Here is a 113,939-nt window from a genome sequence, read left to right as displayed (position 1 = left end):
CATTGCAGTGCTGATGAAAAAAGATAACGTAGAGATATAGTTCTCCTTTTATGATGCCATGATCTTTTATTCTGTGTAATAAATAACTCTCTGATCTTTATTTTCATATTATAGCATCATTTAAAGAAGTATTTGATGATGGTGATACAAAGCTGGTTGAAAAATGGCAATGCAGCTCTTTACATTAAGATGATGAATTGGGTGACAACCCTTATATTGTGTATGTGTCACTCATTCCATTCAAAGCATGTCCAATTTTAAACAGACTGAACAGTCTAAAGCCATGCTAGCAGCTTTGTAATTATAGGCACAGCAGTGATTTGAGCTAAACGCCGACGTCAGCATGCCCACGATGACAATGCTAACATGCTGATGTTTTGCAGGTATAATGCTTACCATGTTCACCATCTTGGTTTAGTGTGCTAGCATGGCAACATTTGCTAATTAGCATTAAACACAAATTATAGCTCAGGCTGATATTTGATCATAAACTTAAGCATTCGACACGTTAAATGGTTTTTCCTGATGGTGGCGCTCGATAGGATTCATCCTCTGGGTAGCATGAATATCAATCCATCCAATCGTTGAGACCGTTAATCTGGACCAAAGTGGTGGACTGGTTGACATCTATACAGCGACATTACTAGCGTGGTTATAGCACTTTCTAGAAAAAAAGGTTACAAATTGCGAAAATGTAAGAATGCTTTAAAGCATTGATTAAACAATAACACAGTATGTGTTTGGACAGTGAAACTGACTTTTAAAGGTTGGCTCACCCAAATTACCAACAACCAGACGAACATATTTTCTCACTTCCCCTTAGTGGCATCCATCCATTTAGTTTTATTCGTCCAAGATTGGAGATTTCTGCCTCCGCAAGCATTTAGTTTGTGGTTTTGCATTTGTGCTTAATTTGCTCTAAGCATTGAAGAGTTGCATTTAAATATTCAGCAGCAACATATCTTTCCAGAAACAGTGTCTTACTCTGCATAATCCACAGAGCTCACTTGAAACAGTTTTTATTGGAACCTTTTTTTATTTTTTTAACTAAAATATAGGCCCAATGCTCACACTGTGGAGTATCCAGAGTAACAGATTCTGAGAAGTGTGTATCCCAAAGTTTTGGAACCCTTAAAGCAAATACCTGATGCCCGCAGGTAAATTCTGGACCGGTGACCAGCAAGAAGAGACTGTCCTGAGGCCACACTTATGTTCACAAGGAAATAGAAGGAATCTATCAGTTGGATAAGCTGGTCGTGTAGGAGTTGTGTCTGACTGATGCAGGAACACATAAAGCTGCAGTTTTCTAAAAGAGAGGATTCTACAACCAGTTGTGCGGGACTAAAATGAAATCAGCTTTCTCCCCCAAACTAAATGGTGTGTCTTTTATATTCTGATGCCGATTAAGGTGTGTTAATCATTAATCTCCCTAAACACAAGAGGAAAATTATGATATCTTCAATTAGGATCAACTGAGAAACACAAGAAAACTGCATGTACTGGGCAGAGCGGTGAAGGCACATTAGCAACACTTTTACCTGCCATTGAGTTAGAGGGAGTTCAGAGGCATGCAAACTTTGATATCTGTGTGGCAGCTGTGTCTACAGTCCACAGTTTGTCCATCCACCCAGCACTTCTGGGCAGCGTCTCCGGCTACAGATACAGTCCATGAGAGCAGGTTTTGGTTTTGGTCTCTGTACGAGCACAATGGTGACACCTGGCATTTATGTACCGATGAAATAAACAAGATACAGCGTGATTAGTGAGCTTCGGAGAGGTTGATTGACTATCTGTGTCCCCTGCTTCTAGACTAAACAAGTGAGACTCCAGCTCTCCAGCTCTTTCTAAAGAAAGCAAATATTTTTATTTTACCAAATGTTGAACAATTCCATTCAGAAAAAAATATTTTTTGTACTGGGATGAAGGTGCATGTTGGACATTATCCGAAAGGGTTATGAGAGGGTTCTGGGTTCCTAAGGGTTTGCAAAATTGCCAAAACACATTAAAGAAGTGAGATTTAAGATTCTCCCTCGACTGATAATACAAAGATCATTGATCACTTTTTATGTCCTCTTCAGTGTGACCACAAAGCATCCTCAGAGCTGTCAAAATCATATTGCATTTTTAAAATTCAAACATTGCAGTCCCATATATCAATATAGATAAATGCATTCTATAAAATCTACATTTACACACACAACCATACACAACTGCATCCCACATAGTCCTTGACCCACATATAGGTAATATTTGGCCCTGAGGGGCAAAAGCATGAACAATGAAGTGGGTCAGTAGGCCCACTCCCACACACACTGTGTGCTCTTGTAAACCAGATGGCCAATTTAGTCTGAGCCAAGAGAAAATTAATCACAACACATTTTGTCCTCCGTCTGATTGAATACAATCACCCTGCGCCGTGCAGAATAAACACCCTGCAGCCTCCTGCAGAGCACAGGCAGCATGTCAGGTGCAGCACATTCATTGAACATGTATACATGGTGGTCCGTAGTGAATTACAGGAGGAAACACTTTCATTGTCAATGTAACACAGCTGTCATTTTTGTATGAAGTGTTATCATTTATTTTTTACGAGTGTGTGTGTGTACTACATTTCCATAAACATGGCTCATGTATAACTTTATTTCATTTTCAAAGGCAGCTTATGCCTGAATTTGTTGTGACAATTAACATTTTACATGTACAGCAGCCGCACAGGAGGAGCACCGGGCAGGTCTAGAGACAATGTCTGGCCCAGAAAGACATCCAATATGAAATAATTGGATGTAAAGCTAAAAGCTTCATCTTTGAACTAATCCAATTTGCCCCACCATGAGCCTCCAGAACAACTTCAGTGCTCTTTGGCAAAGATTCTCCATTTGCATTTATACATTTAACTGTTCAATTAGGTATTCTGTAAATGTTGTTGCTTGTTCAAAGTTACCTCCACACTATGAATATAATTGTGGTGGAGAGCCACTTTATCCAACTTTATTTTAGTCTAACAGTCTTTACCTGAAGACAGAAAAATCTGACAGGACATAGTCTAAAAGAAATCAGTCATTAACATCTTGTTAACTCATCCTGGAGTAATTTAACCCACAACTTCCCAGGAACAACACAGAGGACTTAAAGGGTTACAGTGGTGACCAGTACATCACACATCTGTAATTAGGATGGATTGGTAGTTTTCCAATGCACTGAAGCTGAGAAGCTAAGAAGTTGGTCATATACTTGAAACTAAATTTGAGCAGGTACTTACAATACTGAGAACTCTAAGATAACAAGGTGCTGCAGGATATTGTACAGGATACTCATGAAATACTCATATTGTTCACGCACAAGCCCCCCACTGTGACAGGTTTAAAATATCACATGACTGCTTGTGTTGCCTTCAGGAAAAGCTTTTCTTCCCAACGTCCAGTTTATTGCCTTTGTTTCCATCTTTTCAGCACAAAACAGAGTAAAAAAAAAAAGGCTTCTTACTCCTCCATTTGCCCCAGCGGTCATTGTTACTTTCACTGCAGCTATTGTTGGTGAGCGCTGGTCACCAGTTTCCCCTGGTTACCATTTCCCTTTTAAATCATCTTGTGCCCCCACACTGAGCTGAGGTATAAACAAGCAAATAAGACAAAGCTGCAGTGAGTATACAGATGACGCTTCATGTTCTTTCTACCATTACAGAGCGCATACCTGAGTTCACTCTGCAGATAAGGTGGAGACGGGACTTTGAATCTCAATTAACTACCAACACAGAGCAGAGAGTTGTTTAGTTAGTGCACAGCAGGTCAGCTGCAAAATGTTAAAACAAGTTTTATAGCCAAGCAAAGAACTCAACATATACAGTATGAAGAATTACATTTCACATAATAAATACATGAATTAATATTTACTACGGTTTAGATGTGAATGTTTGTATAGGGGGAAAAATACATCTTTACTGATTAGTGCCAAATTAAAAAAGTTATTTCTAGGAAACATCATTGGAAATGTTTACGACATTTAATGGCAACCTACATATTACATTAAGAGATAACTTGCATGCACAGATGACATGTTGTCTTCAGGAAGGGATCACTGGAAAGAGTGTCCAAGTTGGAAACAATGGGAGGAACATAAATTTGTGTCAGTTAATCTAATGGCAATCCGCCCATTAGAATCCAATATTTCTTGTCCAAGTGGATTCTTTGTCCTGAGGACGGGTCAGGAAAGGCCAGCACGTCACCAGAAACATCAGGATTTATCCTCTGGGGGGGGTGGGGGAAATATGATTATCGCAGCAAATTTAAAGGCATTGTTGTCAATATTTGCTTCGTCATCTTGCTCTGGATTAAGGTATTGAAAAGAGAGCAAGCTTATTTAAGGACAAGAATGTCCGTATTGGACAACTTTTCGAAAACCTACATTACATGAGACAACTTTTCTTCACGTCAAGTGCCAATGCTTTTAAAATTCTCACAATCTTTAACATTTTCATCTGAAAACTAGTATTATTGTGGCAAGGGAAAGATTATGGTTAAGGTTCAGGAAAGATTGTAGAGTTCAATAAAAAGGCAAACTGCAGGTTTTGAGACGACCTCCACACCTTTTCGCCTCGCTGCATAAAGGATACACGACTTCTCCTATTGGCACAGAACGTTGGTTCTGCTCGTAAATCATGAAGTGCAGGGATGTGATTCCCAGGGATTTGTCTGTCACTATTTCTTAAGGTCAACTGCTTGCAAAAAAAAAAAATCTATCTAACATAACAAAAATATATAAAATGACCTTATACAGCTAAAGCAATGCTCACTCCCCATAACTAAAACACAAAAACGCAACAAAACAGTGAAAAAAAAAGCTGGCAGCTGCAAGATGTGTCCCACTATAAAAACCACAATGGACAATGCAACCATGGGGCCAGTGCTCTGTCACGGCTGTCTGTGGTGCACAGGAGGAGTCACAAAAAAGTACTGCAACACTGAACCGATAGCACCACAGTTTAACAATAAAACATCACAAAACAATGGTTTCACTTGTAATAAAATTAAAGAATAAAAGCTTATTTTAGCTAACTAGGTCAGTAGCAGTGACCCGCCTGGAGCGGCTAAACAAAATGTTTGCTTGTAGCAGGACCACCATTAGAAGAATATACAGAATAACATGGTTGAATGTGTTTAATACTGTTTTGTTTTTGCACTTTGAGAGGAACCCTACACCCTGAGATTGACCCCCTGATTTAAAAAATGCTGCAAGTGTGTACACAGCAAATAGTTAACACCGTTGGGAATACCTCACACTTGACTTTTTTATGTGATTGGATGATTGAATGGGTTAAGGTTAATAGTGTTAGCCGCCGCACTTGCAGTTGTCAGTCAAGTTACAGGGGGCCAGTTTCAAGGGGCCGATCTCGACCCTCGGTGACATACCTTCCAACGCATAAACAAGAAACAGTATCTCACATTAGTATGTGAGAAGTTGAAAGGTCTGTCACCAGGCCTGTTTAAGACGTTGCTTACATTTTGTAAACTCTAATTTTAAGCGTAGTGAAGCTCTTATATCTTCTCTGCGGAGCTGTAAACAGCTGAAAGCGCTGCCGTCATCATGTGGCTGAGTAGGGGGAGTTTAAAGCTGCCTTATCTGAGCTGCCTGAAGGCTCCGGCTTTTTTTTCTGAATCAAATTTCACCAGGATTACTCAACACATGTAAACATTCAAGAGCCACATCAGTAAAGATGCTCTGTTTATTGTTAGAGAGAAATGGTCAGAAAGATTTGAACGATAACTGTTTGTAGGATGATTCGGCTGTGGGTGAGAAACACTGAGAAAAAAAACCTCTTCACCTTCATAAAAGGATATATTTGATAATAACATTGAAAAAAATAACGACTGTAGTGCTGAACCCACTGGGAATTAACGTCCAACTGTGTTTACAACATATGTAAAACAATGTAAATCCCTTCCCACTGGTCTGTAGCATTATCTTGAGGTTACACTTTAGGACCCCATTTCCACCGGGATAATAACATGTGATCTGTATCTACGTTATCTGGAAGTCCTTTGCATTTACACTCAGTATTAAGAAGCTTTTTCTTGTTATCTAAATTCTGCCAGCTTTGTTGTTGTATCTCAGAATGCAAATGTAGATAGGTGGAGGTAGTGGAGAGCAAGACAGCTAAAGGGGTCAAGTAATTCTTTGCAGCATAGCTATCATGTGCATTGCCAGATACGGTTTGTAAGCACAGTTTCACACTGGTACCAAACCTGACGAGTTTGCTGTGATGACAAAACTTCAGGATACACAGTCACTGCACCCGGTCGCCAAGAAATAGTTCCAGTACGTAACTCCACGAAAAATCAGAAATTGACGTTTTTTTCAGATTAAATTAATTTATAAACAGCAAGTTAATGAGTGAGCTTTAAAAGTGTTGAAAGGCATTTTATTTTCACTTTTAACAGAACCAAGCTGTTTATCTCTGCTTTCAGACTTTATGCTAAGCTAGGCTAACCACAACCCCAAAAGCAGACAAGAGAGTGGTATCGATCCTTTCACTTTTCTTACTCTCAGAAAAAAAGCAAACAAGCTTATTTCCCAAAAACTATTTTCTTAATTGTTGGATAAAAAATCTCTTACGAGTCAAGGAAGATTCCACATACCACAGCGCAGAAAACACAAAAGTGGTTTACAGCCTCTCCACTAAGTGAGTAGAAAATATATGGCACAGTCCTAGACGCCTTGTTAATGTAATCAGAGAGGGATGGATGTGAAGTGTTCTGTCTGCGGGTGATTAAGAGCTGCCCTGACCAAATTTGGATTCACTACATTTGGGAACAATTGGCCACCTGGGTCCCTTAGACTGCTTTAAACCAAACCCTGCTTTGTGTGTATATGGAGTCCTGACCCCGCCCCCGTCCCTCCCTCCCTCTGTGCCCTCAACGAGACACTGATGTGTCTGAGCTGAGGTGTGCCAGGGTGATTCATTAGTTCATTAAGGCGTCTTGTGGCCATGGCAACAATCTTTCCACGGGGTCAATGGTAACATGACAGTCCCCTTCAGGGCAAACCCTGTCACAGGATCTGAGCAATGGCAGGAGGTCCCATCAGTTACCCCTCCCCCAAAACATCTAGAGGTCCCATAACCCATTTATGCCCTCTCTGCCTTACAAAAACACACACAAATGTGCACACACACACACACACACACACACACACACACACACACACACACACACACACACCTCCACAATGCTCCTATAAACTATAATCTATTTAGAAAATTCTGGGGAGTATATCTAATGATTCTTGTTCCAGTAAGCCTCCAGCTCAGCAAACTTCACCTCTGCTAACGAGAGGTGAAGGCACATGGTTTCTTTTTTCTGTATTCCGCGGGATCGATTCTGACTGTATGCTCAATTTATTCAGCATCTGCTGCTTATGCTGCTGTGTGCAGTATAAGAGTTCACTCTATTAAGTTATGTTAGCTGAAGAGAAAAAGCAATGCCTGCATTTAAACAAAAATATATATGTTTTTTAATAATGAACATTATGTTTGTTTTTACCAACACAAACAAATCAATCATTTCATATTCAAGTTAATGCATTAACTTGAATATGAGTTAATGCAGTTGCAAATTCTCAATGTCCCACTATTTACTATATTTACTATATTCACTATCTCACGAAAGACTTATTCTATTTTATTTTTAAGTTTATACTCATGAAGTAAAATCCTGACATATTAATTTCTTCAACAACAGTTGGGGGCATTTAACTCATTACATGCTGGGATAGATGTGTGTGCTCACATGTTATGTTACTTAATATGGAAATGTGTTTATGAAGAACAATGTTTGATGATATTAGAGTTTAATACAGAAAACACAGAATAGACTCTATCTGTAGAGACAAACGAGACATCAGGATGAAAAACTGAAACAGAATAATACGAACAGAGAGCCTGAAAGGTGTTACGGGTGATTCTTTATATGATCTCTTACAAGTTAATCATTTCTACCTTGTGCATTCAAATTGCTTTCATCGGTTGTTGTGGTGGAATTACAAAATTGATATTGTTGAATTACCTCATTGATTTTTCCTGTTTTGTTATTGCTGTGCAGCTAGGTCCACACGTAAAGCTTATAATGAAGCACGAAATAAACTGTGAAAAAGAAAAGAAATGCACGTCCCATTAGAAGCTTTTCTGAAGGGGTAACTCATTGCATGTAGCCACTGTTACCACTGTTAAATAATGTGCAACTTCATCGGAGTTTGTCTTAAAGTTGAATTGGATTTTCCCTCTTGTGTCATGGCCAATTTTCAGCAATAAAAATATAATTTAACAGTGTTATAATATAACAGTGATGAGGCTACCACATCACTGGGTCTTTTTACTTTGCTATAATCACTGCGGCAGTAAATGGGATGGTAATATACTGTATAATCAAAGGCCCAGTCAGGCAGCTCTGTGCTGCAACAAGATGAGCTTTGCTTGCAGGATTTGGAAATGTGGCCTCAGCAAAACATTGTAGACCTGATAAGGGAGAGTTTAATCAAAAGGCTACAATTACTCTATTCATACTGCGGTAAAAGGGATATGGATACATTAAGTACACTTTTTGACCCATAGAAACTGCAATAAAGTTTATGAATATTATTCTTCAAATGTCCTTATACTGCCACTGTCCTGTCAACAGTGTTACAGAAGGCAGACTGGCAGCAAGGCTGACTCTTTGCATCGCCTCCAGCTCTCCTAATACCCCCATACCTGAAACTCATTGAGCTACAACTAAAGCGTTTTCTTTTTGGCTAATGCTATTTTCAGTCTGAATAACCATTTAAGCAGTAACACACACACACACACACACACACACACACACACACACACACACACACACACACACACACACACACACACACACACAATGATCTATCCAATAGTTAGTTTCTGGCAGAGCAATCCTCCTGTTCCCATTTAGAGGCTTGTTAGTGTGATTGCTGTAATTTTCTAAAACGTTGTAGACGTAAATCTTTTTTTCTTGATCAGAATAAACAAGTTATTAAAATTCTGTTTCTCAAATGCCTCTTGAAGCCCCCTGGCATTTTTGTTGTTGTTGTAAATGGCGTCCCTTCTTACATTCCCACCCCTTCCTCTGACAGAGTCTGTTCAAACCATTGGTCCTTGACTTTGTCTGGCATCCCTGTGGTGAAACACTCTGCCCTCAATCTGTGTGAGCAGAGCAGCCGGTGTGTGGGCTCACTTCAGGCTACAAAGACATGTATGATGATGATGATGATGATGATGATGATGATGATGATGATGACGAGCTCCAGTACAATGTCCTGTGACTACTTCAAAGATTTCTTTATGCCGTGATGGATGAGCTCCTCAATGTTGGCCAACATGAGAGCACAGTTTTCATTCCTTTTTCTTCTTTGAACTGCGCAAAGCCCCCCTACAATTACAGATGTGTATTTATGTACATGATAGATCCCACATATAGGAAATCCTTACCTGAGGAGTGTATTGCAAAAGGCTCATGTTTGATTTTCACAGTTGAAGTTGTCAAAAGTAAGAACAAAAGCCATTTGGACTGCCATCATTATTTCAAGATATGAAATGATAGTAGTATGGTTAAAGAGACACTCGATTTGACACATATCGGTCAGGCAGGGAGGGTCTGTCACGGGAAATATATCATCTCATTTCTCAATTCTGTGCCTGCTCTTCTCCTCCTATGACCCTGAAATCAAACTTGGAGAGAGGAGGCTTGCCGGAGGAGCTATGGGCGAGGAATCCACTGGTGTTTCCTTTAAGGAAGTCTTCTTAGCACCTGTGATATATAAAAGATGCGCGACACATTCTTGTTGTTGTTGGTTATGCTCATCTGTCAGAGATAGTTAAATACAGCCATATAACAAAGCAATGGACAGATGATGCAGCTGTGCAACACGTCTGTTGACTCCACTCTCTGCGAGTCTCTTCCTTCTTGACTCCATCATTGGCATCTCAGGGGGGAAGGCGTCAAGAAAGGAGATGAGGAAAGGAATTAAGGATGCACAAACTGAGAAATGAAAGGAGTTCAGTGTCTCCAGACACTTTTTACTTCCCTCAGGGCCCCTGCATTGTTGTTCTCCATCCATCCACCAGATGCCCTCAGACTTTTTCCACCTATCTCAGTCACCTGACTCTCGCATTCACCTGCTCACCTGTTTCCACTTTCCCTCATCAGCTGCTAGTTTGTCAATGCTGCCTCCTGCCTTCCTTTACGGCCATCTGTATGTGCTGGACCTGGACCTGGACCTCCACCGGTCTGCCTGTAAGCTAATAAATCTGATCTTTGTTAATAAATAGCTGAAGTGTTCCTGTCTCTCTGGATTGTGGGTCCACTCTGTGTTACCCTGCACTCACCTGCCTGACAGATCTAGTGCTTCTGGAGTGTGATCCAGGTCTAAAAGTCAAGATGTCTCCACTTTTGCCAACTATTTTTCTGTTTGAATTGTCTCCAGCAACACTAAACCCTTGGAGTAACCCCTTTAAGGATTATGCGTCGTCCTACTTCTTTTCTCTTTCGTCTTCCAGGTAGAGAGAAATTATTAAATTATTGTACAATAAAGGACACACTTTCTGTCTCATAATAAGTAACAAGATTGAAAGTTATAATCCTTACGATTTCAGTCCAGGTTGTTTTTGTGACATCTGTGGTTACTGGTGGTAACAGCAAGTGTGGTTTAATTCTACATTTCCCAGAATTATTGGGGAGGGAAGGATTCCTTGAGCAGCTACTTTGTCAGAAACTTTTTTTTTTTGACAGTGCAGCCAAACAAACCCACATTATTTTTAATGAAGTAAGTCAATAATTGGGTGTTTTCCAATTATGCCACGCAGAGCACAGTAAAATGAGTTTGTTTCCTTGCTGTTTGAAGTGTGGAGGTGTGCATCGCCTGCAGCGCATCATCTAAACGGCTCACCCTGTCTGGTCCTCCTTGTTCCCCTCCGCAATATTTTAAAACTGATCTGCTGTCAAACAATTCCCAGCAGTGAGTCCTGCTTTGTAGATGCGTTGTTGATGAGAGATCGCTGTCAGGGCCAAAGTTGGTGGCAAATTCATTGCATTTCCAGGGAATCGTATTTAAAATGGGGGTTGATTTCATGAAAATATTGAGGATTAAAACTTACAATCACAACAAAAAATGCGTCATTAGATTCTTAGCTCAGTACCAGCTCAAAACAAAATTAATGATTATAAGCACGTTTGGCATCTTGGTAAAACAACAAAGCTTTGTCCCCTAACAGGTTAATCTGTGCATGGCAGAAAGTCATATCAAGTGAATGTATTTTATAAAAAAAACTGAGTATACAACAACTTCATCTTGTTTGTGGAAATGTTACCTTATTAAACTGACAGGATAGTGAGTATCATCTCCACTGACACCTGTCATCTGCCAGGTCTGATCACATTTAACATGTATGCATTTTGATTGAGTCTGGCCATTAAATCTTCAATTATTTCTCTCACCCATCTGTCTCTCTGTCTCTCTATCTCGTTTGCTTTCCAGCAACACAAAAGCACGAGAGATGGCTGACATGAAGAGAAATAAGAAGCAAGAAAAAGGTGAGGGGACGGGATTTAAAAATACAGTAGAAGAAAGATTTGGCATAAGGGAATCATCTTTTTTTCCTGCCTCTCATCCATTACAGGGGAAAAGAGGGATTTCAGATGGGGTCTGGGATTTCTGCCCACTTCAAAGACTTTTTTCACACAAGCTTCTTACTTTCTTTCCACTCACATAAAACAGACTTCATTTCCAAAGGCCAGTGATATTTTTGTGGCCCAACTTTCACGTCTGTGAGCCAAGAGTTGAAGAGACAAATATAGATCTTTTTACTACAATTTTACAGCCAGTGATATCACTGTCAGTCATCATGACTCCAATGCTGTTTTTGACTTTAGTCATTTTTCAGATCTCTGTGAGAGGAGTATTTAATTTTTTATTGAGTATAGAAGGATTAATATTTATTTTCTTGTCTTGTGATTTTAAATGGCATAAAATAACGGCTCCTAAAACATGACACCATCACTTTTTACGTTACTTTATTCTGCTGCATGTTTCATTTTTGACTTTCAACATGGGTGCATTCATTTGACGTTGTCTGTACCTGCAATAATAATGATATGGATACTTATACTACTATGAAAGTAAATAAGCAGGTTAAATTTGCTCAAGTACTGTACTTAACTTGAGCATTTTTATTATACTTTATACAGTACATTTCAGATGTAAATAATGTACTTTTTACTTATTTATAGGACAGCTTCAGTTGCTTGTTACTCTGAGTGTAGATTAATACAAAAACATAAATCAACTAATCAGTTATGATGTCATAGATGAGGCTACCCAGGTTCAAATTAACCCCACCTTCACCATGGATGTACACATTATTAAATATGTCATTATTTATATAATGTATATGAAACTGAAGAGAGCCATTCTGGCTGAGTAATTTTACTTTTGGTAATTTATATTTTCGTGCAAATACATTTGTGCTTTTACTTAAGTACGATTGTGAATGCATTAGTTTTACTTATATTTTTACACTGCATTGCTGTTTTTATTGAAGTAAGTTTATTGACTCTGACTGTATGACTAATAATAATGATTTTGGTTGTACCATAGTATAATGTAGTGTTAGAAAAGTGAGAAAGGATAATATGAGCACAATAGATAATAAGAAATAGATGTACTAAATTGTTTCAAAACAATTTCAGAAGTAGATCAGAGACAGAGTTTTTGGAGGAGATTGGCTTGATCTTCTGGTTCCAGAGTTTAGGAGCTCTGACTGGAAACGGTCCAGTCAAAGTTGAGTTATGAGAGCTCATGGCTTGTCAGGGCGCCTGCACAGATGGGGGGTTGTGCGATTTTTGAGGGCGTAGCATGAATTTCCGGCATGTTGTGCCGTCCTGGGGAAGTTCCTCTCCTACTGCATGTGGCAGGTGAAGAGTAGAAGAGGCTGCCCGAACCATCTGTCATGGATGTAGCACATGCCTGTCCACACGCTCCCCAGGACAGAGTTAGCAGTGAACTAACTGTAGTGAGGGGGGAAATCAGGCATTCTACATTTAAGAGAAAATAGGGGGAAACTACAAAGAAGCTAAACACAATTTAAATAGTAAAGAGATTTAGGAATCAGAGTGACAGTGGCTTCTTAACATTACTGCAATACAACACCTGGGAACTGTTTTTAGATCTATCCACTCTGGATTCTTTAGTAACGAGGTAGCTAGGGCCTTCTTCAGGCCGAGGTGGAAAGAGCCAGTGGACAGTGAGCTACAAGGTATTAACAAACGAGTTGAACGTGTGGGCCAATCCCTGAGGTGAAAAAAAAACAGTTGTAGGAGAAGCCTGGTTAGAATCACGTCGAACGAATAAGAGGTGGATAGATTACGCGTGAGAGATGGTTTCCTCTTGAATGGAGAGAGAATTTGGCTCAAATCCAAACCAAATATTCCCTGATATGAGGTGCAAGATACACTTTTACACATGTGTGCAGCTGTTGCTGTACTCATATTAGGTTTGATTGTTTAATTTTTCATTCAGGTGTATCGTATAAAATCAAGAAATATGGCTCAGACTGGAATGTTTAGTACTGCTCAGTTTTTTTTTTTACTTTTCTCTCATTTTTGTCCTTGTTTTTCCCCTGTGTTTTACTGGATACTTTAACCTCTTCAGACCTCAAAAAAATCCTTCACCCAAGTACAGATTGTGAAGTTTATTTTCTATATCTATGTCTGTCCATCCAGGGAGAGGCATCCCTCCTCAGTGACGCTTTCTGAGGTTTCTTCTATTTTCCCCCATTAAAGTTTTTTTTTTTGGGGAGTTTTTACTGATCCAAATTGTTCTGAGGACAGAGTGTCATACGTTGTACAGATTGTAAAACCCCTTGAGAGAGATTTGTGATTTGGGGCATTTAAATAAAATGTACTTGACTTGAGTTTGGGAACCACAGAGTTAATGAATGGCTCATTTCAGATATAATTATTGAAGCATTCATGTGTTCATCACTTCGATGTTGCAGCTGGTGAAGGTGAATTGAATTAATTGTTATTACTGGGTAGCTTAATGTAGAGTAACGCATCATTATTTATTCATTTATATTCTGTATTCTTTATCTGTATTTGTTATGAAATAAATGAGGTGGAGTTAAAAGTACATTTCCCTCTGAAATGTGAAGTATAAAGTAGCATAGAATGGAAATACTTAAGTAAAATACAAGTATCTCAAAGTTGATCTTTAGCACAGCACTTGAGTAAACATACTTTCTACCACTACTTTCATAAATCTACACCAATTTTCAAATCATATTCAAGATGGTTTTCCATCACAGCTGTCCTCAATATAATTGAATGTCCAATAATAATGCTGATCACTTTTATGATTCCTTTAAATCAATTTAATATTGATTCAAAGCTTTGGTGCTTTACCTTTTTAGTAATGATGATGTGTAAAGTGATCATACAAGCTTGCATGATATTTTAGGTTTGTAGCAGCGTGTTTGGAAGCTCTTTCTGGTAAAACTATAGTAGGCTACAAGTGTTCTGTGACCACAAGAAGTCCATCTCCATGTCTAATACCTGTGCTGTGTCCACAACTGTAGGCTCATGTATGATGGGACTGGACAGCTGGGTGACCGACTCCAGGAAGCTTTTCCGCTGCAGCTGTTGGCCTAGGTGACTCCACAGTCGGCGACGAAAACACCAGGAGTCTGCTCCCTTTACCGGAGGAAGTCCAGTGTATGTAACCTTTTGCTCAACCCTCACTCTGAACACTGTGTTGTGTGCATCATGACAGCTTATTTTATTCCTCATTCATGCCTGTGTTGAAAGATATGCTTATAATAATATTATCCTGGTTGCTGTGTGAGAAGAAGAATACTAATTAGACCATATATTTCCAGGAGAACATGTGTGGGCGAGCTAGAAACATCTGGAAGTATCAAGGGAAAAAAAAACAGATTTAGATTGTTACTAAGGTGTTTATCACTGCTAGAGGATCCAATGTGGTGGCTTGCTGATTTATAACTTACCGTATGAGTTTCTTAATGTATATAATGGAGATACAAATGAATAAAAACTAAGCAAAGGCATGTCCACATATCTTTAGTCCAAAGGGAGAGAGCTCCAGAAGTGTAGAAGCCTTTAAATGCTGGACCAACTACTGAAATAGGTCTGCAGTAGCTGCAATGTACTGTTTGGATGTTGAAGATAGATGTAAAACAATGTAGACAAAAATAGAAGTAACCCATTTAAGAAAAAAAAAAAAAGTGTGTCATAATTGTACTTAAAGCAATAATTTAAGAAAAACTTATTTGCTTTTCTGCCTGAAGCTGAACTAGATGGGATTGATATCACTCATTTTTCCAGGATTATGAAGCTGCAGCCAGTTATCTTAGCTTAGCATAAAGAGGGGAATGTAGGAAAGTAACAAAATCTGCCAGCAGCACCTCCAAATCCCACTAATTAAAAGCTTGTACTTCCCATTTCACTGTTTGTCTGACTATCTCTTGGTTGGCTGCTGAACTAGCCGTTTACCCCCGTTTCCAGTCTTTATGTTAAGCTACAGAGGTGAAACATTACTAAGTAAATGTAGTCAAGTATTGTACTTAAAGGGACAGTCCACCCCTAAATCAAAAATACCCATTTTTCTATCTTACAGGTTGTGCTATTTATCAATCTACATCGTTTTTATGTAAGTTGCCTAGTTTTGGAGGTATCGGCCATAGAGATGTCTGCCTTCTCTCCGATATAATGGGACTGTATGGCATTTGGCTTGTGGTGCTCAAAGCACCAGCAGCCGAACCTCAATTCCAGCTCCTTCCAGGGAGCGAGGGTTTGAGTGCTGAGGAAATCTTGATTTATCAAAGTTGTTCTTCAGATGGAAAGCTCAATCTTCAATCGTCACTCACAGTTAAGAGCAACATAGTGTCTCAGCTCTTGATGGAGTGTTTCCTACTGCTCTAAAATCTCGGGTTCGTATACCTCTCTCACTATTATTTGGACATCCTGCATTAGCTCACCAAGAGGCACGAGGAAGATCAGGTGACATGATCACCTTTGCTAACACAAACAAGTCACTTGACCTGGACATCAACCCCAGTTCTCTTAACTACATGCCTTAGGTCATCCCCTCAGGACAACCTCGGTCATGAACCAATGGCCTGCCAATCTGTTAAATGGGTTGCTGATCTGTTAATCTACACAACTGAATTAATTTAGGTAATTCCCGTTTTACCTGCCACCTGCGTCCGCTTGGCCTTCTCGGTACTTTCCGTTCATCCCATTTCTTCTCCTGGTTCTGTGCTTTATCAAGGCTGTTGTTTGGCCTTCTCTTACAGGAGCGTCAAGGCCCCCTGAATCTAGCATCAACATCTGTTTAATCTGAGCTCTTTAACAGGTATTAGCAGGCTGTAATATAAAGTGCTACCCTTTAGTCTTTTATTTGTATGCAACTTTCTACTTCTACATTGATACATACTGTATATCTGACAGCCTTAGACCTAGTTACTTTACAAATTAAGCTTATAGAATATGTTTTGTTCAAGCGATTAGTTTATATTATACAGTTTATACAAGTACATCTAAAATGTCTAGTCGATTAATCAATTAGCTTCTTGACAGAAAATTTATTGGCAATTTTTTTTTATGGTATGTCATTTTTAAAATGTTTTTTTAATGGTTCAAGCTACAAAAAAATTGTGCTTTTCCTTTTATTAATGTTAATAATTGTGATGTATTAGTAATAATGTTTGAAGTTTGGTCCGTTAGTTGGACGAAACAAACATTGTGAAGGCTGTGTGACTTTTGGGTTCTGGGTAATTGTGGTGCCATTTCTTATTATTTTTTACAAACCAATCAATCAATTAATGAATTGAGGAAATGATATTAATCCATAATGAAAATAATCACTATGAGCTTCACCTCAACCAACTACAACAGTAAAATCCTGCATTTACATGAATGCTTGCGTAACAATAATCTAATGATGTAATATATGATAGTATAACAGTCACAGAGGACATTTTTTTGCTTTTAATTCTTAAACTATATTTTCTTGATTATGTTTACTGTGTAGTATTAGTACTTTAAGTGTAGAATCTGAATGCTTTCCACCACCACTGCAGAGCAGTACTAACCGTCTGCTGGCTGTAGATGTGTGACCTTTTTTTTTTTTATCAATCTTATCTAAAGAGCATTATAAGCATATTTCCCCAAAATGTAATGCAGTACTTTGCAATTGAATTTTAGGCCCGCATGTTTAAATAGATTTATCGCTTTCTTCAGCCCCTGTGGAAATGCAAATAAAGTGTCCCAGCTAATGTGATTTTAGGCTAAAAGGTGTGCAGGAGTGATAAGGTAATGCTTGTTATTGTGACCTTGAGGACTTTCTAACCCAGGGAAGAAGAAAAAAAACTGTCTGTGTGAATTAGGAGTTGGAAGTAGCAGAAGAAAACACTGATAATCTGCTTCTACCACACATAACGCCTCCACAATAGGAGGACCCCGCCAGACTGAGACTTTAATTGAGCTCCCTCCCCTCTCCTCCTCCTCCTCCCCTCCTCCTCCTCTCCCCTCAGTCTCCTCTCTGCTGCTGGCTTCAACTTCTCGTCGACACACCACTTCAGATTATTTCGGTGCTGGATACGACGAGCAGCTTTTATTACAAGAACATGGCTCTCCTGCGCGCAACACTTCCAACCTTGTTTCTTCACCTCTGCCTCCTCAACTGGAGCGGTGAGTTCAAACCGAAATTAAACACGCCATTTTTTTTTTTTTTTAAAAGCGGACAAGTTTGGAGTTAAGGTGTTACAGCCGTTGAGTTTGAATGAAATCTCAACGTGTGCCTTTTTTCGTGGATGCTCCTATCAAATGTTTCTGACATTTTCAAAATATTTCAAGTTAAATAACTAGAGCACCGTTTTCTATATATAAAAGTGTGTTTTTGTTGTTGTGGTTAATTAGCAGTTCGCCTATTAGTGGGTCCTGGCGTCGTCAGTGAATTTGAAGGCTTAATTACCTTAACGTTCGTGGAATGAGCGCATGTTGCATTTGTGTGGGTTTCCACTAATTTGAGACTTTGCCCCACATTTTGGTCCTCATTTTCGGTTGTTTTCAGTCGAAAGTCTCGGGAGTCGTAAAGTAAATAAAGGTGTAATAAATTACTGCGTAATTAACGGACCAATTAACCCACCAACGCGTAGCTGCACTGTACGTTTGAGCATACAAACGCACGTGACGGGTGTTTTTTATGTTTATTTTAAAGGTTTGTGTCATAAACTGTTATGCGACAGAGTCTGGGTAAGTTATTAAAGGTTTAACAAGACTGCTGTAAAAAAACATCAAAAGAACCACAGACCGCAGGACCAAACTTAGTTCTCTCTGCAGGACACGTTTAGGTTCGAGTCTTTGTTATTCAGCAGCCAGAATCTGCCAGTAATAGCAATGTGATGAGAAGAGGCAGGCTTCTAGACGCAGGACAGAGCAGTGGGGTAAGGAGAACCAGTCTGAGGTCACTTTAAGATTGTGGATATGTTTCCCCTCAAGGAGTTCTAAGGGTCAGGAGTTGTGTATTATATAATTTCTTAAATAATTTGAAGATACTGGCTTGATTAAAGGGCCAGTGTGTAGCATTTTGGGGGGATGCATTAACTTGTCATCAGTGTATAATCACTTGCAACTAAGAATCATTTTTGTCTAGAATAAGCCCTTCATATCTACATGGGGATCGGGTCCATTTAACAGAGTCCGCCGTGTTGCACAGCCACGTTTCTACAGCAGCCCAGAACAGACAAACCAAACAATGGCTTCTGCGTTTTTACGTTACCTGAAGTCTACCACCGCCTAACCTCTTTGGCTCCTAAAGTAGTGTTTTTAGGGTACGGGTTGCCTCTGAGCAAGGCCAATGTCTTTCCCAACATTTCGCATTAGGCGGCTCACATTATTGCAGTTTTAGAAAGGGAGGACTGAGCAGAGGGGTATTTAGTTGGTTGCAATCTGCAACCACCCCACTAGATGCCACCAAATCCTCCACACTGTCCCTTTTTAACAGTGAAAACCATGCATCCTATTCGCCAAGAGCCCAAGGTCACATCCTAATGTCTTGTTTTGTCAGACCTAGACTCCCAAAATCCAATTTACAATGATGTAAAACAGAGAATGCAGTAAGTCTTCACAGTTGAGGAGCTGGAACCTTGCTGATTGATGGAACTGATTAATCGACTAATTGTTCCAACTCAACTAAATATAATTAATGGCAAAGTAACAGAAGATAAGGAAACGTTAAGGGTTTAGGCTATTACGTATTACTGTCGGCTAATTGGAACTGAGACAATTAGTCAAACAACAGATTAGTGGGTTAACAGAAAATTAATTGGACGTACAAAAATAGATTTCTTTAAATCTTTTAATCAATTTTGAGAATATTAAAACTAAGAATTGTTATGTGAATCCGTTTCTTCCCCGCTGCTACTCTTAAAGGCTGACATCGTGTTCCCCGATAGATTACCTACAGACAGAATTAAATGTAAACCTTCTTCTCCATGTAGCATCTCACAACAGGACAACACTCACTGTGTCCCGACCTTAAACCTCTTTTTCTCTTAAATCCCTGTTTTTTTTTCCTCCATCAGCCTTGTCTTAATTGGGTTACCGCTATTTAATCCTCATCTCCCCTGGACCTCCTCTGGAGACGGAGTAAAGCTGTCTGTTTTTGGATTAGGTCGTTGGTTAGTGATAGAGACCCCAGCCCTCTAAAGAGCTTCCAAACAAGGCTCTGTCAAAACTGACCACCTCCCTAATGGACCCTGAAGGGCACTTACTCGAATACAATTTGTGGCTAAAAGCATCTCTCCTGCATGGAAATGAACCCATCCCGAGTATGACAAAAAAACCTTTAACATGTCCCATAGCTGATGCATTGTACACCCACATCCTTATTGATCTCACCGACCAGTGTTCATCAGTATGATGGGCATGTAGTGTTACAGGAATGGCCAAGTGATCCGGGCAGTGTGGTTATGCAGTAAATCAGAGCAGTGGCAGAGCTTTTACGAGGACATTTACACAACAGAAAGTAGACACACGCTTGCTTGGTTCATGCCTTTTATGGAATACACAAGGGTTTATCCTTCAAAGCTCTGATCCTTTAAAAGTTTCTGTTCAAAACTGCGTTCCCAAAATGCTACGATAAAAGTGAAAACGTATGTATCTATTTCAAACCATTTAATAAATATCTAGATGCATGATTCTCAATGTGATTTACTAATGATGCAGATACATTTTGTAATGACACACAAAAACATCCCAATTCAAAACTGCAATTCTGCTGCATTTGTTGTTTTTACTGCCACACCAACAGCAGGTGACATGGGCAGTGATACTTTAGGCAACTTATAGTTGTTGGAGTAGTATTTCACCGAAACGCTGCCAACTTGCAACATCATCATGTGGGGACATTTAAATAAAACAGCTTATGGCCTAATTGCCTTTTAAAGGTTGATATTTTAAAGTGTCCTCTTATTGTCAGTGAATCCCATTAAAAGCCCCAAATCAGCGTTTAATTGGTTCTATTAAGAAGTGTTGTCTATGTAAAGCCTGATGTATCTAAGCCATTTGTGCCCAACTAACAACACATCAGTGAGTCACACTGTTGCACTGGGTGACATCTTCCTTCATTACCAGCAACTTGGGATATCACGATACCAGACATTTAGTAGTTGATGCTAATATCAGTGAAAATCCACAATTCTCAATACCCAATTCGATACCACTGTTAAGATTAAAAACACAAAACGATAAACACTAGGTGCTAGTGTTACAGGTCATAATTCCCTCTCTAATATATATTTTCATATTGCATAACATCTAACCCTAACCCTCAAAAACATTGTACATACAGCCATTTAAAATACCATTTTTAACCAGACAAATTCATTTGGTTAAACATTGTATATACAGCCATTTTTAAAATAACATTTTTCAATAACCAAGTCATATTTTCAATGCGGCTGACTCAATGTCCTCAGTGTCTGCTCTGGTTGTTGGGTAGTTAATGCGCCTTGCAAACCTGCTGTGTGGTGTAATATTAAACGCTAGAGGGGACTGTGGCAAAGAGTCATGGTTTGGCCACGCTTATTTATTAATTAGTATCTTTATCGTGCAAGTTTTGTTACCTTAATTGTTGCAGTTCTCAGTTCAAAAGTCAAAATTGGTGGAAAATAGATGGATCTAATAATCCATCACAAGCTAGTCCAACTGCTATCCCAATCTCTATTTCCGTTGTCTATGTAATACTTATTATGTTTGGGCACTATGCTTATAAACCAAATGGATCAATCGATATCCTTATCGTTGTGTAACAGCATTATGACACCGACGTCTGAGAAAATCCACCGTTAGCGTGATCAAAAGTCATTATTTAGTTGGTTGACTTGTTTTTATCGGCATCCGAAATTTGCAGTAATCGAAACGGCTGCGGAAAAAAACCTGGACTGCGAAATCCGAAAGTTTCGGGTTCATTTTGGCATCGACTTGGTACCGAAGTATCCATTCTCTTGACATCCCTACCGTGACCACACACTCTAGTTCATTTTGACTCGATCCTTCTTACACTGTCCTGTGGCCACATACGCTATAACACCAAACATGGATTAATCAGCTGCTGAAAATATTCCAGAACAAATGCACTATTTACTCCAGTTTGAGTAACTGAAAACTACAATGCCCAGCTGTTTTAGGAAATTACTAGACTTTGATTTAGTTTTTAACAAAACTATAGTACCTTTTTATTCAAATGAATTTAGCCAGCTACCTCCGGCACTGATTGACTGTGAGATGATATCGGGGCGTGTTGACGTTTTAATGGTGCTGGGACTGACAGCATTTAACACAGCTTTGGCATCAGTCATAAACAAAAGCATTGTGTCTCACATGTGAAGACATTTCAGCAGCTTTCCTTAATGGACGACCACACGTTTTTTTTTCTTAGAGCCAAGGGATATGGTGGCTTACCACTTTTGTTCAGTGAAGCCTCTAAGAGACAACTCACTTCCTCCTTGATGGAGAGCTCTCTGATTCCAACTGAAGTTGTTTTTATGTTCTTGTCAAGTGTGTGGAGTTCTTCGCTGTGGAACTTATGCACAGAGTGCATAGTTTCCTTGTTGATGGAATACACAATTGATGAGGTTGTTAAAAGAATATCCAACATTGTTAATTACTGATTGACAGAATATGAATCCTCAACAATTGTAGTAATAGATTAATCATCCACATCATTTATCAAGCAAAAAAGGCCAAACCACATCTTGTTTCAGCTGCTCAAATGTGAGAATTTGCTGCTTCTCTTCTTTATTTAATCTTATATCATCTGTTAAATATCTTTGGGTGGTTTGTCAAATTAAACGACTCATTTTAAGATGTAATGTTGGACTTTAAGAAATGTTAAAGACACATTTTTGGGACTTTTGAGTATTTGATTAATTGGAAATAATGGTAAAATTAATAAACCATGAAAATAAACACAAAAATGTCATATTTTAGCTTTACAAAATATGCTATGACTGTTCTAGTGGAGCAATTCATTTAATTATTGGGATTTACATAGACCTATTGGTATTGTTGAATGATATTCAGAATAATACATTTAATTAAATGAAAACCCTCAAACTACCAATCTAATAATTGAGATATTGAAATTGTTTTTGACCACAAGGTCAGGCTGCACGATGATGAAACTACACTTCAATATGCAAATACATTTGTAAAGCTATAAGTGTGATGAAAACCAAGTTTACATCGACTATCCAAAACTGTTAACCTATGAAAGTTTGATCCGATTCTTATTTCTCCATCACTCATTCTATGATGGGATTATTTATTTATACATGCATCATATTAAGGAAGACTTCCTGCTTGGCTGTGAGTGTTAAGACATCATCATCAATCATTCATTATTAGCCAGATAAGAAATGTTTTCGTATTAAGTAAAGTAGTGACGTATCCGAACATGAGTCATAACGGTATCCCAGTGAGTCGACCTCCTGGTGTAAATAATGGCAGCTCTCCCTGACCTCTCCTTCAGCCTGAGAATACCTCCACTCTGTTGCGGGGCTCGTCTGCATGCAGCAGGAAGTGTGCAGCTGTTGGCTGCAGTTGTTCATGTGGGATTAGTGCATTTGCCTGAGTGATAGCCAGGCAGGACAGCCATATAATCTAATGTATTGGCTCATTGTTTTCATTAAAGAGAGTGTGCTGTTAGATCTCTGTGGCATTATACTGGTGCCTCGCTGTAGCATTAGACATATGTGAGCTAATTCAACTAACTATGTATGTCAGCACAGGGAACAATCAAATACCGTGCGTCCTATTGAGTTAATTCTGTTCAGTACTTTCACTGATTATTCAAGCTAGTGAGCTTTTGTCTCCACGTTCAGAACCAGAAACGGGCAAGGGTTGTTTTGTTAGCTTTAGCACTTGGTTAAGGAAAGATGTTTTTTTTTTTTGTTGAATACTGAAAAAGTCAAGGCTACAAGTCAGTACTGACTTCAACACTTAACAATTTTCCACCAACCAAAATTGGCAAAACTATTAGATTTTGTAAATGAATGTTTCCCTGTTTTATTGATATAAATGTAAATTGAGCGGCATTGTATTTCCTGCCAAACTAACATATGCACCAATTATGCAAATTAGTTGTTTATGAATGTGATTTTTAAGAGACGGGGTACATTGAGGTGTGCACCAACACAACAGGTTTGATTTAGTCATTAAACAGTGACGGGATTCAAAGCAGACATTGATTTCTATGAGAGTTGTTTGTTGTCTTTCTTTGATTTAAAACCCATGCATGCTCTGAAGATCCAAGACATGTTGTCAAATCAAAGTTGTAGCTGTTTAGCTGGCAGGAGCAGAGCTGACATCCTCCCTCAAGCCCAAATTGAAGGGTTTTCAGAGGCCTTGTCTTGCATGTGTAGTGTAACTCTGCAGTGAGTAGATGGTTGATGTTTGAGAGGGATTTTATATCCAACAGCTGCCTCTGTAGTTTGATCCCTGGCCTTCTGGGAGGGAATTTCTCCCTTTATCGAGTACCTCTCTGGAGCTGAAGAACTGCCCAAAACGTCCTTGACTGCTGTGCTATTCAGAGCACATCATTCAGCTGAGTGAAAAATCTATAGAGTGAACAGTCCGCCCGAGAGAAGACGGGACGTGTCTCAGGAGCTGGAGACGGCTGTTTTAAGCATACTCAATCAAGAAGAGGCATGTAGGAAATGACTCATGAGAGGGAGAAACATCCATGTGCAGTCGGTAGTGCCGGAGCGCTGAACTTTTATCTGCAGCTTGAACAACGCATCCAGCGCCAAACTTACTTTTTTTTTTTCTTTTGTATTTATTTTTAAAAAGCATTGAAGGTGCTGCAGGCTTTCACATCCGAGGTTTTTCCTGGTTGCGCTGGGAGAGTGCTGAGAGGGTTGTTTCTTGAAAGCCTCTTTGAATCCCAAATATTGGATTTGGCTGCACTGCTTGCACTGGATTGATTATTTTGTATTCAGTATTGTAAAAGCAGTATGATGAATGTAGAGGCATGTTCTTGCCTGGTTGGAAAGTCCACCATACATCATTGGGCCATAATATCTATACATAAACTTGTAAAGTGGACAACCAGTCTGTCTAGGTTGCCTAAATTGTCCCTTAAGTAAAGTTTATGATCGCAGGATCATAAACCGCCTCACACCTAGTGCTACCAGAAAGCTAAACCTATGGAGCAGTTTGAATTATTACTATCCAAACTAAAAGCATGCAACTAATTAATTGCCATAAGGCAAGTGTATGATGGATCAATCTGTCATTGTCCCCTCAGCTGAATCAAATAAATCCTGGTGTGTCTCGTGATCAATTTAGTCATGAGATGGTGGCGTATGTTAAGATGTTTCACCTACGCTCTTCTTCTCCTAAGGTTTTTAGGCAATAAATCACTTTTAGTGTGTAGGTATCTCTGAAAGATAAGTACATAACAGGATTGAGTAAAAAAATGTAAACGGAGAAGCAATCTGGTGGCTGAATGATCATTTATAAGATGAGTGTTTTTGTTTGCTTTGTTTCCGCTGTAGGAATAGCACCACCAAGTGAACGTGTTATTATGAGGCTTAATATGCTCCCGTTTAAATGCACACATGCAGTATGTTAAACAATGCATATATTTATGAATGCGATCGTGTATATGCAACAAGACAGTCCTGTTTGTCTTTGTTCTAAAATAAGACATTCATTGGTACTATTTCAGTCTTGAGCAGTTTTTGGCCATTTGTCTCTAAACTCGTCTCAGGCGAAATCGGCCATCTGTACACGACGTCCCTTCATATTCAGAAGGCCCATCTGCGGGACACATGGCACTCTCTTGGGCCACTATCCAAGTGTTGGCAGCAGTCCCATCAGTGCCAGAGGGAGAGACAAAAAAAAACAAAAACCTCCAGTACTGCCCTCTTGAGAAGCCTTTCCTTCCTCCTTCTCCCACTTGTCTGCCTCTTTAGTCTGCAAACGGAGCTAAACCAGCAGCTGCACACACCTGACGCCCAATCCATCGGACATTCTTCTGTGGGGGCAACAAGCAGCGGCTCACGTTACAGAGAAATTGTACACCACAATGGTCTTTGACTCCTTCCCGCCTTTTCTGAGCCCCCCACCCCCCAATCCATCCTGTGTGTCCTCTCACACCTCTCTCATGCCCCCCTATTTTATTTTTTTTCCTTCTATTTGAGTGCAGTGGACGGAGCCTGGGAATATTTACTTTGCTCTTGTTGTTGTCAACAGTTCCGACTGAAAGAGCAGGCGCAAACAGGGAAGAGATGTACTCAAATAAACCGTGGGATTAACTTGATTCATGTGTGATGTGGTGCTGCAGCGACAGAGATCACCGTCCTCCAGTCTGTTTTACGTTTCAAGCAGATTCTTTGTGTAAAATTTAAGTTAATATCTTTTCGGCTTTCTGTCAGTTAATCAAGCGTTGGCACATAAAAGTATACAAACATGAAAAGCCCGTCTTTCTTACAAAGTGGAAGACTTGCATTAGTCTTCCACTTCCACGCTGATGCAACCCAGATCATCGTCGCGTGCGACACATTTGTACATTTTGTGAAAAATAAGGTTGAAACTAATGAATATTACAGTTTCAAATAATTAGAAATGTTAGGATAATGGCTTTTGGAGGCTGGTACTGGAATATGATATGATGCTGTCATAAAAAGTGGAATTAGCTTTATGTTTATTTCTTCTGTGTATTTCAACATGGGTGGTCTATAGGGATTGACTTGCCTTTTGGGGACAGCCTCAAGTGGCCACCTGAGGAACTGCAGTTTTTTGGCAAAAAATAGACTTGAATATTCAAAAATCTATGATGAAGTAATATTTGCCAATAATATCAGCCGTCCAATTTATCTCTTAACTTCTGATTTTGACGAGCATGGTCCAAATGGAGATGGATTACACAGAAATAAGTCAGTAAAGTTACTCATTAATCAGGGAGGCCGTTGAGTTGTAGTTCGGTGTAAAAGGGTCCATAGTGGGTGGAAAGCACAGATTCCCCTTAAAATCCTGAGGTGTGTGTAATGTGACCACAGCACTATGTCACTGGTTAGAGATTTCCCTTGTATCTTTCAGTCCGTTCACTTGAAATGGATACGAGATGTGTTTCTTTCTGGAACAATGCAGATGCCACCGACTTGTCAGTATTTGCTCAAGGCTTCCCCTAAAACCTAGTCATTGTCCTGAGGAATTCCAAGTCCTCTGGTTTCTTTTGCTCTTAAGGTTTATGTCAGACTGCCAAACCAATGTGTCAGTGTCACCTAGAGAATGCCTGAAGAGCCTGCAAAAATAGATTTAGTGTGGCACCCAGCTCGTCACCCGGATTAAGTTCTCTTATGTGATGGAAGTAACAAAACAGGTAATGTCTGTCAATATCCTGACATTTAAGGAGCAAATAGCACAAAGGCATGTTAACACCTGACTGGGAAAGTGATTTATAATGACGGCCACCAAAAATAACTTGTTTCAGAGACGTTTCTTTTTCAACCAAACGCAACTTGAGACTGGATTCTAGTGTTTCCGCCAAAGAAACGTGTAGTTATTTGTCTAATTCACATGTTTTGAACATGATTTGTTTGCTGCTTAATTAGTCTGACATGAATAAGAAACATACATGTATATATTAGGGATACAATAATATAATCTACAACATTAGCCACCATTAAAAGAAAAAACTCACAATGTTTTATGCTTTTGTTATTGTCAACAAATCCCATGAAAAGACAGTTTTGAGGAAAAACCTAAACGTTGTTTTTGGGGTAACCTTAAATATCTGCATCGAATGTCATGGCAATCCATCCAATAGTTGAGCTATCTGAGTGGTGGACATCGTCGTCCTTAGGGCCCCGCTGCCAGCATGGCAACTGAAAGTTAACTTTTTATTTCATGGAATGCGTTTACTATCGCACCACATTACTGTAGACGACATCTCATGGTGTCTGGCACTGTGCCAGTCAGTTTCCTGTCACAAGAGCTTGCATTCACATCTGTCGTCAAATTAAAACGAAGTCTGTTTAAATTCAGACCGACTTTGATGGTGAAAAGACATCTCGGTGTTCAGCGTGTACATGTGCATATGAATATTCATGACGACCTCGGGTCTAACCAGAGCGGCTTTCATGGTGTTTGCCTCTCGTGCTAATGGGCTGTGCCATGGCGTGGATATGGCATGCATCTGGCACTGTTTTTTTTCCCCTGATTAGTCTGTTTATTACTATAAACTAATCAACCAGCTATAGGTTTTAATTAGCTGTCCTCAATCTCAAATAGGCTGGTTATAACTGAAACTTTTCCGAGTTGAATTTTAACATGAAATGTGCGCTGCAGAAATTCTCAATACCAAGTTCCTGTAGTTTAAACACTCAACACAATGTGCTTTTTAAATATACTTTGTGTGGAGGGGACGTCTGTGTATGATATCATGCCCAGAGCGGGATTAGAGAGTCCTGTGTCAGTGCTGTCTATAAATGTTATCCCAACCCCCGAGGCTCAACCATCAGTGCAATGGTACAGGGCCAGGTTTGACTCGGATTTCATGCTTTGTGTGGGACTCCCCTTCTCAGCTGATTCATAGTGCAGGCCTAATTATTTTTTGTCTTTTACTGTTGTTCAGTTGGTGGTTGCGGGGCATTTGTTTGGCGGATTCCCCAGAGGGCTCGTCTCTTTGTTTAAGTGTCCCAGGAGAAGCAAGAGAGGCAGAAAATAAGCTGGTGGAGGGAAAACCAGCAGCAACTGTTGATCGGACAGTGGAATTTATCTAGAATATCTCCAGACTGTTCGCTGCCTCGCTGTAACACTAGGACTGCAAATATTGATAGTTTTCATTATTGATTTATCTGCAGATTATGTTCAAATGAAAAGAAATCCGTTCCTTGGCCATAGTTCAGTCTATAAGGTGTTTAGAAAATAGTAATAAATACCATCACAATTTTACAGAGCCCGAGGTGACAGTCCAAAACCCAAAGTTATTTTAGTTTATTATCATAACAGGTGGAAAAAAGCACCAAATATACAACTTTGAAGATGAAACCAGCAAATTTTGGGTGTTTTTGCTTAAAAATGACTTGAAAGTGAAAAAATGACTTGGAAAAAAATGACTTGTCTAAATTGTTTACAATTTAAGTTTTTGTCAATCAACTAATTGGTTAATTGACAAATTGTTTCAGCATTTAAGTATAAAAGATTTTTTTTTTATATATTTAAGAAGCCAAAGTTCTCAGAAGTTAAATGTTGTTAATCACAAGTCACATACAAGAACTGTCTTTTGCTAAATAAACTATTCTATAACTTAAATGTCAATCTATAAAATGAAAGAATAAGTAAACAAGATCACTGATCTGTCCAGAAACAGCTGCCAGCAAGTATCAAACTTGTGACAGAAGGGCTGGCATTTGGGAAAAACACAGTTTTGAAATTGATCTTTCAAACAAGAATGAGAACTTTGTATTTCTCGAATCGGTATGCATTTTGTCACACTCCATCCAGCTAGCACAGTGTGGGAGATATTTTAGACAAATGCCTGGCAGTCTGGAGTGAGATGAGCTGAAGTTTTAATTGGGTAAAGATCAAACAAATGAGTTCCTTTCTAACTGTGAAAGTCCTTAATATGGATTCCGCAGTATGCAGATGGAATAAATAGAGTTTTTCTTTCAAGTAGCTCTTTGCTGATAGAGTTTTCATGGTGATTTGTTTTGGCCTTAGTTTAGAAATGTCACAGATCCTGATGTGGGATGTGATTACAGGCTGTGTTCACAGATAAGAATCAGACACTGAAGAGTGATGTCCAAGTCACAGACAGGATTTATTAAAGAGCCATGGTGCAGAGTAGACGTTTGGGGCAATTTAGTGGCTGCCAGACACTGCCTGTGTCTGTTGAAGACGTGTCTGATGAAAGCTGTAACGTGATCCACCTCTACAGCTCAGCTTTAGGGTCCGGAATCTGCCCTGTGGGGCTTCTTCTACGACTGAAAATGTCCGAATAAAGACGTGTCAAGGCTCTGAACTAACTCCAACCCAACACTCTCAACCCTCGCTCATTATTTAAGTGCATTTCCTGCATGTAATTAGTTTTTAATTGACTATAATTCTTTACAAACACAAAAATATAGTATAAGTTCTCTGCTGACAATTCAAAAACCATAATGTGATAAAGCTGCACCAAAACCTTGTTTGTTAGGAATTGGCCTATTTTGTTGCTGGAAAACACTCAACCTAATAAAACTTGAATCACAACCAGATGAAGACATCACGCTCACCATGGTGGATTATCTGGCTGTGTGGCAGCCAGCATTATGCTCCAAACTAATTATAATTGCTGTGTTTTATCACAGGCAGAAAATTGGATTTTATTTAGAGCTGCAACAATTTATGAATAATCGCTAAGTCGATCGACATCACAATAATTGCCATCTATTTTGATAATCGATTAATTGTTACTTTAACTGTGTCCGTCCGTTTCTCTGTCCAATCATACGCAAATATGTCACTAATTATTATGACTGATTAATTCAAATGCAATGTAAAAGACTGCAGTTTTGAAGTTGTAAAAGTTGCTTTTAAAGAAAGTGTTTTTGTTTTTTTAATGCTACAGTCTAACTAACAAGCTGGCCCTGTGTGCGTCACATGCAGATAGCCCTGAAGTGTGCCGTAGATATTTAAGGATAGCCGTTTTCCATTTTGAACACCTTCCTTTTCATTTCACCTTCATGTCAAAATGTCAAATTTGACATCTCATAAAGTAGTGAGCAGGTCTTGCATGGGGGCTGCTAACTGCCAAAGTGAGGCATCTCTGCAGGTTGGCTACTGTGACTTTTAAGTCAACAAAATTTGGAGTAAACCATCATAGTCTTTGTGTCCTGGTTAGTGGTTTCCGGCTGTCCTACATGCACCTCTCAGCTGTGACAGCAGAACGGCAGCAAAGCCTCCCAGCATCCCTCAGGGCGAAGACGAGAACATGAATCTTATCTTAGCCCAAGTCTCCCTGCAGTCCCTCTGACATCATCAGTGGGTGACAGAAGCAGACCCCGGTGTCAGATTGGTGTCATTCAAGGTGGTTTGGGCATCTGGCATGGAAACCACCCATGGAGAGGGTGGAGGAGGAGCTGGATGGAGTTGCCGGGGAAACAGACGTCTGGGCTGCTCTGCATGTTGTGAAAGTGAGTCCGATCTGGATGAGTGGCTAACAATGTTGTGTATTTACTCTACAGTGCTACACTGTCAATAGGTTGAATGGGAAATTGAATTACTAATTTAATTACGTGGTTATCACACCACGTCGTAGTACATAATAACAAATTCAATACCATATTGTTGCCTTTTATATGTAGTAGGTTTTAGTGGAAGCACAAAGTACCTCCTAAAGTTCGATTGGCTGTATTATGAATTAGCAGTAAGTGCTGTATTCATTTTTCTCCTGCTTACTCTTCCTGGAAGTATGTACAAGCTGTCCCAAAGATCCCAGTAACTGCTACATACATATACAAGTGTGTTTGTATAACTTAAAAGGAATACTTCACCCCCAAAATGATCATTTGTATATCAGTCACCAACAGTGTTACGTTGATTTGGTACACAACACTTTGCCTCCACGGTGAACGAAGAATAAAAAAAGAAAAGTCTCAATGAAATGAAGTAAAATGAGGGCCATGTTGACAGCAGCAAAACATCCGTTCACACAACCCATGCAGTATAATCCAATACATCCTGACTTTATTCATTCAAGGGAACACTGGGTGAGTAACCGATACACATATGATCATTCTGGAGGTGAAGTATTCCTGTAGGACCGTGGCAGAGGAGGGATTAGCTTGTTGTTTAAGTTGCTGCATATGTCAAACCTATCTAATATGCACTCCTATTGACACAACAGACCCCATCCGGAGTCCCATTTAATAAGTGATGGCTCCTGAGGTGCTGCATAGTCATCACCTGCTTGACTCTGTCCGTTACTGTATACAGTACGTCAGCTAGCTACATGCATTAAGTCAAAAAAAAGCAAAGTAAATGAAATTTAGTTTTTTTTTTGGAAACCACGTACAAAAATACCCACGTGTGGTTGTCGGGCAGCTAACCTGGTGAAGAGATCTGTGACTCTGCAAAGCCCCCCTGCGGGGCCGGAGGAGTCACGTCGCCACGGGCTTCCTCCACCTCCAGCCAGCATGGCATCTGCTGCCCAGCAGAGACACAGGAACAGTGATATCGACAGGCCTGGAAAACAAACACACGCCTGTGCTTGTTAAAGGGGCATAACACAAAGCAACTAATGGCAGAGGAGCACGAAATAGTGGTGTTATGTAGTGGAGTTTAAAGCCAGTTCTTTCTATCTCACCCCCCCCCCCCCCCCCCCCCCCCCCCCCCCCTGCTGGCTTTGTCATTTAGATCAGTGATTCTTAATGACTGGGACACATCCAAGCAGCACTTGTTACCCAGCGGCAAAGACATAATGTGACAACATACATCTCTGGCATCGCCTCGCCGCCCTCTTCTGCTAGCAGTCTGTACATGATCAATGTCGTGTGAGTTCGTCTCTGACACATTTTTGAGTGCTAAATTAGATAGATAATTCTAACCCGGAGCTGGAGAAGAGTGAGTGACACCGAGTGAGAGAGATTAGTCGTTGGCTAGAAGAACAAAATAAAATCATGTTTCAAATTGCACTAAATTGCCTCTTACATTAAAGGAGTAATTAACCCCAAAACAGTTTTATATCGTACTCGGCTCCTTAGGCTTTCTATGGTAGGAAGCATATCGCTGTAAACAGACTTTGATGGAGGCAAAAGCAAAAAAAGGTTCTAAAACATCTCAAAAATGTTCTGAAAATTCCTGTGCAGCACGAGCATGTGCACAACAGATTCCTTCATGGGGGGGATAATCCGAAAAGGCTTTGTTTAGCAATAGTTAAAAATAGTTGTTTTGGGATGTCCATTAGCCCACAAATGGATCGAAGACACTTGAAGAATGCTGTGCAGCAATTTTCTGAAAGTTTTTCTGATGTTTTATGACCTTTTGCTGATGTTTAATGTTTTTTGCCTCTTTTTGTCTCTATTGAGCGGATAGAGTTGATTATGTTGGGCATTAGAGGGAGAGTTCCTCTGAAGCCGACATTTTGGAATTTTATTTATTTACGCCTCTAACAAATCTCCAAAAGGTGTGTGTCGCTTTTACTGAGACACTGATGTGTTTTTCGTAGTTTTTAGGCAACAGTTGACGTCTGAAAGACAGAGGAATGAGCCATATTAGGATTTGGTTACATAGGAAATATCAGTTGGATCAATTCATCGTTTTTTTGTTTTTTTTTTGACGGTAAGAAAAATATTGACTATCACCAAACATATATCCTTTAACATTTGTCTTTTTCTTCTATATTTTGCCATATTAATATGCAGTGAAGTTAGGGGACCTGCAAGAGACAGATTTAAAAAAGCATGGTACAAATCGAAGCAGTAGAGGACGAAAAAACCTGACTTATAAACCATGGCTCCTACACTCCCCACAATGCCCCCCGGACTGGTCTTTAAAAATGGTCTCCAAGCCCCAGCTGAGAGCCACAAAAGACATCGTACAACTGCTTCCACAGGCTGAGTAGTTCCTCCACAGTGAGAAAACTGATCCTCATGGTTGGAATCAGAAGGGTGCCCCTTTAATACGAGGCAGTCATGCTGTCAAAGGTGCTGACGTGTTCGTAGTGATGATGAAGACCAAAAAAAAAACTGAGGTCATACTTTGAAACTTGACTAAACTTAACTTGAACCTACTTCATAACTGTTTAAACTTCAGTGAATAAACTTTATTCAGCTGTGATATGTTCAGGCTCATATTGCCTCCATGTTCTCTTGTGTTCCTATATCGGCAATCCCCACCAATCAGTGCACTCAGTCTGCCATAAGCAGTTCCTGTAAGCGTTTGATCACCGTATCATCTAAATGTCATCTGATGTACAGTTGTGGTCAAAAGTTTACATACACTTGTAAAGAACATAATGTCATGGCTCTCTTGAGTTTCCCCGTTATTTCTACAACTCTGATTTTTCTCTGATAGAGTGATTGGAACAGATACTTCTTTGTCACAAAAAACGTTCATGAAGTTTGGTTCTTTCATGACTTTATTATGGGTTAACAGAAAAAGTGATCAAATCTGCTGGGTCAAAAATATACATACAGCAGTGCTAATATTTGGTTACATGTCCCTTGGCCATTTTCACTTCAATTAGGCGCTTTTGGTAGCCATCCACAAGCTTCTGGCAAGCTTCTCGTTGAATCTTTGACCACTCCTCTTGACAGAATTGGTGCAGTTCAGTTCAATTTGATGGCTTTCTGACATGGACTTGTTTCTTCAGCATTGTCCACATGTTCTCAATGGGATTTAAGTCAGGACTTTGGGAAGTCCATTCTAAAACCCTAATTCTAGCCTGATTTAGCCATTCCATTACCACTTTTGATGTGTGTTTGGGGTCATTGTCCTGTTGGAACACCCAACTGCGCCCAAGACCCAACCTTCGGGCTGATGATTTTAGGTTATCTTGAAGAATTTGAAGGTAATCCTCCTCCTTCATTATCCCATTTACTCTCTGTAAAGCACCAGTTCCATTGGCAGCAAAACAGCCCCACAGCATAATACTACCACCACCGTGCTTGACGGTAGGCATGGTGTTCTTGGGGTTAAAGGCCTCACCTTTTCTCCTCCAAACATATTGCTGGGCATTGTGGCCAAACAGCTCGATTTTTGTTTCGTCTGACCACAGAACTTTCCTCCAGAAGGTCTTATCTTTGTCCATGTGATCAGCAGCAAACTTCAGTCGAGCCTTAAGGTGCTGCTTTTGGAGCAAGGGCTTCCTTCTTGCACGGCAGCCTCTCAGTCCATGGAGATGCAAAACACGCTTGACTGTGGACACTGACACCTGTGTTCCAGCAGCTTCTAATTCTTGGCAGATCTGCTTTTTGGTGGTTCTTGGTTGACTCTTCACCCTCCTGACCAATTTTCTCTCAGCGGCAGGTGATAGCTTGCGTTTTCTTCCTGATCGTGGCAGTGACAAAACAGTGCCATGCACTTTATACTTACCAACAATTGTTTGCACTGTTGCTCTTGGGACCTGCAGCTGCTTTGAAATGGCTCCAAGTGACTTTCCTGACTTGTTCAAGTCAATGATTCGCTTTTTCAGATCCATGCTGAGCTCCTTTGACTTTCCCATTGTAGCGTTTGTGGGCGTTTGTATCCAATGAGCCCTATTTAAATGGCCTCAGAGAAGTCACCAGCTGTAGTCACTCATAATCACTCACAAGAAGTTAAGAGGCCATGCTATGAAGCTCATTTCATTGACACAACTTTCTAAGTCACCAAAATTGCTAATTTATGTTGCTGTATGTATATTTTTGACCCAGCAGATTTTGTCACTTTTTCTGTTAACCCATAATAAAGTCATGAAAGAACCAAACTTCATGAATGTTTTTTGTGACAAAGAAGTATCTGTTCCAATCACTCTATCAGAGAAAAATCAGAGTTGTAGAAATAACTGGAAACTCAAGAGAGCCATGACATTATGTTCTTTACAAGTGTATGTAAACTTTTGACCACAACTGTATGTCTGACTGAGCTCAATCGATTCTCAATCGTGTTTTTATTAATGTAAAGTATTTATTAACAATCACAACTCTTCTTATGAAGACCTATTTTACGTTATTACAACTTTGTTTTACTATGTCATCAGGCAATCTTGTCATCTTTCGTTGAAATTTGGCCTTTCGACAAACACAATGAGGTTTTTAATAAAGTCATCAGGAATGTGGATATAATGACTAATTGGGTAAAGGAAAATAATAGAACAGTCTGGTAAGTTTAGAAAATGACATCACTTTACTGTAATGCAGCCTTTAACACCAATAAAAGACAATAGTTATATTTCAATATCCAAAATCTCAGACGATATCCAGTCTCTTATGATATCGATATATCAACATATTGTGAAGCCCTACCTCCACCTATGTTTAATAGTGTGACAAATTAATAAACACTCATATCTGCTTAAAACTACATCAAAGTGTGTGGTAAACATTTCATTAAAGTAAAATTGTTACCATAACCATGAAGGTGAACAATATAATAATGCCTCTATCATATTATTGTTATTTTCGGTGCATTGCCGCGTTTGGCTCCGGTTCAGTGGGACATCAGGCTCTGTTTGGCTCTAAATGAACTGGCAGCGCTTCATTCACTGACACTGGCACGCTATCCATCACTTCCCTTCATTATAGACATCAAAACCTTTTCATATTTGTCTTTTAAGAATCACACAAACTGACAGGACTTAGCACACTGCGGTGGTGTGAGAGACTGCTTGGGAAAGTGTCCTAATGGAATAAGTTCAATTAGAAGAAGCTGAAACGCACAATGAGCATTTCATTTCAGTGAAAACACTGCTTTCATTTCATTAGGCAGGTCAGAACGGAGCACGAGGAACAAACATCAAAAGCCTGTTTACCGACACTAATAGAATCACGGTTAATAACACTCCGTGTGTACCGACCGTCCTGAGACCCGCCGCAGAGCTGCAGTCGTCTCTGCCGTGTGACGGCGGTTAGGAGTTGCCGGGTAATTCTCTAGGTCGTCTTAGCTCACAGATCAAGGCCGCTGGTCTGGATCTTTTGAACTTGACATTTCAAAAGGGAGAGGATAAAGAGATGCTTAAATATCAAATCCTCCCCCACTCCCTCAGCCCTGATATTGGACGCTGTTAAAAGATCAACCGTCTAATCAAAGAGTGTTCTGAGCAGAGGATTTTGCCCGTGTGTCTGTCTGTGGAAGTTAATTTATACATGTTTCAGCATAAAACTGGGTTATCTCCACTTCAGTCTCATGAGCGCTGGTGTGTTATATATCACACTGTTATCTCTGCCTCAAGTGTTGACTAATACTGTGCCTTTTTGGTCTGTGTGGTAGATGCTTAGTGAGATAGTTGTTAAAATCACTCCACCAGGGACACCGTGGTCCCTCTAAGCAGTACTCAACAAGTTCCTTCTGGGAAGTTCTGGGAACACCGCAACATCCCGAGAAAGAGCGATCAAAAACGATCTGACAGATTTTAAAAAATAGACAAACTTCTTACAAGAAGAAAACAAAGGCAAGCATTAGTATTGTTACCCATATTGTCTGTTGTAAACATCACAGTTTACAGACCAACTTCGAAATCTAACATACTTACTGTTGTTGTGCACAGTTCTTTTCTACAAAAGGTGATTATTTTAGATATCAAGCTGAACTGTTGCTTTGTTTGAAATCTGTCATGTTTTTTGTCCCTTCTGACTTTGTTGTCCTCAGATCTCACAATATTATAACAGATACAAATTATGATTAAAAAAAACTATGAAAATTGTACTCTTATTCCCTCAAAAAATTGTGTGTATATGTAGTTTTTTTTTAAAAACGTTCCCCATTGCCAGTAGATGAGTACGCCTTGCTGTTTATTTGTCTGTGAGCCGTCTCTGTAGTGGTCTCTGGTTGGCAGCACGAGTTGTGGGCAAGATTCAGGCCGGTTGTGGGATAATCATTGTTTTTTTTACCAGTATACTGAAACAATCTAGTAATTTCGTACTTTTCCATCAGCTCCTGAACATAGCATGAGTTGGAGATGGGATAGAGGAAATGCAAGATTTCTTTTATAGATGCACAGGTGCGTTTGAGAGGGAAGTCAACAGCCTTTGCATTGTGTGTGGTCCCGAGATAATACTCTTTTAAGTTTCTCCTCCACCTCCTACACACACACACACACACACACACACACACACACCCCCCCCTCTGTTTCTCTCTTCTCTCTGCTTCTACACTTCTTCCCACAAATCACTTGACAAATGGGTCACCCACAGGTGCTGATGGAGCACTCCCCTTCCCAGCTGCCCCTGTTCCTCCACTGCATGGGAATGGGGGGGGGGGGGGGGGGGGGGGGGGGGGGGTTGGCGCACGGTACTATTGTTCACAGCTGCTTGTGGCAACGTGAACCCCACCTCCTCCATCCTCCCCAGAACCAGCAGGACACACAGTGCCACCCGACGACTGGGAATCCAGTCATAACCACAACCCCGGCTCAAGGTCTTGGCACGTCGTGGCCGAGCGAATAAAACAAGCGGCGGATATTGTCTGCTGAGCCCTGAGAACCGGAGTCTCCCAGTCTAGAGATCAAGATAAAGTAGGAGCTGAGCTGCTCTCATATCAAACAATGCAGCTGATTATGAGCTGTGAATACAGATATGTCATTGTGTTTGACATTGTGTCTGACTGACGGCGGGCATGTGACTCGTTAGAGTAAAAAGGAGGGGGGGCGCAACTGCTGTGTTTGGATGTGAAATACGGGGCAAGTTTGTTGTGAAAATACACGTGCTTCAGATCCGTGAGACGTGTCAATAAGGCTGCTGTGAAGGTGAACGTGTTTCGAACCTTTGACTCTCGCGGACTGTGTTTACATGCACACAACAAGCCACGAGGTATTGGGAGAGAACACGATCTAATGCCTTACTTAATAAGAATAGATATGTATATGTATAGGTGGAGATGAAAATATTTGATTTTGTTTTGTTGATTGCGTCCAGCTGTTTGTCTGCAGACATTTTATTTTTGCCTCCAATCGTTGGATGGTTTCTGTCGTTTACCTGCTGATCATAGAGACGGAGGATCAAATGATGGTAACTTCCTGTCAGGCTGAAGTCCACATGTGCTTTGTTCTCTCCCCTATCCCTCCTCCACTAGTGTTCCTCCCCCCCACCCTGCGGTGCCTTCCACTCTCCTTAACCTGCGTGTAATTGCCCTCCAGCCAGCCTTAGAACGTCTCCAAAGAAAACAAATCATTCACGTAGACACAACATTGACATCCAGAAGTCTAATCTGATCCGAGAATCTCCTCCTGTGTTTCCTGTGAATCGGCTGCCGGGTGATCTTGCAGATAAAAATCCAGTACGGGATTACCTTCACTGACCCACACAAGCGTATCGGTGCTTTTCATCTCTCTCTCTTATCAGGACAGCTGTGTGCAAGCAGCTTCAGATACGAGTTGGTCCCTCGCAAGTGAAACGCCTTTTTAGCAAGACTTTTGCATTGATGGTAGGGAGATAAAAGCAGAGTGGCATTATATTGTTAGTGTGTGCACATTTTGCTAACTAAATTAGGTTACGGTTCGGCTGGGTCTAGAATGGAAACGTAAAAGTCGATCGACAGTAAAAGGATCTGACGCTATTTTGATGATCGATTACTCATTTAAGTAAGGTTTTCAAGCAGAAATGCCTCAAATTTCCTGGTTTTATTTATCCAAATTTGTGTTTTTGTGGCCTGTCTCAGTCTTATGTAACATTACATTGAATATCTTTTGACCGGTTTGTAAATTTGAAGATTCTACCTTGGGTTTCAAAGATCTTGTGAAGGCCATTTTTAAGACTTAACGATATATCATGACAGGTTGATTGACAGTTGACACAATCGTTAGTTGCAAGCTTAGGTAGCATCACAGTCGGATCTTAATTAAAATAAAAAAAACAAATATCGTAGCGAGCTGTTGCTCCGCCACACGGCAACACGTTATGGATTCTCTGCACTCGATTCTTCTCCCTGAATATTTTCCAGGTCCAGCTGGATCTGATCCAGGTTTCTGTCACGCCGTCTCTCATCGCTGCCACCATGGTGGGGATCATGCGGTCAGTTGTAGTAACAGCAATGTGGAGACAACAGTTTGTGAGCTGATTGGAGCTCTGCCCATTTTCACACCTGGCTCGTCGCCGTGGAAAGCAGGTGTGGTTATTGGACTGTGGGTTTCAGATGGGTTCTGATGAGGGGAGTCTGCCATTAGAATTGACATTATTTAATAATAAACAACGCTGATTTTGAATCGTGTGTGTGTGTGTGTGTGTGTGTGTGTTTGTGTTTGGGGGGTTTAGTAGGACTGGCCTGGGCACAGGCAGTAGCCTCTCCTCCTCATTAACACAGCAGTGCACCTGTGATCACTCTGATATTCTCTTTGAGAGCATTAAGGTTCTCAGCAGGGGATTTGGGGAGGGGGCTTGGGGTTCGCCATTTTGATCCCGGTGAATTAGGTGTGGCATGTTCGCCTCATGTCTGGTAGGTGGGATAAAAGGAGAGGGAGTGCACCAATACTCCTTTGTTGTGGGACAGGCGCAGCTCGAATGCTAATACAGTCAGACCCACGAAACAGTGTAAGAGAGTTCAAACAAATGAATGAATGCACACGTTTACAACAATGGATGTTTGATTTCTGTGTGTGTGTGTGAGTGTGAGTGAGAGATGGAGGCGTAGCTCACAATCACCATTAAAGCTAATTGTCTATGATTGTTATGTAAATACCCAGCCAACCCATAAAGCACAATGTGAGGCTGTATCATTCTCACTAAATAGATTCAGCATAAATAATTGTGGTTGTGTATGAAGACCAGAGGAATCTTGTAGACGTTCTTGCTTGCTTTCTGCTGCAGTTTCAGTGTGGCATCCCATTGGAATTGTTAACCAATTGTTAATTTTTTTTTCACTTTAATTTATTGGGTTTGGAAACAAAGAGACTTTATTAGACTCAAATAGACAGCATCGATGTGAAGCATATTCATTAAGTTTAGGCCCATATAAAGATGACTAAAGCCTGCAGACAGAAGATGCAAATGTCCTGGAACATCCTGAGTCTTATGGTGGTGATGGGGAGATGGTGAACAGGTAATGACAGGATTGCAATGATCCAAGGTATGCTGGCAGGAAGACGATTGGTCAGATATAGTGATGTCCGAGTTGTGAACGTAAGAACTTTGACGTTGGTGGAAGTGATCGGAAAGAGAAAATATATTTATTTAACTTTCGCCAGAGCATCATTACATTTAACAAGATTAGATCAGTGCTACTTTCTTGAAATAACTTCAACACCAGAAACATGTTTGTTTTTTTAGAACGACAGATGAAATATACCCTCGGTGGGAGATTCTGTCAAGTTACAGAAGCAAGTGGAACAGCAGCTAACCCAGATGTATTGGCAAAATACAGTAATCTTTTCCCTGCGTGCTATGGGTCACGATTAGTCACTCACAGGTCCATCAGTGTCCTTTACCAGTGAGTGAATAGTTTTCAGTCAGGAACACTGACTTGCTTTTTGTGTATTCTGTCCATTTGATTCTTTTGCATGGATCAAAAAACCTGCAAATACAGTTCATTTCTGTGGTCTGGTGATTATAAGAGAAATGGAAGCAATTTCAGGGGTTCTCCTGAGGGGGTTAGAGATATGACGCATATCATCGTATAACGGTTTGATTCTGGCAAGCAATCTCTATTTCATGTCATAACCTTCACTCTCCGTTTATCTACAACACATTCTCACTCCCAACTCGTCAAATACCGTTGCTCGGACACTGACACTCGGTGTGTTTGTTAAGAAATAAACTTTTAGGCCACAAAATTACTCACGTGACTGAGTCCAAGACCAACGACTCAAGTTACAAAATGTTAACTTTTAATTCAACACAAACAGCCGTCTCCTGGATTGACGTCCTGTGTTTGTTGGACCCATCCACTCGCCCTAAGTGGACTATTGTGGACGTTCTACTGAGTCAGTTGCTCTGAGCTTCTAATAATGACGTGGGTGGCTTTACATTGAGGTTAACTGAAACTCTGGTGCGTCACGTACAGATGCTACAGGGTGCCTCAGTGCATCGGTATCAGACGCCAAGAGGCACTGAGCAAGCTGTGGTATTCGATGAGTTTGGAGTGAGAACAGGTTGGTGTCCACACTATCAACTATTCAGTAATGGTAAAAGTGCCAAAAAAATGGTACTGAATATGTCTGATGCTCTTCTAGCTGTGACTTTTTTTTTTGAAACCTAAAGTTGGCAGAGCTTGTGGCGTCTGGAGATTGAAATGGAAGTGATTATCTCAGGCCAGCCCTTTCTGCTGGATGGTTGAGGGAAAGCTGATTTTGTTGGCACCCCGTTTGTAGCGCTCAAGGCTTTTCAGCCCTGTGATGATGACCACAGGGGCCGGGATAAGAAGGCCTTTTGTTGGAGTACAGCGGCAAGTCGGCGCGCTGTCGTCAGAGGTTTGATTGGATAGAAGGTCTTCTATTTATAGCGTTAAAATAACAGCAGAGGCCTCATACCTGGCCCCTCTCACCATAATGTCTCGTCTTTCACACACTTTAATATTAGGCCGAGAAGGAATCACTGCTGTTTCCAGTGTCTGTCTACCTTCGAAATGTCATTTAGTCCACCGTCAGTGAAGTGGGATCACTCAACATGTTTGTTGAATGTTATATTAATCACTGGTTCCAAAGCTGTATATGGTTATGTTGTCTGCATTTGATGGGTAAGGACGTGCTCCATACTTGTGGTTAGCATTTCGTCCAAACATACCAATCCATCTAGGAAATTGAAAGGAAATCCAATCATGTATCCTTGAATTGATATTTATGTTTGAAATGGAAACCAAACAGAATTATACTCGAGCGTTTCCCCCAGAACTGCAGCGCTGTGGTCGGGGGTATTTCTGGATTTTTAGTTCAAGCATTAGTTTCTGTGATAGTTGCTGTGTTCAGGCACTATCCAGGTACTACACAAGGAGTAAGTCACAGTTGTTTTAGTTGGATGGTAAGCAGAATGACTGCCTTTTTTATGTTGTATTTCCATGTTCTTAGCTGGGGTTTTGACTTTCTAGCAACAAGGCACCCACACCTGCTTAATGAGTTTTTAGGAAAATGTGTTAACATAGGCTCACTCTCCATGTTTGTTTTTGTTTTTGCTGATAGCTAAAGGAAACCCCCCCTTGATGTAGACACAGTGTTTAGCCTGCTGACCTTTAATTAGCCATCCTGTGGCTGCGGAGCAACCTGCATGCCTGAGCCCAGCAGCTCTGGGGGGGGGGGGTCTATTGATGGGGAGTGGATGCAGAGGAACAAGCCACACTCACTGCCGAACATCAGATACAAGCATAAATAAAACATCCATGTTGCTCCTTTAATGAAGTCTCACCCATCGGGTGTGAGGATAAAAAATGAATGCAGCTGCTGAGGAAGTTGCTCACCAGCGGGGATGATTAGCAATTCTTTAAAAAGCCAGTGTTGGCGGACTGTTTTTCGGAGGTTGGAAGAACCCATAAAACCATTAGAGAAACATTCCCAGCATGATAACATGTTCTTGAGTGTCATGTGTGTGCAGTCAGAGAGTTACAGTCTCAACAGAATTCAATTTATTTTGTGTGTGTGTGTGTGTGTGTGTGTGTGTGTGTGTGTGTGTGTGTGTGTGTGTGTGTGTGTGTGTGTGTGTGTGTGTGTGTGTGTGTGTGTGTGTGTGTGTGTGTGTGTGAGAGAGACCGACTGACTGACCGTGACGTGGCCAAGTCCAAAACATTGAAAGAAATGTCTGCATAGCCAGAACTAAGTTTTAAGCACAACAAAACGCATGCATGTCTTTTACACTTTGCAGAAAGTTATGTTTTTTGGCAGCATTAAAAGTTGCCTAAAAGTGCTTTACAATCTGATCGGATTAAAAAAATTACTATTTCTGTAAATTGGCCTGTAGCTACGCCTGGGTGATGATTTGATATGATAATTTTATGCACTAAAGTTCTTAATATAATGATAAAATAGTCAAAAGTCCAAGTTTTTAAGTGTACACGTATATTTCCTATAGACTATTAAACTAAAGCAGCATTTTTGCACTTGCTTTGGCAAAAAGAGGCAGAAAACTCCATGACAATCGTGCCAATTTTAGTACCAAAATTGCACTCCATAAACACATGCACCGCTCCGTCTACTTTGCTGCCTGTGGGACTGTTTGGAGTCTGGAAAATACAAAAATGTGTTGTTGTGCAAGTGCAAAACAATTAAATACTGCCCTGTGAAAACTGAAGTGTGCACAAAGCATAATGCTGTGAATGAAAGGTCGCTGTCAGCCTCATATGTTTCTAATAGTGTTGAGTGAGAGCGACCTGAGTGAGTCCACCTCATGGAGGGCTGCGTGTCAGGTCCTGACCTGGAGCTGTGATATGCTCTGCTGCATGAAAGAGGGGGGGGGCACTGATGCGTAAAGGGGTGCCTTTGAGGAGATTTGCAGCACTTCCTTATCTCTATATGTGAAAGAAGAAATCCGGGACCCTTAACAGCTACTGACTGTCACCCAAGGAACAGGCTGCTGGGAGATTTGTGCCAGATGCTGCCTCTGAAAGCACAGACGAGGACGAGGAGCTCTCGTCTGCACTGTAGGGCCGTGTGCTTTCACTGTGTGTCTGTACGCTTTGATGTCGGGCAGTACACTGTGTCCCCCAGGTGTTCCACACTACACCGGGGCCGCGTATTGAGAAATCCTCCTGCCTGTCGCCCACATTTTCATGCTAGCTTTTCACACCCTCCCCTCTCTGAGGGACTCTGTGTCCACTCACTACTTTTATTCAGAGAAGTCATGAAATAGTCTGAAACGCTGGTTGGCTCTCACATTTTCTCATGAGTAGCTTAAATAAGAAAGATTTTCTTCCCCTGAAAGTAAATGTACATAAATGTACAAACCTATATAGAATGTGTTGTATCTGCTTATACGATTCTATGATATGCCTGACATGTTCAGTGAACATGAGGGTTTATAGATAACTTATTACTGGACGTTTTAATGTCCTCCGAAGCATTCGGTCTCATTTCATGGCCCACCAGGCATGTGAGGGATTAGGGTGAGTAAATGAGGCCGGTTTCTTGTGTCAGAGGTGATTTGGACTCCTTATCAGTGGTGGAGCTGCAGATCTACTGAGACTTAAGCTGACAGCCTTAATCGAATGGGAAAGCCAATAATGGTGACCACTGTAGTTAGCGTCTGAGGGTATTGTCTCTGTGTAAAGCAGATAATGAGCGACTGTATGCAGAGGCGGTCCTGGAAGTATCCCCCTCATTATGTCTGGTATTGTCTGATTTGCATTGTGTGAGTCTGTCTCCATTTGTCTTGAATGGAAGGACAGAAAACTAATTTATTCATTGTTTTAATTTTCTCTCTGCCTTCAAACATGCTCAGTCACCTCTATAAACATTGTAGAGGGTTTAAAAGTGCTACACAACAGCATTAACATTACCTAATAAATGTTAATACTCAGAAGTAATCACTCAACAAATTAGATCATTCCCAATAATACATTCGTGGCAGGAGGTGAGATCTGTCATTCAATCAGCTGAATTCTTATAACATGAAGGCAGATTTTGTTTTATTGCAGAGAAAAAGTTGCTGCTCTTGCTCTTTCTGTGCAAGTATTGGCAACATCCTCTGTGCGTTGCATTGCTATTTATGGAAAATGATTTTAATTTTGAGAAATATTGTGTCCTTTATCTCTCTCCTTTACCCGGAACTCAGAGAATGTGAGGAAAGGAAGAGAGAAAAGTGAACATAAATGGGGCGGCCTTTTTTTTTTTTTTTTTTGTGATGAGTCAGCATCCACATCGTCTCAGAACCACAAATGTTTGTACACAATTTTGTGCCAATTCAACCAGCAGACATGGAGTTGTATATCGGGATAAAGGAAAACTTTGACCTGATAATGGCGCTAGAGAGAAAGTCAGGGATGATCAAAATCAGCATGCTTCGTCCTCTGTGGAACATTAATGGCAATCCGTCCAATGTTTTTTGAGAAATATCAGTCTGGACCAAAACTGACATTTGCCATCCATAGAGCCACGCTGCTCGCATGGCTAAAGGTAACAAGTACTGAAAGCTGACCTTGAATTTCTTTACTTGGTCTTCAATCATGATTTTGCCAGTTCCAGTTATCCAGTTATGCCAGGCCAAGCTCTTGTGCAGACATCAGCACTTAACATTGGATGAGTTTGGCTTTGAATGAACAAAGAGGTTTTTGCGGAAAACGTTTCCGTGTTCCTCGACGCAAGTTATCCAAAACCAGTTGGTATTGGCACCAAAGCGTATTAAACTGGCACAAGTTTCCAACTATTTCCAGCCCTGCTGTGACGACTAGCAAGATGGCAGCACTGAAATCAGTTTCTGGATCACAAAAGAGAGAAGGATGTAGGCAAGGAATTTAAAAAGGAGAGCATTCAAACATCGGCATTAACCATATCATGGAAGCTGCATCCAGCATGGTTTTATGTGATCACAGTCAAACTGTTAAACTTTAATAGTGACATAATTATGGTTGGAGTAGTTAATAGTAGTTAATCTACCATTTGAAATGTCATTGTGTTTGTTGTTAAACCGAGTCTCTCTCCCTGACCCCCCTTCTGTCGCTCATCCCTCCAACAGACCTCAGTCATTTGAGGTCTTGTTGTCCAGTCGCAGGGCTGATCCTGTCAACACATCCAAATATTCTGGAGCGGTGTGTTTTCTTTTCTTTTTTTCTGAATGAATTAGCTCTGTATCATCCAGACGCAGACTGCAGACAGCCACAAATGTATGCACACACACACACACACACACACACACACACACACACACACACACACACACACACACACACACACACACACACACACACACACACCCACAGGCAGCAGTTTTGGTTGTCAGGGTCCATAGATCATGGGTCATGTGTACTTGTGCTTTAGTCCGTGCCGCATAAAGTCACAACAGGAACAGATAAGACCGGTCCCAGGTTGGCTTTGGAAGCCAAATCCCCAGCAACCCCCCAGTGCTAATCGGATTAGCTGAAAAGTTAGCAGCGCGGCCCCAAAGAGACACAACATTTTTTACACTGACTTCTGTGACATGCTTTGCTCTCCAGCCTCCATAATCTGCTTCTTGTCTCAAAGCCGTCTCACATCATCTTTGTCAGAGTAAACAACAACTTCAGTATGTGATGAACTGTTTTTAACCTTTGGCTTAGGGATAGAAATGTATATTTTGGCTGGCTGGTGGGTGGGGTGTGTGTGTGAGGGGGATCTGGTCCACCCAGGTGGGGGAACAATGGCATGCCCGTTGTCTTAAAAGGAATGGTTGGCTGAGCATAGGCGGAGGAGGGAGGGACAAAAAGAAGGGGAAAAAAAAAAATGAGTTGTGAAAATGATTGGTGCTGAGGCGGGGGGGAGGAGACAGGGTGGTGATGGGGGAGCAGCCGGCTGAATGGGGGCAGCAGGGTGGCAACTGGACTCTTAAAGCTCTTTTCATGCTTGGTCTGTTTCAACCAACGCTGAGGACACTAAGGTCTAGCCTTGCTGATTGTTTTTCATTTATTTTTGAGAACTGTTGAATAGTCAAAAACAAAAAAAACTGATGTCCCAAGTTGTTGTTCTTTTTTTCTTCTTCTTTTGCCCCTAAGTATCTGGTTACACCAAATTTAGAGCATGTTTTCTCCCTAATACAGCTGCACAGTGCACCCAACACTTGACCCACATTAATCAGTAAACACAATACAGTTGCAAAAATGTATATGAAGAGCTCTGCCTTGAGAAAATGAAGCTTGTTTCCTGTTCTGTCGTCTGTAGAATTCTGTGGTTAAAAAGTACACCACTGTAAGTACTGTACTTCAAAGGGTGTTCCTCCTGAAAATCAAATGTGGAAATTTAGGAAAATCCATATTGATGCAGCACATTACCCACAATGCAACCCTAACTGCAGACAGTTTGATCAGAGATCTGTGAGTGTCATGCTAGTAGCGGCTAATGTAGCTAGCCTCAAGCAGAGATGAGCAGCGGGCTACAGAGGTCTGGTGAGATTGCCTCTTCTTAAAATCACACCTCCAAATTTTTGTATTTCCATACTTGTTGTCTTCCCTAGACCTGTTCCCCTTTTGGTCCATGACAACACGTGATGGAGTAAATCCACTGAACGTCACACTGTGACACCTGACGGTGTAAGAGGGAGGAGAGGGAAGGGAAAGGGATGTATCCTTTACCATCTAGCATGAAAACTGACAAAGAAGAACAAGATGGCACAACAAGTCTATTTTCTCACTGTTGTGAGCTAGCCCCCTCTATAACAGCAGCCAAGTCCAAAATGGCTGAAAAAAACCCCCACTTGGTTCTATGAGTCAACAGCCCAGTGTCAAACTGGCTGGCCTTCTCATGCCTGCATTCCCCCAATGATTCCTAGGGAACTGGTTTTCTGGCCAAGATGTGGTTTAGTGGTTACAGTCAGCCAGGCAGAAGGGAGATGAAAATGATGCCATGTGGACAAGAATCCTTTTCTTCTTTGTTCTGCTAACATGGCAGAGTGGCTCCAGGTTGGCCTGGGAAGACATTCAGTCAATCTGCCAAACACAATGCAGTCTAGAATTACATTAGACTTGAGGGTCAAAATTAGAATACGAATACAGACACGGTGAAATGTTTTTGTTATGTTGAGTTTGATACTATTTTATGGCTTTAATGGCTCATGAATAATACAGGACCATTGCACAGCACCTGCAGAAAGCATGACGTTGATTTATGTGCATGTCTGTGTGCTTTTCAGCGTGGGCCAAGGTGGAGCTGACTATGCATGAGGCCGTTGAGGTGTACCTGGATGACTCGGCTCAGATCCCCTGCCAGTACAGCTTCACTGATGCCGACAACGAGCCCAGCTTTGTCATGATCCAGTGGTTTGTGGTGAGTACTGCTGGACCCATTGCAAAAACTGACACTGTCGGGATCTGTAACTATCCAACCGAGCACGTATGTGAGGACAGCCCCCTTAAAGTCAATAATTTGATTTCATGGTCAGGGAGCATCTGACTTCTTATGTCCTGAATTATTGTCCACAGAAAAAAAATAGTTATAAATAAGAATAGTCAAATTAGGTGAAATAAGGATAAAATATGGCTGCAAGGACTTCCTGATTGGAGGTATTGTTGCCTCTGTTCATTTCTGAGATGACTTTCATTCGTTCCTTGCTTGTGACACAAAATCTCAAATACATTCACATGAGCATGCATGCTTGTCATAAATAGATTTTTCTTTCTTTTTTTTATTGTATGGACCAATTAATCGTAGGTCATGTTGACGGAGCAAGGAGGAAAAACAAATGAGTGAACTCAGCGTGCCTCTGATTCAAATCGGATTCCTTTCAGATCGTCTTCAATACAAAACAGTCCATAAAATCCATATCTGTGTAGTGACAACAAACCACCATGATATTCAAGTGAATAATGTAAATATTAAAGTAGAGGTTGAATGATGTGCTTTGGGCAAAAAGAAAGGAGGCTCATAGCCATGTTTTTGTAGTAAATATTTGAAAACTACAATTCTCATTTTAATTATTAATATTATCAAAAGTATGATATTATTGTTACTATTCTGTTTATTATTGGTGCTGTTTATACAGTATTTTACAGTCATTTAAAACCAAAATATATGAAATGCTGAGAAACAAAACACTGTCTAATAACAGTAACTTCAGTGGTTACAGCGTCTTCCACATCCCCTATCCTGCATATGAATAGTGCCAGGTTTTCCAGCATCATTTTACAGTGGGGGAGTGCTGCATTACCTGAAATAAAGAGCTCCTCCACTGACGTCAGAAGAAACTATTTATTAATATAAACTATTTAATGAGCGAGGTGCTTGTATAAACAGTCATATAATAACTATTGTAATGTCTCAGCATAACAAGATCTGGACCCAAATGCATGACTCTTAGACTCTTGGTAGATGGAGTAAAAACTGTATTCACTGCAGAGGAGGCTGGTCCATAGAGGCAGGAGGTTGCTCCTCTATCTTTTAAAGGCAAGAGGGAGATCAAAGTATAAAAAGAGTAATCGTTTGAAATAAACAACTACCAAATCTCAGTATCATTTATAAAATATTTGATCTCTCTTCTTTGGGAAAAAAATCCTTTGTGGATATTGTGATTTAAAATGCTTTTCAACAGCGACACCTGCAGGGCGGGCAAGAGAGTGGTGGTGGGGGGACAGACGAGGACGGGCTCCTGTTGTCCTCCCATAGGGTGGGACCTCGTATATCAATTCAATGTATTTCATTTTTATTTTCATGTAGTGGTCATTGACAGAAATAGAAATAAGTAACCAACTTCTATAGTATAGCATCACCCCGTGGGTTGCTTCTTCCCAATTTGTTGAGTCACCAACCACACCGACACCGAGGCCACAGTTTTGGTTAACGTTCACGTAACTCCAACAATCAGTTCAGGCTGGTTTTCAAAAGGTTTTCAGAAAAACCTTTAATTTTAAAAAGGAAAAAAAAAAAACTTTTCAAGTCATCAAAAAGTTAGACTAGAGCCATTGTTATTGGCCACGGGAAACCCCTCCTACACACAAACCAAAGTCAGTGCATAATTATTAAAGTTATCCGGCATGATGTAATAAATAATAGGTATAGATCTGTCTGATTCAACTCAGCAGTTGACAGTGACTGCTGAGTTGATGAATGCTAGATTGATAAATACCTGCTGCACACATGTTTTAACCATCATACCTGTAAGCAAAACTGCCCAAAATCAACCAAATACATGAGCAACGGTTTCCACTGATTTAACCCTAAACTACTGTGTCCTCCCGCAGAGAGCTGCAGGTAACAGCGCTCGGATGCGCATCTTCTACGGCGATGGCAGTCAGCAGATGGTGGACAACAACACGGACTACAGCGGTCGCATCGAGGTGACCTCAGACCAGCAGGGAACTCGACTCACCATCCAAGATGTCCAGCTCTACGACGAGAGGGAATTCTTCTGCCAGGTTAACGGGCTGGCTGCCGGGAACGCTGAGGGAAAGACCCACCTCAGAGTGTTTGGTAAGACGGACTCACAACAAGCTTTCTGTGTGTCACACAAAACCTTGTTTAAAGGAAGATACAAAGTCAGAAGATTGTTTCATGATGTATTTATTAAAAATAATATATTTTCCTGATTCAGCTCCTCCAGAGGCTCCAGTGATCGAGGGTGTCCTTACTGGAATATCAATGACCAATGAGGTTCCGTCTAAGGTGAGTCACTTTTAATTGTAGACACTTGACAGCAACCAAAACAACAATAATAATAATAATGTATACAGTATTTGTAGATTGCTGAAATGACCATGTTCACGGTAATACATATTTGCAAATGTGATTCTCCTTCTAGGTTGCATCATGTGAGGCTCGCAACGGCTTCCCTAAACCCAACATCACATGGTACAGGGACAGCATGCCGCTGGTGTCTGCACCAGGACGTGAGTGCAAACAGTAGATGGCCCATTGTGTCTATCTGAGGGTCTGCAATGTAACACCATAGTGTTTCCTTTGGTTTAAGTCCAGGCCGTTTCTCTTTCAAATCTCAGCGTATTCATGAAAATCTTCTACGCATCTTCATAAGCAAACGGTAAAATCCCAAAGTATCTCAGAAACAGTACCTAGGAATTTCCCTGCCCACAGAAAACTGTGATATGTTTAGCTACGCTAGCGGCTTGACTCGGGGATCTCAATGACAGTTTGTCAGTCGATCCACCGCTTTGAAACAGACAATTCTACTTTCATTTTTTAGTGACTGGCAAGCAAAAGTCGACAGAAAAGCGAAAGTGATTGATTGATGGATGTTAGATTGATAAATACCAGGTTTGGACCAAAGTGAAACAAATATTGTGTAGTTTGCCATGAAATTTGGAACAGGCATTCTTGTTCCCTACATGATGAACTGTCATAACTTTGGTCCCCTAGTCAAATATACATATATTTGCATTTGAATATTGATTAAGAATACATTGAATGTGCTATCTGTAAGCTCTGTTGTCCATTGTTACATATCTACATTGTCTTCTCCAGATGTGAACATCGTGATGCTGGTAACCCAGCAGTCCAGTGACTTCTTCACCGTCCAGAGCACACTGGAGTACAAGGTGGTTAAGGAGGACAAGGATGCCCATTTCTCCTGTGAGGTCAGCTTCTTTGTCCCGGGAGCCATCAGGACAGTCGAGTCCAACACTATCAACATCACTGTTCACTGTGAGTTAACGCCGAGCCTTTTTATACATATGTTTGTTTCACAGGTAATTGTCCCCGAATGTAAAGGTAAAATTAAATAATGGCTGCAAAAAATCTTCCATCTTTGGGACACCCTACCTCAACTTGGTCAGTTAAGTGTTTCCTCTGCTGTGAGACCAAGTGAACCACATAAAGTTACAGCCTCCTCAGATGTTTAGTTACAAATTAATTTTGCTCTCTTTAGGTTAAATGAATAATTCACCCAAAAACAATCTAAATTGTATTTAGTGCCCACCTCCCTCGGCTCTCTATGGTCCCTGAAAAAACGTTTTGTATCACCCAAAAAATGAATCGGTAGTTAGGGAGAAGAGTTAGCACTGCCAGGTTCATGTCCTTGTCGACAGTATTTGCTGATATGAGACTCCCTTTCTCCTTCACTTGTCAGGATAACTACAACTGGTCTTTTTAAAGGGCCCTGCGTAGCATTTAAGCGCCAGGATTGGCCAGGCCTCCATGCTCGCCGAGGTACTGGTACCCTGATTTGTTCGGGGCCTAAGCCGTGACCAATGGGCTATCCTGAACTCCTTAAAGTCAATGCCTAATCTTAACCAATCATCTCTGCTTCAACCAGCCAAGCAGGGCAGGTCCTGCCAAGAAATGCAGTGGGATTCATAACTACGCGATTTTGATTCTTTTATTAATCTGTCTGATATATTAATTGCTGAAATACCCCTTTAAATATTATCGTCAATAATCCATTTTCTGTCTGTCTGTCCATTATTTGTCTGCTGGTCCATTGTTTGAAACAGTGTATTAGTGATACTGTGGCAGGCAGAGCCAAACACAGTCTGTGCTGTCAGCATTATGGAGATGGCCTCGTAGAGAGACTACAGCAGCCCGCTGAATACGCCTGCTTAATTTGATTGTGTGTATGTGTGTCCAGACCCCACCACCATGGTGGAGCTGTGGAAGGAGTCGCCCCAGGGCTTGGTCAAAGAGGGGGATACTGTGGAGCTGCGTTGTCAGGGTGATGGCAACCCCCCGCCAGCCTTCATTTTCAACAGAGAACAAGTAAGAATAGGAGGCATTTTCTCACCCTTAAAGTCCCCAAGAGAGAATGGGTGACACGCAGGAGACATGTAGGGAATGTTTTTGATATGCAGAGCTCACAGGGCCCCCATGTAGACATGAGTGTGCAAGGTCTGTGAAGGCTCTGTCAGCTCTGACCCTGCAGATCCAGGCCGGGGTCTGAGACCGGAGGCCACACTGACGGGGCTCATGGGTAGGACTCATTCCCATGTCAGACACTCATCCATTGTATGTGTGGACAACACAAAAACTCAGCTGACTGCCTTTTTAAAGTTTACTAACTAGGCAGTCATGGGCATTTGATTAGCGGTTGTTGTGAACATGACTTGGGAGGTAAACGCTATTTAAGACATTAAAGGAAAATAGTTTTTTTTAAACAATCTAGGTTTTATTTTAATACTTTTTGCCATCATCGAATGTCACAATATCAACTAACTTACTGCTGAAATCTGAAGCAATTGACATTAAAAAAAACAAAGAAAACATTTTAAAGTGATTACTCAAAATGTAAGTGTGTCAATAGATTTTTTGTGTTTCAGCAGAGACCAAATATGCTCACCATAGTTTTACACATTCACAGTTTTGCAATGAACAATATAACTTTCATTTTTACTTTCAAGTAAGTGGGTTTGGATGTTACGGTTAAACATTTAGGATTTGTTTAAATTCTGTCAGTATCCCACCACTTGTGTTTCTCGACCTAATGGACTCCAATGTAAATCGTGGCTTCCTTTTGTAGCTGGTGTCCTCAGATCTGAGGGGGGAAAGTGCTCAGTAAAAGTGTTACCATGATGGCTGAAACGACGAAAAATAATATTTTATATTCTGTAAACTACATCAACCTCTGACAATCGGATGTCGTCAGCTTTTTACTAACAAAGTTGAAAGCTATGTATCCATGTATGTTTGGGAAACCTGTCATTTTAAACTGGCAACCGAAGCAGGATTCTAAGCTTGCGTTTGATCTCTCTCTAAGAGAACTCGGCACCAGTCGACAAAACAAAGAACGTGCCTTAGTTTCTGTCATGACTTCCACTTCATCACAGCATGGATTTTGATAACAAATGAGAGTATTTGTTGCAGGAGCTGGATGTGGACCTGGAGAGCAACCACAGTGATGTGTTGATGCTGTCACCTGTGTCACGGAAAGACAGTGGCATCTACCAGTGTCTGCCCGTGGACACCGACGACTACTCCGACGTGAAAGGAGAAATGCAGCTCACTGTGCACTGTGAGGAACCATCACACATGCACACAAGAAAACATAATCGGAAAACATATATTTGAAACTGGCTTGGAGACAGAAACGACAAAGACACTTTGAACGGACCTCGCTGTGTCATGTTTTATCTCAGTCTCAGAAAGAAAGCGAATAAACACTTTAAATGAACGATTCCTTTAATTGAACTCATTTCTCCCAACCTTGCGTTTCCTGTGTTTCGTCTGTGTTTGTTGTGTTCAGATTTGGACCCAGCTGTGGTCGTTCCTAAAGACTCGGAGTTCATGCTCAAAGGAGAAGATCTGACTGCGACCTGCAACGCTCTGTCTTCCCTTAAAACAGCCACTGTGTGGTATAAGGTACGTACACGTTGGTACAGATTTGTACTAGATGAGATTGAAAATATTGCAGGCACTAAGAAAATAAAATGTGTAGACTAGCTGAAAGCTCGAGAATGTTTGCATCATTTCTCTTTTAAAAATGAAATAGAAATCCATCCAATAGTTGAGATATTGTATTCTGAACCAAAGTGGAACACTGGCTGACATTGCAATCTTGGAGCCACACCACTGACACTGATACTGTTGTGAAGTGGAGCTTCTAATGAGGACCAAGACACGTCTGGTTTGAACGGACCATTTTACTGTCTGAAACTGCAGTATTAGAAAAGTGAACATTCGACATGTGGCTTTCTACGTATAAATCATTATCTAGGTTAGCGTCAAGAAGCACATATGCTACAAAACGGCTCTTCAAAGTAAAAGCACTTCCTGTTTTATGCTTTTCACACTATACAGCTTAACATTTATATTATACAATCAAACAATTCACAACAGATACACTGATCATAATCAATATCCAACACCACCTGTCTTCAATCACTGATTGTGTGTGTGTGTGTGTGTGTGTGTGTGTGTGTGTGTGTGTGTGTGTGTGTGTGTGTGTGTGTGTGTGTGTGTGTGTGTGAGTAGGATGGGAAGCAGGTGGGCCAGGGGAACACATTGCACCTGAAGGACGCCACCTATGAAACAACAGGAGAGTACATATGTGAGGTGACCGTTCCCTCCCTGCCCGCCCTGCACACCAGCGGCTCCGTCCACATCATCGTCCAAGGTCAGTCATCCCAAACACCAACTTCACTTTACTTGTGATGCCATGGGTAGCTTCCAAGTAAATTCAATGTCGGCTCTCAATAGTCTATATTGGTTTTTACACGGTATTTCTGTAGTTTGTTCTTGCTGGATTTACGATATGTGGCCATGGTTTTTGTCGTAGGTCTTTTTGTGGTCATGAACGTTCTCTGTAGTGACTCTAATTCTGCCAAGAGCTCTGATTTAAAACATGTGCCTCTGTTACTAAAAGGGTCAGTCAGGTTAAGTTTGGATTTGTGTCGATCGTTGAAGCTTGAAATAAAGAATTGCATCAGAGTTATGAGCTTTTTTTTAAATTAAAAAACCGTACCAGGAAAGAGGAGGATTGTTTCCCTGTAAAGCCACTTGAGGGCTTTTAATATGAAGCATCTGTGCAGGAAGTGTCAAGTTCAATTTGACAGAAGCTTAACATTGAACGAAAAGTGACTGGAATGTATTCGTGAATAAAAAAAAAGGTACTTCTGCTAAAAAAAGCAGCGGCAGAGTGGTGAATATGACTCACTTTGATATTTTACTATACTGATAGATTAGTGCTGTGAAAATGTACGTTATCCTGAATTTATCAAAACAGGTAAACATGGAGGAAATGTTTGAATTGTATTAAGAGCGAGCAAAACAGGCTTGTAACTAAATAGAATGGACTATACATAAATTGTGTGTGTGTGTGTGTGTGTGTGTGTGTGTGTGTGTGTAGGTGGTCCCCAGGTGGTGGGAGTGGAGCAGGACGTGCAGCTGGAGGAGGCAATGGGCAGGATGGTGAATCTGAGCTGTGAGGCTCAGGGCCATCCGCTGCCCAGCATCTCCTGGAACATCATCGGCAGCCAGGTATCCAGTCTGACTTGCAGCACTATTTCATCATGCAATGTGCATGCAATGTAGTGATGCTGATAAACAGTTGACATGTGAAGATGATGAGTGGGTGGAGGATAATATTTTCTTGTGATCATCACTAGAGTAGTAAATTTGTATCGGCATCTGTCTAATTTTTCTTAACGCTGAGTTTTGTGCTGAGAAAAAGGGAACCCATCCACGTGCTGCTAAACACGGACACAAATAATTGTCTGGAGAGTTTAACCTAACTCCTGATTGCTATTATTACAAATAATAATATAATCATAATTTATATAGCACCTTACAAAGGGCTATAGAATAAAAACAAATAATATAAAATAAGTTACAATAATAACAATAACATCAATAAATAAATGAACAAACGTGTATGATCTTTGAAAAGTGAAATTTCCTCCAGGAAAACATTCTCAGAACAATTAAAAAGTAAAAAGACAAATGTCAGGTTGACAATATATTTTTTATTTTGCACAATGAAAATACACAAAACAAGAAATTAATAGATAAAGATTAAGGATAGAATTCAGTCAACAATGGTGGAAATGAAGCTACAACACAATCAGACACAAACAAACAAACAGTGGTACGGTTATACTAAAAATATCTAGAAAACAAGATGATTTAAAATATACAAGCAGCAACAAAAAGAGATGGAAGCAGATTAACGACGAGGAGTAACGTAAGACACCATTTAAAAGCAAGGTTTTGCAGGTTGACAAGTGAGGTGCCACCGCAGTAATGGCGGCTTGTTTACCTACCACATCTGAGATTATAGTCTTTATAGTTTTGTTCTTTGTGAGGACCAGCAGTATTTTGGGATTATGCTTCATTTTGCAAATGGTTCATTTTTCACTGATGTGGAGATAAAAATGTGCATCAACAAAGTGCGTTTGTTTGTGTGTCTGTGTCCACAGAACTGGCACGAGGTGGTGAGCAAAGCAAACGAGCACATGACTCACAGCGTGGTGTCGGTCAAAGTCACCTCGGACATCAGCGCTCAGTGCAACGCTTCCAATGACATGGGGACCGAAGTCAAGGCTTTCAGCATCAAAGCCAGTAAGAACCTCTCGCTCGCTTGCATTAGAAAATCTGTACGAGTGCAGTGGATGTACGGGGCGGAGAGGGATCCACATTCAGGCTTTGAAACACTCACAAACCATTATTTTAATCTTCTGAAATATGCAATACAACATTTGCATTCAAACAGTGCTAGTTTGGAAAATGCCTGTTATGTTAAAGGACCATTCTTCATCTTTTAGCACATTTAATCCCAATCTGTATTCCATCATGACAGCACTGTTGGCACACTATGTGCCTTCTGGTTCATTCAGGGAGCTGCGGTGCGTTGAAAAGGGATAACATGAAAGAAGGAGAGTGATCTCTGCTCTCACAGGCTGCATCAGTGATGGAGTATAAAACTTATTTTGCTTTTGAAGCCTTAGTTAATGACCATCATGAGCACGAGGGTTGCCTATTTTATGTCAGACCGTGTACAAGCATAGAATGAAAAGACTCATTTATTCCAATTTGCTCACAAGCCGTATCTAAAGTGTTTTGCTTAATGCTCAGACATTAACCACAGTTCACCACACGCATTGAGGTTTCAGGCTTGCTTTAAGTACAGTATGTATCTGGTATCAGCTCAATCATCAATCCAGATGTTCACAACCCTTCTGCACATAACATTCAGTCTGGACTTCCAACATAACAAAAAATCTCAGTAATCCTGACACCACCATACATTTTTAGTGTATGGACATACAGTGTGTGAGAAAATAGGAATTAAATCAGTCCCAACATAAAGCCTCGGCATTCATAGTGTGTACTCTGTCAGACTTCATAACACAGGCAGCAGATAGGTGCGTCCTTTGCGTTCATCATGACCTTTAATTAAGGCTTCAGCTGCTAAATCCATCAGTGATGCAGCCTGTGAGAGAACAGATACTCACTTTTCAGCCACTCCCTCTCGTGCACCAGCATTGTGATGGAACTGTCATATCTGTATGAAGCCATAAGAAGACTATACATGAAGGACACCTACTGTATGTGTAAACGACAGAAAGACATCACTTTAATGCAGTGTTTCACAACCGTTTGAGATTTTGACCCCATGAAATGAAGGAATGCCCACCTGTGATCCCCCATCACAGATTATAATCATACTGCTTCATTTGAAGAATTGGTTAGAGTCCTGAAGTGGTAAAAGTATCTAGTAAGAGATAAACCCCAAATTTAAGATTTTAATGGACCAGCCGTCTAATAGGATAATGTGATGAAAAACTGCAGCTTTAACCCTGGTTAATGGAGGCAAACAACCACAAGGAGGTAAATCAGTTATTTTTTTCAATAAAATGTGTTTTTATTCCTTTTTATCATCTTGTGACTCTTCTGAGGGCCTGACCTCATGGCAGTGAACCGCTGTTTTAGCAGGCAGTGTTGTAACCTATTCTGTTACACATGCAGTCTGCTGCTCCCCTCACACCTCCAGAACAATATGGGATTGTTTGTTATTACTGAAGCGGCTGCAATCAAATTAAGTGTGTGTGTGTGTGTGTGTGTGTGTGTGTGTGTGTGTGTGTGTGTGTGTGTTGGTGGGCCCACTCTAAGTGTTGTTCTACTTGTTCACAGTTCCCAGAGTCACGTCAGCTGCTCCCTTCTCTCCTGGTAAGATTGTTGCTCTGTAGTCTCTTCTTGTTTCGCTTGTGCTCACTTTCTTCTTCAGACTTAAGTTCTGTCCGTGACAATGAATGGGTTGGAGGACTCTGTGAATTATTTATGACTTTCATACAGGGACTCTATACCAGGACTGTCTAGTTTGCTGGCAGATCTTTCGGTTGGCCTGTGGGCATATTAAATATTCTGTTTGATACAGAGAGAAAAATCATAACACCAGCAAATTCAAGCACGCCAACACCCCTAATGATATTTGTACCAAACGATCTGCAGTGGCAAAAAACATTATTTGTATATCCCTGAATTTGTTAAACAAACATAAATAACTTACCTCACTTTTACTAACTTTTTCCAGACAGTCCTGTGTTTTATAGTTTGTTTATATATATAAGTATATATGTAGAGTCGCATTATTATGGGGCAATTTTCTGACTATCTCAGCGGTCGCTTCATGCCATTAAAACCTTCACTTGCCTCTGGGGAATACAATGGGCAAAGAAAGAACATTTCAGAGAGCCACAACCATTAAAAACAACAGTGTAAAATATATATATATGGAGAGTAAAGTGCTGTGTTGCTCCCAGGATATAAATATTTGGTTGCTCGCTCCTCTAATTGTTTGAGTTTAATAGGGGCCGTATTCTGGAGCTCGATATAGAAGCTTCCTACACTCCAACTAAACAAGGAGTGGAAGATTTAATTTAAGAATGAATTACATCATTATTTTATGACACTGAGAACTATTAAAAGAATGACGCCGTCTTACTCAGTTTTTGTGGATTCAGCATATTCAAAATACTGATCTGGATAATTGAATGCATCAAAAGTGAATACGATTCAGAAAATGTGCTTAAAGCTGACAATGATACCGACAAAATAAACTAATTAAATCACACAGAATACACCACTGCACAGATATGACTGTGACAATTAGATACGATTCATATAATAAAATGAACTTGGATATTATCTATATATATTAGTGCGGTTCCATTTGAACTGTGCTCCGGTGTTGCTATTTCGGCTTTATCGAGAACCGCTCATCCACACTTCACACTCGACTCTGCGCTTGTTGGGTCCTGAGTAATATATCTGGCGTAATATTGTTACGTCCAGGCGGCAATCTCCGGTTCTAAAAGGGGAAGCGAAGGCAAAATTGGCTTAAACCTGCATTCTTTCTAAAAGCCAGCAGGGGGCGACTCCTCTCGTTAAAAAAAAGTCTGATTGTATAGATGTCTATGAGAAAACGACCCTACTTTTCAGAGCCAGAATGTCGATCTCGAGGCTTCAAAACGGCAGTTCACAAACCAATGAGTTCCCCGAACAATTCTAGAGTGTTCATGTCATTTGGTTGGAAAAGCTCACACGAGCATCGACGGAGAGCAAGGTGTATCTGGCAGTCCGTACGGCGGTGTAACAGTTAATATGGTCCCCTTATCAATACACTACACAGTGGTTACATAACACACTACTAATAAATATGTCCCGTAGATTTAAGAGTTCGTCCTCCACACTGTGCTTTCTTGGGTTCTCAGCAATACACTCACCAAGTCTGAAGTCAATCGGATGAACACTTGTGAAGAAAATTGAAGGACAGACATATATAGACTCTTTCCACTTTAGTTAGATATATTGAAGGGCATGAAACATAGACAATATCACAAGCTAGTATGGGAATATTGTTTTGGTATTTGCATTGTTGGAAATTACAAATTAAAAAGCTGAATTGAAAATATATTAAATACGCGGAAAATCCCTAAACCCTTCCAGATACATCCCATTCCTTATAATAATATTATACAGGGCTCGGACATAGTGTAGCAGTTCATAAAATATTTTTCCTTTTGAAAAACACAAACCCAACCAGCAGACTCTAACGTGTGTAGCCTCTTTGTTTTTTAAAAGAGTAAGAAAACATTCTCAACTTTTCATTCTGGATGGATAAAGTCATCTAAATAAAGGTTATTAAAGAATGGGTCACAGATGTTGGGCAAAATAAATGACATTTTTCTACAGTCCTGCCACTTTAATAACACCGAAATAAGATGAAAAGTAATTTCACGCACAGCTAATTATTTCTTATGAGGAAACAGACTTTGTTAAATATGCCACTTGAGAATTCTGGTATAGAACAGAAGAAGATGTTTCATTATTCTCAATTTTAAACGCGTTTAGCTCTTGCATAGAGTCGGGACTCAAGAGACAGATTTTTAAAAAACAGACGCTGAGACATTCTGACTTTAAATCTCTAGTAAGCACAGGATCATACACTTCCCATAATGCAACCTACAGCATCTTTTGTCTTTCCATCATTCACACATCCAGTTTGTAGCACAAGCCTATATATGCTATAAATGTTTCCTTTGGTCATTTTTCAAGACTTGACAAAGCTCCTCCATAGATGTTTTCACAGACTAAGATGTTAGTGAACTCACTTTCATGTGTAAAATTGGCAAAGTGCCCCTTTTAAAGTGCAATGTTACCCCTGAGAATGTTGTACACAAGCTGTATGCTCAGGCAAAAGTGAATTGTTTCGTGTGAACGCTGATATAAACAGAAACTATATTGGTACACAGTGGACTAGATGCATAGTATTGCTTTGCTAGATGGACAGACACTAACATGTGAGTGGTCTCTGTTTGTGTGTGTGTGTGTGTGTGTGTGTGTGTGTGTGTGTGTGTGTGTGTGTGTGTGTGTGTGTGTGTGTGTGTGTGTGTGTGTGTGTGTGTGTGTGTGTGTGTGTGTGTGTGTGTGTGTTCCTGTAGCTGAGGGCAGTGGGATGATCATAGTGGTGATCATTCTGTGTCTGCTGCTGCTCGCCATCCTCGGCAGCGTTCTCTACTTTCTGCATAAGAAGGGGAAGATCCCCTGTGGACGCTCAGGGAAACAGGAGATGTGAGTACCGTCTTCTCTAAATCTGATGATGATGTCTACAAGTATTATCTGTGTCTGATACTCTGTATACGTTTGGCTTAAATAATGAGGTCACATTTCACTACATTTCTGGTACCGTATTTTTTCGGACTATAATGCGCACCGGATTATAAAGCGCACTGTGAATTAACGTGTCTATGTTCACACATAAGCCGCACCGGATTATAAGGCGCATTAAGCAAAACAACACAGTCCGGTAAATCAAACTTTATTCAACTCAGTTGTAACAACAAATACCGGTACAGAAAAATACACTCACTTATCGATTCATTCCTCTTCCACAAATCCATCGAATTCTTCATCTTCAGTGTCTGAGTGAAACAGCTGTGCGATTTCGGCATCAAGAATGCCCGAATCCCTCTCGTCATTTTCCGAGTCAGTCTCGTTGCTGTTATCGGTACTTGGCTGTTCAGTGATGATTCCAGCTTTCGTGAAAGCTCGGACCACAGTTGCGACCGACACCTCAGCCCACGCATCAGCAATCCATTGGCAGATAGTGGCGTAACTAGCCCGGCGTTGCCTCCCGTGCGTACCGTAATGCTCCGAATATCCATTGAGCGGAGCGGCTTCGTTGCTTACCAAAGTCGTACTTACACATTTCGACAGATTTTTGAGCGCATTGTACCACATAACATCGATCAATAAGCACAACAAGTAACCATACATAAGGCGTGCTGGATTATGAGGCGCACTGTCAATTTTTGAGAAAATCTAAGGATTTTAAGTGCGCCTTATAGTCCGAAAAATACGGTACTCAAAAAGGATGCTGATGCAGAAATATTTAAAACAAACTGACCTAAGAAAAGCTTAAACCTGGGTTATAGTAACAATGTAAACTGAACTTGTATTAAGAGAAGAGTTTGTCATGATACCCAGTTTCTCTGCAGTTAACTGTTTTTGTGAAATTCCGCATGAGCCAACCGTCCTTTCTGTCAGCAGCACCAAAGAGAAGACCACCAAAGATGACATTGTCGTGGAGATGAAGACCAACATGAAGAATGAGGAAGCTGTCCTCCTAAAGGCTGTCAACGGAGACAAAAAGGGCCCTAATGACCAGGTAACTGTTGTGTGTGTGGATGAATGTGATGTTCATTGTTACAAAATGTAAAAAAAAGACTCAAAGCCTAAAGTTTGTTCTGCTTAAGTTTATAAGTTGTAGAGCTAAAATGTAAAAGTTGTCCTGAGGGGAGGCGGTAGAAAAAAGCAAATGGAGAGTGAAAAAAAAAAAAAGGCGTCATCACGGATGCGAGTCAGGAAATATAGAGTTGGACATCCTGCTCTCAGTAACTTCACAGAAGCTGTTTTTAAATTTGGATATGTAAGGCGCATGTGGGGTAATAGCACTGGCTTTTGCATCATTTATTTAATGGATATAAATGAACCAGCTGCTAGCGTGCAGAAAACATATTCTGACGATACTGAGGCCGTCTGGATGTGATACAGAGACAAGTGTTTGGCATTTTAGGGGATACTCCATTGTTTTTTAGTATTATCTTCAATGCTGTAATCTTCAGTGCTGTAGTTCTGTTTGCTTGGCTGTTAAACGTGACTAATATGGCTGTTATTAGCAGCTAGTTAGCAGCTTTATTATGTGAATCGCAGAAGCATGGAAGTAGCCATTGTTTGGTTGTTGTGCATCATAACAATACATGTCATGTTGCTTCTATAAAAACACAAAAGGTCATTGTGTGTAGACATTCTATGTGAGTTTATCTTTTTTTTTCTTCCTGATAATGTGTTAGTAACATCTGGAAAGCGTTCTCCACGCCTCCATGACTTGTCGAATAGATTAGTTTAAATCCTTGCTTTCTGGCGTTAGCAAAAAACAAATCCCTCTCCGCCTCCAGAACTCTGCTGCTAGGATTTTGACTCTTAATAGGAAACGTAACCACTTTTTACCGATTCCTGGCTTCTTGACACTGGCTACCTGTTGCTGTTAGAATTTATTTTAAGATATTATTGATTGCTTACAAAGCCCTGAGAGGCCTTGTCTGACTCTGTCAAAAAATAAAATAACACAAGCTTCAGAGGTGCTGGTAGGTGGATTACGTTACCTGTTAATAAACAGGAATTTCCCTGTAATTGCCGACCACAGCTCATTTGTCATGAGTAGTGTGTGTGTGTGTGTGTGTGTGTGTGTGTGTGTGTGTGTGTGTGTGTGTGTGTGTGTGTGTGTGTGAGTGTGAGTGAGTGAGTGAGTGAGTAACACTGATGTCCTCCTCTGTCCCTCCAGTAAAGTCCCCAATGGTTCAGCAGTGATGTTGTGCAGCAGGAGGCAGCACAAATGAAGCCAGCAGTCACTGTGTGTGTGTGTGTGTGTGTGTGTGTGTGGGGGACGCTCCCGCTGATCTGAGACCTCCAGGGTAACACCACCTCACAGTCTGGACATTCCCCCCATCATGCTTTTGTTCTCAGCAGTATTCAGTAGATTTACACACTCACACACACACACACACACACACACACACACACACACACACACACACACACACACACACACACACACACACACACAGGTATGTATGTACAGATGTGTATTTTCTTTTGAATGAATGTTCGCTGACGTTCATTTGTTTTGTACTATTTCCTCAAACTGTGTTCAGCTCTTGGCTGTTGTTCAGCGTGTTCGTATGACGGTGTTTCATGTGCATCGTCAACTTTCTTTTTTTTATTTTTATGAAAGTGTATATATTATATATATTTTGTTATTTAAGATATTTTGGCACTCAGATTTTCATTTCATGCAAGCGTCTGGGTCATGTGCATGTTGATCCGTGTTCATGGCGTCCAGCTGAGTTTTTAGGACGGGACGTGATGTCAGAGACCAAACGGCTGCTCCTCTGAGGCAGCTCTTCACTGATGGTTCACAGTCACACTGAGGGAAGGTTCGCCAGTGTGTTTGCTTCACTTTGATTATTTAATTGGCACCAATAGTTCTTCAAAACATGACAAACACTTGAGGTGTTTCCCCTCCGGAGTCACTTGAAACGCAGGATAATCATAATAATATCTATAAAAACTGTCAATCAGACACACTGGCAGCCTTCTTTTGCAAACTGCTGTCAAGCACTTGTACTGTTTGTAAATACGTGGTGGTGTACAGACCTGCTAGCGGTGGACTTGGGCTGTAACTGAGGTCAAAAAGGTCAAAGGTTAGAGATCTGCTGTGCCTGTTTTTTGAGAATGCATCATACACTGAGTTTGTGTTGTTCCTTTGGTTTGCTCCGTGTGTTTTCTTTGTGTGTTTCCACTGAGAGCTCGTTGGGCCTGCAGAAGCGTTGTCGTGTTGGTGCGTGTTTCACGCGTTTACTACAGATGACTCATACAGTACTGCTGACCGTTCTGCAAAGCAGGCCGCACGTTTTTAGATGTTGGACCTTCCAGGCTGCCGTACGTTTTTGTTCAGTTTGAGATTCAACTGGCAGACACTTAGAACTTTCTTTGCTTAGATAATCCATCACAAGGAACAGTTAGTTTTATTCCATCCATGGGTAAGTCTGCTCTGCATAATTCATGAAACTATCATGAATCTTTAACAGTAAAAGTAGACATGGACGTTCCTCTCTGTGATCGGTTACTGAACTTTTTCATCAAGTTTCAAGGTGTTCTTTAAATACGTGATCTGAATGCAAAGCTGTGGACGGTAGAAATCTATCTGCAGCTCTCCCAAGTTTTTAATGTATTATCATGACATTCAAGGTTTTTGTTTGGGAAAAGAGAAGTTGTTTATCGCTTCTTGTTGTTTTGAAGGTATTTCCAGAATCCTTAAAAACTCTAATAAACATCAAGCTCAAGAAAATATTCTATTCTATCACCTTATTCTTGTGTGTTTTTGTTTTGCGACAAGTCCCATACTCGCTACTCCTCCTGGGGTCCACACAAACAAAAATATTAAAATGATTTAAATAACTCAACATATATAAAAAGGTAGACAATAAAACAATGAAAGCAAACAAAATGGAACTAAAAAGGAAAATAAAAAAACATCCAAAAACGATTTCAAAACATAAGTTATATCTAAGTAAGATTTTCACACAATAGGTTTATTGTTTTGTTTTTTTTGGCATTGTCCAAATTAAGCAATGCAATATGTCATTTCCGGATGCTTTTTTTTGGGGGGGGGGAGGGATTGCATCTTGGAAACGGTGGTTAAAAACATTTTATATTTTAGCCAGCGGGGGGGGGGGGAAAGAGTTCTTGAAATACTTTGTGAGCAGCAGTAAGTGTTTTAAAGATCATCAGGGATTTATTACTCAGCCAAATGGATATTTGAATGTCATGATAACGGATGAGAGGCACAAACTGGAGGTAATCTACAGTAAAATGATCGGTCTGCATGATTAATAGTAAATCATCTGAAACGTGCATCAACACTGAAATGCGTCTGCAGTGGCCCGTGTTTGTAAATATGATGTACTGATTGCTCACTGTGTAGGTTTTTGTGAAAAGAGACATTTTGTTGCAGAGTGCTACATTTTGCCCAGATGACTTGCAATGTTAACAAAGTAATGTTTTCTGTTTTTCAACTGAGGGAAAACATTAGAAACTGAACATTGCAATTATGTTCTTTTCTTTTCCTAAATGTGTGTAAATTAAGTTCTGTACATGTGATTCTTTGATGCTTGCGGGTTTGTTTTTTTTATATTTTTTGCAAGAAAATAATGCCAAATAAAAAGGTTTCATTTAAAGAGAGACTGCGTTTTGCATCGTTTATTTTTCCCGAGGAATGAAAGAGTACTTTTCTTCTGCCTGAAGGCTCAAAATGAACCACAACAATAGTGAGTTCGGTGTGCTCCGTGTTAGCGCTGCACGGTCCCCACAGTGAGGAGCCGGGAAGGAGCGCCGCCTCCAAACCGCTGTCAGCGCGAGCTGGAAATGACTCCAACAGTAGCTCACATTTCCAGCCTGGAGTCTGGAGGGACAGAAAACCGCCCACAGCTCACATCTGCAACCAATTCAAGCGCCTCAGGGCTGCAAAACCAATCAGCTGGTCTCCATTCATTTAGTGTAAAGCGTAGAACTTCCAAACAATACTAACAAGCCAAAGTGATAAAAGCTGCTTCTCTTTTTACTTCATTCACTTTTTAAGCGCTCTACATTTACGCTAACGCCTTGCATGGGGATCGAACCGCCAACCCTGCAATTAGTGGCCAACCTGCTTTACCTCTACTGTGTTTTGACAGCCGCTATATTTCACAGCCTTATAAATAGCTCTACGAGGCGGTACTGAGGCACAGACAGCGGCGCTTTGAGCTAAACTGATTTGCTGGAGTTTAGCAGGAATGCTGTTTTCCTCGTTCACCACTTTACATTTACGGCGTTAGCATGCTAACGTTTGCTAATTAGCACTAACGCAGTACAGCTGAGGCTGAAACGTCATTAGTTTCACAGGAATTTTGTCATAAATCAAAAGTTTTGAGCTGAAGCTGGCGTTGGATGAAAAGCCAGAGGATCATAAAAGTTATAATCCAACAATTTATTTTACTATTTAAAATTAACCTGATTAATAAACCTAGAAACTAAGTGTCCAATACATTAATCTAATATTTAAATACAGATCATTTGGCAGACAAACTGATATATTATTTTATTATGAGAGAAATAAGTTTAGGTTTAAGGAGTTTGTGCGGTGAGTTCTTCTGAGACCTTAAACAGCCAGTAGTGATTACGGACAAACCACACACATCAGATGTTAAAGAAAATACTGTTTAATTAAAAATCTTAATGGCTTAGGCATGAAAACATGGCAACACAACAAATGCTGAGGATATTAAAAAGACAATAAATAAAATCATATTTACAAAGGCAAGAACGAAACAAATGAAGACAACTTTTTAGTCAGCAAGTTCTTGTTGAAAATGTTAGTTACCATGACGACGCCACACAACTCACCAGTGGATCTGACCCAACACACCGGCTGAGTTGACCAGTGACTGAGGGAAAGTGTGTGTGTGTGAGTGAGTGAGTGAGTGAGTGTGTGTGAGTGTGAGTGTGAGAGACACAGCGGAGCCTCTGGCAGTGATTCAACAGAAGTGTGTCCTCACAGCGGCACTTTCATGGTCAGGAGTTAGTCCCCGTTAGATCGAGTGAACACGAAGCTGACGACACATTCTCTGTAAATCAACGCGAGCTGAGGGGGCAGCATGCTGCTTTTGAGACGCTTTTGGTTTGGGGCAAATTATTAAAGCTGCACGATTTCCGTGGAATCAACGAGACCGAAACCTCAGATTCACCAAACCAAATCAATGTACAGTTTTTGCTCATTTTTACTACTTTTCCTTTCTTGTTTCACACCAATGGACAGTATGTTTCCTCACTACTTCAATCACATTAAGCATACTTCTGTTCCCAAGAGCCTGAAGACGGCTCTGACTGGATTCTACAGCCACGTCGACATATTTCAAACCTATTGTAGGTATAAAATGAAAATCTGCAGCCTGACAAATATGCCAGTATCAACTAGAGGTGGAAGATCCCACAATATCTGGTTTAGCGACACTTCTTATTGTTAAAAGCAGCTAATGTGTTAACATGTAAGAGATAAATGTGATTTATTAGGTATATGCATTATTAATGAGCTACTACCACAGAACAATTTTTGCAACACGCAAGGCATTTCATTTCACTATTCTCTGTTGGTGACTTAATCACATGCATGTTTGAACGAAAGAGTTTTTAATACAAACTGATGTGAATTCTCTGAACTAAAGACGTTATCGCTGCACACAACAGCAGCAGAGGTGCAAATATCGCAGCACGAAGAAAAGTGTTCATGTGACCAGAATGGGGTCGAAAATATGTTTCGTTTGTTTTTTGGGGAATGAACATTTGACGCTAGTATCGTTACTCAAAACAAGACTTTGTATCGGTATCCGCCCACCCTTAGTATCAACTTCAGTAGTCTGCAGTACAGAAACTGAAGTACGGTTGCACGTCGCATTCATTAAGTAAAAAGACAAATGGCGGTTTGTTATTATAGCATAGAATATATTAGAACTTGTAAATAGTACCTCATAATTGCAAGAAAACTAAGTCATACAAAGCAAGAGATGCGCTTTATTCATTTTCTTACTTTGATGAATGCAGCGCACGACCGTTTCGCCATTACATAGTTTGTCCACCAGGGAACATTAAAGGTTTATTTTTCAGCTGTAAGATGTTGAGCTTAGTAGATATCTTGGTTCCAAATCCATAAATATTGTATTTATGAACTCTCGGATATACATTTCTGTATTGATAAAGCTCAAATGATCCATTCTGGATACCTCCAGAAAGGCTCCAACTAAAAAGAGAAGCGGCGTAGATTTAATTTAGGCAGTAAGTGAGAGGAACTGTTTTCGTTTTGGTTCGTCTGCTGCTGACATGTGCAGGTTGCGATGGACAGAAGGCACATTAACGTGTTACTGCAGAAATCAAAAGTGACGACTGAAGGTCTATTTTTGGAAAGGGAAAAAAAAACAAGGAGGAAACTGTACGCATTGTGCGAGACGCTTCCGACATATTGTCTGTGTTTGAATCGTGAAAGTGGACTCTTGTCTTGTTTCTGGCAGTGACTGGTTATTTATGGGTGGAGCCTGCAGACATGCACACAATGACGACGCTGATGTTTGATGACGTTAACCACGTACACCATTGTGAATCACTACCATCAATTAACCTGCTGACCATTCTCACAATTCATCTTTTGGTGTAAATTTGTGAAAAAATGTCCGTTTAAATTTCCTAGTTTTGTCCAAGCAACACTTCAAAACCCCCAAAATTTGTCGAGTCACTATCGCATAAGACAAAATAAAACCGCAAAAAATCCGTACAACTGAGATGCTGGAGCTTTTGATATTTTCACAGTAATGAAAATAATTGCAGATACATTTTCTGTCAACCATGTAATCTAATATCTTTGCATCATGGCATTGCAAACGTGATCTTTAAACTCTAACGACAAGCATGAAAATCCAAATCATTGGAATGTTTCTGTAGTAATGTGTCATTAGTAAAGGCTCGTCCACAAACACTGCCAACATTAAATAACGTTTGCTTTAGCGTCTGTTCATTACATTCAACCCTGGCGTGTTACTGAGTGCCTGAGTCCTCATGACCACCGTCTGTGTTTTTGCTTTAGGGCTCCATGTACATCCCTCCATCTGATTCCTCAGCTGTCTGTACATAATGTGAGCTTAATCACATCAACATGTGAGAGGAAATCTAACGGGACACGTTAAAGGGCTAGTTCACTTTTCTTTTTTTTTAAGTGGGTTTGTATGAGGTACTTGTCCGTGTTCGTTGTATTGCCTACAGATAGGAGTACCAGCACAGGAGCAAAGCAATGCACCGCTGTGGCAAAACGTTTCGCCACCGACAACAACCTGTATCGGTTAAAGTGTGCGCTAGATTTAGAGTATGTTCACCGCTTTACCTTCAGACAACAGTCCTTTCAGACAGGGACCTGAAGCCAGTATCTATGCTCCCTTCAAAAGCCACCAGACTCCTTTGACAAAAACAGTAATTTTTATCTCTCTCCTTGGTTGGTTAGTTTGTGTAATTGTGCGACTTTGGTGTTTTAAAGGGTTGTTTCGGATTTACAAAAGTCACACAACACCACAAACTAACCAATGGAGGCAGCGGTAGACCAGCAACTCCTGTGTTTTGCAAGATAAAATGACCGTTTTTGTCAATGGAGTCTTGTAGACTCTTGTAGAGTCTGAAGAGAGCATATATATACCAGCAAGTTAAAGCGGTGAAAACATTCTAAATAACTGATATTGATTTATTTTTTAGGTGGCTAAAATATGTTTAGCTGCTGACCTCGTCCTCAGTAGTACATTACTTTGCTCCTGTGTCGTTACTTCCTGTTTGTTTCTCCCAACTGGGGGCATAATGATCGCCATCTACTGCAAGTAATAAACCGATACGTCCCCACTTCAAACTATCTGAACTGTCCCTTTAAAGTCCCTTTGCTTGTTAGTAAGACACCATGAGATTATACAGAAGCTTTATAGTAAATAAACCAGACCTCAGTGTCGGACCACCTGGGACGGTGGCAGGCAATCATGGAATTAAATGACAAACTAAACGTCTGAAAGTCCAGCCAGTTAGTACTACACTCAGCACAACAATTTATGAGAGTACTTAAAACATTAAATCTTGTTATTTCATTATAGAACCATCATTGAACCGGGAGCTGAGAGGAAACATGGAGTCAAGTTCAACTGGTCAAATACCATCGAAAACAAAAAAACGGAGCGAGGCCACAGTGACGCGTACGAAACGAAGCCCTGCAATACTGCACTGCGACTGAACATTCACATTCATCAGCATTGAGCGCACGCACACACACACACACACACACACACACACACACACACACACACACACACACACACACACACACACACACACACACACACACACACACACCACAGAGTTAATCACTAATTTTCCGACAGAACTAGCGTCGCTACATATTCGTACGCCACGAAATTTGCCAAGAAGCCCGTAAAAAGCACCAAACCGAAACGGGAACCGAGTCAGAAGCGACTATCCGCGGGGTCCTTCTACTGATCACTGTAGCTTCAAACACTTAGCTTAATGAGAGAAGGTACTCTGGACTGAGGGGAGGGGGGGGGGGGGGGACGATGCCACAGCACGAGTGGACCTCAGCGAAGTACAACAGGGTCAGAACTTGGCTACAGAGAGCTCACATTAAAAGGCTTCCATTCTCCGTGTATGCTGCGTTCAGGTCATATCGGACTCAACTGAGCTGCTCCTTAAACCCAAAACTGGACTGACCAATGGATACTTCTGTTCAAGGGAGCCAAAAAAAACCTCAATCGTCAAGCGGCGATTACAAGTAAACAAGAGATTTTAAGGGCTTCAATGTCAAAACAATTGGCATAAACAGTAGTCCAAGATAATCAAAATAATATATTTTAACACAAAACTCCACTTAGAAAAGCAAGTAATACCTGCTGCAGAAATGACTTTGGGTGTTTTCAAAGACTGCAACTTGCAGATAATGTCGTCTCATTCGTCTTCTGATATGACGTGAACGCAGCTACTTTACTTCACTCTTCAGAGTAAAGTACTTGTGGCCCTGCAGGAAAGTGCTTGGTAAATGCTATCCATGATAATGGCACAGAGTGAGACAGAGACGAGACAGAGAGAGAGGGGTCGGGGGGGGGGGGGTCCCTATGTGGCGATGGAGACAAACTCGCGCAGGATGTTCTTGGCCGTCTCCAGGTTGTTCTGGGCGATCATCAGGGCTTTCTGGATGTCCTGAATGGAGTAGCCCTGGGACACCAAGCATTCGATCTCCCCGTTTAAGGTCTGGCTTCCAGGAGGAGGAGGAGGAGGGGAAGAGGAGGAGGAGGAAAAGGAGGAGGAGGGAACGGGGAGGTCCGGCAATGGAGCAGGAAATTCGCGGTTGACAGGCCGAGGCCGCCGGTCGGAGTTGGCTCGCCGTGGGAGAGGTTTGGGGGGACGTTCAGGTTCGGCGCCCGCTGCAAACATACCTGGAAACACACAGGTGAGCAGGCGACGGTCAGTAAGAGTGAGGGAAAAAGTACCTGAGGGAATACAAAGCTTTGGGGATTTTTGTTGGTGGTCAGAGAAGTGAGAACTACTCCCCAGTAGATTGTCGATGTATTCTACTACCAATCTCAGACAGATAAGCCTCATGTTTTATATTACCGCCATGTATCTGGGGTTCCGGTGTAGTCGGTGAATATCCGCCGTGCGCTGCACATTGTCTACAGTCTGATTTGCAAAGTGTACGACCGAATTGATCACATTTGAAACAAATAACAAATATTTTATTATCGTTGGAACCGGTGGATTCTGGGATTGCGTTTCGGCAACTGCGTTCCGCCTCTTTTGTTCTCCACACAGATCAGGTTTACCTGCATTCAACCAAAGCCTGCTTGAATGCGATTGAAACCAGAACACTTCCGATACTGACAAAATCTTGTCCCGTTAGCATGGGTCCCTCTATGATGAGTAACGGGTTGTAACGATGATGGCTGGCTACAAGCCTCTTCCAAAAGACAGAACAACCGTCAAGAAATATGTTTTACCTCAGCAGCCAGACACTTGGTGTCATTCTATCTTATAAAAAGCAAAACAATTTGTAGAAATACATACTGGCATCTACTGCACTGTCAATGCTGTGCGTGCTGAAGGCCGCCAAGGGACCGCCCATATCCGACATGGTTCTTCTGGTGGGGGCGGGAGGGATGACCGGTCTGGGACAGTCGTACTCATAAATATCCTCCTCAATGATCTCCTCCTTCTTGTCCTGGGGAACCGCAGCTGAATGTTGAGGTTGGTCTGAAAAAACAAAACAAACGCCTATAGTCAATGTTACAACACACAAGAAGTAAAGTAATGTCATATAACAGCTGTGAGATAAACAGTGATGACTGGGTGTGAATGTTTACCCAGTTCAGAGGCCTGTGCCGCGTCAGCGGAACCAGCCTGGGCCTGGATGTTACACATGGACTCGTAGACTATGGGCTCCTCAGAGTCACTGTCGGCCACCTCGCTGCTGAGACGAGGGGAGAGAGGATAAAATTACAATTTGGAGTCCTGCTACTGGTCATTCTTTATGTACAGTAAAAAAAATGTACAACAAAAAAGTAACAAAAAGTATCTAGGTGAACCACAAATACAAAATATTTAGAGCAACTTGACCAGAATAAAGCATTTAAGTCTATAAACCAGTTTTAATTCAATCGTCACAGGTCTGAACACATATGATATGGGATGTATTTTACTTTTAGCCTCGCACCATAACATAGAGCTCACTGCTTCTCTATTCACTCTTCCTTAAGTCCTGTACTTTAGGACTCTTTCATCACTTCGTCAACGCGTTACATCGCTGCCTTCTTGTCACACATTGCGTCATCCCCTTTAAATTATTCAAACAAAGGAGGTCAAACACAGCAAATAAGTGGATGGAGGCATTTGTGGGTTTAGGAGGGGAACTTCCATGGACAAACAAAACTGAGGCTCCAGAGCCCTCTGGTGGACCAAAAAAAAAAAATGATTCCAGATCCATTATTGCAGCATTTAGTCCTGGTTTTACTAAACCTGCACACAAAAGACAAAAAATAAACCGTGTCCTTCTCAAAGCACCCACAAAGGGAGGAATGCTCCTGAGCTATTTGCAAATATTTAAATGAGGTGATATGCAGACATTTTGTCTTTTTCTCTCTGCCATTGTTCTGCCCACAAAGGCAACATTTATACTCGGCCAAGTGGATAATTGCAATCAGACAAAAAAAAAAAAAAAGGCCAAACTGCACTAAGCTGCAAGACCTTAGGGACGTGTTAGTGCCGTTATATCATCATATCAGCACAATGAATGGACCCGGGGAGCCTTTGCAGCACCGCTGGTTCTCCCGTTTACCTGACGTCGTCGTGGTGGTGGTTCACCTGGACCGGAGGCGGGGGCACCGAGGAGCCCGTTAGGATCCAGGAGGCCCCAGCAGCAGGAAGAGAGGTGGGACTCATGTACTCGTTCTCCTCACAGTCAGACAACGGCTTCTCCCCACCCGACGCCGCCGACGCCGGCAGAGATCTGATCAAATACAGACGACACAAAGCATGGTGAGACTTTCAACGGGTAATAACTTTTGCAATAATGTACAAAAGAGACGTGTGGCATATTTGCATCGTTCCTTTTTCAGGTTAATGTCTACTGTATTCCAGCATCGTGTACTTGAAAGTCCAAACTTTATATTTAAGAAGATCTGACTCATTTAACTTCCTCACATATTTTTCCAGCGCCATGCCACTGGGTGGGACTTAAATATACTTTTGTCCTTTGGCAGCATAACTCGAACCCGTTAAAGACAGGAACTACATATCCACCCCACCGCAGCAGAGCTCGGTACCTTGCAGCCAGGCAGTAGACGGCGTTCGTAGCTGCCTGGGGTTTGCTTCCCTCCCCACTGGTTCCGTTGTTCTGAGGGCTGGAGGACAAGGCTGGCAGGGCCTTGGTTGCCGGACGCGGGACCATGTAGTTGGAGGCCCAGGCGGCCTGGTCCGGGGTGGAGGGCAGCGGCCTCCTCTGGAGTCTGGAGTCCTGGCCCACCAGGGAGGGGCGCTCCGGAGGGGGGGGAGGGGGCAGCTCTCTCAGGGCTGGAGGCAGAGGTAGAGGCTTGTCTCTGTGAGTGGCCGGTATCTGCAGTGGAGGTAAGGGGTCGATGGCGGTGTTATCAACTGGCAGTCGATTAGATGTTTGGTCTCTCTGTTAAAACTCTGCTCTCTCACACACACAAACACACACACACACACACACACACACACACACACACACACTTACCTTGGCTGTGGCTCCCTGAGTCTGTGCGCTGTGGCAGCTGGAGGGTCTCTGCTGCAGGAGGTCCAGCCTGGGGGGCACTGGAGGCAGCTGAGACACTGGAGAGGGTGGGCGCTCTACCTGCACACATGTACATTTAGAGAAGTTAAATTGCACTGCTACAATCTAAACAAATACAATAAAGACAGTTCTTAGTCAGCAGTGACTAACACGAGCCCACATGGATTCCTGAGACTAAATCCGGTGAGTGTCTGTTGATTGGATGTCTGTGGATCATAACGCGTTTGTGTGTGATCCTCTTACCTTGGTGCAGGCCAGCCTGCTCATGACAAGGTGGTCCTCCAGGCGATCATCCTCTTCCTCATCGTTGCAGGCAGCTTCTGCTCTGCTGGAACCCTGAAAACCAGCAAAGGAGGCCCCGCTGGCCTTCGGGTGGAACGGGTCCACCACGATGGGCTCTGTACCTTTGATCTCACAGCGGCAAAACGGGCAGCCTTGACCCTCCGACTCCTGAGACACACAAGAAGCACGGTTTAAAATTTGAAGTATTTGCTCAAAACACAAATGACAGTTTCAAGCATCTCTCTAACGCAGCGAGAACCCATCGGAAGATACAGGGAAGTTGAAGACTACCCATGAGCCTCAGCAAGATAGACTAAAGCAGCTCACCATTGAAAAATGTAAAATTCCTCTGAATTAATAAATTAGTAACGGTGGTGAGTTTAACTTTTGGTGAATTTTTAAATCTTCGTCACCAGTGCTTCTACCTGTTTGCCATGCCATGCATAGTCTCTTATAGCGAACACTGATCAGGTAATCAGTTTCCTCCAGAATCGCAGGTGTAAAGGGGGCGTGGCCTGGACAACAAAGGGAAGTGAATTGTTTGGGGTGAGGAGAAAGAAAATGCTTTCTGAGGTAGACGGAGGAGTCATGGAGCCTTCGGTCGAGAGTGGAAAAAGCATTTAGCTTAGTTTATATAACGTGAACAAGCAACTCTACTGAGCAGACAAAGGCTGGATTACCAATTCCTAATTCTACGCCTGGTAAGTTTTTTAATATATATTCCATTTTAGCTTTTTGAACATTTTGGATGACTTGGGACAGTCTAGCAGAAATCTAACGAGACCTTAAATTACATTTATATAACTCCAATCAAAACAACTAGCAACAAAGCCCTAGTTGTCAGGGGATTTCCTAATTTGAACAAATATTGAATATATTACAGTGGTGCTGCAATTACAATTATAACTAGGCTTTACACTTAAACAGATGCTTTAGAATATGACACTGAAGATTATCATGAGTAAATTATTCCAGCATCGCAGCAACAATCATGTCATACTGATACACTCATTTTACAGTTAATTACTTCCTATAAATGATCAATTACTTACTTGACTTACTTTTGTGAATGAAAACTCCAAACATCTAGATATTTTAAATGTAAATGGGTTATGTCCTTTGAGGAGCTGGAAGCTTTTATTGTGAAACATGTGTGCAGGAAGTGGTGAGTCTCATTGACGCTAGCTTAACAGCCATCAAAACAAATGGCAGTGAGGAAGCTACTCTCAATACATATGGATCAAAACGGGTTTCTGTTGAGGAGAGCGTGTACTGATGGAATTAGTGTTGTGGAAATTAACATTATGCTGAATTAAGACAAGAAATTAACGAGGACGTTTGCTTTAACATCAAACAACTTCAACAACAAATGTAAACAAGAAATCGGATCAGGAATCGATCAAGCTTCTTACTGAAATATGAGGAAATATAAACCAGGGTATTTAAACTTAAATGGTGTGTTTGGGTCATTTGAAGTGAGGTCGTATGAGGTACTTATCCATAGTCAGTGTATTACCTAGATGGCTGTCTGTACACCCCCAGTTAGGAGGAAGTTACTACACGGAAGTTAAACAACGTCCTGCTGTGGACACAGCAGCAAAACTTATCTTAGCCAGCTTAAAAAAAAAAAGCTTGTGTGTTCTCTTATATGCTTCTCCAAACTGGGGGCGTGTCATTTACTGGAGGTAATACAGTGACTACAGATAAGTGCCTCATAGAACCCCACTTCAAAACACCAGAACTATCCCCTTTAAGCCTGGTTCTCCCTGCAGTTGAGATAAGATAAATAAGTGCCACAGTTGGAGAATTTATGGTCATCAGAAAAGGCAGATATTTGGCTGGCAAGCAATATTTAGGGCCAATATTGATTCGCAGAAAGAGAGCAAAATAATTCATAGCAAGACTGAGTCGAGCACAGAGCTTAAATAAATGTTCACAGCAGTTAGAAAGGATTTACAGAGCTGCAAGAAAACAGTGTAGTAAACTGTTGTAGCCTCACCTGCCACGCAGTGAGACAGGAGGTGCACATCAGGTGTCTGCAGGGCTCGATCTTCACATCCTTGTCGTTCTCTGCACAGATCTTGCAGAGCTGGAAGGTGGAGCCCATCTCACAGTACAGCTCGTACTGCTCCTGCAGGAATGAAGGGGGAAAGAGACATATTGATACATGTTCATATTGAAGATGGTAGTTACTAGTCAAACCGTTCTCAACCTAGAGTGTTTAACTCATTCATTGTTACTGGGCGCTATACTGCAGCATAACATGGAGACACTGATGTGCCTTGTGCATCTTTTGCAGTGGGACTACCGCACTTGTAGTGTCCTGAGGCACAACAGTAAGAGTGACTGGTTTACGGACGAGAGTTTAACGAACCTGAGTAACTTTGATGTGGTCCTGTGGAGAAGGTTCACACAGCCCCGTTAGGTCTGGGTTCTGTGCACGACCATCAGGGAACAGGTAGCTGGAGATCCACCGCAAACACACACACAGAATAATAATAATAATTAGTAATAATTCTGTGCATTAGTCACTAAGAGAGGACCCCCTTTTGTCTACTTTAAAATATGAATGGGCTTTAAAATCTAGAATCCTTGTCTCAGCTGAATGGTGAACAGTTCCTCTCACGGACACTAGATGTTGGCTTCTACAGTACCTCTTTTTTTTGTGTCGCACTACTTTATATTTAGTAACTTATTTAGTGATGATTGTTTGCAACATATTGAAGATATGTATCAAAAGCAAAGAAGGGGACTGTGCTGCAGGAGGTGTTTGAAAAGTTTCTGTGAACATTTTGATATTTAATTTCATGATTATAAATCTAAGTTAACTGCAGCTGCTGTCCTCCAGTACAAACTTTTTTTTCTTACAGCCACCTTTCACGGCCACAGTGGAGGAAAGTTTGATACTTTTTAAAGATATATTTTTCGTGGCGCATTCCTTGCATGCTATAATAAATGACTACAAGGAAAAAAGTTATTTTACTCATTGTTAAAGCTCTATGTGCTGACTTTTGTTATTAAAAATATCTTTTTTTTTTAAATGTTACTTCTGCCTTTTAGCTTCAGGCCCTTCAGCATCCACTGTTGTGACCTTTGGCACAGTGGATAGTACAGTGAAGTGAAACTGTAGAGCTGCACTGGGAGTTGATGACTTTAAACCCTTATTGTGTAGTCATCAAAAGTGCACCAGACTCAACCCAAACTCTGACCGTCTGTCCCTGTTGTGCCAAGTTATCAGAGAGTTTAATAATCTCTGGCATTGACACCCTATTTTGTTATTTGGGTTTCATTCACCAATGCAAAGAAACAAGATATTAACACAATAGACTATAACATGCCTTCAATACGCTGACTAAAAGAGCTACCCTGGAGTCATTATGGCAATCTCTAATCTTTTCTCTAATCCCCAGAGGCATGCATAACTCAATGTACCCTAAAATGTATAAATTGGTGCATTGACACTGTGTTGCAGGGGGACTCACAATCCCTCTCTGTATCCATCAATGAGGGCCTGAAAGAGCGGTTTGTTATGGGGGATGGTCTGCAGGATGTTCCCGTCAGCTGTCACGTAGCCGATAGCCCACTGGCCCAGCCGAGTGCAGCTCAGCCTGAAGATGTAGCTGCGAGAGGAGACACAAATCTCAAACAAACGGTGCATACCGGCAGTGTTGCAGCAACATTTTTAATGCATATATATATATATATATATATATATATATATATTCTAAAGGTTTGTGTGTGTCTCACCTGCCAGGTTTGTGGATGAACCTGTGCAGTCGAGCCTTCACCTCGTCGTAGGTCAGGAAGGCCATGTAACCCGGGTGTGTGACTGCCAGACTGTTCCAGTTCCTTAAAAGAGACGACCACGGCTACAGCGCACACACACACACACACACACACACACACACACACACACACACACACACTTCATGATGAGTCCATACAGTTTGAATTGTGCGGGTATGACAATTTTTGCCTTATTCTTTCAGCTGAACCCCCAGCAGTGTAAAATAGATTTGGAAGCAAATTTAAAAATAAAGAACATAATTCAAAGTGGTAAAAAGGATTACGTTAATATCCTATAATCCGCCACAGCATAAAAGTACCCGAAAGCAAAGTTCGCGAGGAAATGCATTACGTGAGTGTAAGCGCATGACTACGACACACGGCTCAAGAAGCTGAATAAGTGAATATATGATCAGAGGATATACAGCGCATCCGGAAAGTATTCACAGCGCTTCACTTTTTCCACATTTTGTTTTGTTACAGCCTTATTCCAAAATGGATTAAATTCATTTTTTTCCTCAACATTCTACACACAATACCCCATAATGACAAAGTGAAAAAAGTTTGTTTGAAATGTTTGCAAATTTATTAAAAATAAAGAACGAAAATATAACGCATACATACGTATTCACAGCCTTTGCTCAATACTTTGTTGAAGCACCTTCGGCAGCAATTACAGCCTCAAGTCTTTTTGAGTATGAAGCCACAAGCTTGGCACACCTATTTTTGGGCAGTTTCTCCCATTCTTCTTTGCAGGACCTCTCAAGCTCCATCAGGTTGGGTGGGGAGCATCGGTGCACAGCCATTTTTAGATCTCTCCAGAGATGTTCAATCAGGTTAAAGTCTGGGCTCTGGATGGGCCACTCAAAGACATTCACAGAGTTGTCCCGAAGCCACTCCTTTGTTATCTTGGGTGTGTGCTTCGGGTTGTTGTCCTGTTGGAAGATGAACCTTCGCCCCAGTCTGAGGTCCAGAGCGCTCTGGAGCAGGTTTTCATCAAGGATGTCTCTGTACATTGCTGCATTCATCTTTCCCTCGATCCTGACTAGTCTCCCAGTTCCTGCCGCTGAAAAACATCCCCACAGCATGATGCTGCCACCGCCATGCTTCACTGTAGGGATGGTATTGGCCAGGTGATGAGCGGTGCCTGGTTTCCTCCAGACATGACGCTTGGCAGTCAGCCCAAAGAGTTCAATCTTTGCTTCATCAGACCAGAGAATTTAGTTTCTCATGGTCTAAGAGTCCTTCAGGTGCCTACTCCAGGCGGGCTGTCATGTGCCTTTTTACTGAGGAGTGGCTTCCGTCCGGCCACTCTACCATACAGGCCTGACTGGTGGAGTGCTGCAGAGATGGTTGTCCTTCTGGAAGGTTCTCCTCTCTTCACAGAGCAACGCTGGAGCTCTGTCAGAGTGACCATCGGGTTCTTGGTCACCTCCCTGACTAAGGCCCTTCTCCCCCGATCGCTCTAGGAAGAGTCCTGGTGGTTCCAAACTTCTTCCATTTACAGATGATGGAGGCCACTGTGCTCATTGGTACCTTCAATGCTGCAGACATTTTTCTATACCTTTCCCCAGATTTGTGCCTCGATACAATCCTGTCTCGGAGGTCTACAGACAATTCCTTGGACTTCATGGCTTAGTTTGTGCTCTGACATGCACTGTCAACTGTGGGACCTTATATAGATAGGTGTGTGCCTTTCCAAATCATGTCCAGTCAACTGAATTTACCACAGGTGGACTCTAATCAAGTTATAGAAACATCTCAAGGATGATCAGTGGAAACAGGATGCCCCTGAGCTCAATTTTGAGTGTCATGGCAAAGGCTGTGAATTACTTATGTACATGTGATTTTTCTCGTTTTTTTTATTTTTAATAAATTTACAAAAATTTCAAACTAACTTTTTTCACGTTATATATGGGGTATTGTGTGTAGAATTTTTGAGGAAAAAAAATGCATTTAATCCATTTTGGAATAAGGCTGTAACAAAACAAAATGTGGCAAAAGTGAAGCGCTGTGAATAGTTTCCGGATGCGCTGTAAACTGGGTCTAACTTTTCTCAATAAATGTTGACTTTAAAACACGCTGAAGTAAATTTGAAATGTTTGGATCACACTGGAATCTTAATTCTAAAAATAGTCGGCCTAAAATATTAATAATATTAGTGTGGCCTAATCTTTTTTTAGATTTAAATGCCAATGTTCTCTTCAAACTATTTGGTACAGCCCCATATGAAAGAGAGCCTACTTAACGCTTTGAATCATGTTCTTAACTTTATTTCATAATTGCTCCCGAGTCTGTTTCACACTACCGTGTTGCAGCTGAAAGAATAAGGCTAAGTGTTGTCATGAACGCTATAATAATAACATCTAGCCAACTCATTAACGTAACGGAATACACACTCATAGTCGTAGTCAGATCTATCCATAAAAACACACTAATGCAATTTCCATAATGGAACAATCCCCCAGATCAATGATCAATAATCATTGAAGGCCACTAGTGAGCTCTCAGATCAGACTCGCAGGAGACATTAACCTTTAACAATCGATGACTGTTAATGTATTCTTGATCGATAAGATGATCCATTTCTACAGCACAGCAGCCTCTGAACTGAGTGAAAGCCTCTAAATGTTAAAGCTTTAAACTAAAGCGTGACTCATAATTCAGACTACAGCTACATGGATCTGCCGATGCCGTAACGTCCCCAGAATCGTGAGGCTCACCTGGAAGAGCCTGGTGAAGATGTCGAACTCAAAGACGGAGATGTAGTCGTTGCACGTGAGGTCGATGGTGGACTTGAGAGCCATGGCCTCCAAGCCCGAGCTGATTGGGTGAAACTCGTGGAGAGCCTGACGAAACGTCCTCCATGGCACTATGGTCCTGCAGGAAGTTATAAGGTTTGTAGGAATCTAACCCATTTATTTTTTTTTTTCATACTAAAGTAAAAAACTCACTTGTCCCCAAATGACCGTCTCCAAAATTCGGCAGCATCAGCTTTGGTGATCCTGAAGTTGTCTCCCTGAAATAAGCCATTGGGGAAGATGGCCTTTAGCTCTGCAAGCATGTGACTGAAGATCAGGGACAGCTTGGTGAGGTTTCGCCTGAGTACAAACAAAAAAAGAGAGAACGAAAAAAAGCAAATACAAGTTCGTCAGGGATATTATCCGACTAAGTTCTAATATTTGTCCAAATTCATATCACAAGAAAGAAAGATTACAGCCATTTAACAAGCATGTAGGAATGTGCTTATCTATTATCAAACAAGGCAAATCACACATGTATTTACAGTCTTTATTATTATTCTTCCCACTCCCTCTGAGCGCTTTTTAGTCGCACAGAACTTTCACGTAATGAAATGTACAGAGATGCCAGTGAAACTTTGAAATGTTCAGCTTTATTACGGTATGCAAGCTTAACATCTTTAATGCGCTGCTAAATATTCCACTTTTTCTGCTTTTTAAAATGGGACCAACGTTCAAGCTGGAAGCAGTTAAGACAGCAACAAGTCGGTTGACGGGACTGTACTCTGTAAATCCCCTGTGACCGATACTTTTGCTAACCTTCACAATAGTTGTTGATGCAGAGCATCGATGAGGAAATGCTTAATCAAAAAATCTGAGCGAGTCAGAGGAAGGATGAACTTTCGCTTAGCAATGACTTTCCGAGAAACGAGAAGTGGATCTGATTGCGACACTTTAATCAGGCCTTCGTGCTTCATTTGGGTGATTTTATTTTTTTCGATTTTTTTTTTTTTTTTTTACTTCAGATCACGTGGCTGGTCTGCTTCTGACATAAGTTGGATTTCATCACAGTGATGGAAAGTCTAAAAATGGAGTGTGGATAAAGTTCTTACATGATCCTATCAACCGAAAAGATTAATGGCTGCTTAACAAATTAGGCCAGTGTAATCTAAATGAATTACTTTCATACAGTATGTTTTCTAAATTCTGTTTTTCAAAGTCTTGTGGGAACAACACATGTAACAGACACAGGACTCACTTTACTTAGTTTAGTTTCTGGCAAGGGAAAAGTTTGCTTCTTCCTTGTATGAATACAACAGACAAAGGCATTTACATGAAACTACCTTATCGAAATCAGGAAATACTACGTGCATTTTTGTACTGCAGAGCCGTGTAATATGTAATGAATTAACTTTTTAGATTAGCTAGAGGTAGCATCAGTTAGCAGAAGTACTGCTAGTTCGGCAACTTTATACCATCGTAATCTTCAAGGATCATTTTATGGATACGGAACCAATTTAAAGGATAATAAGCCTGAACTTTAAAACGCCTGTCAATTACCCAAACACACTTCATCACATGACATTACATCAGGATGTATAAGCCAACCTGGGCTGGGAGTTCTCCTCAAACATCCTCTCCTTGGCCTCTTTAAAAAGGCTCATGGTCTGCTTGGTCTTGTTGGTCAAGTTCTCCATGACCACGCGAAAATACTCGTTCTCCCCGAGGATCTCCATTTTGCCCTCGTATCGGGACAGAACGGTGCGGAGGTGCTGGTAGGTGTCCGGCAGCAGGTCCAGGATGTAGGGGGGGCTGTTCTTCAACGCCACCTTGGGGTTCTGGCACAAACGCACCACCTGGGTAGCACACACGGTAGTAGAAGATGGGCTCACAATACGTCACGTCTATGTGCTCATGTGTAGACTGAAACACTGGTGTTGCTTTTTGGAATCATGCCTGCTGTCCATACTATTACAAGATCGTGTCCTCACACGTCCAAATATCTTAAGTTATCAGAGTAAAATCAAGGGATTTCACACTGAACAACTTCAGTTCAGGTAACCAAACACTGACTTGACTCTCAAACCAGCGGCTTCTTTTACAAAGATTTGTGGAGGTATTTTACTTTTGGCTCGGGCAATAAAAAAGAGGAAGGAACACGGCGCAGTGTACAGTAGGTGTTAATAAATAAACTGTGAGGAAAAACAGCAGGAAGGCTGTGTGTGTGTGTGTGTGTGTGTGTGTGTGTGTGTGTGTGTGTGTGTGTGTGTGTGTGTGTGTGTGTGTGTGTGTGTGTGTGTGTGAGAATGTTTGCTTTGCAAGACGATAAGAATAATTCACAAATCAATATGCAAGTATTCGAAAAATGTATGCTAAAACTAAAACTGTTCTACTCTTGAACAAAACAATTTATTAAAACAATCATTTTCTTAGTTTTTGGACTACAAGCTTCTACCACAATACAATTCCACTGCAAGGCAATACACACTCCTGCATTGCTGTATTATCCCCCAGTGCTAAGTGGAAGCATATGACTGGAAGTTTAAAAAAAACAACGAAGTTTTAAAACCAACAGCAGAACGGATCAATCAGAGCCATGTGACCCAAAGACCCATCATACTGTAGAGTAAATGAAGCAGCACAGCACAGTGCGGACGGTGTATTGTACTCTTGTCTTATCTGATGTCTGTCTCTCTTCATCTCTTGTGAACTCTTGTCTCTTCATCCCTCTCCCCTTTCTTCTCCCCTCACTAGCTCAGTTAAGATTGTGGAAAAGATGAGCAGGAGTGACGGCCGGTGATAAGAAACTAACTAAAACACACACACACACACACACACACACACACACACACACACCTCTTTTAATCTAATACCAAACATAATGCAGAGACCCATGAAGTGTGTCCACAAAGTCATCAACAGATTAGCATCACTGTGACCTCATGCACTATACATTATCCCAATTAGATAATGCATCAGGGACACTTATCCTCATACAGACCATGTAGACAGTTCCCACAACTGAATGCTAAAATACTTCCCTATATGGACCTCTGATTTTATACACAATTATCAGTTTCACAATAGGTTTTGGATACATGACTGTTCATAACCAGTTCATAAGAGTACAGTTGTTTGCCCATGATGCTAGTAAAAAAGAGGGAAACTAAGAGTGGCTGTTGTTCTGATGTAGCCAGAGCTAACTAACGTTACTGATAACTGACAAAAGTCAAGTGACTCGCTTTCAGTTCCCTGTTTTGTGTTTTTTAGTTTTTTGCACTGCCTTATTTTCGTGGTACCCAAACGGTGTCAATACCTTATCCATGAGTTTCCAGCATTTCTCCACCATTTTCTTATCGACCACTGCAGGTTGGTGCGGCTGCAGAGGCTGCTGGTGCGGCTGAAAGGCGTCCTTCATCAAGCCGATGAGCCCGGCGCCCCTCCTCGGATTTCCGGCCATCAATTCGGTCGGCAGACCGGGGGTTTAGCCCCGGGGTGCTGAGGATAGCCAACCAAGTGATTATTCTTGGCACGTTCCTCAACAAAACAAGCGCTGTTGTTGTTGTTGTTGTTGTGTTTTTGTTGCGACCTATCTATATTTCAAGACTTGTGATCGTTTGTCATGCAGAGGCTGTTGCAAGAGCAGAACAAAAACGGCTGTGTGTACTCTGTGCGCGACGCAGCTAATAGCTAGCATGCTACATTTGAAAAAAAAAAGCCTATTCTCAGTTTTAATTCAGTCGCCAAAATAAAAGCTTTAGGACATACTCGTTGTGTAGTAGGTGTCTGCTGTCAGACTGCTAGCTATCTCTTCTTGGCGACAGCAACTTAAATCCCCCTGAGAAATCCACCCGGCTTATAATAAAGTCGGGGTGTTAATAAGCCACATAAGCGATCAACAAACAGGTTGTGCAGCAGTTCCAGCCAACGACAGGGCAGCAGATGAACAAGGATGTCCGGCCCGCAGCCTTCAAAATAAGAGGGGGTGGCCAATGAACATGCAAAACTGCGATGGAAAATGCAGCAACACATTTTTACTATACTTCTATGTAGTATACTGCAATGCTAAAAGTACTGCATCAAGAGCCGCGGATGGAATGTAAAGTACTCAAGCGCTGTACTTAACCACAATTTTTTTAGGTAGTTGCTTTTTTTTATTTTTCTTAATACTTCTTCATAATAACTTTGGGGGAAATACTGTTTGCTGTTTTACAGCTTCCGTTACTAGAAATTTAACAGATTCAGAAATTCAGATTTCAACACATACATTATTATATATTACGTTGCCCAGCAGTAGACCAGAACTTGAAATATGAATGTAATGTACAAGGGTATGAAACACTAATTTGTGTGTGTGTGTGTGTGTGTGTGTGTGTGTGTGTGTGTGTGTGTGTGTGTGTGTGTGTGTGTGTATATATATATATATATATATATATAATTTCACTACAAATACTAAAAAGTCAAATTTTTGCTTAAGTAATGAACAAAAGTATTGTCACCAAAATTAGCTTTAGTAGAAGTAATATGTTCCTGTGATATGCACAAACATGACCGGCAAAAATAAAAGTGGCAATAGTAAAATCACTCATGATGTAGAATGGCCCATTTTAGAATAATGTCTATTATAATATGGAGTATAATTAGTGATTCATTAATGTGTAAGGATGTTCAATGGTAAAAGTGGAACGGATTTTAATTACTTAATATTTAATTACTTATATACTACAGAGTGGCATATAAGTTATATATATATATATATATATATATATATATATACATACAAATTAAAAAATTAAATAAAAAAATAACTTATTGTGGATTAAGCCACTCTGTAGTATATAAGTAATTAAATATTAAGTAATTAAAATCCGTTCCACTTTTAACATTGAACATCCTTACACATTAATGAATCACTAATTATACTCCATATTATAATAGACATTCTAAAATGGGCCATTCTACATCATGAGTGATTTTACTATTGGCACTTTCATTTTTGCCCCAGTCATGTTTGTGCATATCACAGGAACATATTACTTCTACTAAAGCTAATTTTGGTGGCAATACTTTTGTTCATTACTTAAGTAAAAATTTGACTTTTTAGTATTTGTAGTGAAATTAATGAAACGCAATGGAAGCCTGGGAGGTGACTGGTGACTCCATAACTGATGACTTGAAGAGCAGTCAGTTGCAGTCAGTTGTAAATGACTGTAATGTAAAGTATATTAGTCGTAAATGAGCTGAATCACAAAACTAAAACACTTGTATGATCCTTTATTAGAAGGTGTGTTTAGCAACGTGTGAGCTGCAGCAGCACAGCGGGGAGATGGAGACCTTCACATCAACAGCCACTTCTTCACAATCTCTATGATGCTTCTGTACTGCAGCGGCTCAGATCACCTGAGTGCTGCTCACATTACAGCTCAACGCCACACCAGAGGCACAGCTGGTGTATGATGGGATGGAATCTGTGACACCCCAGTCCCAGTCACTGCTGCAGGAAATGTAAGTACACACTCTACATAAAAACAACACGGTGAGGAGAGTGTGTATGGAAGAAAACATTTTTTGTAATTTTCTTTATTAAAGACAGAGTTGAAAAGGATGAAGTCTGCAGAAAATGTCTTCTAAAGACGGCTTGTCTTGAGCCCATTTGTCCAGTTCCTCATAAATTGAGGATAACTGCATTTGTGATGCTGCATTTCATACTCTGGGTAAAAAAAAACATGTAATAATTACATATATACAATTCTATTTGACAGAAATGTATGTCTGAATTATGTCTGTTCTGCATCATCAGATGAGCCTATACTGGAGTTCCTTCAAAGCTCAAAGAAATGTTCAACAGCTGAGCTCCCAGCTCTGCCCGCTGCCCTCCAGGTAGGAACTCTGCAGACAGCTCTCTGTAGGTGCTGCAAACTCTGCGCTGCTGAACATCGTCCCTATAAATGGCATGTTTCCACCTGTGCCGGGCCTCGCCGTACAACACGACTAAAGACCTGCGAGGAAGACGAAGGGCCACGTGGACTTCCTCTGCTAGTCCCAGCTCTGGCAGACCCTGTTCAAGGGACATGGTGAGCGTGGTGCTTGATAACATGTTGAGGGTGACGAGCCGTTCCCCCCACAGCCAGGAGTCGTCTCGGTGTGGATCGATGGCGGCGCCTCGCTCAGGATGGTAGTCCAGATTGCACTGCTCCACTGGTTGAAAGCCAGCTAGACTTGGCTCTTGTTGCATTCGCAGCACTAGTTTTTGGCTCAAAGCAGGTAGTCCACTGAAGCCACCAATACGCACTTTCCTTTTCTTGAAGTTAACTTTTGGACCAAAGTCCTTCAACAATATGAGAAAAGAATTGTTTATTTCATCAGAATATAACAGCAATAATAGCAATAATGTATTAATATATATTATTATGCGCGCTGATGCCGTTCACAAAATACACGTGTTCCACCTAACCTGTTTCCTTCGACCAGACTGAGACTCAATCCACACATCCTGGTCCATCGTGCTTATCAGCCGTTTCTCCTCCTCTTCTGATATGAAGTTCTCCTGCAGGAAGACACCAGGAAACGGGAAGGACGCAGCCTCTGCATCTTTGTGAACGGCAAGGCTCGTCTCAGGATCGTACAGGAAATGATGCACAACCTTAAAAAAATAATAATAATAATGTTAGGTATACTCTTGATTAATGAGACATAGCATGCATGATATTGTCATTTCGGATGATGAAGTACAGTTTGACAGTATGAAATGTGCACGACAGTCAAAAAGTTAAGCAGAGATAAGTGAGGTGGTGGAAGAAGTACTCAGATCCTTTACTTAAGTAAATCAAAAACTTGCTTAAGTAAGTACTAGCATCAAACTTTACCAAAAGTAGTGCTCATTATGCAGAATAGCCCATTTGAGAATGATATATATTATTGCATTATAATTATTAATGCTTAAATGTTGCAGCTGGTAAAGGTGGAGCTATTTTAATTACTTTATATAATAATAGCAATAAGTCATATCGCACTTTTCAAAACAAAGTTACAAAGTGCTTTACAATAAAAACAAACAAGGCTAAATCATAGATTTAGAATAACATATTTTATATATTTGAATACATAATAGATCATAATGTATTAATGGATTTATATGTTGTACTAATAATTTAAATCTGCAGAGTAACCAGTCTCTATAGTTATGATAAGAAGAACAAGAACCTCAAAATTGAAGTTGAGTAGACTACACCACTGGACAGCTGCACAGAAACGTCTTGTAACGAGAAAAGCTGGTAGTTAACAATACGTTATTATATCGTAATAACGACAAAATACATGTTCTAAGTATCTTGTTATAACGAGAACCCCATTGATAATATCCTGTGAGGGCTTCCGTAGCTGCTATATTATTGAGTGGCGCTAGCACCAGCTGCGTCCGTTTCCTGCTGATAAAATGTGTACAATACAGTTTTGAGTCAGATATGTTTACCGTTGATTCATTGGCCTCTAATTGTCCCTCTCCCTTTAAAATGTCACACTGGAGACAGCGCCGGATGCCTTTACAAGCACAAGAAGTAACGCTGCTATCAGTAGCCATCATCACATCCTGCGTCATCAGCATCTTCTTCTTCTTTTTCTTCTGTCGCTATGTAGGTGACGAACCTGTTAAAATAAGTGAACATCGCCACCTAACGAAACGTGTTTCTGTATTCCATGTAGTCTGTGACGTATTCACAACACACTGGGAATATTGTTAGATTTTAGAGGATTATTTAAAACGTTTTCACCCCTCAGTATTTTTTTTTATTGGATTTTCAAGAGGTCCCATTGGATTTTCACATAGCACTAGAATATACACATACATATTATATACATATATACATAGCTTATGCACATACAAATATACATATACTAGCTCCCTCTCTCTCTCTCTCTCTCTCTCTCTCTCTCTCTCTCTCTCTCTCTCGATAAATATATATATATATATATATATATATATATATATATATATGTATGTATGTATATATATATATATATATATACATATATATATATATATATACGTATATGTATATATATATATATGTATATGTATATATATATATATGTGTATGTATATATATATATATATATATATATATATATATATACGTATATGTATATATATATATATATATATATATATATATGTATATGTATGTATATAAACATGTAGTGGAATGTAATACACTTTACTTAAATACAATTTCCATGTACTTTACATGAACATTTATTATTATACATATTATGCACTGTATACTTCTACTCCACTTCATTTTAGAAGCCAATATTGTACTTTTCACTAGTAGTAGTTACTTTGCAGATTTTAAGTACAAAATATCAACTTATTCAATATGATATATTGTAATGGGTTAAGCTACACAGAAAAAAAAAACACATTAAGATTGGCCCCACATTTACCAGATGCATTATTAACAGTAATCTACACTTTAATGTATCACTAAGTATAATCCAGTAATAGCATATCATATTTAGAAATGGGATATTATGCATAATGTACTTGTAGCAGAGTCTCTTTGTACTTAAGTATTGCAGTTACTTTTACTCAAGTAAAATATCAGAATACTTCTTTCACCCTGGGTTGGGCTTCTACATTCAGCCTGGAAGGCTCAGCTCAGGGCAAAAAACCAAAACTCAACTTCGGAAGTCGCTGTAAACCACGCCCACCGGAAGTACGTAGAGTTTCCCCGGGAAAGCTCAGTTGCTGCAGGAGTAGTGAGTTCATTGAAGTTGATGAAGAAGTGACTGTAAGTACTTTTTATCCACGAATATTAACCGATCAATTTTATTAATGTTTGCTTATGGAAGATAAACTATTAAGATCAGCACTAAAACTCAAGAATAAGTGGTTTATTGTCTGTTATGTTGACGTAGTAGCCTCAAGATACCAAGAAATGGGGCTTCCAACGTGGCTAGCTTACCTCTGTTGACGAGTAACGTTAATACACTTTATAACATCACATGTATCATGGTGGAACTAAAAGCAGATCTATATTTTAAAAAGATAAGACAATGCATCTCAAAATCCATCGTTGTTTTGAGGTACAAAACCTGTAGTATAGGCTGAAACATGTTAGTGTTGTTGTTATTGTCTGCAAAATGACCTCTTCTCTGTGGTAACTGCATGATAAAGCGTATTACCACTTATCCACAATGTTCAAGATCATTTTAAAAGAAAAAAACACACTTTACTGTAAACCTGTATCAAAAAAGAAGAGAAACACTAGTTGCATTTGGAGAAATTATGATTTTATCCACATATTCGCAATTGGGTGGATCATAACTCCACAAACAGCATTGTAAATTGTTGGGAGGCCAATATTAAGTATATTTATAGTCATAATCACCTCAAAACTACCACCAACAACAGGCAGATACCACAAGATGTGCCTCCCACTAACCTGAGTGAATAAAGTGAAATAATAATAATGTGAAAACAAGGTAGTAGTATGAATGCAAACTAGGCCGAACCCACTGAAACAAAGAAAACAAGTAAGAGAAAGTATAAATGAAAGCTAGAGTAAAAAAACATAAATGTAGAATAGAAAATGATACCCAAAAGTATGAGAAATACTATGAAATATGTAAAATGGGCTGTACAGAAATTCTGGCTCAGCGAGCTCCTCCAAAGTTAATCTATGCAGCGATGCAGAAGAGCACTCCGGGTGTGGTTAGAGCCCCCCCGGTGTGTCATCATAGGTGCAGCAGAGCACCATTGAAGCACCCATCAGTGATGCTGGGTGTGGTCAGAGGTGTGACAGACCTGAATCTTTCTAAAGAAGAGGGCACTGAATAAACTCTTCGCTCTACGGTTGTTTCTCTGGTATCTTCATTTTTGAATTCTGGTCTTTTTCTAACAGCTGAGCAATGGAGAAAATAACAGAGAAACTTTTACTGGAGAAGGGCTCTCCAAAAACCAACAAGCTGGAGCAGATCAAGACATTGAAGTAAGCATGTTTTTTTTGTCCTTTTGATAACTTTTGATTGTACAGTATTTGTTTTGTGGTTTGTTTAAGGTTGGTAGTTTGAAACTGAAGTTGTTTGAAAAAGCAAATAAAAACATATCTTTTTGGGGTGTTTATTATGGTGAGCTGGAAAGAAGAGTTGTCGTAGATGCACCTACACATTTAGTTTGATGTCCCACCTTGTGGAAACACTGACTTGAAGTTCTCTCATGTTCAGTTTATCCCGACTGGGACTGAAGCCTCAGGATTTGCCAGTCGGTCTGCTGTCCCGTCTCCGGTCCCTGGAGCGGTGGGACCTCTCTGGGAACAGACTGCAGGAGCTGCCCAAGAACCTGGAGCTGCCGGCGCTTTGCTACCTGGACCTCAGCGACAACCAGATGGAGGACGTGACCACGCTGGAGTCTCTCAGCAGCCTGGAAGAGCTCAAGATGGAGGACAATCTTTACATCACTGTGAGGATGCGGCTAATGGCTTTCTATTTGCTTATAGTACACCGGTTTAGTGGAGGTTGTTTTTAGTAGAAATGTTGAAAAAAAATATCCTTTTCATTTATCATTTCCACGGCTGGCTTTACATTGTAAAACTTTCACGCAGCTTTTGCTAGTCGGAGTGTGAAATGATCCATTGTTCTCTTTTGATTAGCCGGTCTTTCACCCACAGCCATGACCAATGACCAATCAAGTCAACTAATTGTATTGAAATACACTTTTTTCTAATAGTTCCGGCAACTGCCAAGTTGCATGGAGATTATGTTGCATGCAATTTGCAACCAGCAACTAGTTGCGTGAAAGTTTCCCCGTGTTAAGCTACCCTAGAACTCATGGTTAGCGGTCGTCTCAGGATTTGATTGCACTCGTCTAGTTTGCATATTCTGATTGTGTCTGAGTGGGTTTCCTCCCACTGTTGGAAGACATGCAGATTGTGTTTAGTGGACACTCAGTTGCCTGTAGGTGTGAATGGTTGTCTTTATATGTGCGCTCTGTGAGAGACTGATTAGGTTGTTCCCCACCTTTTGAGAACTGGGAGGGGGATTCTGCCCCCCCGGCACCATGCTCAGGATAAAAGGATAGTTGGAGTGGAGTTTCTGCCTTAAACAAATAGACAAGAATATTGGTATGTTGCTTTAAAAAGCAGCTACCTTTGGTCTTTACAGGAACAGTGTGTAGCGTTTAATAGGTGTGTTTTCTTTAGTGTATGAGGATCGGGTCAGTGTTTCTTTAGTTGCCCAGAAACATTCACGTTTTCACAATTTATCTCCGGTCACCGTGATATTCTCCTTCATGCGTGGCTCCAGGGAGACGTATCAGCTGGTTGCGATCCTCAACCTCGCTGCTAGATGCCACCAACGATTACCTCTGCATTCACATGTATTTTACCGTAACCCAATGCCTCATAATAATGAGCGGAGACCTCGCTTTATTGACAATTTAAGAAAATAATGTTCAAAATCAATCCCAAAGTCCCTTTCAAAATAAAATGACACCTCACTGGCTCTTAGATTTGACTGATGATGTTGTTTTTCTTCCTCAGGTGAGTGATAATTACAAGCTGATGGCGTTGTTGCCCAAACTGAGGATTCACAACGGGAAAGATGTCAGCACCAATGTCAACCACTTGCGCTTCGTCTACAGTGAGAACCTGAGGACCAGGGTATGGAACGGCTCGCTTATCTTTAGCTTTATTTTATCACATGACTGAGACTGTTAATAATCCAGTATTGTCCTTTATACTAAGTCAGGTAATGGGCTTAGTGTGATGTCACACTGCCAGTGTGGTCTCTGATAAAGTGTGTTATTGCATAAGCTGTTGCTGTTTTCCGTGTATAAACTGTCTTTGTTTTTTGTCTTTTTAGATAATTGCAGTGTGGGAGAAGAACTTCTCTCTCCCAGATCCCGTCACAGCAGAGAAACTGTCTGCTTTGGAGAAAAACTTTGTCAAAACTGCCCGTCAGCAGGTTAAATATGGACCCAATTCAGTCAGTGACTTCACCAAATGGAGGGTAAGTTCATGATGTTGGACACATTCTGGCACCTTTTTTTTTTTTATTTTTGCGTTGCCCTTTTTTTAATTTCCAGTCACCGTCTGTCTCTTTGTGTCCTTTGCTTCTTTAGGTGGAGATTATTGCTAAGGAGTATCTGTGTTCTCTGACGGAACCAAAGGAAGAACCGGAGAGCAAGGGTTCTACAGACACCAAAGAGAACTGTGTAAGATCTCAAAGGAGGACCTGCTTTAACACGTTATCTCCACCTAACTTGCTGTCGTTGTGATTCTGAAACCGCACAGTGACTTTAGAAAGTAATGGGAGTAGTATTGGGTGATATACTCTAGGGATTGTAAAGGAAATGTTGCGAGAATGATTTGATTTAAACCTTGTCGTTTGTTCCCTTTTTTTTTCAGGTTGTCTCAACGCCTACAAAGAGGAAACAAACTGTGTTAGTGGACACCAGCCTACGCCTGACGCCTCGCAAGAAACCGCGCTCGGATCTCCCAGTCGAAGCGAGTCCTCGCAAATCCAGCCTCATCGGCAAACTTCAGACGCCGACCCAGACCGGCGCCGTCAGGATGAGCCCCCGCAAGACGAGTCAGCCTCCCTCCACCCCCAGCAGAGGTCCGGTGAGGGCAGAGACGCCCAGGAGAGGATCTAAAGTGCGACCAGCCAAAGAGGTCGATGGAGCTCGGATAAAACCGAGGAGCCGAACAGAGCTGCAGAGAGACGCTGACTTGCTGTCCTCTATGAAGAGCTGCAGCAAGACACAGGTAGTGTACAGATAGACAGATCGTATCTGCAATATTGAAATGCCCAGCCCAGGACTATTAGTGTCATTAAAGTCCCCCCCCCCACACACACACACACCACTCTGCTATAATCTCCTCCTTCGTGTCATGTTTCAGCCGGTGTGTCTGAAGCCTCTCCACGTCCTGCAGTGTCACAGTAAACAGGACAGCTCGGAGGACTTCTCCACCCAGCTGTGGGCCTGTGCTTTCCAGGCGCTGCCAGATTCCACTGGTACGGTTCAACAGATTACGAAAAAAAAGTTCCCGCAGATTTATCAGGGTCTCTTTATCAAGACCTTTTTAAAAACGAGGCTTAGATTATCAAGATGAAAGGCTTTGTTTACCAGAGGAATATAGAAATGATCTGTTTCCTGGATTAACAGGCGCTGGAGGAGGAAGCCGTTTGGTTGCTACCTGTGGTGGAGACTCTCTCTGTGTCATTGACTGTGAAACCGGGATGGTGATGAAGAAATACAAAGTTCCTGGAGAGGTTTGCTCCATTAATCATCTCATAACATTGTTCTAAATGTTAGATTTCTACATCTGCATTCACAGTACACCTAGAGATATTTTTGAAGTTGCACCATATTGTTTTGAGACATTAAAGCACTTCATGTATTGGTTTTTAAGATTTATTACTGCAGTTGTCAGTATCGATCTGACGTTTGCATCCGTCGTTTCCCGCCACAGGAGTTCTTCTCCCTCTCGTGGTCCACGGTGCTGATGTCCAGAGGAGGCGGGGCCTCGGCTCAGCACTGCAGCATTCTGGCAGCTGGTGGGAAGAGGGGACTGGTCAAACTGATCCACCCCAGAAACAACGTGGCCTACGGGGAGTTCCGGGCCAGCCGCAAGGCGCTGTCGGTCCTCCGCTTCAACCACCACCAGGGAAACTTCCTCTTCAGTGAGCCGTGGTTACTTTTTCTAGATTAAAGAACTAAGCAGCGTGAGCTCTGTGTATCTGACAGTCACCCCGGTTTAGAGACAGATTAAAGAATCATTCTGCCAAATTCAAACTTCATATTTGAGCGATATCTGGCGGTGGACAAACAGTGAAGCAAATTGCAGTATTATATTTGTAAGAGACACGTAAGGTGACTGGCAAATTTATCCATATGTTATATTTTGTTTTCCTTTTTGTACTAGTGTGACAACTTTGTTTTTTCTCTTGCAGCGGGCTCATACGATAAAAAGATAGTGATGTGGGACATCGGTGGAGTGGACAGCCAGTACAACTACAAAGTCGTGTGAGTATTTATGCTTGAGTCTATATGTTTTGTGGAGATTCTTTTTTTTTCTTCACACTTTTTGACTAGAAACAAATCTACACACGTCATACATTTTATAGACACTTAATGGTAAAACTCTGCTGAAAGTTAAATTAATATTCTAAATAAACCTCATTTACATGTGTAATGGGTCCAGCAGGTTTGTGTCTGTGATGCTGAGAATCTTTCTGTTTGTCCCTCCAGTCAGCTGCTGGTGTTGGAGATCAGCACCACCCCTCTGCACATCTGCCTCCCCCCCACTTCCCCCAGCTCACACCTACTGACTGCCTGCGAGGACGGCCTGCACTGCTACAACACACTCCTCGGCACCAACAACACCGCAACAAAGAGGTAAAGGCCTCCGCAGTGTGCATGCGTGTGTGTTCTTGTATCCATAGACGTGTCAGTTTGCTCCGAGGAGCTTCAGAGTGCAGACATTTCTTATGGAAGGGGAGCTTGAGGCTGATCCAGGCCTGTTTTAAAAAGGTTAACTCAGCTGTATCTATGGATAATGAAACCGTATATTCCACTAATATACCTGTTCTTATAATAATAAACATTATTAGTATAGCACCTTTCATACAAGAAATGCAGTACAACATGCTTTACGGTAAAGGAAGATAGACAGTCTGAACATGGAGCTAGTTTCAGACTTTTTATGTAAAGATCCTGTCATTTTGTTCGTTTGTGTGTTTTTTGTTCTCTGTAGGACCGAAGAGATGGAGATAACTTTCCCGATCTATAAGAAGGAAGACAAAGACCACAACTACCACACCATTGATGGCCTTAGTTTTCTCACGGATGACATAGTGGGTAAGTGAGGCTCCTACCGCAGTCCACAACACCGCTGTAGTATTACAAACAAAGTACCGACCCTCAACAAGTGATATTGGGTCATACTGAATGTTAATAGGTATTTTAGCCGTGCACTCTGGCAAACAAAAATCAAAGGCATATATATGAGGACTAGGTAATGATTTATTCCGATTTACATTGTGTTTTATGTACCCAACAGTAAAATATGGAAGTTGCTATGCAGATGCCCTCTTCTGTAGACAAATATCCTCACTATTTGTTTGGTCACCACTAGATGGTGCTACAATTTAGTTTTTAGCCCCTATCTTGTAAGACCAGGACCTCATGTCTGTCTTTACATCTAACCATGTATTTAGTGAATCCAGCTATAAAACATCTAAGTGTTGCTGCTTGCTTGGTTTGCTTTTTAACTTAATGTCGAATCAGTCAGAATTAGGTCAAGTTTGCCAGCTGTGTTTTCTTAATTTTAGCGCCCTTATGAACATTAAGAATGTCTTCAATTTAAATTGTAAGATCTGCAAAAACCCTGCCCCCAGAAATCCCTTGTTTCTGTCCATACTTTTGCTTACATTTTCTCCTTTTTTTCCATCATCTAGCCTCCAAGAACTACATGCATTGTTCCATTTATTTGTGGAGCTGGAGCAGGACCAAGGCCCAGCGGCCCGACAAGAAGGACAGGACAGTTTGTGCTGTGGTTCTGGCTGAGCTGCAGTGGGCCAACACGGAGATTCCCTACCTGGCTCTCAACACCTGCCCAGGTAAGTCCCAAGTCATCCGATCAGTGAAGCTGCACCCGAGTATAACACTGGTGCTCCTCTAGCTGCTTTTCCAGTTCATCTATTTATTTTTGGTGTATTCCACTTCAGTCTCGGTTTGTGGCTGGACCAGTTCACTGTTTTTACTAAGCTTTGTGTTTCGGTATCCGAGGAGAAATACCTGATTTTGAAGTCATGTTGATATTATAGTGTGTGTGTGTGTGTGTGTGTGTGTGTGTGTGTGTGTGTGTGTGTGTGTGTGTGTGTGTGTGTGTGTGTGTGTGTGTGTGTGTGTGTTCGTGTGTTCATTCCCTCTCCCTTAGGCCAAGCCTACATAGTGTGTGGTGATGACAAAGGCAGGCTATGGACATACCACATCTCCAACTTGCACAAAAACAGTCTCCACACAGGGAAACCCATCCTTCCCACTGAGGTATCCATCTCCTCTAAATGTCCTGTTAACCATACTACTCTGCTGTCATACAATATTGTAGGGGAACCCTCTAAATATGTCACCAGAGATCTGTTCATAAGTTCTACTTGATGTGGAACATTGCTCACCACTGACACGCTAACGTGCTCTTTTGTTTTGGCAGGTGTTGGAGTGGCCGACCCCGGTAAGGAAGGACCACGGCCAGTTGGAGGGCCCCTCCATCAACAGCGTAGCAATGGACCCTGAGCTCCACTTCCTGGTGGCCCTAAGTGACAAGAATATGGTGATCGTGTGGAAGAGAGAGGTGTCCTCCTGAGCAACACGCTGTGCGACTGCAACTCATGATCGGAAGTCAGGTGTTACAAATCCTTTTATGGTTTGTTTCCCGTAACACCAACATGCTGCTCTGTCTCAGGCAACAGAGACAGACTGCAGTGGTCCTGTATCACATGTTTTACTTGTTTTCTTCATTTGTTTGGGGAAAGTGACTTTTATGTTGATGTGAGATCAACAGTGAAATCTGTTTTAAACTTTTTTTAATTTGCAGAATTTTATCCTGATATACATAAATGTTGCGGCTGTTGGGAATAGTAGCCAACTGAAGAGATTTGTCAATTGTCACTATGTGACAGATTTTGATTTAAATAAATGTAAAGTCATAATCCCCGAATGCGTGAACGCAATGGTGATTAAGCATATGGCCCACTGATGAAAGCCCGTACATATGCAGGATTACATAATGACATTCCCTGGAATTCCCGACCCTGTTTGGGTCTCTGGGAAGGGAGATCTGGAAAACTCAGCTGCAATTACCGCTTATCGCCATAGGTGCCGCCAAAGAGAACAAAATGAGAATCTTTTGAGATTGTCGCTGTAAAAGAAACGGCATATAAAAATGTCCGGTCCAACCGCAAAACATGGCGTTAAATTCACCAATAATAAGTAAATTATTCAATGTAAAGACTTATTGGAAATGTATGGGCAGAAGTATGTGTCACTAGAAACTGAAAATAAATCATTTACATTTGAATTTGAATTGCTCAACTTGAATAATTGCATTAAATTAAATTGCATTGAAAAACGGAATCTGAAAAGCACTCGAATTCAGTTTAAAGAACACACATCTGGACGTTAAAGAAGAGGTTTGGATAAGTTAAGACTGTTTTTCATCTGTTTTTTTAGGGTCAGTCTTTGGACCTTGCTGTTTAAAGTAACTTTATGTAATGTCCTGATAACATTAAGGAATGCAAACAGTCCTCACTACACAGTCAACACTGCTGTGAGGAGTAAAGAGGCGGCCTGGTTACTGACTGCTGAGATAGTAAATACAGTAAAGTGTTTCTTCCTACTGTCTAATCCTACAGTACTCCTACTGTACGTTCCTGGGTGCAACTCGCCGTGTTTTTATGTGAAGTTGTACAAATATCTTGATTTAATAAATCAAATTATTGCATTTTTAAGACTTATTTCATTATTGTGTGTGTGCATCGATATCAGTTTTACGTATACTTTTTATTTATATTTACCTCGCCATCAGACATCCCTTTCCAACGTGGAAGTGAAGCCGTTATCTATGCGCTCTTCAAAGCCGCTGGACTCCTTTGACAAAACTACCACTTGCCTCGATTGGTGAGTTTGTTTGTGTTATTGTGTGACTTTGGTGAGTCCAAACGCCCCCAAAGTCAAACAATAATAACTCAAACTAACCGGTCGGGGCAGCAGTAGCATCTCCGGTGTTCTCCGGGGTAAAATTACTGTGTTTGTCAAAGGAGTTTGTGGCATATAGCATACACTACAACAGATTTTTTTTTTTTGTGTGTGACTGAAATAGACCCACTATAAATTCTGTTGTGTGACTTCTGTCCTGCATTGCTTGTTCTGCAGCTACAACTATAGAGTAATGTATACCTCGGAGACCGGGTTGAGGACATTTAACTAATAAAGGGAGGGGGCTCTGTATCAGGTTCACAGTGTCGCAAATGTTTGTGTCAGCGTGAACAATGAAGCATGGACCAGTGGTGGAAAGCAACTAAGTACATTTACTCAAGCACTGTACTTAAGTACTATCTAGGTACTTGTACTGCACTTGAGTATTTCCATTCTATCCTCATTTTTGTAGGCAACTACTTTACTTTTTACTCCATATTTATTTATTTGTTAGCGTTAGTTACTTTGTAGATTTAAATGACTAATAGGAAAAAAAATGCAATAACTTGATATAACATAATATATTACTAAAGGTTAAGCTACACAGCAGTATATAAAGTAATTAAAATGAATCAGAATATTTCTTCTACCACCGGTAAGGACCAAATCAAGTTCTAGTTTGCAGTACATGTTAGAGTTTTGGGATAAATACCAGCTAAATACTCAGGATTTTTAAACATGCATTAAGCGTCGACCCTGTCCACTTGAGCTCTGCCGGAGTCGCAGGCGAGGATACTTGTTTATCGGCTGGGTCCGGCTGTTCCTTGCGGTTCACTTCGCTCCGCCTCTGACTGACTGATTGGTTCAGCTGTCATGGCGTCGCCCCCAGATTTCCCCTCTCTGGCCAATGCGCGCAAAGCCCTTTCTGTACCCTCTCTACTGTATCCAGATACGTGCCTTTGTGCACCATTTCGACGCAAACCCAAATGGCCCCGTAGCAACCCTCTAACCATTCAGTGCTAGTACGGGAACAGGGCAGCCCTGTTCACTCACACGGCTCGTCTCCAAAATATGCGTCCGGGCCTGGCGGGTATAGCGGCGGAGATGCTGAGCGGTGCTACCTGCGGTGCCAGGCCGAGGCTCGGCAGCATCCTGCTGGCCAGCCTCACCAAAACAGTGCCGCCGATGTCAGGCATGGGAAGCCGCAGATTTCGCTCCACATCCTCGATGCAGGGGTTCTCAGAGATGGCAAGAGAGCGGTCGAAGACTGTCACGTCGTTTTACCAGCAGTCTGCCATTGACGTTTCCGCAGAGAAGGTAAGAATGTGACGTTTTTGCCGGTGCACTCTCCTGAAACGTTGCTCCTACAACGAGAGAGTAAGCTAGCTGTAGCCGGCTTTAGCTCGATAGTACTGCTAGCTGCTAGCAAGGTTTGTGATGCGTTCATGGACACTGAAAAGACAACGAATACGAATCTTCTTCGTATTTTAACGGTAACTCGGAAATTACGTTAGTACTTGGGACCCGATTTAAAGTAATCCGGAGAAGGCTCTCACCTATAACATATGTGATTCATTTACAAAATGTCGTTATTTCAAATAAAACAAATTGTTAAATCCAGCCTAGCGTTATATCAAACTAAAACATAAGTAGTTACTGTTTGATTATTTTCCAGGACATTGCATTGTTTATGATTATGTGTACGCTTATAATACATATTTATTGTAACTCAAAAGTTGGTAATCCCGTTACGTTAGCTCTAATCGTTTTCCATCGATTTCCTCCCGGAGGCCCTGAATGCATCGCAGGGGTCTTTGTGAGAACATTATGTTTTTAAGCTCGCGACTTTAGTTAATCGCTGACAAAGTGACACCATCATTTTTAGAAGACATTTAGATGATGTCTGGTGTTGACCGCAGAGAAAAGATGTTCAATAGAAAGCTGGGTTTAATCTCGTGTTAAGTTTCAACGATGGAGGTCAAGTTGACCCAGTTTATGATAAGTCAGCAGTTTTATGGCGTTATGTTTTCACGGAAATGTTGTCAATTGTAAATGGCTATTTTGCCATAACTACAGAGAACACACTTTTTTTTCCTTTCTATTTTGTCAAAAAATCTATTCTTTTTCCAAATAGCTTTACTGCTGGGCAAGAATATCAACGCCTCAATAGTTTGTCATATGATTTCCATCTGTCTGTTGAATAACAGCTTTTAGAGAAAAACACACACACAGAGCAAGTGTTTCTTCACAGTTAAAAGAGGAAGGAATTTGCAGCTTTATTTTCAAGCTCACACACTGACGTGAAACACTGCCCTACTCCAACATGGTCATCAGCTGCAAATATGAAAATGTAGTTGTGCAAAGTAATACGACTATTACATGTCAAGTGCAGATAGAGTTGTTAATTTAGGTGCCTTTAGCCACTGATCTCCAAGACCACAATTGTGGCTGATAATAGTCAGCTGCAGTTTTTGGTCATCTGACTAATAGCCACACATTAACCTGGTGCAGAGGTTCCCAGGAAAGGGCTCTTGAGGAGGTCACAAGATGTTTTAAAGGGATTAAAAAAAAAAGGGCGGGGAAACAAAAGATGGACATTGCTGTAGTTGTTCATGGATCTTGTACTTTCCAGTTCTGCAACGAAGCCCTTGAGCAAATCTTTTCACACTGTCACAGCAGAGTAAACAGGGATACAGAGTTCAAAATGATTAACTGTTTGGCTGAGGCGTTCCAGCCAGGCCCCCATGCCTGTAGTACGAAGCAGGATTTTGGGGCTAGCGAGGTAACCTCAGGTTTACTTCTGGTTCACTTCTTACTGGGGGGGATGGCCATGATGACTTATTCTGCACTACCTGATCCCAAGCAGTTTAAGATAACAAATAAACTCCTACAAAAGCACTGGCTCCTAAAATAATATTACACAAATACAAAGGAGTTATAGTACAGTCAAAGTCATAATCCTTGTTGAAAGCAACACAGTTGCAGCTGCCAAATGCAGAAGGACAACTGGTAATAAATCACAGACTGTGTGAATGTGTAAATTGACAGGCTTATAATATCACTGTCCCATCTAGAGCACAAGTAGATCTGACTACGGCTACATTTGTGTAGGCTTATTCCATTAAATTAATGTTTTGCTCTTATGGAACAGAATTAAATGTACTTTTTCTTTTGTGTTTAAACAGTTCTTTTGTTAAATAAAAAAAGGTTTGACAGAAAAACACATACATATTTAAATAAAGTATAAAAAAACGTATATTTCTGGTCTTTGTACTGAAACTTTGGTATAGTTTAAGCACTAGCACTGATAAATTGAACCCAATAATACCCATCCCATGTTATTTATGAATGTGTGTTGGTCAGGAAATGTTTTTACAGCTGTTTCTTTAGTAATTATTGCTCATGGCGGAGAGTCTTTATGGGTCCCACAGTGCCACGTGACCTGCAGTCCTGACTCTAAATGTGTATGTGATCACACGTGTTAATGTCTCCACAGGCCTCCGTGCGACTGACCTTAGCCACCCTGCTGTATTCTGGGAAGTCTCCCGATGGGCACCACATCCTGGTAAATATTTCACCCACATTGAGAGAGAGAACCGCCAGGTTTACCTTTTTTTTTATTGACAAGCTCTTTGATCTGCGTGACTTCTCACTGACTTGCTTTCCACTGTCATCTCTGTGTGTGTGTGTGTGTGTGTGTGTGTGTGTGTGTGTGTGTGTGTGTGTGTGTGTGTGTGTGTGTGTGTGTGTGTGTGTGTGTGTGTCTGTGTGTGTGATCTCAGAGCAGTGCCAAATACCTACACAAGGAGCTGCCTGTACGAATCGCCCATCGCATCAAGGGCTTCCGCAGCTTGCCCTTCATCATCGGCTGCAACCCCACCATTCTGCAAGTGGTAAGAACTCCAATTCACGAGACACAACCAGCTCCGCTCCTTTGCCGCCGTGTTGCAGCTATACATATAAAGTACAGGAGCGTTGGCCATGCAGCAGATTCTATAATAAGAAAGTGACAAGTGGGCCACTGCACAGGAGTATCATGGCTTGACTTTGAATGTTAGCAGGGAAATGCTATCTCAAAGTGCTTTCACACGGTGTCCTCATGCACCCCGATTCACAAGCAATGAAAAGATTTATCAACACAAAAAATGGCCTTGGAGCAACGCCGGCTTCACAGTTTGACTGTTCACTTTGAGTCAATACATTCTCTTTATGCAAAGCTACAATTTGCGGTTGCTCATTCTTAAGTATATAGATCGTCTGCAGATTTAGTGGCAGATTTAAATTATGTCGCCGGCCATAAAACATAAGCACTATTAATGTTGCGGGGCTGCAGACATGGGACTCTTTGTCTAAAAGCACTTAGCATAGATTATACATATTTTTATATCTTATTGACTTCTGTGAATGATACAGTACATTTTGACCTCTTCAGATGTTGTCCTTTGTGCACTGGCAGCAGACGTAACCTTCAGTGTTCCGTTTTTGGGTCAATGTGACGCGACCCATTACCGATAAGGAAGGCTTTTATTTTATAAGAGCGGGGAACAGAGTGAGTTTAAAGAGTTTCAAAGTAGCGCTGGGCCATAATTCAAAATTATAGTTTATCTAGTATTTGATTTAGAGTATATAAAAACCTTGTGGTTATTTTGTATAGATCATTTATTCACTGAATTACCAGAAAACGTGCTATATCGTGATATATATATATATCTCATTATAGATTGAAGATTTTGGCCATTTTGTCAGTTTGCTGAATCCACAAAAAACCTCCTTGTTGTTTTACTTTTTTACTACTCTTTTTTTTCCCCCACTTACCTTTAGTGGGTAAACTCAATGGTATCAGTGTACAGAAAGCACAATGTACCTCATGCAAGGACTTAAGTAACAAGAGAATTAAGATAAGTTGCTGTATGTAGACAGCCAAAATCACAAATGTGATTCATATAATGTGTATATATATATATATATAATATAACATAACATAACATATAATGTTCTCTTGCGTGAAGCAGTGCTACTTACAACCCTTTTTTGAATTTTTTTTTTGCCCGTGACCATTTCTACTTTCAACGCTGTTCTTCAGGAGGAGGTCCCCTCAAAGAGAAATGTCCACAGTGAAGTGTATTGAATTTCCATAGCAACCAGGTCACATTTCCTGGAAAGACACATTGCTGTTGGAAGTTTTCAAATGCCATTTTGGACAAACAAATTCCTTCTAAACCCCCATGTGCAGAGGTGGTTGCGAAAGTCTCACACACAGATGTCTCAGAACTTTTTTTTTTATTATTACTTTATTTTCTTTAAATTTGGTTTAATAGGCTCTGCACTGTTATTTTATTGTATTGTGTATATATTGTGCATTTTCCGTACTTAATATTTGAAGTTCCATCAGATTTCGGACCAACACATGTCATGTTTCTGGTTCGTCTCCCAGTCCTCCGTGTGAGGAACAGTGTTTTTCCCTGCGGTCAAATTCACCGTCTCTGCATTTCTTGTTGATGATGAACTTTCCCCCAGATTCCCTCCTCTCCGGAGCTCCTCTGTGCGGATTACATAATGTGCAGCTCCTTTTGTACGCCACCAGTTGCAATGCAGGCCAGGGCGGCTCGACTCGCTTTATCTAAAGAAAACAATACTCGAGGTTTCAAAAGATACACATCCAGATTATGAATAAAAGTTTGATATAGTCCCGTTATTTGAACTTGAATTTAACTCAGGAACAAAGCTTTTTTTTTTTTCTCTCTGGTAAGGAGTTCAACTTTGTTGGTAACACGTAGAAGCATCCTGAAGTGTTCTGTAACGTTAGCCACATGTGGACATGTGTGGGGCCCAGTCAGGGGGCTGGTGCTGGGGGTGTGATGCTTCATGGTTGGATGGATGATCACAGTCTTAACCACAGCCTCTGTCTCTCTTGTCCTTTCTTGCAGCATGAACTGTATATCAGAGCCTACCACATGCTCATTGACTTCCCCCAGGTGAGTGTCTCACACCCAGACACAGGAAACACACACACACACACACACACACACACACACACACACACACACACACACACACACACACACACACACACAGGGTTCACAAGTTCAATTTCTTCATTTCTTTGGGAGCGGTTTTACTTACGACTAAACAGGAAGTGTGAACGTTTGTTGTCGAGACTTTTCGTCTGCCTGCACGTAGCAGTTCAAGGATTGGTCGATGTGTTCAGCTCTTAGTCAATCTGAATGTGGCCGTCCCAACTCTTTATTTTCAGAATTTTCATTAAATCTAAAGAATAAAAGTGACATCTTTAAATTGCTGATTTGGTCTGATCCAAATTCCCTAAATAGAGATTTGATTCACGGTTATGAATTATCAGAGAAAAGATGCAAACCCACATGTTTGACAAGCTTTATGTTTATTCTTTTACAAACTATTCCCAGTAGCACTCAGAAAAAAAGGATAGTTTAAGAAACTAAATTAAATTTCTTACTGCTATGTGTCACACATTCACTACCAGAGGTTTCATCACAATATGGTATTATGTAGAGTCTTTGGTCAATGATATGATAGATAGATAGATAGATAGATAGATAGATAGTAACTTTATTGATCCCGCGAGGGGAAATTATTTAGTTGCAAGCAGCAACAGGATACAGAAAAAAAAATGCACATTTCAATACACAATATATACAATTATAATAACAGTAAAGATATTATATAAAAAATGCACACTATATAAACAATGAATAGAATAACAGAATAATATTGAATCAACTAAATAAACAGTAGTGCAGAGGTTTAACCAACAGTGAATGATTTGGCCCGAGGTGATTTGTTATACAGTCTTATAGCAGTAGGCAGGAATGTTCTCCTGTACCTGTCCTTATGACAGTGGAGCTGGATCAGTCTGTTGGAGAAAGTGCTCCGCTGTCCCTGCAGTAGGTGGTGGAGAGGGTGGTCCTGGTTAGATATGGATAGTAGTTTCTTCAGTGTCCTCCTCTCCACCACCTGTTCCAGACTGCTGGAACATATTTGCTGGTTTGTTTAAATTCAAGGGTCTACTGTATCATACGGCCGAGGACCGCCGACAATCTTAGTTTCAGGGTTCAGGATGGGTTCAGTTCCAGTAAACATGGAACAGTGTGGAATGTGGGTCGGTCCTCTTCAGTTATTTCTTGGTTGACAGTGACAGTAAATATGACGAGTGTGTCCATGTGGTCCTGTGTCGGCACATGCAGGTGGTGACAGACTGGCTGAACATGTTTTCTGTTTTGCATGGCTCACATTTGTTCCTACGTTTAGACTTATCATTGTGATCCGATAACTCTTTACAGTCTGCTTCACCACACCAGCAGGAGTTGACGATCGATACTTCTGTATTCTGATCTGTAATTTGGGTTGAGAAATACTTTTTTGATCATCAGAGGTGAAAGGATCTTTCATTTGTAAGAACTGAGAGAGCAGTCTGATAACTTTTAGCTCTTCTACACATGCGTTTCTTGCTCCGGGTACTAAAGCAAATAAAGGCTGACTAAAGCACATTGAAAGAGGGTGGAGCTTCCTGTTCTGTGATAGTTGACACGGTGAATTATATTGTTTTTTTTCGTGTACATAATGGGAGATGCCCTTTGATCAGCTGGAAGGCCTTTGTTTCATGGACTCTTTGAGTAAAAGTGTACATATTTCTGTTCTTGTTTAAACAGCAGCATAGGCGCAATATACCATGCTGAATTCATCAAGACAGGCTAACATGGAGGAAGTGTTGAGCTTGCATTGACATCAAATGAATATGTACACATCAGCAAACAAAGGAAGCCTCTTAGTCAAATATGTAAAATGTATAGTTACAAGTAAATAAAATAGAGCGTTTTAATGGGCCGTGCTATCTACAGATCAAGGATCAGGACGTGGAGGCTCGTTTCTGTAAGCTGGTGCAGCAGCTGCTGGACGACCACAAAGACGTGGTCACCATGTTGGCCCAGGGCTTCAGAGAGTGTCGCAGACACATCCAGGTAAGAACACCTTCTGTAGAATCTCCCATTCTTTTGCTCATGAAACCGACTAACCTGGTTTTAAAATCAATGAGTGTAGTTAATGTTTCAGATTTCTGTTTTACAGTAAATTGGTCTTCATTTGATGGCTTTCAATAAGCTATTTTTTGTTTTTATTTTTGCCTGCCATTGCAGGACGAGGCGATCATACGCAGCTTCCTGGATACGACACTGTGCTCTCGTCTGGGAATCCGAATGTTGGCCACGCATCATCTCGCCCTTCACGAAGACAATGTACGTAATTCTGGGATTCAAATTATTTTCAAAGCTTTGGTCTGTGTTGTTTTCCTGGAACGAAATATGAGGAAGTTCGGGGTTGTTGGTTGTCTTAACTGTTCTACAGCATCACATTTTCCAGTCACACCTCTCCGATGGCTCCGATGGTTTTTTTAATCAAACATTAGTTCATGATGGGGAATGCTTTCAGTCATTAGGAAGCATGTGTAACTGATTTCATTCATTAAATAGCATAATCTACAGTATACAGCAGGAGAAAGGAAAATCCCACACATTAAAACCACGGATTGAGATAACTAGTTGATATAAAATAAAAATCATTTTAAAGTTATATTTAAATGAATACAGTTTCTTTCTTTGAATTATTTCCGTTCTTGTTTCAGCCTGACTTTGTTGGGATGATATGCAGACGTCTCTCCCCCAAAAAGATAGTGGAGAAGTGGGTGGACTTTGCCAGGTAAGCGTTCGGTCACGTTGTGTATTTATCACCTTTAGATGACTTTTCCGCTTCTGTATGAGCGTTCTGTTGACTGAGAGAAGTCAGAGTTCAGCTGATAAACTCCCCGGAGCGTACGCTTTTTAGTGCCTGGAGCTGTGACAGAGATATGAGCAATCATCTTTGTTTACCTTCTCTAATCTAATCTAATGACCTTTTTTTTTTTTTTTTGGAATTTTGAATTTTCAAAAAGTTCAAAAGAAAGTTCATACAGTTTGTGGGCTAATAATCTGCTTGAAAATGACAATATATTATTTTCCTTCTTTTCAATCTAGCATAATCATCACAATTTGGGCAATATGACCAAATACCTGCAAAACTAATTCCCATCAGCCTCCGCTGTACTTTGTGTTTACTGCTAATAAGCAAGTGTCGCTAACGCACTAAACCAGGATGGGGACCGTGGTAAACATTAACGGTTCCTCACGTCCACCAGGCGTCTGTGTGAGCACCAGTACGGTAACTCTCCCAGAGTGAGGATCAACGGACACGTTGCAGCTCGCTTCCCCTTCATCCCGCTGCCTCTGGATTACATCCTGCCCGAGCTCCTCAAGAACGCCATGAGGTAACCTTCCCTCATACATACACATGTTGCTCTCGCACATGTGCAGGACTGCACGGTTAATATCATCATGGAGATGAGAGAGTGACACTAAAATAACTGTTGGTGGAATCATCTATGAGAGGCACTTGAGTGTGGCGATGTTAGTCCACAGCGGCCCAATAAAACACAATACATCACATGCTGTCAGGACAGTCCATTTCACACTTTGTTGAACTGCTCTGCAAAATTAAAGTGCTTTAAAGTGAGGTCTTGTTTGGTGAGACTGTACGTAAGAGTCCACACGGCCATGTGTGGCTCATGTAGAGACGCATTCATTCAAACGCAGGTTTATTAAGACAGTAAAACATGTTTTGGCTTGACTCTTCTTTGAAATATGTCTCCTCAGTTATCTACAAATACATCTGCTCAGTAGCCCGCGTCAGCAAATTGTGCCGACGGTGTCACAGAGCTGAGTCCGACTTGTAGTGCACTTGTAATCTAATAATGTGATTTACAGAATATTATCTTTGTTTATACAAAGGACTGAAGCAGACAAAAGAGGTTAGTTAAAAAAAACAAAAAAAAGTCAAGAGCAGTTGTTCAGTCAAGTCACCTAGTGGTTAAATTCAGCATACCAATTTAGTCTGGTGTTTGTCTTAATATCAAATGGTTTGAAAAAAAAATGTCCACAAGCCAACCCTAGAGAAGAGCGTACTTTGCATCTACTCCACATGACATTCATCCATTTGTCTCTTCAGGGCAACCATGGAAAGCCACCTGGACACGCCGTACAATGTGCCCGATGTGGTCGTCACCATTGCCAACAACGACATTGATTTTGTCATCAGGTGAGTGGCTAGATATCTGTTCAATAGCTGCTGGTTTAAAAAAAAGAAGAAGAAAGGACGGCATAAAAAAAGATCCATTGATTCCTTCCCTCAAGTATAAAATCCAGCTTCATCTGTCCTTGTCAGAAACAGGAACATAGGCATGGATTTTACAGGAGCCAACTATTGTGTTGCTAAAAGCTTCCAAAAATAATCCCTTTTTTCTTTTTTAAGGATTTCAGACCGTGGTGGCGGCATACCTCACAATATTCTAGACAAGGTGATGGACTACCACTTCAGCACGGCTGAGGAGAGTGCACAGGACCCCCGAATGAGCAACCTCTTCAACAACATTACCAACAGTGGAAACCAGTCCAGCCCTATGCATGGGTGAGAATCTGAAAGTACAGAATGTTCTTGTTCAGGAAGTGTTGACGAAATGGCATTTAACCGGCCTGTGTGTGACTGTTGAGATGAAGAGGTTTTTGATTTATCTTATGTCTACTCTCACAAAAGCAGTACCACACGTTCTGGCAGTTACACAGTGGAGTCTGGCACACAAAAAAACAAGCAGAAAAAGAATTAAATGATCAGTTGACATGGTGCTATACCATCACCATCTCCATCTGGTGAAAGGCATTTACAGACAGGTGACAAACTAATGGAAAAACCTGAATAAATGAGTGGAGAAACACAAGAAATCACTGAGAATTTAAGCCAATCAGCAGCTGAGCAGCTGTTCTGGAGGTCTTGTGGTGGAGTAATGCCTCACTAACACTCTTTGTGTTTGCTTCTCCTTTGTAACACATCTGTGTTAGCTGGTTAATATGTCAACAACCTGATGATCACGCCTCAGGCCCCATGTAAGTGTCTGGGTAAAAGCCGGTCACTTACGGTAGTTTGATTGATGGTTTCACCCTTCGGCGTTCACTGAAGGCCCGCCCTACTCTGCCCCTGATTGGCTAGTACTCGTTTCTTTCTTTTGCAGAATTTGTTAAGTTTATTGCTGATGACCAAGATTGGTGGAACGTTACTGGGGTTAATGATTGCAACTCAGATTTGGGTCTGAATTATACTCTTTTTTTCTTTTTCTTATTTTCTTCTTTTTTTTGTTAAAATAAGCATTATTGAATGAAAGAAGAAGAAAAACGTCACTATAACAGCTGATTCTAAACTTTTGAACGGTCGTGTATTTTATGTACTCACATTGGTGTCAAGTGGAAAGAGGTGAGAGTGGAGTTTTGGTTTCATTAAGTCATGACATCCATGCCATCTTATTATGCCTGTATTTCATAGCCACCGGTATTTACCTGCAGGTGGCATTTCACAGTTCTGCACAGAACCGGCCCTCCACTTCATCCACCCTCGGGTTTTACACACAACAGATACTTTTCAACCACCGTGCCTCACTGTCACGTTAACCCCGCTGTCTGTGTCTTTGTGCCATGCAGGTTTGGTTTCGGCTTGCCCACGTCCAGGGCCTATGCGGAGTACCTGGGCGGCTCTCTGTCTGTGCAGTCTATGCAGGGCATCGGCACCGACGTCTACCTGCGTCTGCGCCACATAGACGGCAAAGGAGAGAGCTTCAGAGTGTAAAGCACCCCCGTTAGTCATCCTTGTAGATCCCAAACAAGGAATCGGGCCTTGCAGGAGTACAGAGGGTTCCCCACCAGGAAAGCTGGCATGAACTACAGGACTTTGGTCCACAAAGTGATAGTCTACACACAGTATTTTGGCAGAAACCTCCTAAATTCACCAACCCACTACTTGTTCTCTTTTTCTTTTGCCTTAGACTGATTATAAGCTATGTTAGCTCTCAAGTTGATAATATGGGTTGTTTTTCCTTTGTGTATTGTACCCTGTGGCCCATGTGAATGTTGAAGGTTATCGGGACAAACTGTGCATGGTAGTGGACATGGATGTTAATGTGGAAGGAAGGAAGGAAGGAAGGAAGGAAAGGAAAAAGAGCTTCAGTTTTAAAGAAGCTCAATTTGAAGTTACTTGTCGCATAGCCTCAAAATAAATAGACGTTTTGATGATTCAATGTTTCAAATGAAACTTCTGAGACACTCCAGCGACCCTGTCAAAATCTCCACAAAGTACACAAAGCATGTTCCGTGATGATCGAGAACCTTCCAGTACATTATCAGTTATAAATCAAAGGTCTATAAGGGAAAACGGCAGTGCACAAGAACATCGTCAGTGTCCTCGGCATGTGCTGTAATCCTCAACTCTTGACAAACTATAGCCATATTCTACAAAACCGGCTGAGTTCAGCTCAGAAATCATATTTAAAAAAAAAAAAAGCCAAAACAGCAAAAGCTCCTTAACAGATTTCATGCATGCCACAAAGAACATCTTTGTTCAGTGGCCATTTTGTGGAGTTTTTAGGCAGGGAAGCCAACCGAGGTGTTCAGTTGCCTTACTGTGTGACGCTAGTCCTTCATCCGCATGCCGACTTTTCTTGTTTTCTTTTTGTTGCCTTTTATCGTTCACACAAATGCACACTGTCTATTGTTTAGATTTCCCGCTCAACACGTATCGCCTATCACAACAGCTTTTGACTTAATTTTAAAGAAAAGTAACAATATACCAGAGAAGTATTGTTAAATATTGTCCTCTTTTTTTTCAATTTTATCTGACTAGAGATGTTTGTTTTTTTTAGAAAGTGTGTCAGTGGTTTGAGTTTGCTGTCTTTTTTGAAAATATTTTTGTATAAGAACACATTTCAAGATGGGTCAACTTTTGCACTGTTAAAAATGGAAGTTCAGATAAGCTGAGGTTTCTAGTCATTAAAGTGCATTTACTCCAGATCACAACTTAACTGACCTGAAACATGTCATCTATCCAAGTCGGTTTCAGTCATTCCTCTCAACCTGAAGACGTACAGATGAGTACAAAAACGAAAGTAAATCATTAATTTCTCACACATCAAATTGTTGCTCTCAAACTAAAAAATGACAAAAATATTTAAGTTGTGATCTGAAAATAATTGATTAGCACTCCCTGGCCTTTCTGAGTTTCCAGTTTGAGTTTGTTGAGTCAAATGTTGCAGTTCAGAAAGTAACTGAAACAAGGTCATGAAATTTGCCACAATAGATAACCACCTCAAGCACTCCTCACATTTTGTTGAACATTCCACAGTGGGCACCAGTTGTCATGCAACAGAATTTTCACTTTTATCACAATTTATCTGTTTGGAGTATTTTTAAATTTATGAACTTTGTAAACCAACATTTTATTTTAAAGCTACAAAAGCTTTAGAAATTGGATAGTCTACCTAATGGGAAAATGGGTCACTTTTTTTTTTGCCATTGAAAACCTATAAATGTTTTTTTTTTATCTTACAAATTCAGTAACTTGGATTTGCACTCTTAACAAAATGCAAAATGAGTTTCCTTGAGTTGAAATTTTCAGCTTGTGAGACATCGTGAAAGCATAAGTGAACCAGTCATGTCCGTCGTAAGATATATCCAAACGTAATCTAATTTAATTTGTAAAAGGCTCGTATTTATTTTGACATGAAACTAAATTAACCCTGTCTAATTGGCTGTTCCAGAGTGACGTAGAACGGCCTGTATTATCTGTACCTGTATTCTTGCTGAGGCTGTGTATGAATTAATGTGTTTATTGTGGCTTTGAAGGTTTTGACAATGTAGTATATATGTAGCTTATGCATGTAAAGCAAAGGGGGGAGTTAATACCACATAGCTGCCAGACGCAGGTAAACAATGGTTGAAGATTTGCATCCCTTTTCAGACATATTAAGATTTTACCATCATCCTTTCTGAGATTTTCTTCTATTCCAAATTGTTGCTGGTAAAATGTTGAAGGCGGTTTGTAAATTTTGAATTTGGCTGCCTGACTGTAGCATGGAAATCTTGTCTGCCCTCTGCTGGACTAAAAAGAATGTGCAGGCAGACTCTAAAATATTATTCGTTGTGGATTGGATAGGGTTGGGTGGGTGCAGCGTATCTTAGTTTTAGAAGGGGAAGAGCGCCTACAACATATCAGGTCATTTCTATTTTCCTGGTTTCTGATTTTGTAATTTTTGCAAATAGAAGTGAGACTCAACAACAAAAGATAATTTCATGATCATCTCCAATACAAAGCCAAATATTGGAGTCACGTTACTGACTAACCGTGCTGCCATGGAGTGTTTTGTCTCCTAGACTGAAATTGGTTTCAAAAGGTTTTTTTGGTTGTGTTCTCTGTGACTCTGTATAGACATTAAATTGTACTTGGTTGGAACTTTGAGTGAGATCTTAATTTTGTTTTGGTAACTTATTTGTGATCAATCTGTTGAATTTTCAGTTTTTGTAAAATATGAAAGTATCACATATTTGGTCTCACACTTGTCAGGAAGGGGAAGTTACTGTTGTCACGAGTCTTACAGCTATTTAAGGAAGAATTTAAATATTTTCACACTATGTGAAAAGGGTATTAAGTCATAACATAGTATATCATAAAAAAACAGATGCACATTGTGTAAAAATGTTGGTACAGTACGTCAAAAAAGTCATAGTATAGTATGTTGAAAAAAATAATAGTTTAGTATGTCGAAGAAAAAGTA

The 113,939-nt window shown here is 40.9% G+C and overlaps 5 protein-coding genes across 8 annotated transcripts; 3 read left to right on the top strand and 2 right to left on the bottom strand.

Moving 5' to 3' along the window:
* The first annotated feature begins 17,592 nt into the window (after positions 1-17,592).
* Positions 17,593-65,461, top strand: mcama (melanoma cell adhesion molecule a). 2 transcript variants are annotated; one of them, XM_068715664.1, is made up of 16 exons: positions 17,593-17,762; positions 47,993-48,126; positions 50,037-50,265; positions 50,387-50,457; positions 50,594-50,681; positions 51,271-51,450; positions 52,373-52,500; positions 53,602-53,749; positions 53,981-54,096; positions 54,709-54,850; positions 55,583-55,713; positions 56,652-56,793; positions 58,366-58,401; positions 61,176-61,305; positions 62,284-62,401; positions 63,578-65,461. In XM_068715664.1, exons 1-16 carry the CDS (start codon positions 17,699-17,701, stop codon positions 63,578-63,580), a joined length of 1,860 nt encoding a protein of 619 aa, XP_068571765.1. In that variant the 5' UTR covers positions 17,593-17,698; the 3' UTR covers positions 63,581-65,461. The 2 variants fall into 2 exon arrangements, with proteins under 2 accessions (XP_068571765.1, XP_068571764.1); XM_068715663.1 differs by having other exon boundaries at positions 62,281-62,401.
* A 1,575-nt stretch (positions 65,462-67,036) lies between these two features.
* Positions 67,037-85,429, bottom strand: LOC137876248 (E3 ubiquitin-protein ligase CBL-like). Of its 3 annotated transcripts, XM_068715661.1 has the most exons (16): positions 85,300-85,429; positions 84,848-85,029; positions 83,140-83,387; positions 81,745-81,891; positions 81,514-81,670; positions 78,752-78,873; positions 78,487-78,624; positions 77,379-77,466; positions 77,004-77,135; positions 74,966-75,172; positions 74,666-74,782; positions 74,235-74,524; positions 73,748-73,918; positions 72,777-72,883; positions 72,481-72,666; positions 67,037-71,852 (listed from the first exon to the last, which is right to left on the bottom strand). In XM_068715661.1, the coding sequence occupies exons 2-16, from the start codon at positions 84,989-84,991 to the stop codon at positions 71,530-71,532; spliced, it is 2,577 nt and encodes an 858-aa protein (XP_068571762.1). In that variant the 5' UTR covers positions 84,992-85,029; positions 85,300-85,429; the 3' UTR covers positions 67,037-71,529. The 3 variants fall into 3 exon arrangements, with proteins under 3 accessions (XP_068571762.1, XP_068571760.1, XP_068571763.1); XM_068715659.1 differs by having other exon boundaries at positions 84,848-85,429; XM_068715662.1 differs by having other exon boundaries at positions 72,777-72,880; positions 84,848-85,429.
* Positions 85,430-86,807: 1,378 nt separating this feature from the next.
* On the bottom strand, positions 86,808-89,128 carry alkbh4 (alkB homolog 4, lysine demthylase). Its single transcript, XM_068716439.1, has 3 exons — positions 89,003-89,128; positions 87,986-88,174; positions 86,808-87,859 (listed from the first exon to the last, which is right to left on the bottom strand). The coding sequence occupies exons 1-3, from the start codon at positions 89,126-89,128 to the stop codon at positions 87,338-87,340; spliced, it is 837 nt and encodes a 278-aa protein (XP_068572540.1). The 3' UTR covers positions 86,808-87,337.
* Positions 89,129-90,261: 1,133 nt separating this feature from the next.
* Positions 90,262-99,042, top strand: lrwd1 (leucine-rich repeats and WD repeat domain containing 1). The gene is made up of 16 exons (XM_068716438.1): positions 90,262-90,320; positions 91,434-91,520; positions 91,756-91,990; positions 93,069-93,188; positions 93,391-93,537; positions 93,650-93,742; positions 93,936-94,295; positions 94,431-94,545; positions 94,697-94,803; positions 95,004-95,214; positions 95,485-95,557; positions 95,783-95,929; positions 96,288-96,391; positions 96,991-97,152; positions 97,473-97,582; positions 97,746-99,042. Exons 2-16 carry the CDS (start codon positions 91,441-91,443, stop codon positions 97,896-97,898), a joined length of 2,217 nt encoding a protein of 738 aa, XP_068572539.1. The 5' UTR covers positions 90,262-90,320; positions 91,434-91,440; the 3' UTR covers positions 97,899-99,042.
* A 1,143-nt stretch (positions 99,043-100,185) lies between these two features.
* Positions 100,186-113,623, top strand: bckdk (branched chain ketoacid dehydrogenase kinase). Its single transcript, XM_068715658.1, has 11 exons — positions 100,186-100,546; positions 102,726-102,794; positions 103,012-103,122; positions 105,157-105,204; positions 107,104-107,223; positions 107,398-107,496; positions 107,883-107,956; positions 108,432-108,560; positions 109,298-109,387; positions 109,601-109,756; positions 110,818-113,623. The coding sequence occupies exons 1-11, from the start codon at positions 100,301-100,303 to the stop codon at positions 110,960-110,962; spliced, it is 1,287 nt and encodes a 428-aa protein (XP_068571759.1). The 5' UTR covers positions 100,186-100,300; the 3' UTR covers positions 110,963-113,623.
* Positions 113,624-113,939: the final 316 nt, after the last annotated feature.

This window comes from Cebidichthys violaceus, unplaced genomic scaffold, assembly GCF_023349555.1.
Source record: "Cebidichthys violaceus isolate CVI_PGR_0920_01 unplaced genomic scaffold, fCebVio1.0.p SCAF_20, whole genome shotgun sequence".
In the NCBI taxonomy this organism is placed as follows: Eukaryota; Metazoa; Chordata; class Actinopteri; order Perciformes; family Stichaeidae; genus Cebidichthys; species Cebidichthys violaceus.
The sequence above is the reverse complement of the archived record's forward strand: the minus strand, read 5'-3'. Positions and strand labels throughout refer to the sequence as shown.

What these genes read in the sequence shown, in the direction of transcription:
- mcama (XM_068715663.1), top strand. Translation starts at nt 17,699, where the DNA reads ATGGCTCTCCTGCGCGCAACACTTCCAACCTTGTTTCTTCACCTCTGC. An exon ending in TCATGATCCAGTGGTTTGTG is followed by an intron (nt 48,127 to 50,036) that starts GTGAGTACTGCT and finishes GTCCTCCCGCAG; the next exon opens with AGAGCTGCAGGTAACAGCGC. An exon ending in GGAACATCATCGGCAGCCAG is followed by an intron (nt 55,714 to 56,651) that starts GTATCCAGTCTG and finishes CTGTGTCCACAG; the next exon opens with AACTGGCACGAGGTGGTGAG.
- LOC137876248 (XM_068715659.1), bottom strand. Translation starts at nt 84,991, where the DNA reads ATGGCCGGAAATCCGAGGAGGGGCGCCGGGCTCATCGGCTTGATGAAG. An exon ending in GCTGGAAACTCATGGATAAG is followed by an intron (nt 83,388 to 84,847) that starts GTATTGACACCG and finishes TGTGCTACCCAG; the next exon opens with GTGGTGCGTTTGTGCCAGAA. An exon ending in TGACAGTGCAGTAGATGCCA is followed by an intron (nt 71,853 to 72,480) that starts GTATGTATTTCT and finishes GTGTGTTTCCAG; the next exon opens with GTATGTTTGCAGCGGGCGCC.
- alkbh4 (XM_068716439.1), bottom strand. Translation starts at nt 89,128, where the DNA reads ATGACGCAGGATGTGATGATGGCTACTGATAGCAGCGTTACTTCTTGT. An exon ending in TAGAGGCCAATGAATCAACG is followed by an intron (nt 88,175 to 89,002) that starts GTAAACATATCT and finishes TATTTTTTTAAG; the next exon opens with GTTGTGCATCATTTCCTGTA. An exon ending in AGTCTGGTCGAAGGAAACAG is followed by an intron (nt 87,860 to 87,985) that starts GTTAGGTGGAAC and finishes ATATTGTTGAAG; the next exon opens with GACTTTGGTCCAAAAGTTAA.
- lrwd1 (XM_068716438.1), top strand. Translation starts at nt 91,441, where the DNA reads ATGGAGAAAATAACAGAGAAACTTTTACTGGAGAAGGGCTCTCCAAAA. An exon ending in GTGACTTCACCAAATGGAGG is followed by an intron (nt 93,538 to 93,649) that starts GTAAGTTCATGA and finishes TTGCTTCTTTAG; the next exon opens with GTGGAGATTATTGCTAAGGA. An exon ending in CCAGGGAAACTTCCTCTTCA is followed by an intron (nt 95,215 to 95,484) that starts GTGAGCCGTGGT and finishes TTTCTCTTGCAG; the next exon opens with CGGGCTCATACGATAAAAAG.
- bckdk (XM_068715658.1), top strand. Translation starts at nt 100,301, where the DNA reads ATGCGTCCGGGCCTGGCGGGTATAGCGGCGGAGATGCTGAGCGGTGCT. An exon ending in TTGACGTTTCCGCAGAGAAG is followed by an intron (nt 100,547 to 102,725) that starts GTAAGAATGTGA and finishes ATGTCTCCACAG; the next exon opens with GCCTCCGTGCGACTGACCTT. An exon ending in GACATTGATTTTGTCATCAG is followed by an intron (nt 109,388 to 109,600) that starts GTGAGTGGCTAG and finishes TTCTTTTTTAAG; the next exon opens with GATTTCAGACCGTGGTGGCG.